Below are 120,209 nucleotides of genomic sequence, written 5' to 3' on the forward strand. Positions count from 1 at the left end.
GACACCAGCAGAACTGAGGTGAGACGTGTTGTTTTGGAGGCCTTGTGGTGTAGAGCTTTCTGGGGACAAAAGTTCAGTAAGAGCAGTCCCGTTGTTAGTGGTCTGCCAGGCTTACCTGGTGTTATTGTAATTTATAGTTTAACTTGGCCAGACTTCAGCTATCTTCAATGGCAAATGCCCGAGTGCAGTCCATCGGAGCTGTAAGCAGTGTTTTCCATGAATGGCAGTAGTCAGGCCTTTGATCAGTTGCTGGTATTGGTAATAGCGTATCTTACGAGCCCTCGTGCGATCCCGCCAACTTACAGGTCCCTCATGTTCAGACACCTATGGTTGGTAGAAGCGTGCACATAGTGTGCGTGTTTAGCTTGGGCTTCGGCCTGGCTAGGGACATGCTCAGGGCCACGGTAGAAGCTAGCCTGACGCCACTAAAGCGGCTTGGATCTCTGCCCTCAACTGTCCATGACGATTTCCCTCGCGAGTTCAGTGTGTATGGGCGCGATGCCTTTGCTTGAAGATAATGTTGAACCTCTGTGATAAAACTAAATGAAAACAATTGCAGGAATTCATTTTCTTTGCAACTGTGTGCAACAGCATCCTGCTTGATAACACCAAGCAGAGATCATTACAAAGCTGTTACAGGGCCCTCGGCCTTAATGCCCAGCAGACCACTGATAACGATCTGAATGTGTTGTGGTGACATTTTTTCTTTGGAAGCAGTTGTTGTTGTTGTTGTCATGTTAATGGTAGAGATGTAGTGAAATGATAGCTACAGATACTTTGAGTGGTTGTTAATTTGTCTGAGTACTTCTGAGTGTATTGAAGGTTTGTTTTTAGTTCTTGTACATGTGCACTTGAGCGCGCAACTGTGTGCTCAGAGAGTGCTTGATAAGTTTTATGAAGCCTTTGGAGTTGTTGTCTTGTGAACTGATAGCTACAAACAGCTTGAGCGGTTGTTAGTTATTTTGCACCCTTCGGAGTGTATTGAAGGTTTGTTTTAAGTTCTTGTACATCTGCACTTGAGTGCGCAACTGTGTGCTCAGAGAGTGCTTGATAAGCTTTATGAAGCCTTTGGAGTTGTCTTGTGAACTGATAGCTACAAACAGCTTGAGCGGTTGTTAGTTATTTTGCACCCTTCGGAGTGTATTGAAGGTTTGTTTTTAGTTCTTGTACATGTGCACTTGAGTGCGCAACTGTGTGCTCAGAGAGTGCTTGTTGAGCTTTATGAACCCTCGGAAATTGTTGTTCTGCTGGCGAAAACATCGTGGTATGAAGCTTTTCAGGCTAACATTGTTAGCTAAACAATGTTGAGTGCCGTAAGCTACAATAGCCAGTTCGCCACTGTAGAGTTCCAGGCACCAAAGTTCAGTAATAGCAATCCAGTTGTTTGTGGTCAGGCTTGTGTGAACTGACCAACCAGACCAGACTTAAGTCCCACCTCAAAACCCATAGGATTCAAGGAGAGTTTTTACAGCCACTGGATAATCACAAAAAATGTATATAAAAAATGTATCTTGAAATAAAATGTAATTGAAAATGTCTTCTCACTGTTAACAACTTGACTCTCTATGAGTCCTGTTAATAGCTCACAAAGTGCGTTATTTGACGACCTGAGAATGAGACTCAAAAAGCAGCTGTCTTTGTACAGAATTGCTTTATAAGTATGCCGGCATCATGCAATATATCAATTAATTAATAATTGTCCTCCATAATGCAGGACACTGGCTTGTCTCACATGGCCTCTCTAAGATCTCAACTTTCTGCTTTTAATGCTGATTAACTTAATCTATAATAATATATCATGTTTCATCAGCAAATGTTTAATATTGATATGAATCGACAAAGTAACTAGTAACTAAAGCTGTCAGACAAAGTACTGTGAAAGTATGAATAATATAGTTAAAACTAAATTTATGCAAAATATGAAAATTATTTAACATATATATATATATATATATATATATATATATATATATATATATATATATATATATATATATATACACTGTTCAGTTGAAACATTAAAACAACTGACAAGTGAAGTGAGCATTGATCATCTTGTTACAATCAAATGTTCTGCTGGGAAACTTTGAGTTCTGTCATTTCTGTGGATTCTCTTTGACAAACACAGCCACCCAAACACCGTTCAAACCAACTGCACCCCCTCATGGCAAAGAACCCAAGGCCTCAAACTGGTCTCCTCATTGTCCAGATCCCACTTCAGCTGAGCATCTGCTGGATGCGCCAGAACCAACTGCCATCCATGTTGGGGCCCCCATGGATTGTTCTTGGCTCTGACTGCATCCAGTGGAAGCTCAGCTGGATTGAGATCTGGGGAATCTGGAGGTCATGTTGACACCTTGAGCTCTTTCCCACGTTCCTCGGGTCGTTCCTGAGCAGTTTTTGCAGCGTTGCAGGCGCGTTGTCCTGCAGGGGGGGCACTGCCACCAAGGAGTGCTGCTGCCATGAGAGGGTGTACTTGGTCTGCAGCTGTGTTTGGGTGACTGGTGTTTGTCAAAGAGACATCCACACGAATGCTGGGACCCATAGTTTCACAGCCGAACATGACATTGGAACACAATGATCCATGTTATTTATTTCACCTGTCACTGGTTCTAATGTTGTGGCTCTCAGTGTTTACACGTGTTAACTGCTTTTTACAGACACACACAAAACCTCCCAAAAAAGGCTAAAAACTTCCACAAATACAAACAAAACCTCCACAAATACACAAAACATTCTCAAATATACTCAAACCTCCACAAAAAACTTTAACAAATTCACTAAAAATTTCCATAAATTCACTAAAAACTTCCACAAATATACACAATACCTCCACAAATACAGTCAAACCTCCACAAATCCACAAAACGTCCATAAATTCACTAAAACTTCCACAAATATACACAAAACCTCCACAAATACACTCAAACCTCCACAAATCCAGAAAAAACTTAAACAAATTCACTAAAAATTTCCATAAATTCACAAAAAACTTCTACAAATAGACACAAAACCTCCACAAATACACTCAAACCTCCACAAATACACAAAAAGTCCATAAATTCACTAAAACTTCCACAAATATACACAAAACCTCCACAAATACACTCAAACCTCCACAAATCCAGAAAAAACTTAAACAAATTCACAAAAAATTCCATAAATTCACTAAAAACTAACACAAATATACACAAAACCTCCACAAATACACTCAAACCTCCACAAATACACAAAACGTCCATAAATTCACAAAAAATTTCCATAAATTCACTAAAACTTCCACAAATATACACAAAACCTCCACAAATACACAAAAAGTCCATAAATTCACTAAAACTTCCACAAACATACACAAAACCTCCACAAATACACTCAAACCTCCACAAATCCAGAAAAACTTTAACAAATTCACTAAAAATTTCCATAAATTCACTAAAAACTTCCACAAATATACACAAAACCTCCACAAATACACTCAAACCTCCACAAATCCACAAAAAACTTATACAAATTCATTAAAAATTTCCATTAATTCACTAAAAACTTCCACAAATCGACACAAAACCTCCGCAAATACACAAACCTTCACAAATATACTCAAACCTCCACAAATTCACTAAAAACTTCCACAAATAGACACAAAACCTGCACAAGAGACGTGAAACTACCACTGCTCTTCTTTCTCATCTTGCAGGTGACGGACAGTTGAAAGGACGAATCACCAAGATTGAGCAATCAATGGAGACGAGCCGCCACAGGAGCCTGAACCTGTACTTCACGAGGGGGATCAAACATGGCTGATATATCTGCAGTTCACTGCTCGTTTCTCCAGAACGAGAGCAGCCAGGAGCTGAAAGTTGTGGGCAGAGGAACAGGCTGCTGAGGACGAGTTGGACGACGGTTTCCTGAAATGAATCCTGATTTCCTGTAAATCAAGTTTTTTGGACTGACATGTTGTTCTCAGACTGTGAGACTCCCGAACATCCTCATCAAAATAGACTCTTTGGTTTCTGTCCGTCTGTGATGAAGCATCAAATGAGTCTCTTGTGAAACAGACCTGGTTCAGTTTGTTCACTTAATTCACATCATCTTTCTACAAACTCCCCTGTTTTTTATTGGCATTTTGCTTTTATTAAAGCAGAGAAGATGGAAACAATTAGGCAGCTACCGACCTACTCATCCTGTACGAGAAGCTTGGTTTTTTAAACTGAGTACTTACTAATAACAAATAGAAGATGAGACCTGGTGAGCAGAAATGTACTAATTTGAAAAAAAAAATCAAATGAGAAAACATTTAAAAATATGTAATGAAGAATATTTTTGATATTTTTTTCTTTGTAACCAAATGGAATCAAAATAAAGACATTTTCTTTGTAACTGTGTGACTGAAATGACTTATGTGACTGGTGCTTCTTGTCAACACCGTTTAGCTCTTGTGTGGGACATTTAATGTCTTAAATGTAGGCCACATGTTCACACTTTCACATCTAAATGTTGTTTAAAGTCTTATTTCACCTCTCAACTTTGTTTTTATTCCAACTGTGTTATGTTATTGTATACAGAATCGCATCCTCGCCCATGGAGAAAGTGTTGCAGAATAACTGCAGACAAAGTGAACCAGAACATACAGTTCACATTTCCATTCACTTTCAGAGAGCTGAATGTGCTGAAAGGGAAACAGTACAGCTTGTTGGAACTTGTTCATCACTTCTTTTATTGAAACTTGAGCAGGAATGTGCAGGTTGTGTTCATCTTTGACATTCTGGACGAGTGTCGACTTCCTCTGGACTTTAGTCATCATCAGATCCTGTCTGATGTTACAGAGTCGACGTGCTGCTGACAAGCCTCATCAACTGCTTCCCTCTGCCTGTGACAGTTTCACTTGTGTGGGTCTGACTTAAGTGTGGGCCACATGTTAAAGTCTTCAAGTCTTATTTTACCTCTAAACGTTGTTTTTGTTCCCAACATGTGATGTCATTACTGTACAGAACTGCAGCCCCACCCACCGAGAAAGAATTGCAAAATAACAGCAATGACTGGAGACAGTCACAGGAAGTTACGTCATATCATTCTCAATTATTAAGTGATTATTATTATTATTATTTAGCTGTTTTATTAAACTTTACAAGGGGGACAAACGTACAACATCTAAACTGCTCTCACAGTTAACATATAAACCTTGACAGTGGTTTACTTTTAATTTATTATGTTAATATTTATTTTTGTAAGGAGCAATATTTTAAATAATCTAGTGTGTGGTTCTTTGACCTTAAATGTTCAGCTGCTAGGACAGGATTTAAGTGACAGAGCTGACATGATGTCATCTCTGTTTGTCGGTCAACATTTGAGATGATGAGGGCGGCACATGACCAGGATGTATGTCTTATTGACCTTATTTATAAAAATAATAATATGTATAATAATGTATTTATTTTTAGAGCACCTTTAAAAACAGTTTACATATTTAGTTTCATTATGATTTTGATGATTTACCACACAGGCAGTTGAGAGTCACAGTAAAGTTCAGTGGCCTACACTAAATAATTCAGCTGCATGCAGGGAACATGTAGATAAACCAATGTGGGCCAAAACGCCTTCAAGTGGAAAATAGCGCCACCTGCTGGTCATTGTTGGTGTGTAAGTTGCAGGGGCTAGTCTATACCACGCCTATGAATTTCATTCCCATAAGTGTTATCGTTTGGGCACAGGGCCAAATATAATTTTAAACTGGCATCAGGGCGCCACCTAGTGGCCAAATGATAAGTCCTTTGTCAGATATCCTCAAGAGCGCAGTGGCAATGACTATACCAAGTTTGGTGTCAATCCGCCCAACCGATGTGGAGATATAAACTATTTGAATTTAAAGAGCGCCACCTTGTGGTCATCGCCTAACCTTTTGGACACATCATTGGGAATTCATGTCAAAGTATTATCTCAAGTTTCATGTCATTTGGACACACCGTTGTGGAGATATCCAACACTTCCTGTTTGTCAGGAAATCTGCAGGAAGTTGTTATTTAATAATGTGAGTATTGTTTGGCCTATCAAAATTCTTTTAATAACTTTTTGTCAGGAGGGTCCACAGATACTGTGTGCCAAGTTTCGTGCAAATCGGTGAAATCGCCTGGGAGGAGTTTGAAAAAGTAGGTTTTCGACATTTTGCGACGTAGCGAAAAAAAAACGGTAGGCGGAAATGGGCGTGGCCTATACCACGAGACTCAGCCCACTTCACTGAACGCGTGGATATAAGGAATTTGAATGTGCGACAAAGTATATGGGAGTTATAAGCCAAAACGCGCTGTGCTTAATGACAGCGCCACCTAGTGGTGGAAATTCAGGACGACAATAGATTATAAAATTTTTCGCCAGGTGTGACTTATATTCCAAGTTTGGTGAGTTTTTGGGTATGTCCAGGCAGTGAAAAATGCAATCATTTCGTCCGAAGAAAAAATAAATAAATAAATAAATAAATAAAAATAAAGAATCGCTTCAAAAACAATAGGGTCCTCGCAGGTTCCCTGCTCGGGCCCTAAATATATTCCTGTTCTATTATGTGTTCTTGCCTGGAACCTTTTATCGGCTAGATGAATTCAGACTATAATGATTTAAATCCTATATCTATTTTCCCTGCCTGTCATGCCAGTTATACACACACCAGAGAATTATTTATCACCTGGTGTTGCCACGTTGCAGTAAGGCCTCCGGACATGTTCACCCGTAACACGCACGGTGCAGAAACAGTAAGAGGCCATACCAGCAGGTTTAAGTGTGGCAATTAAATCAAAAATGAATACAAATCTGTGCGTCTCAGAGAATTGCTTCTGTTATCAGCACAGAGTTTCATGGATTAATGGAGGACTTTGATATCTCAAATGCTTTTTTGAGCTGTCTCTTCTAATTATGGTAAATTTGCATTTTGGTAATCGTTGTGAATGCTGATTATAGCTGAGTCTTAGAGGGTCCCTAAATTACAGAACAAAGTTACTCTCACTTTACTAAACATGGTTTTAATTGGCTCGGCCATTGATGCGATGTGATTATTGTTTTATTATATGTGCAGCCCTCTGAGACGTTCATTGTAATATGTGGCTATAATTATGTTTGACTTGTTATCTGTGTAGATGTATTCTCTCCTTTTAAGAGCAGGAACCTTGAACTTCCTTCAAGCCATCTGGCCAAACGTCAAACGTTTTAAAGGACCAGTCTGTAGGATGTTGTGGCAAAACTAGTGGGGTGGTCGCACATAGAAATCTTCCAGAAAATACCATCTAGAGCTGATGTTTGATTTGTATATCCTGGGCGACTGTAGAAATATGGATCATGTCGATCTCCCTGGCATTCTAGGTTGTGAAAATACAACAAATCTTAGTTTCAGGTGATTATACACTAAAAAAAAAAACATAAGTATGAACACTGTAATTTGTAGCTGCTGATGCAATATTCAATTTCAGTCCCTAAATCCTTCACACATGACCTTTAAAGTTGTGTATTTAATGAAACATTAGTTGTCAACGCTCTATATTCTCTTACAAATTCACTGTCCCAGATAAAAGCAAACATTTTACAGTCTTCGTAGTGCTGCCATCAGCACAAACTTTACCCATTTTTACTGTTACAATAAAAGTTAAAGTGAAAGCAATGGATAACTTTTTTAAATTTATTTTTACAGTTAATGATTAGCCATGATGATCTTGGCAAGGTGTCAAATCCAAGAGAAGAAGTTCTCCTTGCTGAGTAATGGGTCATAAAAGAAACTGGTGACTGTGGGACACTTTCATTACTGGTTGAATAAAGTCGCTGTCATTATGGCTGCTGGTCAACATGTTGCTCTGATGTTTAGTGTCCTTTCCTTATAAATGTCTGACTTTAGGTCATCACATCACATGTATCTTCCCCCTCTATATGAGCAAACATGAAGGGCTGCAGCTATAGGAAGGTCGCATGGTTTAGATTACGATGTGACCTAAATACTTCCTTTGAAATCTCTTCATGTGCGAGGATGAGGCAGCAATGTTTGATTGAAGTGAATCACAAAATAGACACTTGCCAATATCAAAGTCCACAGAGAACTCATTTGTAAACCACATTTCCCTCCAATGTTCCATCATAGCAGAGGAGGGGAAGTGACGTTCGCACCCGTCCACACACAGATCGGGATTCCAACTCCAACTCACACGGGGAGATGAAGTGGCCTTGACGTGAGCATGTAATGTTTTCTCCCACAGTGCCTGCTTTCATTGGCCAGCGCTCTGTTCTTTTTTTTTTTTTCTTTTTTTTTTTTTTAATAACCACACGCTGACATGATTCCATTAGTGTCGGGGTGTGTGTAGCACTCAGTGTGGCGCTGGGGCCCATTTGAAAAGCAGGTCCAGCATTGAAATGTTGTAATTGTGGCCAGAGCTACTTTGCTAAGCGCAGTGTGGGAATAAGCGGCGCTCCGGTTTGCTAGCGGAGGGTTTGTTTTGTGGGGAAACTGAGCCCATCACTGTCTAGTCTTGAAAATTATCACCAGGATAAGATGAGTTTCACATGAAAAGATTCATTTATTGATGACATAATGTGCTGTTAAGTGCACAAGGGGGGAAAACAGTGACTTAAAAATTAATATGTACATAAATAAATAACATGCATGAGCGGGAACGTTATCACAGTCGGATGAAAGTAGCTGGTGCACTTCAATATAAACAGTCATATTCATGTGAGGGAGAAGATCTTTTAGCTTTATAAACACTATAAACATGATTTAGAACTGGACTAATTAGTGGGTTTATAGCTCCACATCCTGATCTGACCAATCAAAAGTAAGGTGACACATCAACAAATTGGAAATTAACTGATTTATTGTTGTGTTTTGTCTGTTTTAATTTGATGTCTGATTTGATTGTCTATTTGCTGCTGTGTTTTGTTGTGTTTTCTTTTTCGTTTTGGTGTTTTGTGAATTGCTGTGTTGTTCGATTTGCAGCTGAGTTTTGGTATTTGTCATTGTGATTTGTGAGTTGTTGTGTTGTCTTGTTTGCTGTTGTGTTCTGTGGTTTTGTTGCTGTATGTGAATTGTTTTGTCGTCGTATTTCGCGCAGTGTTTTGTGATTTGCAGTTGTGTGTTATTATTAACCGTTTTGATTTGCAGTCCAGGCCCGCCGTACGAAAGTGACCTTTTTCAATCTCATTTCTGAAGACTCGTATTTGTATAAAAGGGATTTATTTCTGTAAGACCTCAACATATTAACCTGGATTACTCCAAACTGATTGCTGAGGTGATCGAGGCGTCCATTAAGCAGCTGCAGGGCGCTCTGCAGAGGCCGTCTCATCAGCAGACTCTCTACCATCGCTCGCTGCCCAGAAAAATAAAATTGACCCCATTTTCAACACACTTAAAAGGGTAATACAGTAATTCCTCCCAGTCCCATAAGGGAAAAAAACACTCCGACTCAGCTAACAAGTCCAGGGAGCAGAGAGAGGGCTAAAGATCAACTGGCCTCCCGGCACCTGATCCTGCGGGATAAATAGAGATCCGGCCTCCTGGCTCCAGACACTGAACTCCTCAAGTAACAAACTGTCAGATAGGAGCAACTTAGCAAAAACAAGCCCCTTCAGGTCTGGTGGAAAATAAAAAAAAGGCCAATTAACTGAAGACTGGAGGAGAAAGAACAGCTGGGCAGGGAGGAGAGCAGCAGCACAGCTTCCTGTCTGCTCGTGTAGGTTCAAGCCGGCATCGTTCGTCAGCAGACAGCAGAAGATAAGTGCCTGTGGAGTATGGAGAAGTATGCATACTGTACTTCTGACAGCTCGACCCACCGAAAAGCTGTCAGCTTCAACATTAGCTTCAGTTTTGCTCCAGAGAGGAATGCATCATTTTTGATATTTATTCTCTCAAAAAAAAAAAAAAAAGTGCAACTGTACCCTGATGTCAGAAACACTTGAGGGGACTTGTTTGATTGCACAGCAGTATGCAAATTATATTCTTGCCACACTTCAACATCCATTTGTACCAACTTATTTTGCTGGCAATAAGGCTGTAAATGATGTTTATGTATATTGCTTTATATGTATGCAGTTTGTTTTCTGTATCTGTATCCTGTGCTGCATTTAAAGTGAGGTGATATGTACATTAGTTACATGTTTTACAGCCTTATGGTGATTGTTATTGTTCATTTTGTTATTGCACTTTTGCTGTTGTCAGAGTTATTTTGCATTATTTTGCAATTTTAGCTCTGTGCATCCTTCTCTTACCTAAATGTGCAATATGTAAGGTTTTAATTGAAAACAATCAAAACTAAACTAAAATAACAAAATAACAGTTTTGACATCATGATATCTAGTGAAGTTAGCATGCTAACCAGTTAGCCGCAGCCTGTCCAGGTGCTTCCCTACCCGGCTGGAAAAACCAGCACAGACCAGCACCAAAACACAACATATGCTGACCAGCAAGACCAGCATATGTTGTGTTTTGGTGCTGGTCTATGCTGGTTATTTTTCCCAGCAGGGTACCTTTAAAGTGACCATTCCCATCCACACGAACTATTAATTCATTGTCCTGTAGCTGACAATCAGTGATGAAGTTGCTTTTGTCGAGGGTACATTTCAAATCACTTCCAGTCAGGAACAAATATGAGAAATAGTTTGATTTACAGCAGTTAAACTATATTACTGAAACTGTTTCGGAGTTGAAGGTTCCCTCACCAACATGTTATAAAGCTGCTCTTCTGATGCAGTTGTTAACTTTTGGCATTAATTAGTGCTAAAGAGTCCTGATCCGATGAGATGGACTGCTTTTATCCGCAATATGGAAACACAACCTGTCAGCTGCCATGTTTTATCTTCTCATCAGACCTATTCAAATCCTCACACTGGGCAACAACAAGTCTCCAACTGAAATTCAAATACATAAAACAAAAATAACATAACAGGTTTTCCCTGGTTCACTGACTTCAATACATGAGATCAGGATTCAAGAGTATGTTCAGCTGTAACTCCTGCACGCAGGTATGATGTCAACTTTTCTCATTTCAGAAAAGCAAAATGTTCTACTTCTGTCAGATTTGATACAGGCGAAGGATCTCTTCCTGCTGCTGCTGCTCCTCCCAGCAGAGGTGCAAGACGACGTGAGACGACTGTTTAGCATGTTTTGGGGATCAGACATCGACTGTAGGTATCTTAATTATTATCCATAATTAAGACAAATTGTCCTGAAGGAAAAAAAAAAAGGCAGTTTTGGAGCTCACACAGTGTGGCGCGTCAGTATTTTTAAAGCTCTGAGTCAAACACCCCCCCCAAAAAAAGCATTAGGATTCAAAGCTGGTTTGCGGCTCTCTCTATACTGCACAAAAAAATATGAGCCAAGTGTTGTCACAACTGAATCAGCCCTGCTGTTCGAATATAAAAAAGGGATTAAGTCTGACACAAACACACATGAAAAAGAGATGCACAAAATCCTGTCTCACACTTGTCAAGCGCCGTCTGTAACGTCTGCACTTTGCACTGTAAGCTTATGCGCTCCAGACACCAAACGCTAAAATATATACCCTCTCTGCAAAATGAATTTTTGGTATTTTGAATTTGAATCCTGCTGCAGAGCAGCTCTCTCTTTCTGAAGGGATGAGCGAGTGTCAGCAGGGGGCGATGTTTCTATGTGTGTTCCAGCTTTCACTGCTCACTAGGAGGATGTATTCAGAGAGAAGGCAGCGCTTCACTGCAAATCAGAACCTTTTAAGATATCATCTTAATATTAAGGACTGCAAAATAGTATTTTAGTGTCATAGTATCATTTTCACATTGAACATGCATGAGGGAGAGGAAGCCGAGCTGACTCTGCAGCTGCCTCACCACATTTGGGACATCATACATTAATTAATTCAAGCCAGTTACAGCTAATCAGAAATGTTTGTGCTTTTATTCTGCTTCCATTTATTTCACTATGCTCCCTGCAACTGTTCTGATTGTTTGTTTCTTTAATGCTGATCTTTAAACTTTTATGAAATATTGATTAAATCTTTTCTTTCTGCGGCTGGACTGCAGGAAGATTAGAGCTGCTACAGAACTATTAAGCGATGCACGACAAATAACCATAAATAAATCAACACATGTTTGAGACTACGTATGCAGATTCGTATTCCTTTTTATAGTTGCATCACTCTCATGTTGCATACATTTACATACTAATTCCTAAAGTGGATGCGATTAGCAGTAAATACCGTGCAGCTGACAGAGACGTGGGACAAACAGAGCTAAAAAAGAAAAAAAACAACAAGAAAGCAGATGTGGACAGCTGGGCCGGAGGAGACGGCATCTAAATGGACAACAAATAAAGTATTTTGTGGGCTGAGGAGGTTCATGTTTGTCAGAACGGTGCGAAAATCAATGGACTCCTGAGGGGGCGGCTGTGCTGTGATAGGCCTCCTCCTCTCCTCACCGCGGAGCAGGAATCAGTCAAGGATATTAATCTCAGCATCAGTCATGCATGGGGAACACCCCACGAGGAGAATAAGCTTGCTCATCCATGCATCTCCTGGGGGAGGTAACAGAGGAGGAGGAGGGGGACTTTGAGGAGGGGAGTTGCACGGGTAAGTATGTCGGGGTATCATCTATCAGGAGACGTGATGTGGGCTGACTCCAGGCACACAGACAATAAAAAAACCAAACTCAAGTAGTTGTCACCACCGAAGCTGGACTTCCTGCATCGCTCCACTTAAGCACATCAGAATAATGTGTTGGACCAGACGGGGCTGGAGACACCACAGTCCACATGGTGACAGGCGAAGACCAACACACATCTGCAGCGTGGGGGGGGAAAAAGAAAGAAGGTTATATGTTAATGCAATTCCTCTTATTGCTATCTAATCCTCCAGCCACTCTAATAAGCCACGGAAGGAGCTGGAAGTATTAAAATTCAGCACCAGTCCATTTTCTTATTACCTCCAATATGCTGCATTTCATTTTTCTCTCATCACCTTTATAAAATGTCTGCTCTTCTTCCCTCTGCCTTTTCTTTCTGCGCTCGTGCTGGGTTATCTTCCCGAGGACGAGTACAGCTGTCGACTTGTTTTCCACCACGAGGATACCCCATACTGACTGCGGGGCATCGGAGCTGTTTCCACTCCACGGCTAATCCAGCACCGTCGAGTGTGCTAACGGCTCGAGAAACATGCCAACACGGTCCAATTTTAACTCTCTAATCGATGGCATAACCTAAGCTGAAAATCATGGGTGGAATTTGAAAATTGAACTCCTGGAGACGGGAGTCAGGCAGATTTATTACCGGGTCCAAGATTCGTCTATGCTGCTATGACTCAGTGAATCCAACACAGAAGTTACAGTGTGAATCGAGTGTCTCCTCTTCAAATTAAGTGTGCAAGTAAACTTTTGTCCTTTTCTTCGGGTCACAACGTTATTTATTTCCAGACCCGTTTGTTAGTCGGCCACAGTCTGGAGCCACCGAGGGCCTGCGCCTGTCCCGGCAGCAGAGTGAAAAGCCTCATCGCAGTGTTTTTGGACCAGCCGGTCTGCTCTCGCACGCTTGAGAAGTCATCGACGTTTATGAGGCGATCTCTTCCCAGGCATGCAAAATGACAAACCATCAAACACAGTCATCTGAGGAAAAAAAAAAACGGGGGGGGCTACACTCAGGATTGAAACACAAACAGTTGTTTGCTTTTTACTGGCTAATTTCCACATGTGATCAAACCCCCTCGCCATTAAAGCAAAAACACTCGCCACATGCAATTACGACGAAAGAGGCACTTTTAAGTCATCTTAGCGGTAGCTTGTTCCGCTAGCCGTCGTCATGGCAGCCCAGACCCCATGACGACGGCTAGTGGAACAAGCATCTGCTAACGTGAGTTGTTCAAAAATGTTCTTTTTGGTAAACTCTGTGTACACAAACGATGTTCTCAATGCTGGTGTTCATGTGTAGAGACCCTGGTGACACTACGAGCAAAGTTTCATGTTGTCTCGAGCCTTCTTACGGTTTTAAAAATAGAGATGTTGATGCTAGCATAAAAGCGCCTGTACCACTGAAAATGAGCTTGACCCGAAAACAAAACTACGGTAAATCTTAAAAGTGCCTGTTTCGTCATGATTATGCTTTTACATGAAGGTTTGACTCATATACATTCACAAATAAAGCCTAGGTTGCTTTTTGGTGAGAGTTTCACTTAAAGAGTGCTGCTGCAATACTAGCTAGCTTAGTTAGCTCGACTCTTGTCCGTGAAGCTGATACACGCTTCTGGTGGGTGATGCAGAAAGAAAACAGTTGACTTGAAACTGAGCAGCACAAAAGGTCCTTTACGTTATTTTGAATAACAGTGTTGTTATGTTTCTGGAAAGACACATTACTGTTGAGTTTTCTAATATTTTGTATACAAATATGCATTGATTTTGGGGTGAACAGTCCCATTACAATAAAGATATGTGTTTATTTGATTTACTTGAGCTGGAAAGTCCTCTAAATAGATCAAACTCGAAAGTCTTTCAGGTTTTGTCCTTAGTTACGCATCGTGAGACACTTACAGTTCCTGCTCGAACAGACTGAACCTACAAGGCAACTTGATTTGATTCGATTAACATGCATTACTTTTTCTCTAGAATGAGGATATGTTGACATGAATGCAGACATTTTCAACTCGTACACAAAAGAAGAAACCTCATTATCAACAAAGCTACAAAAGCCTGCCGCCCCCCCAAACCAAACCCTTCAGGCCAAAGTGACTGTTCGCTTCCAGTACCTGAACTAATCGTTGGAAAGCAGCGTGCACTGGGGGGCCGGCGGGACCTCGCTCGGTGGAAAACCGCCGAACTGAGTCGAGCTTCAGTTAATTTGCTAATATTACAAGGTGTCATCAAAGAGGAGGGGCCCTGCAGGGAGAAGAAGCCGAGTAAACAACGCTGGATGTCTGTGTTGACAGGGGAAAGGACACGATAAAACACACAAGACTCGACAATGACTCACACTGTTACTGTTCTGACATGCTGTTAACATTCAGGCGAGGTATCACCTGTAAAACCCGGGACAATTCTGGTACGGACGACATCAAAACTCTAAGGGACGCCGTCTTCCACGGATTCTCTCTGGATTAATTAAAGGTTATTTCACTTGTCTAAATGACAAGTGGCTGAAAGAATAATGTCAAGTCTCGGAGGAAGCTGGACCTAGAAGAGACTGCACTGGTGAAATGGACCCTGATGGTTCAATTGCAAAGAAATCACCCGTGTGGTTGAAGCCGCAGACAGAAGCCGACTGGAGCGAGCGGTCGGAGACGACACCGAGGACGAACGGCTCCAGAGGACTGACTTGCTCGATACGAAGGCTGCGATTAAAGACGACAGTAGAGCTTTACATGTGGCTGTCAGAGACACAATGGGGATGAAGGTCAGGCTTTTAGAAGTTGGACGATGATTGACTCATTAAATGTCACTCCGCATTGTCAGACAGACTCTAATCCAAAGACAAGAAATCTCCAGAGAGATCATGTTAAAATGTTTCCATTTGATTTTTTACAGAACGTGACAGGCGGAGAGGTTCGCCTCAGTCGCTGCTCCCTAAATTACATATTTGTCGACACGGTAAGAGAGCGAGTGGTGCCGTGAGTTATGACCTACATATATAAATTTGTATTAATGTTAAATTACATGGTCGGACTGGTTTGGATGCATCTGACATCACATTTGGTTTCTCCTGGAGAGGAAACCAAAATGTCCTGTAATGACTTGGACTAATGTGTTTTCTGGTCGTATCCGAGGGTGCAGATGGTCAAGTGGTCCAACTGGACTTTACATGGGGAATTTAAATTAACATTTGGCTTCATTTGACTATCCTTCATGGCCTCACATATCCCGAGACTCTCTGTGCACCCAAAAAAAGAAGCGAGAAAGAGAGAAAATGGCAACATCGTGTGGCTGAGACACAGTAATAGTTGTTGGTCCTGTAGGTCTGAAGCTGGATGTGGGGTTCACCTGTCCTGCTGGCTGCCGAGACTTGCTAACTTTTAATTTCTGCTGTACTGCTTCTATCGTTTCCCTTTAACGTAGCGTGAAGCTCTAGTTGTGTCCGTGTATCTCTCAGTCGCCATGTGAAAGAAGATGCATTATGATGACACAGGTGAGTTACGAGTGCTTAAATGTAGGAAGCATTAGCTGAAACGCGCTTGAATATTCTCCTCTTAGCTTCCTCTCTGGTTCTTTTCAGGGAGACCTTGACTGCGTCTCAGCAGAGACGAGGTCTCTGTTAGAGGGTCAACACTGCAGGTTTTATGGCTTTTGTGATGTTAATGTGACGACTGTCCCGCTCAGCGTCGATTCGCTCACGTAATTATTTCCTTGTAACGTCGGCTTTCACGGCAAACTCAAGGTTTTTTTGTGGCACACGGCCGACCGTCACATCCACATTTTTTTTTTTTTTTCTTTCACACTCAGCTCAGCATTAGAAGCATATATCAGCTCAAAGTAATTAGGGTTAATGTGACGGCTTCCTTTCACTAATTTCAATAATTACATCTGAGGGGCTGAGCGTCTGTGCCGTAGTTTACAGCTGCTGTTACACTTACTGCTCAAGTTAAACTCATAACTGCGCACTTTAGGTCATCATAAGCCGGAAATTACCTGCTTCAAGCCACTTCTTTCTTTTTAACAAGTCTAATATGATTTGGTCTAGTTTAAGTTTTACCTGCACAGTTGACAGTGTGTTTGTCGCTGCGTATGAGCTGATCCCAGATCAGTTCAGTTCCCTTTTTTTGTGTTTTTCAGGTCCAGGGCCACGTGGTGTTGTTTGTTGTTGAGTACATGTACAAAACGTTTCATTCTTTGGCTCTTATTCCAATTAACGGCGCTTACGTGGCTGATGAACATGAATATTCAGCTAATGTTCCTGTTTACATGCAGCCGATCAAAGAACACAGCCTCCCTCTTTAATCCCTCGAACAACCTTTTATTTACACGTCACCCAAAAGCCAGTGAACAGTCTCATATCGCTCGATGATTAACAGTCGGTGCGTTCCTCCTCCTCCCGTATTTTTTCTTTTCGGCCTTACAAACTGACACCTAGGCTGCCCTGTCACTGTATCGTGTCCCAAACTGTGGTTAAAGACACATTTTCTGAACGCTCCACATCCCGATTAACACTTTCACAATTAATCATCATCACCACCTCTTTATTTCTGCAGAATGGTGAACTCGGTGTGTGTTTTGCTTGCAGGAAACTGCCGGGGCTCACGCGCCAAAGTAGCAACCATTGATCTTTTCCATGTGATGTTAAGACACGTTTCTGCACCTGTGAACTACATTACAAGTGCCCTCCCATGTCTGCGAGATGCAAGACTCCCTGACCGGCTTCACGTCGGACCGCACAGCAACAACTGGACGTCTTTGAGCTTTTTTGTTGTTGTTGTTGTCTCTCTGAATGTTTTTTTCATGAACTCCGTCGTCTGTTTCACCAAACACTCCGCTAACGGACAGATGAAAGTGCTGAATCTTTATTCGCCGTGAAGAAGGAGAGCGTTGTCTGGGCAAAGAGGTCGGAGGCAGTTTGTCAGCAGCCCCACAAATAATCCGCAGCACTAGAAAGGTGGACGCTTTTAGAACAACGGTGAACGGAGGTTAATAAACAAAGAGGGAGCATCTTTTATGTCTGGCAGGATCGGCCGGCGCCGACCTCATAAGTCAGCAGAGATCAGATATCAGCGTCTTTTCTTCCCTCTCACCCTGTTTTGCACATCAATGAGACGGTCGGTGCAGAAAACATAAATTAGATGTTTAGTGCTGCCGTCTGTGATGACTGCGGTGATCAGTTTGAACACTTAAAACAATTGCAGCACTTAAACTTGCAGATGCAAAACGACTTGTGTAACGTGGCATTTTGCTGCAGACGTCCGGTGAAGGCAGGCTGCTGCTTAAGAAACATTGTTTTTTTTAACCAGGTTTTTCTGTTTTTGCTCCGACATCATACATTGATAGTGAATAGCTGAATGTTTTAAATCTCCATCTTCTATGATCCAGTGATTTGTATTGAAGTCAGTGATTCATTCATTCACTTCCATCCTGGATGTTGTTCAAGCGGAGCTATTATCCCCGTAGAAAACGGCCTTCAACCGGACTTAAAATCCAATGTGTGCAGCTCTTTAATCTCGTTGTGACCAAACTCTCTCAATATGTCTCATTTTTTGCTGCGCTTCGGGCGAATGAGCACAACGGTCGTGCGGCTCACAAGAACACAAAAACAGGACTGTACGGTGCTCGAGCTGGTCCGAACAGAAGCCTGTAAATATATAATGGATTGTTTCATTCATCACAGCGAGCGCAAGCAAGAAAACAACCTTATATGTCCGAGCGGGGAGCTTTAAGAGAGTGTATTTTCCCCCAGCGTGCTGAGAAAAATGAGGCACTTTAGCTTCAGACATAACGCCATTTCCTGTGCAGTGGAAGGCACCGACAGGGGCAGTCGGGACTGGACCGCAGCCAGGCGGCCACGGTAACCTTCAGCGCCTTGCTTATTGACGACGCTCACTCATTCTCACTTTGTAACGCCTCTGCTTCGTTCACCGCTCCGTGCACACTTTCACTCCCTACGTATCTGTTCCAACTGCAGTGTGGAAAATCCTGGGATGAGATGGTGATATTGTGGATATTATTGATACTACAAAAAGCAAAGCTTGCTGGGAATTTCTGGCAGTTTGTTTTCTCACAGAGAGAGGATTTGAGGATTTGCTGTTTTTAGTTTCTAGTCAAATGGATGAATTGTTGCAGCAACTTCTGGTCAAAGTTCACCGTCACTGTTCGGCTGCACTCTTCGACCGACCGCTCCAGTTTTTATTAAGTGTTTAAAGGCAGGAATTGAATATGAGCAGATTTGAAAGAAAGACTCAATCCTGATCTCTTAAATACCTTTTGGGATGAATGTGTGATCTACAGCAGTCCTGACTTTTGAGGTGCACGTGTTGCCAAACTTGACAGAAATATAACGAGACACTTTCTGATTGGCCGCGCTTTCATTTGAATGTTCTGTTCCCTGTCGGATGTCCTCACGCTGCACTGCCAGTTTTTTTTTTCTCCCATCCGTAACAAATCAGTGTCAACACCAACAAACAAACTCAACAACTTCCACGCACACACAAACACTCCGACAGGAAACATCGGACGAGTCCGCCGAGGGTGAATGTTTAAAACCCTTCTGAGTCTCCAACGCGACCAAGAGTCGGCTTAATAACGCCAAGACAAAATACAACGTCCTTTTAATCCTCATTTCCATTCACTACATCTCATACAGTAAGAACATGAACGAGAGAGGGCAACATACAAGAGTCCAAGTCACTGAGCGTACACTGTAGAGAGCGACTTCCCCCCCCAACGAAAACACAAAGTCCACCATGTTCCCGGAGCTGTCTTTGTGGAGGAAGTGTTTGATCTCCCGATGCGGAGGGACATGCAGTGAAATTGCTGGAGAGAGAACACAGTGTGTACAACTCTGCTTGCAGACAGCTGCTAATTCACAGTTAGGTTTTCTGAAAAGTGCACACAAGGTACTGAATCTTGTCGTAGTAAGTAGCTCGATGAGTATTATCTCTACTGTAGGTCTGTTGAAAAAAAAACAACAACGCCGTAACACGTCGTGTCACGGCGCTCCATGTCAGACAGCGGTATTTATCGGATGTAAAAATAAATTGACGTGACATATCAATATTCACAAAAAAAAAACAAAAAAAACCTATTGAATTGATTCCACAATATCTACAAATTCACAACTTGGTAACACTATTCTGAGCAATTAGAATTGTTGCCATTTAGTTTATAATAATTAGTATCAGTTTCTCTATTTGTCTACGGCTTTTCTACCCATCAAGAGATCTGCATCGATGCTGCGGAGGTTACGTCGTATAAAACATATAATATTTAATGCCGTACTGATTGAATAGCATAAATATATATTCCTATGGTGATATACTCTTAATATACTTTATCTTATAGGATGACGTGTTTCTGCTTTGACGTTAACTCTGGCCCTGTGAGGGGAAAATATTTACCACATGGATCACACAATCCTAACCGGCCCTAAATGGCAACAATACAGCCGAGTTCTGGTTCAGCAGAACCCCCTCAGGAACACAGATGTTCATCACATTCCTGAATTACCACAAACTCTGGACATAAGATGCCAGATGTACATGCATTCATGCTCACATCTTACAATTTCTTTCTTTCACAGTTAAAGTTGATCAACCAATCTCTCTTTGTTTTTTGCATGATTATTTTGCTGTGGCTGTCAGTCTGCCTGTAGCTTCTGCTGCAGAGTGCAGAGTTTGTGGTTCTGTGGCTCTGGAAGTGTTTTTCCCCCCTCTTTTTTTTTATTGCAACACACAGATACACAATCACATATCACAAGATACGTGACTATATATATTTAAAAAAAGGTAAATCCTGCAACTTTACAAGGAGCAGCAGCGTCGATCGCGAGCTGTCGAGATCTACAGGTCGTATTTATTAAAGACAGAGAGCATAAAGATGTTTTTGCTAAACCGAATCATTTCAAGCACACACAACATTTAAAATGAACGCTTAATAAACTACCTGGTCGCAGTTACGGCCAGTTGTTTATCTCAAGTTTGCTATGAAGGTTCTCTGTGTGGGATTTAGTGACATCTAGAGGTGAGTTTACAGAATGCAATCACCTGAATACTCCTCGTCTCACCCGCCTCTTCTAAAAGAGGCTTCTGGAGAGCCGCTGCTATGTTTGTCCGTTCTGGGCAACTGTAGAAAACAGGACAGTGGACTCCTTCCTGCTATAGATACAAAAGGTTCATTCTGCTGTGACACAGACACAGTTGCAGGTAATTATACACTGGAAGTATAATTAGACTGCTCGACACTGGACCCTTTTTTTTTAAGCTGAATCCTATTTTTCATTTTGAAGCGTTTAGAAGAGCAGTTGTCGAGGCTTTATACTGGAGGCTGGTTCCAAAATGGTACATTTAGGAGTAAAGAAACAAATAAAATCTCCTGGTAAACCATTTTACATTTTTTTCTGATATTGTCTCAGTCATGAAAAAGTAAAAATACTGACCAAACTTACTTTGATTATATAACTTGTAAGGGGTGATTTATCTCAACCCCCTCCTCACCGTGTGAGGATTACATTGCTTTTTTTTTTTTTAGACTATTAAAACAGTCCCTGCACACATGAAGCTGACATGTTAATGCATCTTTGGTCACCACATTACACAAGCTAGTGCTCATATCAGCCGGCTCGAGGCGGCCGAGCATGTTCGTGGTATTTATGACGGAGGAGGTTGTGTGTGGAGGACGACTGTCTCCGGGGCAAGTTATTTCACAAAGGCAGCTCAAATATTCAGCGGCTGCTCCCTCTCACAACTACTTACCTACAGTACCTCCATCACATTACTCAGAGGAATCATGCATAAACATGAGCGCTCTGTGTCATCAGATCCTGAATTAGCAGCAGCCAGCAGGCTGGATACGCCCTCAGCTGATGTGTGTGAGCTCATGAATCAGTTCGTTTGAGACGAAATGATCAAAAATCACGTCCGGGGAAGAGACAGAGACAAAACAGATACTCTGCCAGAGCTGAACTGTGTGAGTGTTGTTGCAGAAAGATATGAGGAGGTGTTAAAGAAAGCGGGGACACATCCACCTGATTTGTAATTTGGTGTGGCTATAAAAATTTAATGAGCTCCTCACAAACCTCCTCCAGAGTTTAGTGTCATGATTTATCACGACAGGCTGGTCATTGTTTGAGGTTATAAAGTGTGTGTTGTTTGAATATGAAAATTGGTTCACCAGGAGCTCTTCACTCGGGCTGAAGCGAACAGTATGTCCTCTAAAGACTCTCGGGAAGATTTCTTAATACGTGTTTTCATTTCGTTGTTATGGTTTAAAAGAATCTGTCAGATAATTTGAAAACACTGCACGAGTGGAGCCGGTGAGACGATACGACCCGCCGCAGCGGTTTAATGACAATGAAATTAATAATAAATCTAATCTGTTGTTCATTTGTTCAGTTTTTCAAGAATAATTAAAAAGATAAATAAATGATCAGCCTTCAATTTGTTGCATCTAAGCTGAAACCTGCAATTACAAGTCAGAATGTGACCTGAATGTGAAATGCTAGTTTGTGCAGTCGTGCATCTCCCGACCAGATTTTTTTTTTCTCCCCCCCTAATTTTGTATTTTATTATTTGAAACTGAGATTTGCTGTAGAGTCGCTGAATTAAACCCTAAAAATCTGTGTGCTACCAAATGAGGGTGAAAAACACTTTCAGAAGTCTGTGCCAGCCGCAAATCATTAGCATCACATCAATATGCACAAATAATTGGATTTTAAGTGCGTTTATGCAGATGTTGCCGAGGATATGAGCAGGTAATTGATGAGTAACTGGGATGAACTACAGAAACATTGATCCTAAGCCCTATTTCAGTGTGACAAACACCATTATCGGAGGTTGCAGACAGACACGTGTACAGATTGTCATGCATTAACCTATGACTGATACATTATACATGTTTCGTGTTATCAACACACCTTTGTAAAGAGGCCACAACACATTTTTCTCCTATGCTTTACCACTGAAGATACAGTTTTTAAAGAAATCCACGGCGTGTTAGGGTCTAAAGTACAGCGGCCAATCTGAGTCTATACTTAAGCAAAAAATATCCAGAGTGCAAAAAAAAAACAAAACAAAAAACATCTGTATAATCACGTATCAAATTCACACATAACAAAAATACAGATGTCACTTCAACAAAATGAGAGTTGGAGACCTTCACGTCAGCTGGAGACGATTCTGCAACGTGTTGAAAGATGATCGGTTTGATCAACAACAGTTCAATTCTGTTCATTAACGTGTTGTTGGATAAATCAGGCAGTCGACTTATTGATTTGGCAGCATTCTGCAGTGTGACGCTCTCCAGTGACGACAGTGTCTCCGACGTTTGTTTCTGAAGTACTGTATGACTGTTGACATGTTGGCCTTGTCTTGTCTACGTCAATCACAAAAAAACCAAAAAAAACCAGTACAGCATATGTAGACGAATCAAATCAACACCAATGTACTGTACACAATCTGGTATAAAAAGGGCAAAAAGTACATGAATCAAAATCTGGTTCATGATGTGGCAGAAATGCAGAAAGAAATCATAACGGAGCCAAAAAATAAAATATCTACGGTGACCGATGCAAAGGGAAACAAAAGAAGTATAATGAAATAAATGAGAGCGTCTGGTAGGATCGGATGTGTAAAGTGTTCTTTGCATTTTTCGCGGTAAATGAATAATAAACCGTGGTGCAGAATTAGACTTCAGTCTGAGGTAATGGTGGTAATTTGTTTCGACCGCTCGGCTCACAGAGACGCCGCGTCATGAGCCAAAACAGAAAAGCACATGATAATTGTTGTGGACGACGCTGGAGCCTGTAATCGCTTCGCTTCGTCTTCTTCACAGGCTGAGAGCTCTGTTAACCTTCCACACTAATGGGCGATTTTACACCGGGTGCTCGTGCCCGCGGGAGGGTGGAGGTGGAGGTGGAGGTGGAGGTGGGGGGCTGCAGCCGCATACTGTAGTGCACGGAGCCTGTGAACACCAGTTTGCATGTAATATACACACAGACTGTTTGTGCATATATACGTGTGGTGTGCTGTAAAATGCAGGTGTGAGCATGACAAAGCCTTTTTTTTCCCCCCTCTTCTTTCCTTTTTCTTCTTTTTTTAATCATGTGTGTATTCACCAAGGCACATGGCTTCTCTGTCATTGAACATAACCCAGCCAGTTTAAACAATAAGAGCCACTGGACTAGAAAATGTCCGGGCAGCCCCACGGGACGCGAAAGCAATTCCAGATGATACCGCATCGGGTCTGTTGAGATTCAGCACGAGCTGAAGGCCAGACAGTGACGATTATTAATGATGTTCCTATGGAACTATACAGGCTGCCCCCAGCTAATGGAGCACAGTACAGCAACCGACGACGCCGACGACGAATTGCTCCACTGGCGTTTTTTTTTTTTTCTTCTCCCTGATGCGTCACTGTGTATCCGTGTGCGTGCGTGCATGCATGTGGTTTAACTCGACGGATGTGTCAAAACCTTATCGCCGGTAATGAGCTACGATGGCGGAAAAAAAATAAAAAACAACAACAAAAAAAAAAAACTTTTCGACGGGCATGCTCGCTCTAACTTATTATAAGCAAAGCGCAAACATGTCAAAACATAGTGGAAACACATTTTTCGACTACTCTACGAAAACAGCAAGCAATCAAGATACGGCGAAGGAACACGGGGGTTACTCACGACGGCGAACAGGGCCAGAGATAAGTGTGTGTTTGTGTGTGTGTGTGTGTGTGTGTGTGTGTGTGTGGTGGGGAAGGAAAGAAACGCTACACAAACACAGTCTGATGTGAGAATGTGCTCCCCTCCGACGTCCTCTATTATATGTGAATCTACACTATGTGTTTAAAATTTGCCTTCCATCTATACAGACGTGCAAAATATCAAACTCTCAAGAAAAAGCTCACGAAACGCGCTCGCTCGCTCGCACACACACACACACACACACACACACACGATAAGATGTAAGATGACTTGGCCTCCCGCAAACTTGTCTACCCTCCAAAGAAATCACACAGATCAAGCCTTACACTTCAGTCAGATTCAGTTTAGGTTGTTGGCCTTCATGATCGCCGGCTTTCTGTTGACGTATGTGGCCCAGTAGCCCAGGTTGAAGATGAAGAACAGAACTGGGAAAATGATGCGCGATATCTTGTCCACTTTGCTGACGCGGTTGTAGGACTTCTTGGCCTCCGTGTACGGGTCGTCCATTTTGTGGAGATAGGGGTGTTTGGTGGACGGTCCGCCGGCGCTCTTGGAGACGGTCGTCAAGCCCTGGTCTTTGGCCACGTTGATGGCGTAGGTGGTCCCGACGATGTTGAAGGTGTTGTTGGCCTTTTTGGACAGAGTGGCGGATTCTCTCCTCTGAAATGAAAGAAGGCAGTAAAGTAAAAAGTTGTCAGGAGCGAAGCACCAGACTCAACAATACTTCCATTTGAACTCATAAAGAGGAAATAGAAGCAACACCACGAGACACGACACACACAAGAACAAAACAAAAGCCTAACCAGATCTTTAATCCTGGCCATGTTAGCCTGAAACGGTTCCTGAAAAGAAAAGTAGAAAAGAAAAAAAGTTTACCAATTATATTAAAATTACCCAACTTAACATACTCTATTCATCAGTGGCTAGCTGGAAGTTATTTTTGAGACATTTTAACACTATCAGTACTGTCAATTCCAATCTGCATCATACAAATCTGGAATGCAGAAAAAGAAAAAAAAAAACAAAAAACGGTCATGATAAAAAAATTCATGACGAAAAAGATCGAGAGTGCAGAAACTGAGACAATTATATTTTGCAATCCGTGCAGAACCAGGCTGGATTGGCGTCTGATGCTGCTAACAGTAGCAGTAGCAGCACAGAGCAGGATTAGAAACAAAAGCAAAAGAAAAAGAAAAAGAAAGAGACAGAGAAGAAGAGAGAGAGAGAGCGGCGCCTTAAAACATGTCTGACAAACGGTATCAACGAGAGCAGCCAGGCCTCTTCAGGCAAACAGCTTGCGATAAAACAAACATGACAAAAAAGAAAAAAAAAAAAAAAGAAAACACACAATGTGTGTGATAAATCTGGCTGGAGAAAAGTGCCTTCTTCACGACAACTACTCCAGAGAAATCATTAGACTGTCTTTCATATTGAAATGACGCAGGGAGAAAAGAAAAAAAGAAACCCAAAAAGATTAAACTTGCATCACCGGAGGATCCCGTCAGAACTGAAAAGAGTCCAAGTGCAGCTCGCACGGTACAAAAACGTGAGAGAACAAGTAGGACACCGAGATTGATCACCGGGCAGAGTTTTAGTTTCCTGCGTGGCGTGCAGTGTGTGAGGGTCATTCTCTTTTCTTCACCATTCATCCCCCACTGTGGCCACTTTAAGGATCTGCAGCAAAACTAAAAAGCCCTGCATGTCGTCTGACGGAGTGTTTCACTTTCACTGCTCCCTGTTTTCACTTTTGCTCTGAGCCCAGATTTAATTTCTGCTCTACTTTTTTCAGTTTCATTTAATTTTCCTTCCTTTTTTTTTTTATTTCTTCGACTCCCATCTTTTTTAATTAGCATAACTAATGTCCCCTCTTTCCCAACCTCCTCCAGAATGCTTCATGGTGGATCTCTCTCTTTTTTTTTTCTCTCTCTCTGCACACAGCTCCTCGCTAAAATGATTAGTTAGTTCTCATCCCAAATATTCACACACACACACACGCACACACACGCACACACTCTCAAATGGAGACAGGTGATGAGATGTGGGTTTTATATGTTTGCTCAGGGTCTGAACGAGACCGGTGCGCTACTACTTGTGCACAGAGAAGCATCTCTTTAATGGAAAATGTGACAAGCAGTGAAATGGTTATAGCTTTGTATAAATGTGCTTGTAATACACATGAGTTTATAGGCAGTAGGACCCTTGAAGGTCTTGATATGATGCTTAACAACATTAGATGTTAATATGACGTGAAATAACAGCATCAGCTTTACTGGTTTGATTGTAGGACATTAAGTGATATTTTTTTATTTTTAAGAAGTGTTGAATATCTCTTTATTCCATCAGTATTACAGAGTGTTTGGTCAGTGACTCAAGTCTTTCCTCCCCGAAAGACATTTTCCTGAAATCCCTGCCCAGAGCAGGAGAGCAGGATCCTGCAGTCGTGGAACAGGTGAAGCCAACAATCCCAGCGCTCCGGGTTAAGCTACCAAACATGCCAGGTGAAGAAAAAGAAAGGAGTCGTGCACGTGTGGTGACACAGAGAGGAGGGAGAGGATCGCTAGCTGCACAGCAGACAGAAAGTTCGCTACATCGACAACCAACGCTCACAGCTCACTCAAAGCTTCGTGACTTTTTTCTGATTGTCTGTAGAAGCATTACAACACATTAACAGCTTACCAACCTGGTGATTGTTATTGTTTTTGTTGACTAGACCTCCCTACTGACCTTACTTAAAAACTTAGGTAAGCAAAAGTCAGTAAATATGTTTGCGATGCTGTTATAAACAATTATAAGACACATGTAAGACTTTTATTAATGTCTTTAAGCATCTATGATTCCCCTGGTCTGCATGTCGAAGTGTCCTTGGGCAAGATACTGAACCCCAGACTGCTCCTGATGTGCTGGTCGGCGCCTTGCATCGCAGCCACCGCCATCAGTGTGAGTCGCTTTGGACAAAAGCGTCTGCTAAATGCCCCAAAATGTAAATGAACTGATATGTTTAAGATACTGTTATTAATATTCGCATCGGCTTCTTACTGATGTTACCATGTGTCTTACAATTGCCTTAATACAGGGACCTCGATATAAGATGCTACTGCAGTGGGAATGGCCTTGATGTTATTAAGCGTTCGATAACCTTCAGTCGATCTGTTCGCGGTGACGGAGGCAGCAGGATTGAGGACAAAATGCATTCAGTGTGATCAGTGTTTCCTCCTCGAGCGAGCGAGCGGGACAACAGGAGAACGACCATCCTTCAAGCTCCTCTGCGAAGACGCCGAGGGTGGTGGAGAGCTAACAAACCCCGCAGACGGCTGATTGCATTAAACAGAGAAATGGTGTGCCGCCGCCTGAAGGGGTCTATCTCCAGTCAATTAGTACAGTGCGAGAAAGAGTCGCGCTGATAGCCCCCGGATAACCAGATCCTTTTTGCAGGGTATCGATTCCTCCGCGTCTAACACCACCACGAGCCTCCTCCATCACGCCGATGGCTTACATCAGCAGGAAAAGCCAATGACTATGATAACGTGTCGTGTGACCTTAATCACAGCCACCTAAACTCTTCAGTCCTTGGCGTTAAGGATGGTCTTCGCCCGGCAACCTGACAAACGAGCCAAGCAAAGTAATCTTCCGTCGCTGTTCGGCTCTGCTGGCCCGCGCAGTAATTCATATGGTCTAATTATTGGGGGAACCACATGTGGCACTGGGCTGTGCGCATGCTTTCACAAACCTAATGTGACACAGCACATTATTTGCTCTGGGCCAAAAGATTGTTGCGCACTATTCAAAGTCATTTGGTGTAGCTGCGGGCGCAAATACCCCACCCGAATACAATGCATCTATTGACCTTGTCTTTGTTACTTCTGCAAATTGTTGCATCAGAATTTCTTTATGAGTGTGATTAACTGCCCCCGGGGGGCAACTGTGCCTCGCTGTCCTGCTGCGTGGCGCTCAGAGTGTGCATGTGTGCGTGCAACTGAACCTCATGACAGTCTGTCCCGGTCTAAGATTGGAGATGAAGTGTTGGCATATTTAATAGCCTCAAGTATGTGAGCATGTGGGTGTATGTGCGTGCAAGACTGCGTTTAGGGAGCTACAGTGTCCAGAGTGTGTGTGTGTGTGTGTGTGTGTGTGTGTGTGTGTGTGTGTGTGTGTGGAGTGAGAGTTTATTATTTTTTTATAGTGGCGCTAAAAAATGTTCCGTCAACCTTCTGGTTGTAGAGGTGACCTGAGCTTGATCTCATCACTGCAGGTTGTGTTGCAGGTTAACGAGTTAATTAAACTCAGTAATCTCGATTAAAGCTGGTTCCTCCAAACACTTGTTTTTGTTTTTTTTTTTTGGTGTTTATCCTCCTAATTTTCCTCTTTGTCCGACTCAGATTTAATTCCTTAAACAGCGACAAACATGTTTCACCAGATATTAAGGGAATCCATTAGCTGCATTTTGGGTTTGATGGCGGTGCTAATATGCAATAAAAACATAGTTAAGGATGGTTAGCCACATATAACGACTCCATCTTGCTGCATTACACAGGTTGTTTGTTGTCGCAGCAGTCAGGAGGCAGCTTGCCAAGAGGGAAAATATTGTGTATAACCACACCTCCAGCTTAAACAGCAACACAAAACGTGAAACCGGTACTGGGAGCAGACAAGTCGCCATTACTGCTGTGTCTCTCACTACAATATCTGCACATTTGAATGCTGTCTTAAGAAGCTGACAACTTCCTGCGTTTACCTTCACCCTCTATGTAACGTTACTTTTCACAGTGATGTCTCACAAAATCGGGAAGGGTTAAAAAAAATATTGAACTGACTGTGAAACGTCCCTCTCTCTGAAACCCTTTGTTTTAGCTCCTGTCTCTTTAAGAGCCCCGCCCCCTGAATACCCACTCTGCTCTGATTGGTCAGCTCACACACGCCTGAAATACCCACATATGAAATACACAAGCCTCTCCCTGTCCGTGACCATACACTTTACATAGATTCTCTGGGCATGTTTGCCAAAAAAGTATGATTCTTATTTTTTAACTGATATTATTGTAATTTATCTAACCCTAACAAACACAAATTTGCAATTTCAAGTCTCGTTTTTGATTAAGCTAGCATGCTAGTACAGTAATGTGAGTATATTACATTGTGCGTCATTTCTCTGCCATCTATTCTGGCTATTGTCATAACAAATGTCTAAAATCTAAATTCTGAATAATGTTAAAATCGAGTTGCCGCCGCTGTAATGGTGGCGACACTTGATGCTGGAACACACAGATCGTGCACCGGATACAAAAACTTTCCATTCATAACTCAGGAGCAAAAAAAAAAAAAAAAAAGTTTTGTTCCACTTGCAAACTTAACTGTCACTACTTCTGTGTTGCAGTAAGATGAGTAACACTGTCATGCTGAAATGTGATTGCCAGGAATAATGATTACCGGCTGAGTCACGGCCATTTCCGAAAAAAACGATTGCGTTAGAAAGCCAGTAAACGTATTCAATCCAGCAGCGAAGCCCACAGCACAGCGAGCCAGTGCCTCCGTCTCTGCTGATGAAACCAGCACATAAAGTCTAACACACTGGTGTCCAATCTTGTGTCATGGAGTGTCTAGAAATACGCCGGCTCTCATCCCAACCAAACTCCCCACCGGCTAATTTCTGTAATAAGCACACCTTCAGCCGGCGAGGGGAGAGCTAATTAGGTAGATCGCTTGTCAAACAGAATGTTAGCCGACAGGAAATGGAAGAAAATGGCAGAGAAGCCCCATAACCAGCAAGGTAAATTAGTGCACATTGACTCGTCTACAGCGTCACAATTTCAGCGTCTGGAAAAAGAAAGCGCCTGGGGCGCGATGAAGTCATCGTTTGGTTGCAGTGAGAGTGGTGGATCAAATCCTGCCTCTGATGACTTCAAAAGGACTCGCCGAGCTAAAACATCTCTCCTGGAAGACACTGACCTTATAGGTTTTCTTCCAATAGGTTTTTATATTATTGTTAGTATGCTGAAAAATGAAAAAAGGCATGTGTAGTCTGATCCCATTGCTTTCCAGAAGCTTATACTAGCGGGGGAGTGTGATGATGGGAGTGCATTGTCTCCCTCCGTGACCCCATTTTTTTTTATCTATCGTGACAACTGCATGCTCAGCACAGCCCCCGAGAACGCAGCCCAGGCTGTTGCCATTAAGACGAGGCATCAAAAAGAAAAGAAAAAAAAAAAAAGTCTCCCCTCCTGCAATGTAACGCTGCAAATTCTCCCCACCGACTGGAAACTTCTATGGCAGCAATATGCACTCCTGCCAATCACTCAGAGGACCAAATGCCAAAGCTATGAAAAAAAAAGAAAAAAAAGGCTGTACTGATTGTGTCAAACAGTTTGTACATTAGTAGCAGAAAATAGATTTGTGGGTCTGTCTGTCGCAGCAGAGGAAATGTGTTTCATGCTGTATTATGTCTCCGTCTGATAGAAGCAATTTATGTGCTCGCAGCAACATAACAGCTCTAACCTATACTGCAATTTACCAAAAAGGACAGGTTCATAATGTGCTCGTATGTCATTTTCACATTTTTCAGAAGCATAAAACACCCAGAAGGCCACCTTTAAATGTGGTTTTGCGTCTTTTATTTTATTTCCACAGTTTATATGCACTGATTCATTTAGACTATAGATGAGTCTCAGTAATATATCCATTCTGCACACGTAGTAACTCCCCTCAGCTTGCTTTTGTTGTTTTTATTGTTTATTCCAACAGTGTTTTTGTGCTGCCACCATGACCAGGTTTCTCCTGAAAAAGCTCAGACCAAAAAAAAAAAAAAAAAAAGATTTATTTATTGACTATAAATTCATCATGGAGCACATTTTCCACACTTTTAAAATACTTTCACATTCCTAATTTTATTTTGGGTTACTATTAGAAAAAGCACTAAAACGCTGTGTTTTAGCTACTGTCTCTTTAAGGCCCCGCCCTCCTGAATACCCAATCTGCTCTGATTGGTCAGCACACACACGCCTGAGCCAACGCTGCTTACAAACAGAGCAGCTGTGACGAATTAATTCTTACATGGCAAACTAGCTGTGAGTAATGCAAACTGTGACATGGTGATGTCACAAAGTCACAGAATTCAAGGCGTGGCTACTGACGAGGCGTTTAAAGAGCGGTGTTTTCTGTGGGAGAGAGGAGCTTCTGTTTTTTTTTTTTTAAATTTCAAAACCTTTTACCTGCACAATAACTTATAAAAAAACACTGAAGGACAAGAAAAAAACAAAAAAGCACATTAGGTCTCCTTTGAGTTAACGTATGTAAATATAATAAGATGAACTGTAAATCACAACTGACTCATCGAACTGCATCAGTTGGATTGTTGGGCATTTTAATTTATAGCGAAAGAGGATAATTTATAAACCCATCATCTGTTTTATTCTGGCAAGTTGAAACTAAAGCTGTCTGATAAATGTAGTAGAGTAGAAAGCACAATGTTTGGGAGTAGAAGAAGAAAAGTGTCATGGACAGAAAAAGACTTACTGTAAGTTACAGATCACGTACCTTTTTAAATTTGCACGTAAGCACAGTACCTCGGTAAATGTGCCATTCCACCAACTCGTGTCTCACATCTGAAATTTAAATATATGGTGTGTTTTCCAGCTCCCTTCGCTGTCAGTGACGAGCGTAACGGTGTAAATTCCATGTGTGTTCTTACATAAAATCAACATTTATGCTATTGTCTGACATCTTTTCGATACCGTGCGAGAATCTACTGAGCTAGCTGATTAAAAAAGAAACATGCAGCCTGTCTATATTAATTCAATCATTAATTCGGGCAGAAATCCTTATTTACAGTCGACTTCTAAAACCCGTCAATTTAAACCCTCGTCGGGTTATTGACACCTGATTCTGTCAATGATCCATTTGTTCCTTTCATTACCGGGATGACTGAACCTCTGTGGCGCTATAGGCTACACGAACTCATGAGAAACGGGCGCAAGCGCTTTAATTTTCCCTCATTTCTTCTCTTTAGCTGCTCTGATGCCGCCTCATGCCTCCAATCTGTTTCATTTGATGCGCCGAGTCATAAAACATCACAGGAATCGTGGGGAATTCAAGCGTCGAGGTTATCACGAGGGACTTATCAGGTTTTTATTTATGAATTCATCACAGCTTTCAAGAGCAAAGCATTTTCTGCTAAGACCTCCAGATAAATCCACCACCCTTAAATTGAGTCGAGCACATGAAAAAAAAAAAAAAAAAGACTTTGTGCCGGAGTAATCTGTGTTTTCCACTTCTCCTACCTTGATGCAGATTTACTCCCCCGTCCTACGTCCTCATAAACAAGAGGCCAGACTATCGACAAATTAAAAACCTGTAAGCTGTGATTTATTAGATTTCATGCTAAAAGGATAAAAACGTCGGCCTCGGGCTGATTTCGCTTTGAATAATGCACACTCACTTTTTTCTTCATCAGCGTGTTCAGACACATGCAGACGTGATGTGCGGACGCCATCTTTGCTGGGGAGAATGAGCCTACGCTGACTTTAGGATGAGACTTGAACATATGCTGCCATCATAAATCAGGGCCAGCGTCTCTGGGAGTTTACCTCAGCGCTGTTCCGCCCCGCTGTCCCTGTTCCATTTGGCTGTTAATGAATAAATAAAAGCTCTCTTTATAGTCTTTATAGAGTACTCTGGGCTCCTTTAAGGAATAGAAACTTTCTATCAGTGTTTCCAAAAGTGCAATTTGCCCCCGTCGGTCTTGTCAGTGTGAAATGAGGACTGACTGAGCTCGGAGCCTTTTTTTTTTTTTTTTTTTTTTTTTTCAAATCGAAAGATGTAGGACCATTAATCTGGAATTTCATGGGGAGATAAAGTCTGAACGTAGGCTCCCTTTTCCGGACTGTCATGATGGCGTGTTTGTGATTGTTAATGTTGGTGCGAGTGTGTCACATCTTTCAAATAATAAAAAAAAAAACAAACAAAAACAAAGAAGATACATAAATAAGAACCACTCACCCTTATTTCCATGCCCTCCTTTTTCCCATCCCATGCCCAGCTGCGCTTGGTGAAGTAGTTGACTGTGGCAAACTCAATCAAGGCAGAGAAGACAAAGGCATAGCACACCGCCATGAACCAGTCCATGGCGGTGGCATAGGCCACCTTAGGGAGGGAGTTTCTAGCACTGATGCTCAAGGTGGTCATGGTTAGGACAGTGGTGACCCCTGAGGATAAAATGAAAACATCAGTTAATGGATTCTTTTTTGAGCACAAACACTTAAAAGGCAAGTTCAGTGGAGACATTTTGACTTATTTTTAGGGACTTTTGGGAACCAGGAAGCTGAAAAACAGAGTCTGCGAGGGGGCGACGCAACAGACGCTTCAGACGAGTTTAAACTGTCTAATGACTCGGGACTTTTTTCGAGCTTATAAAGTCGAATTGATGTTCCACTGCATTGCAGGTTTGAAAATTCAAGTGTGCATAGACACCGTGAGCACGCACAGTGCGTCGGTCCTGCAAGGTTGAAAAACTCAATGCAGTGAAATATTTCAGAAGATGTTTCAGTCTTTATTTTTTAGTTCAAACCCGTCTGGCGAATATGTTTACGAGCATCAATAGATGTCCTTTTTTAAAGTTCTGTTTAACAGAGTTGCAAGGTCCAAAATATCTACGCACAGAACCTGACACGCTCTGATCCTGCGTACATCTCTTGTGTCCGACTATGTGCAAGATTAAGATCAAGACTTTCAATTACAGCATGTGAAAGTGAACCCCTCCATCTAATAAATCACACTTTTGACGAATAATTTTACTGCTGGTGGGAATTAAAGTTGTGGTCGGACGACGGTCGCCCACCAAGCCACCTAAAAGCAATCACTCCGTCTGCTCCCAACCATCCGATCTGATGAAACAAAAGATCGGCAGCCGGCTCTGCGAACGATCGCGTCGCCCAGCGGGGAGGTCAACTAATTTCACTGAGTCGCGGGTGACAAATTAGAATTTGTGACAGAAAGATTGATCGGTTGCTGTTGACTTTGTTTTAAGAACAGAGGTTGATCTGTGCTGGAGTTTTAACTTGACTATATTCCACGTTTTCCTCGTCCTCATTCAGCCCACTACAAACTGAATTTTCTCATGCGACTGAGGTGATTTTCAGATGCCTACTCGAGGGAAAATTGTTCTTGTCGGCGTGTGTTTTTGAAGGAGCTGTGATCCTTCAGAGAAAATTCATGAGAATAGGTGGCGGCGGTGTTTTCTTTTCTTTCTTCCCCCATGACGCTTGGAAAGCTATGCTATATAATGTGTGCTCCCTCATGTACACGGGTGCTTCATTTTCAAATCAAAATGCTAATCATTCAGCAAACACGGGGGTTAAGGGGCTCTTTCATAGATGATGCAACACAATAACAACTGAAAGAAGAAAAGGGAGGGGAAGGCTAAATTACATCTCATCTTTTGAGTGTCTAAGCAGACACGATGTTCTTAACGTGGACTGTGCCAGACGGACAAATTGAATCAATTATTATTCACAGTGCGACGGGAGGATAACACGGCCGAGCGTATGCAGCCGACATCTTTTTTTAAATATCACCCATTAACGTTTGTGTCAGATGTGTCTTATGCGTTTCAAACGTTTTGAAAGGATTTGATCGTCTGATGTGTTTTGTTCTCTGACTGCCAACACCTCTTATTAAAAAGGAGTCGATGGTGGCTTCAGTGGGATTATGTCTGATGTGTCTTGTGCTCGCTCATGTAACCTCAAGCTCAGCGAGTCATTTTCAAACCCGCGCTGGCAACAAAGCAGCCAAACATCGTCTTCTGGAGCGGCGGCGCCTCGTCCATCACCTGCCACGCTTTCCCAGTTCTGTACTCTCCAACTTCGCTTTGACGTAGCTTTGATTAATTAGCGTTTGCAGTCACGGAGTTTGGGTAAAGTCAATACTTTTGATGAAAGAACAAATTGCTCATTCATGCCCACGTGCCCCTAAACGCACCACGCTGTGTTCTTGTACATCGTGATGTTAATTAGAACTTTTACCGGGAAAACCTTTCCAGTTTGCTGAATCATCCGACGAGGAACAAACGCAGCTCTGTACATTTGTCTCGCTCTTAAGTCATACGCTAAAAAAAAAACCCCCCCCACCCCCGACCGTAATTATCTAACCTGTTCAATTAATGATTTAGTGCAGAGTTGGATGATAAAAACACAAGATGGCACTCACCAAATACAGTGCGAGCAGGAACCGACTCTCTGTTTAGCCAGAAGGAGACTTGAGACAGTATGACAGTCATGATGCAGGGGAGGTAGGTTTGAATCACAAAATAGCCAATTTTCCTTTTCAAATGGAAATATGTTGTCATCACTACATACTCTCCTGAAGGATGGGAGAGAAAACATAGAGAGAGATGGAGAGAGACACACAGGGTCATTATTATTAATGCAGCCAGTTGGAAGGAACATATGCCTAAAATATTCAAAGGAAGATTTATTAAAGTTAAAACATTAACTTGCATCATCAGAGCGGCTCACAGGATTGTTAGATGAGCCATTAAACCATTTAAAATCAGGAAAAATTGTCGGTTTGAATGCGTCATATTTGTGAAATACATCCCAAAGAGGTTGCGATGTGCTGACCTCGATCTCGCCGCAGTTTATCAACTGAAGATGTGACGAGAAAAAAAAAAAGGCATAAAAAAGAAGAATTTGGACGTGTGTGAAACAAATTAAATGACAGATGTTGCGTCGCTGACTCGGTGCAGATTTGATTATGCGTTTGTCGTCTGTGCGAAGTAAGTTAGAGCTCACCTCTCTTAGAAAAGTCAAATATTGAGCATAAAATTGTTACTTCCCTTCACTTCTTTGATTGTTATGCTGCCCTTGAAGGAGCACTCCCAACACAAATCCAGACTAGAATGGTATCTTTTGAAAGATTGCTGACTACCGCTGCACAAAAGAAGAAGATACAAACGTCTTCGGAGCCACTTATCCAGCTCATGCCAGGAGTTTTGACTCTCCACATAATATGAAATAGATTTTCGAGATGAGTTTCCCTTCAAAGAGTCACATTTTTTCTATGGTTGTCTTGTCTATTTTGCCGTGGATGTGAATAACATCCCGCCTGCGTCACCGTGACCCCTCGACGTCCAACGTGTTCCTTCAGCTCAGGTTTCGTCACTGATGGCAGCAAAAAAAAACAACAAATACTGGACAAGTTTACAGTTCCCCTGAGCAGCAGCTCTCTTTGCCACGTCTGTAATCTGTGTTGCAAAGATATGAGGAAACAGCCTCTCATTCCCTGCGGTGTGCTTTTTCTTTTTCTTTTTTCTAACCAGAGCTGAACTGGCTCAAATCCCTCCTCACTCCCTCGGCTCACTGTAGTCCATTAGGTTTAAAGTTTGAAGAAATTAGATTTTGGGATCTTGTTGACTCCACCTTGGATTTCAGCGCGCGTTATCCGACTTTAGTTGGTCGTTTCTGCAATTCACTTGACTTTAAACCAGTGAAGAAGCGCTGCAATAAAGACTTGGCTCAAAGGAAAGAGCTGCAAACGAGCGCTGTTAATTCAACAGCTTTTAACGCAGCGTTTCTTTGCTTCCTGGGAGAAACAGGTTGAGTACCGACCAACAAAAGGTTTTAATGGAAGCGTAGTCTCACACACAGGGGGGCGTCCGACGGATCTACGTAGCTTTGTAGCTCACTGCAGAGGTCGAATCTCTGCGAATGGAGGCTCAGTATCAAACCTCGCACTCTTTCAGTAATTACCAAACGCCCCATTGAAGCAACCTTTCATCCATCTATTGCAGCAATAAGTTCTTTATCCAGCTTTCTTACCTGAAGCTGGTGATTGGTGCAACGTACAATTTCTTATAAATAACTGTATGTAATTGTATTATTTGTCTGAGGTGGTTGAATTTGTTTATATATTATAGCATAAACCTCCCCCCAGAGCGGATCGAAGCGATTCGATTGTGTGACGGATAAAATGTTTCTGACCGAGAGGATTTAAGATCAAATGAATATTTGATCAACGCCGCGGCCTTCTTTTAATTTTTATGCTTATTAAAGCTGACTCTGGAATATCATCACTCTCAACACAGACTGGAAATAAGTCTTTCACCTCTGGCACACCTCTTCATAATATCTTTATAAATATGCTGAATAGTTTCCCCCTCTAAAAAGCTGATAAGTCATCATCTTTTTCTCGATGGACCCAAATAATGCAAGCTGAATGCAAAATGACAGAAACTGGATAAAAAAAAAAAAAGTGCCGACTGTGACTTTTACGGAAAACAGACAAAAGATGTGATGCCAGTAGACGTCAACAGTACGGAAGGAAGGACGGTGATTTAATTTGATACCAATTTTATGCAGATAATCTAATAAGAGTTTATGTTTTCAAAGGTAGTTTCATCCCATGACAGGCTCATTTTGTTCTTTCTTGCAGTATCCGCCATCGGAATTCAATTTGGATTGTCCGCGAGAACCGTGAGATTTTCGCTTGGCTGACCTGCCTGTGCCCAGAAATCCGAATGTGGGTGCTTTGTGTGGTTTAGGACTTTACCTTTCACCTGTTCAAACACACAAAATGTGATGAGTTCGTACTATACTGGCGTCCGGTTGTGTACCTGTGCTGGAGCTGATGGTTTCTTTGCCAATAACGTGTCCCAGCAGGTCGTACTGGTTCAGCCGGGAGCCGTCCTCGGCGACGGCAACGGACCGCTCGTCCCCCTGCGTCCACAGGTAGATCACCTCGTTGTTGGTGTAGGCATCTGGAAACAAACAGTGGAACGCATGAGATTAGGGATTTAGAGAAGTTACAATGCATCTGTTTTTAAATTGTTCCCGTCTGTATCTGTAATCTCCATCACCCTTAGCTGCTAACATGCTACGTTACCTGTTAAATATCAGTATATTTCCATCGTTATCGTGCAGACGTTAGCGTTTCTGCTCAAAGCACTGCTCTACCCGAGCGCAGCCTCACAGAGCTGCAGACTCCTGGGCAGGAATTTATCAAGGGACTCTCTCACTCTCACTTCAAGCCAGTTGTTGGCTAAAAAGAAAAACTCTTCTTATCAAAGTTATCCCATAGTGTCATATTTATAGTGGGAGACGGGGGAAGGAGTGCAGTTTGAGTTCTCTGAAGTCTTTCCAGGACAGGAAATGCGCCTGCAGAGAACAATCGCCACTTTTTTTTTTGTTTGTTTGATTTTTTTTTCTGCAGTGCAATCTTTATATCGCAAACTTTTTTTTTTTTTTTTTGTTGTGACCATCTGGACTGACTTACAACTTCCAAATTTCAGAGGACAGGCGTGTGCATCCATCGGGAAATCCTCCAGGTGCATGGGGCACTCGGCATGAATAGTCAACCTGAGGCGGGAGCAGAGGGAGAGAGACGATACTTCACTGGTCAGGCGGCGGTATTATCATTACATATGTCACCAGAAACAACACAGAGAGAGCGTTTTCAATACCTCCTATTGAGTTTACATGTACTGTCACTGCTTGAGTATCAAATAGGGTCATTTTAAAAACCATGGTGTGTGTGTTTGAGGTAAAAAAACTGGAGGGAGAACAGACATCGCAGCATCTCCTTCCTCCCACAGGCACCAGCGGTAGTGAGTGTTTAACTGACTGACAACAAAGAAACAGTCTCCAGAGAGCACCAGAGTTTATTTCATCAGCAATAAAAAAAAGTTCAACAGAAGAATGTATCAGTCAAACTGGTCTCACGTGATCAAGCAAGCTTCAGTTTCACATGGTGAATAAAACATTTTCATATTAGTGCGCATGCAGCTAAACCTTTGCTTTTGAGTTACGTCTTTACTTTAGATGTTGAAACACAGAGAAGTCGGTAGTTTTGCCCATCGTTATAACTTCCAGGTAAAACATCAGACGATATCGACGAGTGAGGAAAGAAGTCGGTAAAACATGAACACATGAATTGAACCTTTCTGCTCCAGTCATCTCGGTTTTTATCATCTGCCGTGATGCCTTTTCAACAATGAAGTCCGGCGTTTTTCCAGCCGCTGGGCAGTCCGACTTTCTTTTGACTGATTTTTGATCTCCCTGGTCTTGACGTGTTTGTTCAGTTTTTAGCTCCATTACTGCTCTCGGTGCCAGTCTTTTGTTGCTTGCATTTAGTTTTTGCACTGCTTGTACAGATTTCATCAAAGCTAGATTTCAGTTTCGAACCTGTCTGCCTTGCTGCTGAGCATTCGGGTGCTCTTTTTTTGCCAGACTTCCCAGTATACCATCATGGAGTTTTTGCCTTCTGAAACCATCTGGTCCTGTTGCTTTGTTGGACTTGACAGGCGTGGAAGCCCCCCACCCCCCCTCGAGATCCCGCTCAGTAAAGGTGCTAGGTGTGAAAGATGCACAAACTTAATCCCATTAATCTCTGCTTGAGTTGTTTTTTCTTCTTCTTGCTGGCTGCTGATGGCCTCAAAGACAAGCATCGACACAAAGATGACACGGTGGACACCAAACTGGGTTATTAGCACTCATTCTTCAACATTTATAGCCTGTGCATGAATCCAAATCTGAGTCATTTAAGCAGTGTCAACTACACTGAATGAAGCTTGAACACTAGCTGTGATGGGGATGATTAAAAAAAGTCACTTCTTACATCGATCGAACTGTTCCCACTTGTACAAACTTGATTTCTCGTTGCAGAACGTTCCACTTGTTGCAGCCACAGCAGTGAAGTAAACACTCTTACTTCCTGCTTCTGCAGACAAACTTATTGTTTCTAATTAGCTCCTTGTGATGCACTAGCACCAACCCTGTGATCCCTTTATTACACCCTCTCGGCTGCTTTTCCGGTGCTGCCTCATTACTGACAAGTAGCTGAGTAACAAATTAACGCAACACAACACAAATCGGCTTTAGAGAAACTCATCGCCGCACTTAAATCGGCAACAAATTGATGAAATTCATCTTGTTCCTAAGCTGCACGCATATTCTGACAGAAACAAAAGCTTAAAAAAAAAAACAATGATCAAAGATTGCAGAAAAGAGAATAAGTCTGCAGTCAGAAGAGTCTACAGCCATGCTAGCGGCTTTTTTGACATGTCAGTGCTTTTAAATGCTCAACTCAGCATGCTGTCATGCCTACAGTGGCGACACTAGCATGCTAATGTTTAGCAGGTATAATGTTTAGCACGTAACGTAACCAACCGCTGAGGCTGGTGGAATTACAGGTAAGTAGTAATAAACCACAGTCAAGGAAACGCTGTGACTGGATAAGAAGCTGCAGGATCATTATAAGTCAGTAAGATTAATTCTCTGTACAAAGTTTCGTGCCTTTTTATTCGACGGTTGTTGAGATTTTTTTCCCTTCAGGATCCAAGTGTTAACTGACCGACCTTGGCAAAAAAAAAGAAAGATCAAGTGTAGAAGACAGTGAACAGACGGTGTATTCAGTTTCCAACAGCACTTCATAATGTTGCAGTCTGTGTAGTCGTGCATCGTCGGTCCAGCGGATCCTGGTTTTGTTGAAAAAGGCTTTCATCGCTCTGGAGCTGTGTTTGTTTTCAGTGGTTCATAAGCTGTGATGTTCAATTTTGGTGGGGAGGGATTTAAGAACAAATCAATTCAACCTCCCCCCCAAAAAAAGTTTAAACTAAAACAAAAAAAATACCCCACTGCCTTTGATGACTGTTCATACGTTAATATTCTCTATCAGAAAAAAAAAAAAAACAGAATTAAGTAACCACATTGAGTTGGAGTTGGAGTTAAACTGAGGTGAAGTGAGAAGAAAAGAGGAAGACGAGGCTGCAGCAGCGCAGGCAGACAATAGCAGCTCCCTCAATTCAAAAATAATGACGCAATCCTGCAGAGTGGAAGCTGTTTGCAGCGTTCTTCAGCTCAGATGCTGTAGACGAGCTGATTAAAGGGATTTAGGCTTTTTTTTTTTCTTGCGAGAAGCGTAAAAAAAAAAAAAATCGACACCGTGTACGGCGTTGATATACTTCAGACTAATACCTGTCAAGTGTGCTCAGGTAAAGGTGTTATAATTCCCTCAGTTTGAGTTTTATTCAGCACCTTTAACAATACAGTCAAAATTTCCCTTTTTTTTTTTTATATCAGCCGGCGCTCCATTATGAAGTTAAGGTGGCCGGCAAAAAAAAGACGTTTTGCATATCAGCTTTTTGATTTCTTTTGATATTTTCTATGGTAATAGCTACAAAAAAAAAGGAATAATTGCGGCTTATAATTGTGTCCATGAGTCACAGGAACTGGATTGGCAGCTTGAGAGTAAAGAGGAATGAAATGGCTTCAAACTGCATATGAGATGACAAATAACACGGTTTCAAAGATGCTATATCGTTATCATTCATATGTATTTGGTTATGCAAACACAATGGTCCTTGTAAATACTCCCAGACGTCATTTTCTTGGCCTTGGCAGAACTGCAGCCACATCAAATCTACTCACGTGGGACCACAGCAACAACAACATCAACAAGAAAAAAAAAGAGAATTCACTATTTAATTTTATGCCCTTGAAAATCAATACTGGCCTTGTGGATGAGCATCTTGAACATATTTCTTTTTTTTTTTTTTCCCCAAGTGATTCAAGGCTCCGAAGCAAATGTGCAGGGACGGCTGAGTGACTGACAGCTTCAATTATGAGGTGGATTGAAAACCAATCAGTTATTTTTGCTCCAGTCCTGCAGATAATGGAACTCACAATGGCGACCTGCAATCAAGTGGTAATTCATTGAGTTGTGTGTGTGGAAACACATGTGGCCCGGACTGACTGCAGGTCAGATACATGGCACTCGGGTTGGGTTGGGTACCACCAGTCCTCAGTAGAACATGTTTCAGTACTTTTCTCTCTTTGTAGACAAAAAAAAAAGTGATTTCTGTTTGTAAGTAACACGCTACGTTGCCAAATGTATTCGCTCACATTCATCACAAGTGACATTCTTAATCCATAAGGTTTGATATGATATCTGTCCACCCTTTGTAGCTATAACAGCTTTAACTCTTCTGGGAGGCTTTCCACAAGGTTTAGGAGTGTTTATGGGAATTTATGACCGTTCTTCCAGAAGCACATTTGTGACATCACACACCGATGTGGGACAGGAAGGCCTGGCTCTCAGTCTGCGCTCTAATTCATCCCAAAGGTGTTTTATCGGGCTGAGGTCAGGACTCTGTGCAGGCCAGTCAAGTTCATCCACACCAAACTCTCTCCTCCAGGAAGGGGCCGTCTCCAAACTGTTCCCACAGAGTTGGGAGCTGGAATTGTCCAACATCTCTTGTTATGCTGAAGCATTCAGAGTTCCTGTCACTGGAACTAAGGGGACCAAGCCGAGCTCCTGAAGAACAACCCCACACCACAATCCCCCTCCAACAAACTTTACACTTGGCACAATACAGTCAGACAGGTATCGTTCTCCTGGCAACCGCCAAACCCACACTCGTCCATCAGATCGCCAGATGGAGAAGAGCGATTCGTCCCTCCAGATAACACGTCTCCACTGCTCTAGAGTCCAGTGGCGGCGTGCTTTACATCACTGCATCCGACGCTTGCTGATGTATGACTTGGCTGCTCCTGAGCTAATCTGAAGGACACATGAAGTTTGGAGGTCTGTAGCCTTTTAGTAGAAACAGTCTGCATGCCGAGGTGTTTCTTTTATACACCTGTGGCCATGGAAGTGATTGGAACACCTGATTTCATGGGTGAGTGAGTACTTTTGGTATTATAGTGTAGGTCTGAACCTCCACAGCCAGCGACCGAGTGTTGGCCCAAGCTAATGTCAATATTAACAAGTGAAGAAAAGCCGAGTTATCTCTAACTACAACTTATCCAAACATCTAATTCATCACCTGATGATGTCAGAGTTACTGACGCCTTGCTCAAAGTTTTGTCGTCCTGTGAGGGTTCAGACTGTTTGGCCCCGGCTGCAGGCGAGCTCACGTCAGCTGGATATCAAACAAGCGAGCGCTTTAATGTCTTTGTGTTCGGACTGTCAGCGGCTCAGTCGCAAGTTCAGTCCATTGTTAAGCTGTTAGGTACATTCCAGTACAAAACCAGTCTTATGTAAGCACTGTTAATGTGAACGGCTCAACTATTTGCAGGTCTGTCACATTCTGACATTCTGTGTCATTCGCAGTTTACTTAAGCTTTAAACCAGGCGGCAAGGTAGCGTGAATCACAGCTGAGCTGACAGCAGCGTGCTCAGTCACCAGCAGTCACTTCAGTTTGACGTTTCTGTGTTTAAGATTCATCTGTACATGTACTGAACACTGATGCCTGCCAGCCTCCGCTGTACTTTGTGTTTCCTCACAAGCAAATGTTACTGTACCACTCTTGGATGGTGGCCATTATATATATATATATATATATATATGTGTGTGTGTGTGTGTGTGTGTGTGCGCTGCGAATTATATACATGCAGCCTCACAGAGTGAATAGCGTGGCTGTAGAGTCTTTGGTTTTTTTCAAGTGGTTTTATTGATCGGGCTGATAGAGACAACCCAACCCTCAGAGTAACAGCTGCCAAAAATACAGGACAAAATGTGAGTTCACTCCTTGGTTTAGTCTATAATGGAGACTTGAAAGCAGATAGACATAGTGTCAGGCTGCCAGGCTGACTGGATCTACCAAGGAGATTTTGTGCCAGTGCAGTTAATGCAAGGTTTATCAGGGACCGACCTGACCGCTGATGGTGTTATTCATGAATAAAATTCACATTTGGCAGTCAACATTTTGCCTCAAATGACACGTTAAAGCAAAGCGCTTAGGTTGCAAAGACGTGGCTCACCTCATCGTGTACAGCAGGGTGCCGTTGTCGACTAGTCGCAGTAGTTTGTTCGGAGTCGTCATGTTGTGGGCCACGGATTTCTTCCCGTTGTGGAAAAAGGTATCGGGAGTCCAGATCTTACTGGCCAGGAGGTTGTTGAGGGGCAACACTTGCATGGGCCCGTCGAACTTCAGCCGCTCGTCCCTCCAACTCTGACGGAAGAAGACGTCGATGGTGTACTCCTGAAGGGGGGCAGAGGGCGAGAGATTAGTTTTCAAGATGGCAGTTTCCTCAGTTTTGACACGCCAAAATCACCCGCTGACTTACTGTGATACCTAGTGGAACAGAGCCACGTTGTCATTGACACCTGCGCTCATTCATGCTCAAACGACTCAAAATCTCTGCTGCTAAAAGGGGTTTATTGCTCTGCCAGATAAAAGCCAGCGCTCGTCAAACAAATGGACACTTATGTGAATATGCAAAACATGTACTGACATCGCTGAGGTCATTTTCGAAAAAGCATCTGAAGGGATGAAAGGAAGAAAGAAAATCTAACCCATGAATTAATAAATACAAATAAATCTACATTCTAGAGAATTAATGTCCAACTGATGCAAATAAGTATTTTTTACAGGACAAAAAACAAACAACAAATAACTATAAACATCACTGAAATCATTACTTATTGCATCTACATGTGAAACTGCTTTCAGTCAGTGGTGGTTTTTAAGCGATAAACCATCCGTCAACATCAAACTGCGACAACATTAACCGTCCAGCTCACTCATCCTCTACCCAACAAATACACATGACATATCAGTTATTGTCTGGTATGCTCTGTTTCCAAAGAGATGTATTCCCACACAATATAATTACTGCTCTGTTAGCGATGCAGCGTTTATCTGTCAAAGCAAAGTTTTATTAAACATGCAACCGAGGTCTTTTTTTTTTTTTTTTCTTGTGTTGTCTTCAACACATGCAAAAAAGTAAATAAATAAATAAATAAAATAAAAATGAATGCAGGAAGTAGCCGGTCAAAGGGAATTTATTTGACATTGTTCATTCAATAGGAGCTGGTGTCCTAGCAACAGCCTCCCCCTCATCAGCTGCGTACGGCGGCTGTGCAGACCGAATGCAGCAGTTTCAACAGAGTGAGATGGAAGTGAGCAGTCGTTATCTCACGCAACAACACGCATTATCGGCGATCGATGGAAAGCGCGGGGCACGTGCTTCTCTTTAATACTCTTTGTGCTCGCACAGCGAAAGGGCTCGGTCGCAGCGCTCGCTCTCCAGCCGGCTGTAATTGTCTCCTCCCTGAGCGACAAAATTCAAAAAGTCATATCTCAGATGCTTTAACCGCGGGGAGCCATTGTCCTCAGCAGGAGAGGTGTACAGCCGCCGCTCGACATGTCAACAGGGCTCCTCTAAATGGCACAGGATGGTCTGTTAATTGATGCGATTGACCTCCTGGAGACCTGCGAGCCTACAGTGCCATTAAAAAAAAATAATAATAATAGAATTACCGCCTCTGGGTTGGATGCCTCCGCCTTCCAGACTGCATACATTTCTGCCCTGACTCACGCAGCGAAGACTTTAGAGGAATATTTTAAAAGATATTATCATCACATTGTCACTGATGTTGACCTTTGTCCACCAACATGAAAGAGGTTCATCGAGTGCGTGTTTGTGCCAGGTTTGGAAGAATTCCCCGAAGATGTTCATGAGAACGGGACGGATGGATGTACGGAGGGGACGGGCTGGAAACATTATGCCTCTGGCGGGCGGCGGCGGCGGCTGCTGCCAGCATGGCATGACATAAAAATTCAGCTTCATCTGTGCTCACAACAGTGCTCTTAATAAAGCCCGCAGAGAGCGTCGCAGACAGATAAAGGCACAATTGTGACAAAACACACAACGCCGCCGCCTTGTTTCTTCTCCCACCTCGTGTTTTTCCTCATTTCACATCGCCTCAGCTCGGTAATGTCTGAGGTGGCTACAGTCTCGACACGTCTAATAGAAATGAAAAGCCAGAAACAAAGCGATTTATCTACTCTTTTTTTTTTTGTTTTTATGCTAATCACACTCCGCTGAAGTTTGGCTGTAAATTAAATGCCTGGTGCCGACAACAAAGGACTCCACAGGTCACCAGAAAAGACTGATGAACACACACGGGACTCTAGGACACACACTATATGGTGATTTATCGTTCCGTGTCCTGTGCATCTCCGAGCAGAACTTTCTGGCAACGCTACGAGAAACTTTGCTCTGTCCTGGCACAGAGGAGCCGCGGACCGTTTAAACACCCATTACCGCAGTTTAAACACTATGTTATGCACTTTAGTCCCTTTTCCTTTTTGGGATCCAACAAACATTTGCCAAAACTCATCCCCAATCGATGAACAAAAAAAAAAAAAAAACTCCAGCAGTGAATAAAAGACCACAAATGTGTGCTTGGCCCAGCTGGAAGAAACCATAACTAATTTTTTTTCTTTTTTTCTTCTTCTTCTTCTTCTTTTTGGGCAGAAAGCTCCCGTAAACACAAGGAATTAATTTGAGGATTGAACGGCAGGACGGAGGAAAATGTATAGTCAATCTCCACACACAAGGCCAAATGGTACAATCAGTTCAAATGCCAGCTGGTGTTCCTCCAGGGACTGAGTGATTGATTTCCCCTTGACAGAGGAGACAGAGCGGCGCACAGTAGTTTTCAAAATGTCTCTTTTACGGCGGCGAGGATCGTGAATAGATTTACTGTAGCAAACAACCGTAATTTGAACGATCCTTTAAAGCACCTGAATGGTGGTGCTGCAAATAGATTCATGAATACAGAAATAAAATACACATCCTTCTTTCTTTTCTTTTTTTTTTATCATGCCTGAATACATACTTTTGGCATCCTGCCTTTTTTATTAGAAAGCATAGAGAAAGTGGAGACTCAGCAGATGTGGTGCAGAGAGGAAGAAGGAGGTGGAGCACCGGAGAGATGAGTGGTGTGTCTTTTACAACCCTATATACAGATTACATCAAATATTTATGAGGTATCTGTATTTATATTGCTTGAATTAACAAATGTCCATGACAACTGGATAAAAATGACATGAATAACAATGCAGTTGTTGCTCCTGTAGCTAACGTGCTACATGTAGGAAAAGTTAGCGTTTACTTTAGCCACAAGAAAAGCTACAGGCAGAGCAGCTGGAGGACGTCAGAGGGAAAACCAGAACATGTTTTCACAGAGAGCTAGAACAAAGCGTGAGAATGACAGAGGCACGATTCTCCTTTTTGTAAGTCAGTGAACCATTAGAAATGATATCGAAGCTGATATTTTAAGGCAAAATATTCACATAATGGAGCTTTAATATTCTGTTCACGGACTGCCGGCTGTGAACATCTTCCAATAAACTCCCCTCATAACAGTAGCTACTTTCACGTTCAGTTCACCCTCGACTGATTCACTGCTGCTCTCTGAGAAACTAATAAAACAACTACGGTTTTTGTTTTCAGGGGTATCTTGTGGGAAACTTTCAGTAGCGTCCTCAAATGCCAATGTTTTCTCTTGGACACTTGGCTGAGCTTCACCATGCCGGCGTTCGTCTCTCTCTCAGCAACGACTGTATCGCTTCAAACTGTGAAATCAGGTTTTACATTTACTGGAGAACACTACGATTCTTATATACCTTGGCGTTTACTGCCAAATGCCGTGTAGAGCCAGATAAAGTTAAATGAATTTAAATTGTCTCTGTGTTTAATGACGTAGACATCAGTCATCGCCCTACATGCCGTAACTAAACGGGCCTCTGTTCTCCAGTGGAGGTTAAGTACTGAACACTTCCAGTAAACACTGTACGATTGTCAGAGCGATGCTCAGCAGAGAAAGAACGCACGAATGGATAAAACTAGGCATGCAATAACGAGAGAAGGAGCGCGAAGATGATGAGCATGAAGGGGAAATGAATAAAAGTGATGGTGAAAGGCTGATAAGGTGGCAGTTAAGGTGAGGATGTACGGCAGACCGAGCTAAATGAGTCCAGACGCTGAAAAAGATGACACAGTGTCTGGTTCTGTGACGACGGCAGGAAGGTTGTGTCTAATATCTGATAGAATATTAATGCGGCCTTTTATCTTAAATTAATGAGTTCATTAAATTCTAAACATTTGGTTATTAGATCACATTTCAATAATGTGATCACATTTAGTTTTTAACTCATTTTTTTTTTTAGTCCCCGGCTTACAGGAAGTCACTTGGATCGCTTGTGTCTTTACAGCTGACGTGCATCTGCTGTTTTGAAGTGCGAGTACATTTCTTTTTTCCTTTTTTTCCATAATATATTTCAAAAAACACTGTTTGTCACATCCGAGAGCACAGTGACCCAAAACAAGCCTCTGTTATGTTCTGCACGGTAACTCCTCGTCCAGTGTTGCTGCCCGGCTACAGCGTGACGCACACGTCTCTGTTTATCTACATTAGCTGACTGGCTTTGACGGGTTTGATTTAGTGCCCCTGACGAGATCTGATACTGTGCGAGAGAGAGCTGTTTCCCCAATTAATGTGCAGAAATGCTATGTGTGATGTATGTTGTGATGTCTTGTTTCTGACAGACCAGATATAACATTCTGATTAGCCGCTGTGGTGATGATACACACCACTTTTTTTTTTTTTTTCTGGAGGCAGTGTTTCCATTCGACCTGCCTCTTTTCTTAATTTCACACACTGGGCATTGTAATGATTAGCCAAAGATTTGATTAATGTCTTAATTACTAATCCATCTTGCTCTCAGGTTGTCAATTATCCTCTCTCGCTTCGCTTCCTCTGCGCTGTGCACCTTTCCCTGCTGGGAGTGAAAACCCGTGTGAGACCCGCAATGAGCTGTGAATCCCATACCAGCTCCAATTATCTCTTGGCGCTCGCGAGCTTCTGCAGAGAAACGTTTCAGCACGTCGTTGTGCAAAACATCAGAGGCTGAGACGGAACTCACACGTATAATCAGCCTAGAATGAGACAGCAGGAAGCAAACGAAGGATAAATACCAGGAGAAACATAAGCTGTGTTATTAAAGCAGATTTATGTAACTTTTAAACTTAAAACAACAGCTTCTGCACTAAATACTTCAAGATACAAGACTCAAACACATTGAATTGTTATGACGTAATGTGTTTTGTTTGTAGCAAGCGCCTACATCACGTCTGGCTAATTTTTACACACCTGGGATTTGTACTGATGACCGCCGTGTCGCACAAAACTGCCAATTTCTACATGAAGCTGCTTTAAATGATGGTTACTGTGAGCTGCTCTCAGGGAAAGAATACCAACACACTTTGAAAGTCAAAGAAAAACAATTTGAAATCATGTTGATTAATAATAAATAGACACACACGTATACATTCACATCGTCTGCATATACAGCGTCCCAAAAAATTAGTATGTATACGTGATTAGTGGATAACAGGCATGACATATCTACATATCTACTGACTTTAATACCAGAGACCAGGGTTTGACCCTCATTCCCTGCAGTTAAAGGGACAGTTCACCCCAAAGTGACTGACTGTAGTGTTGTTTAGCCAATATTTGTTTTGCTGTGAGTTGCTGAGTTTTGGAGATATTTCAGTAGAGATGTCTCCCTTCTCTCCAATATGATGTAATAATGATGATGGCACTTTACTTGTGGAGCCAAAAACTACCTTTTGAAAAACTCAGCAGCAATTTATTTCGAGAAATCACAAACTGGTTATTGAACTTTGCTGTTTAGTTTTTCCAATGTATTTGAAAAGCCGACTGATATTTAGGTGCATTATATTTTTATCTTTTTAACCCTGCAACTCGCATGAACCCAACCAAAATGGAAAAAAATTGTATGACAGATGGAGAATGTGTATTTTTTTTTATCCGTGGGGTGTGTGCATTCACAGCATGCATTTCAGCCGCCTGTGGCACTATTTTAATCAAACCAGTGTGCTGTAAAAACAGCTTGTGATGCGTAAAGTAAACGCAGACCTGCAGAGCATTTTTAACCGTCTTGGTCTGTCAGGACTGTTTGGTGACGGAAAAGATTGAAAAGGTCAAAATGTCTCATCGTGCGTCACTGCTCGCTTAAACTAAGCCGGCACAGCGTTTCACGAACAGCGCGTGCACTGACGTTGCTTTCTACACGACCAAAACATGCAACTTTTGAAAGCCAGACTATGTAAATCAATCAACTGGTCACAATGAACTTAAACGCGGGACCCGACTGTGCAGCTCAGTTCCATTTCGTAGACATTTAAAGACAAGATGCCTGTGTCCTCAGAAATGTCTTTTTGAAAGCAGCCATGTGGAAAATTGGATTGTTGAATAAACTCCAAGATAGACGACCAAAATGTTTGAAATGCCATTGATTGTTCAGGCAGTCAATCAAGGCGTCAATGAACCCGTCAAGCTGCGAGTCAAACGATCACTCATCTGGCAGAATTCTGACAGGATTCAGTGTGAAATAAGGCGTCATCTGTGCAGGTTGCATGATGGAGTATTGTTGGGAAAAAAAGGAAACAGAAATGCAGATACATGAATTAAAATGTTCCCTCATTATGTTGTTAATTAACAGAATCTGAGCGGCGATACATTTCTTTAAAAAGGATTTTCCTTTGCAGTTTAGTAGTGAGTGCACATGATTTTTTAGGGTTGTTGAACGCAATCATAAGAAAATGTTTGCATGAAATCAAACGTAAGTTGACCAACTGGAAAAATGAGCACACATTTTACAAGAAATATGCTTTGAATGCTTTTTTTAAGCCTTCAACACAGATTTCAGAGGAGATCTGTATGAATTACGCGTGTCCTATCAGTCTGATATCACACGTTTCACAACATGAGGCTGTTACTGTGACGGATCTCTCTTCCTACAACCACCATATGCTTAGCAACAGAACATGTCGAAACCAGGATCTAATTAAAAAAAAAAAAAAAAAAAAAAAGCCTCTTCCCACCACACGATTGTTATATAATTGCAGGGGACCGAAGTCTTCATCTTTGCCTGCTGTCGTTTCCTCCCTGCGTATGAATCATATGACCAAGTGAAAAAATAATTAAGTCCTATTTTAAGAGAATGTTTTTTCTTTTTTTTCCTAAAGATCCTGACAACCCATGACAAATGTGTCATATAATTGTAAAAATGGGCTTAATTGTGCGTGTAAGCCTTTGAACAAAGTCAGCGTGATTGATGCAGAATCACTGAGTTCACCTTCAGATCTTTTACTAACACCAACCTCCATCTGTTCCGTTCAAAAACACCTTGAACTGAGTTCCCCCTGAATTTTTTTTTTGGGCGCACGGCTGCATGCTGAAAAACTCAAAATATTGCCAAAATGTGTGCTCCCAGGGTGAGATCGGGCCATCGCTGACATCTTTGTCAAAGCAAGCGTCAGCACAGAACCTGTGACAGCCTCGATCGCTTTCCATTCCATCAGAGCGGACCTGTCAAATCCCGGCAAACGGGTAAAATGTGCCGTGACAATGCATACATGCGAATGAGATGTGGGAAAAAAACATCAGCCAGAGGAAATGTAAAAAAAAAAAAAAAAAAAAAAAAAAAAGGCTGAGGTAGAGAAACACGGCCACCTACTTACAGGAGATCAGCATCAAGACTGCAAACCCACATTTCTGGGTCTTCGTCTGACACACTACAGAAATCTTAGCGTTGTCAAACACAGCTCTGAACAACGTGCCCCGCCACTGGCCTAACATTCAAGATTCGCTCCGATTATGCAGTTAGCTTCCCTCCTGTGGCGACAGAGGAACACTGGAGGCAGACGGAGCGTATTGGGGTCCAAGTGAAGGCTGAACGAGAAGCCCTCGGGGTGAGCGAGAAGCAGACATTTCTGGGACACTTGACGTTACGTAGATGGATAATTGGACCACTGGATATACACGACGAAAAGTACGAAATGCCCAGGGTGTAGAGCGTTCTCTGTCTAGGAACATATCAGCCTTAACAGTTCCTCCAAAGCATTTATGCTCAACATTTGTTAGCAGTGTGGCTCTCGGGATGGCAGCAGCGGCGGACGGTCGCTCGCTCGCTCGCTCAGTCCACCACTTGGGTCCAGAGTGAAATATTTTAACAACGCCGTGAAACCCAGAGGATGAATCCCATTAACTTGAGTGATCCCCTGACTTCTCACCAAGCACCACGAGCAGGTCAGAATTGTTCCTTTTCCCAGTGAAATATATATAACGGTTAATCTACAAGATGGATCGGCGGCAAAGTTTTGCAGACATTCATGGTTCCAAGACAATGTACCCCTCCGACCGGTGATTTATCCTCTAGTAAACCTTTTCCAGAACAGACTTCAGTAGAAATTTCTCAGCAGCTGTTGGATGGATTCCCGTGAAATTTGGTATAGACATCGTTACTCCCCTCAGTATGAATGTGTTTGCTGTTAAAATAATATTTTTGACCTGTTAATGGCACTAGAATAAAAATCAGTGACGCCAAGTTCAAGTTCAAGTTACTTTTTTACTACCCAAAGATTAGATTTCGTTTGCGGTAGGGGGGCAAAATCACACATCATCCAACTTAGACAGTGGAAGTTCAAAAATTAAGAAGTTCTTACAGGTCCAGATCATTCTAAGATAGTGATACATACAGAATGGGTAAAATATAAATAGATGAGTAAAATAAAATGAATCAGCTTATGAAACAAGCTGTGTGGTTAGTTAGTCCAGTCTTAGCTTCATGTGCTTCGTCTTCCACACGCTCATTTCCATCTTCTGACCCTTCAATGCTTTAAATAAACGTCGTCATGTGTTTTTACAGCTTCAAGGGAACTAATTATTGTCAAAGACCATCATGGATAACCTGTTTTTCTTTCACCTTCACTTCCACAGTAACATGAAAGCTGATGCTTTTTGCCTTTGAGTGCGCGCGAGTGCAGACATGCAGACATTCAACCAGCAGGGACGAGGGCGGGTTTGTTTTCCTGCGTCGTATCAACAGCACCGGAGCTTATATCTATAGGGCACTTTGACTTTAAAGCTCATAAAAGAGTTAACAAGGTTTATTAAGTGTCTCATTAAGGAATCTGGAGGGAAACGAACCAGCTTTGACAAAACAATGACGCAGCAACGACGTGACGACAAGAAGTAAACAAAGTTTAAAGACCCTCAACAGCCTACAGCTGATTTTCCTCGCTTTAATTTTTAATGAGCATATAGCTGCCCCGAATCAATCTGTTAAACTCCGACGAATTGTCTCAGCTACAGCTCCTTTTCTCTGGTGAACACATCAAGGAAGCATTTCCGAAAGCTTCTTTTTCACCTCTGAAATACCTCCAGGATTAGTCACTTCCTCTCCTTTGACTGACCTAGAAAACTAGTCCATGCTTTTGTTTCCCAGCCCTGTTTACTGCAACGCTCAATACTCCGAGGCCGTCCCGCTACAAACTCCAACAACACATCCGACTCTTCTGAACTCAGTCGCCTGGAAACTCATGAACCGGAAAACGCGATCGCGCGACCTCGACCCACTGTACGATCTGCCTTCATTGGCTCCGAGTCTCAACACTCAAGAGCGTCTTACAAAGCCTAAATACTTTCTAAAAGAAATCATGAAAATGACTCGCCCCGGGCACAGCGCACATTCATTTGATCTGTAAACCTTGATCCAACTCGCTGCTGCTTGCTGGACTCACAATCCTTGTTATTCTCTAAACTCAAAAGAGAAATCGAGCTCACCCACTCACTCCGAGAGGGTGCCGCCCTCCCTTTTGGAAACAGACAGTCAGCTCATTATTTAAGTCCAGAGTCAAGATCTATTTGTCTAATGCAGCCTACTGTACTACACATTTGCTCACTGTACTGTGTAATCGTCAGTCTCGTCCTTTCATTCCTCTGGAGCTCCCACTGCGGATCTGTGTGACCAAACATTTCACTCCCGTGTGCAATCCAATGCCAAAGACCTGCAGCGAATTCTACCTCGCCATACGCGTAAAGTAAAGAAAAGAGACAATTTGGGGGCTTTTGAGCAAAAAACGTGTCCAGTTATGTGGCCAGACTTGATGAAGACGTCGAGGAGATCTTGCTTTATTCTCCACATGTAACATGACACAGTCGAAAAGATGAAAACAAGTATGCGATCCAAATGCATTCAAAGCTGATATGTAAAGATTAGCAGTGTGTTTTTTTTTTTCTTTTTTTTTTTTTTTTACAAGACGATGCCGTGTTGTCTGTTTCCATAGCGTGATGCTTCCTGAAGGCTAAAGTCTGATCATCTTTTGAGGCCAGACTGTGGAGAATCATGAAAGGAAAAGCTTGAAGTCTTTACGCCGTGTTCACATGCATACAGAGACAGAAGATGCAGCTTAGCCCGAGGCGAGAATGAGCCTTGCCTGGGTAATGATCAGTGAAATCCTGAAGTCATTGATTTTGCTTTCATTCTTTTTCATTTCTGCGTTGCTTAGTCAGTTTTAGACACGCTGTTGCTATTTTTCCATATCTGGGAGCGATGAAAAACCTTTGCAGTTATTCTGTACGTTGATTACATGGCAGAGGTGTGATGTTTTTTTTTCTAATTTTCCTTTGACAGCACTCAGAGAACGCCTGCTGTGACCTCCCCGACGTGCTCCGATCAAAACATTAGCAGGAATGGCGTCGCCGTGCACTGTGCAGCCATCGTGTGCGCCACCGACTGCACTCTGAGTGTTTGCCATTGATTCATGATGTCGCCAAGTGAAGCATGTGAGGGGAATAAAAGATCAGTGCTAGAATTCAGCCCTGAGAGACTCACAAGGTGATATCTGCTGGAAAAAAAAGATAAAGCACTGTCTGTTGTGATAATGACAGCGAGCTAACACTGACTCACAGCGAGAGTTCGACACGCTTCAGCTGGCATCCCGATTCAAAACTGCAGAAATGGTCTCTGTGACCTTTGTTTGTACATGTTGTCATTTTGTGTCTCTTTGTGTTCATTTTCCATTTCCTCGTGTTTTTAAAAATCTTTTTGTAGTCACTTTGCATCTCTGTGGTAGTTTTGTGTCTCTTTGTAGTTATTTTGTATCTCTTTGCAGTTGTCTTGTGTTTCTTTGTAGTTGTTTTGTATTTCTTTGTAGTTATTTTCATTTTTTCGTAAGTTGTTTTGTATTTCTTTGCAGTTGTTTCCAGTATTTTTGTATCTCTTTGTATTTTTTAATTTGTTTTGTAGTTGTTTTGTATTTCTTTCCAGTATTTTTGCCTCTCTTTGTAGTTGTTTTGCAAATATGAGTGAGTCTAAAACAGGGATGGTACATTTTATGATTATAATATATGCCTTTTTGAGGAAAAGATATTAAAACGATGTTAGTTTCTTAAGTCTGAAAATGTGTTACACAAAGAAGGAGTTTGATTAAATGATTTGGTGACAGGTGTACCTGGTTTTAATATCCTGTACAGGTGAGGCCACATATGCAGTAAATCAACAGAGAAGTCTGAGCAGCCATCACTCTCTGGAAGTTAAAGCTGGGAAAAATATTTCTGTTCAGAGTCGGAGTCACACGTCACCCAGAGCGGCTCTGTTTGAAAAATGTTTGTCTGCTTCTAAATCAATCACTCAGTGAAACTACTGCTAAATCATGTAAGCTGCCTACTTTGTGAGTGTTTGAATATCTGGAAAACGGTATAAGCTCATCGATCACGATGGTGCAGGAGAAGGTTCATATTGACAAAATGTTGAAAACGCTCTGGGCTGCAGTTATGACCTGACTGAAACGTGATGCAGTGATCGGGGCTATTTGATCTGCACATTATCAGCTTATGTGTCATTAACTCTTTCATACACAAGTGCCCAGGTCGCATTGATGGATTTGATTGTCTCTCTAAAGAAAAAAACCCTTCAAATCTGCCTTTTCCCTCCAGCTGGTGGAAACGTAGCTGAATCGTATAATTCATCAGTGTTGCTTCTTAGTATTCTAGACCACGAGATCCTCATCAACTCCGTTTAAATCTGGAAACCTGAGCATGAACTACACCAGAGAACTTTGTTTAGTGTCTCGTTACAAAATGAATTAGCTCTCTACTGAGACAAGTTGGCAAGTTCTCCAGAACCCACTAATCTACGCTACGTCACGCGGGCTGTCGAGCCAGCTCGGTGCTGAGCCGGAGAAACAACCCAGTGCTCAGGACGGTCAATTAGAGCTGCATGATCAAATATGTCAGAGGCCGCGCGAGGTCCCGAGACAAAGCATGAACCCTCTCCAGCATCTGCTGTTTAAATGAGGTCATCCCGGGCCTGCAGTAGAATTTCTCCAGAATAAACTTCGTCTAAAAGGACTTAACAGATTTTGGTTGTTCTAATTGAGCATCGTAACTTAAATGTAATCTTTTCCTGCTCATGAAGACTGTTTTCTTACAGTGATTTCACTCTTCTAGCAGACAATATAAGGCCTTAAGGCTCATAACTGCATTATAATCTACACATCACAAATCCACCTTAGCTACTAAAAACACAGTATTTAATAGTTTGGTACTTTGACCTACTTAAACAAGAGTGTGTTTTTTTTTTGTTCCCAGTAGAAGTGTTTAATGCATGAACGTAGAGGAAAAAAAAAAAGCATGCTAAGCTAAATTACGGGGACCAACAATGTCAAAATTGTCTGCAGGAGAGTTTGTAGGAGCAACATCGAGTTGACAGGTGGAGCGCCTCGTGCAGAGAGCGGCTTCCTTTGAGGACGACAAGAACATCGGTTTAAAATAGCTGGAGTCTGAAAACACGAGAGGAACATCAGACGAGTTCGCTCTGGTCAGACGCTGCCTGAACAGTCGATTAACCGTTGATAGGAGGAGGGACGTTAAGAGTTAATGTTGTCACCCAAGTTGTGTTTGTTAACCTGCATGACACAAATTAACTTCAGTCTAATTGTGAAAACATTGTGATGTTTAATTGAAATCCCATCTTGCTGTGTGACAACTGTCCCACAAATCCATCAGATCACAGTGAAGCTACCAAATGGTTATAGTGTAATGATATCAGTTTAAGGTTTAATCAAAGTAACAATGATATCCCTGATTACCCTGAACTAATTATCTCTTCCTGACATGTAAAAAGATGTGAAGTAGTGGAAATTTTGAGTAGAAATGGCTACAAAACGAGAGACGTTTTGAAGGACGGGGTGTTAAAAAACCAAACGTGTCTATCAGAAATGCTATAAAAGAGAATTGTGATGCAAGTATAACATCTAAAGAAAATCATAACAAAGGCTGTTCACTTAAAATCTCGCTTGCTGAAATTAAATTCTATCGAGCTGCAGAGGAGGTTCTCGTGTTGCACAATCTGAAATGCCAAACTGCCTCCAAGTGCTTTTTCAAGGTCAAGCAATTCCAAGTAAAGTGACACCAGACTGATGACCTTCTTACATCTGATGACTCACAGTGATGATTACAGTGACGAGGAGCTGAAATACTCACCATGTCTGTATCCGACACCGGCCCGAAACTCGTCACGTAGATGTTTGTCCTCACTTCTGTCACGCTCTCTGAGGGAAGAGACGACAAGCAGCGAGAAAACATTTCAGCGCAGTGTGTCTACAGAAAGCTTTGCAGCAACTCAGTCTTTGTTAAGCCGATTGTTTGTGTACATGACGGTGAAGTCTGCCTGTTGGCATTTAACTAAGCCGCTTCGCACAAATATTCAACTGTAATCAAGGGTTAGAGGAACACTTCAGACTGAGGAAACGCTGCAGATTTATGCACGCTCGGTGGAGAATTTGTGGCCCCGTGGACGGATTAATACCTGGATTCTGTCTCCGTGCATCAGCGCTGTCACGACCGTGTCAACTTTGTTGTGCCGCAGATTTCGGGTTGAGGGACTCAGTGCTGGACTGGCAGCAGTTACACATTCATACAATATTGTTCTAACACTATCTGGCACAGGACGGGCTTTTTTCAACCTCCAATTTAGAGGCAAAGAAAAAAAAAAACCCCATTGCTGTGAGCAACTTCACAGATGCTTTTTGAAAGTCTTTAGTTCAGTAAAACTACCATTTGTTTGGCTCATGCTTAGTTTTGTCCACTGCAGCATAAAATCTGCTTTGGGCCAGACCCAAGTCTGTATCTGTGGAGAGAAGACATCCCTTTTGACCCACAATAATTTGAGTTAGCCTGCCCCAAAAACATTTAACAGTTCCTGAGGGACTGCTGGCTCGGGAATAAAATGCAGCGGCTCAGCATTAAGGGAGGCTCTGTCTGTATTTCTTATATCGAATAATGGGCACCCTTTGCTGCTATTACACTATCTTTTCACACATTATAATCACATTAGACGTGATGTAGTCTATTACTGTATGAATCTTACGCGACTGTTACGAGGCTTTTCTGCTCCATATATTCCCAGAGCCACTGCCGTTTGTTAATTATAATTACATGTATCATTGCACGTTACGGCTACAACAGGAGCTCCGTTAATGCTTTTTGTTCTGTCACAACGATTTCCAAATGATTCCTGACACTGTGACAATGAGCAGATTGATCATTAGTTAGTAAGTTTGTCAGGTTTCTTTTAATTGCAAGCTGTGAAATAATTGTTCCCCACACGAAAAAAAAAACTTCAGGAACGATTTTTGAATGCAGCTTTTAAGTCGGGCCCTGATATGAAAGTCATGACAGATCAAATTTTGCCCTCTGCTGTGTGGGATGAATCAGCTCCTCCGGGCCAAATGTGTAAAGCAGGCTTTCGGGCCGTTGGTGAGACAAATTGCTGCTCCCAGTGGTGCAACAACTACAGAGTGATGAGGCTTTTCTCCAAAAGTGAATGGATCCCCGGCTCTAACTGTGTCCCAGATCTAAGCGACCACCCACAGGTGAAGTCTCCAATCCGTCGGCAAAGGGCCCCCTCGAGAGAAGAGATCCACTTTCCACATTAATCATTCCTGTGACACAAATAGCTCTCGCAAATACGTGATTATCGCAACACCGAGTCAGCAGTTTGCATGGCAGGCAAAGGCGGGGGAACAGAATGAGTCGCCCTGCTTCTGTTGACAACAATGCACCAGAGCATAGGGCACGGCTAATAGATGCAGCTGAAAATGAAATTAAATGGTGCTCTCGAGTTTCTGTTTGTCTGAGACGGTCCCCTGGGACTGTTCCTCAGCGGGGCCGTGGGCGGCGGGTCAGGGGGAACGTTGGTTACATGTAGAAGCCCTTGACTTTGACCCGAGCTGGTAGGTTGGTTCGACTGCTGAGGTCCAAAATCTTAAACCGCTAGCAGAGGTCTTTAAGTCCTCGTACAGAAATCAAGACTGCAGAATGTAAGACGAAGACGAGCAATAATTTTTGAGAAATAATATAAATGCAGATCCATCTCATTTTGCTCCACGATGACCTGCTGCTCCAGAGAGTCCAATATTTTAACTACTGCTTGCGTTGTCAATGTGACGCTGTCACAGTTTCTCTACGCTGCAGATTTCATAGAAAGTATCTTGATTAGGTGGCAGCAGCTAACGTTGTTGTCCATTATGGATAACTGTAATCTCCCTGTTATTTTCACAAGCAATTGTTTTAGTCTGTAAATGTGAAAGATGATGAACACAGAAGCCTAAAGACTGATTATCTACTATCATAAATGACAAAAAACCAGCACATTGTTATATTTAAGAAATCTGGAACCAGCAAGGATGTTTCCTTTTATCTGCGAAGTGATGAATCGACTAATCACTGGAGCAACATCTTAAAAACAGAAAGAAGAAATAATAAATAATTTGATAAAGTCTATCGTATAGTGCTCATTCCTACATAATTTCAAGTAAGCACCATACAACAGGCATTCACAACCATTTGTTAGAACACAATGTTCAGGCTGTATGTGTTTGCTCAAGTGTTTTTTTTTTTCTCCACTGCTCAGTTTAACCCGTCCAAACCTCTCGGGTCTGGTGTAAAAAGCCTGCTTTGTTTCACTGCACCGCACACGTCCGCAGTACAAAAGGAAGCCATCATGACTGTGAGCTCCGAGCGGCGCCGGCCTCACCATCTCGTTGCCCTTGGAGATGTGAACCTCCACGCAGAGGGAGAATATGCCATTAATACGTCTTGCGTCCGCTTCCTCTCTCTGGTCGCTGCCATGGAGTCCAGGTCATCCAGCCTGGTGGTCTCTGCAGCCTGGTAGCCACGCTCGTGGCCTCAGCAGCAAGCAGCAGAGCAGAAGTGACCATTCCAGCTGGCTGGCTGAGAAAATGGCAAAGCCTGCTTGAGCATGTGGGCTCGCTGTTATTCGGTTTGTTGTCCTCGGGGGGCGGGCGAATATTTGGATGAAATGGCATCAATTAGAAGGATTTCCACTGACATATGTGCTTATTTGCCATTTGGGCATGATTGAACAAAGACTTCCACCCAAGGGAGAGAAGATTTTCTGTGAGAAGCGACTTCAGCGTGATTCAGATGTCGGTGTGTCGACTCTACGAGTTTCCGTGTCTCCTGATGTCCTCTAGCAGTAGGCGGATTTACAAGGAGGCGGCGTGCGACTCTATGAGGTCCAAAAACTACGACTGGAAATAGGGAATGAAATTAGCATCCACCACCTGCCACCAGAAGGCCTGCACCACCTGTATCTGATCTGGATACATCCCAGCGACTCCCTCCTGGTCAGAGGTAGAGACAGATAGAGCAGAGAACTAATTTATTCCCATGGCAACAACTCATTAAAACCGGATAAATTGAGGATTCGCAGTGTAAATCGCTATCAACTGTACGATGTTAATCTCAAGCCTCGACTAGTATTCTGTCTGACAGTCATCACAGCGACACCAGAAGTGTTTATCAATAACAATATAATAACCCTTCCTTTGTTAGACAATCAGCTGCTGGCTGCAGGGATGAATCAATTGTTCTTCTTTGAGGGGAAACTGTTTTCATCCGCTTCGACACTAAATTGAGCCAAATTAGGATTTTTGCATGTATTTCATCCATTAAACAGCTGGGGAACCATCCAGTCTGGTCAATAAAATTCCTGCTAGACATCTGCTGCTACTTTAATATTCTGTGCTCATGTTGTTTACAGCGGCACATGTAAAAAGAGTGACGCAGGCATCCCAGTCATCCCAGCGGCCGGAGATCTCCGTCCTCTGTGGTTGCTCACCTCCCAGTCCAGGACGTAGCCTGTTGTCATATCCGTCCAACAGCCTGTCGAGGATTCGGGTGAAGATGGTGATATTGTCTTTGCTGTCATCAGGCAGCGGTTCTCTGTGTCCAACTACTGCCCTGCAGGAGGAAAACGGAGAGAACGATGTAAAAACTTTATGTATTGTTCCCCTGAAGAACTACTTGCTTAAATGATTAAATGGTGACAGATACCAACTTTCAATGTGAATAAAAAAATGTGAGATTGTTGTGTCATCTTTAAAACAAGCTGTAAATCAACATACATTAATAAATGTGACCTATTTCTGTTCAGAAATGAGGTCTAATTTAATCTGCCTCTGATTTTTCTCCCACAATCTCAATCTCAGTGTCAGTGATCAGCCTCAAGCTTTAATCAATATTTGGATGATAACGTTCGCTTCTGTTGGTCTTTCTTATATTTGTTTGTTTTTACATCCATATTTACAGCAAAAGAGAAACAGAACAGAAAGAATAACATTGAATTTATGGTAATGAATTCTTTCCCAGGGAGGAAATACTTTGCAGCGTTTTGTTGGAGAATACATCATATGCTATCAGGCGCTGCTTATTAATTTACATGGCCCCACAATTCCCAGCAGAACAATACTGTGGTGAGATGAAAAGGCCACTATATAGTAGGTGGAACACTGATGAGTTAATGAGTAGCGTCTTTAATTAAACTTAAATCCCCCGAGGAGCTGACCTATAATATCCAAGTAATCCCATCAACAACCAGTAACGTGGCCTGATGCACCGTCACACACACACACACACACACACACACACGGTTTCATGTTTGAAGAGTGACCAGAATACTCTCTGAATCCTGCTTCAGAAGCGGGGGAAGCCTGCACTGTTTCTCCTTCTTCTCGTCCTCTCAGAAGAGCTTCCCGTCGCTTAATCCGTCCTGCAGTAACAACTGAACAGCAGAGTCCATCTGAGCTACAACCGCATCCATTCAGACGCCAACAGGGGCGAAGGTCACTACCTTAAAAAAAAAAAAAAAAGTGTGCGACGTGTAATTAAGTTTCCGTTCGGGGGTTCAGAATGACATCCCCGCTCGCTCCCGACAGCAAACATCACCATTTCGTCGCGTTCGGGGCAAATGACTTCCAAGCTAAGTGGCTATTACGTGGGCATTTGTGGGCAATAAATAAATATCAATTAGGCATCACGGCTCCCTCATGTTCCGGCCCTGCACAGCATAATAAACCAGGACATCAAGATTCATCAAGCCCACTCCCCTCACGAAGAACGAACAGGGAATGTATTTATTTACGAACAACTACTGACAGTGTCTCAGTTTAAAGCAAGTAAAGCTGCGTCTGTATCTCACATAACTATGAGGTCATCGTCCTGCCTCTGCAGTACTGAGAACATTTGTCAGCTGTGATGACAGTAACGCTGGAGGAATAATCATTTATGCAACCATTCATTAAAAATCACATCTTTTTCTTGAATCACCCTCCCCCATATTTTTAATCTGCGCCTATACGCTCAGACTGCAGGCGATGTCACATTTCTTTCGTAACTCTGACCTTTAAGACAGACTGTCTGCTGTATTATTTGAAAGTCATCAGACTGGATTTTTTTGTTGCTGTTGTGTGTCCAGGCATCACCAAGCTATCTGCACGGGTTGGTGTGGTAATGACGTACGAGTGTCAGTTTCTACGTACGCTGATGACACTGCTTTTCAACGCAACATGAGAAAGAAAAAAAATGGAGATCCGTCATGTCGCCCGCCGCCCCCCCCTCCGAACAATCACGCTGTCAAGTGGCGGAGCTGACATTTCATTTCAGCGTTGCTGTCCAGACTGCTAGTCGAAGCGTCATGTGTGTCATGTTGCGAGTGACAGAAAGAGAGCGTCCGGGCTGAGACGCATCTGTCAAAAAAATGTGATTTGACCTGCATTTGAAACCCCCTCTGAAAGTGTTCTGGATCTGAGAAAATATGTTTTTTTTTTTTTTTTGCTGTTCAGACTTTCCCAAATGGACTTGGGTTGGTAAACTAAACAAAGCTTTTGAATATCACTTGCTCCTTGTATGGTGATATTTCTAAACCAAACTTTTTTGGGTTCAGTGTTTAAAGACATCCTAAATCCTTCAGCGGGCTCTACGCAGCAATTTGAAGCAACTGACATGTATTAATCACTTTCTTTTATTGGCCATATGTGAGCGGATTGTAACGTGACCTTCTCCATCTCTCTCTCTCTTGGTCTTCTGCAGAAGTCTATGGATGATTTGTTGAGGTCGTGTGTTTGCTGGACTGAGGATTTCTTCGTGATGGACGTCTTAGTGCCTCAGAGAGCAACAGTAGCTAACGTTAGCGGATAGAAACTTGAGTCCGCAAACATAAACTAACGATGGATTCCACCGCAAGATAAGATTTACAGATTTTGCGTGCGTTATTTCCTGCCGCTTCACTCCGACTGCCGAAGCACACTGTGTCTTTCTGTGTGAGGCAGCCGGAGGAAACGCTCGACTAAAAACAAGGCCGGTGAACGATGAGAGAACCAGAGAGAGAGAGAGAGCTGCAGATGACCTTCAAATTATCAGCAAGGCAGCCGACGTCACTCTCACCTGCTGTCGTGTGGAGAAACCTTCCTCTGCAGTGTGCAATTATTTCTAACTAACCCATTAAAACATTGTTTGGCTGCACTGTGTAAAACAGTTTCTTGTTCTGTTGCATTTCTGACAAAGCAGCGGCTCAAAGACTGTTTGCTGAAATATTAAAAACCACACCTGCCGTCACCATGGTAACCATCAGTGTGTGTCACCCCCCCCCCACACACACACACAAAAAAAAATCAGCTGAAATCTTAAAGAGTTACAACTTGAAGAAGAATGTACTAGTGATTGGCCGGATGATGTCAGACGTTCGAGGGCTCGGTATCTGCACTCCGCCGAGACTGAGCCTTTTAACACTAAGCTCACGATTTGCACCTCATTGAGCGGGGCACAGTTTGATATATTCTGGATGTCAGATGGGTACCTAAGTGTCTAATTAAGCTTCGCCAAAAATGTGTTCGAAAATGACAGTGTAGCTGTGTGTGCCCCTCATAAATATTTCAGACGGATGCGCATTTCTGGCTTTCCGTTCACGCACCTTATCGAATGGTGACAGGCGTGTTTGAGACGCAACAACCCCCCCCCGAAAAAACACAAAAAGGAGGATACAAAAAGCTTTGGGGGAACGTCTGGGACAGGTTTGACTGCGATAGGTAATATCTCACTTAGCATGAATCATATATCAAACAAAAAAAGGCCTCCGTGGCCTCTCCGACAGCACCAGTGGAACCTCAAAAATTAATGAGAAACCTTTAGTCCCCGAGAAACCGTTCTAACAATGTCTGCTCCACACTCTGATATCCACTTCAGAAAAAAAGTGATTGCTTGCGTGGTGTGTAGCATCTGTGTGCTTTACCGAAGCACAGATGCACACACACACACACACACACACACACACACACACACACGGTAACGTCTTCCAATATAAGCCAGCTGTTTAAATTCCCAGATGAGGACAAAGGAAATGGGACAATCCCTCTGAATTTCCAACGCCGTTTCTGTTAAAACACACAGGTTTTATAATCACGCCAGCCGCTTGTTTGACTTCCTCAGCCGCCCTTCATTATTCACACTGTCTCAATACACGCATACGAATGCCTAATAGGAAGAGAAAAAGGACAAAAGAGTCATTATTCTCCCGATATATCCACATCGCAAGAATAGGCATTTAAAGAGAACAAAGTCTGCATCAAACAGCTGACACTGAATTGAGTGTTTTCCCCCCCCTGAATATTGCCTGAAGGAGAACAAGTTGCATAAGAAGGATAAAAGCTACTGTAGGTGTGAAGGTATGAAGACAGGCATCTACAAGGTTTACCTGTATACCTGCTCTCATTTCAGTGTTGCGCTAAACCGACATAATCATGCATTTATGAGCTTTATATTGGCCTCAGCACATAAATGATATTATTTCTCCGCGCTGTCCGATTGCATTATTCTGTGAAGCTGGATGGTTAAAAGTGAATTGTGAGTATTTGATCATGCCGTTGAGTGACATTTACCAATGCTGCGTGAGAAGGAGGAGGAGGAGGAGGAGGAGGAGGAGGAGGAGGCTGGAGAACTCAAACACGGGCTGATTTATTTTTGTTCGCAACAAAACTATAAAAGAGTTATTCACCACAAAAACTGCAAGCGTGGTTTGTAGAAAGCTGTAGGAAACGTTTTGCTGCGGCAGGACGACGAACACCTTTATGACTCTTATCTTCACACTCGATTATTTAGGGATAGGTTAATCAATACTGGTTTTTTTTTCTCGCTGTTGTTTATCTGCCATGAGGAGTCAAAACGTCTGGCATGGAAAGTCTATATTCTGTCCGTGGGTCTGGCTCCAGGCCCAGACTCAACCTGAGCTGACTTTTAATTATCCAGAGTGAGTGGAAACACCTGTGGCAGTGCGTGCTCTTTAAGTTACTAATGAACAACATGCACACTGCTCACTGAAAGATGGACTCACACACACACACACATATATATATATATATACACACACACTACAGTGTATGGCCATCACAGAGAAACAGACCCAGATCAGCAGTATGCAGACGATGGATTATTGTGAGTGTCGAAATGTTTGATAATTTCGTTACACTTGCGTCTCGTTTAAATCAGTCAATATGGACGTTATGTCTCATGATCCTGGTGCTTGTTATTCTTGTGTTTCCTGTTTTATTTTGAAATTGTACCCTTGTTTGTTGCATGTCACTTTTCAGTTCCTCCCTCCAGTGTTATTCCGTTGCTTCCCCTCACCTGTCCTTTTCCCGCCTCACTCCTCCACCTGTACCTGATCTCCTTGTTGGTGTGTCCGTATGGAATGGGAAGCAAAAAAAAAAAAAAAAAAAAACCCGCAAAAAATACTGTAAAGTGTAGCTACATTTGAAGGTGTTTGTTTAAATATAAGTCTATTTTTTTTTTTATGGTTACAGCTCGTGTATGATCATTTGTGCACATACAGCTTCTGTAAGTCTACAGAGTCGATTCTTGTTGCAATTTTATGTCATACTGATTTGAAATGAAAGATAATTAGCTGCTCAGTTTTAGATTTGACTTGTGAAATCAATGAGAAATCTAGTCAGTAGTGCTGTTACACTGCAGGTGAAGTCTGACGGTCTTTGAATAAATAATCTCAGCGCTAACGGCTACCAAAATACACCTGAACATTCTCTCACTGTCTAATACAGGTGTTTATTTGTCAGTGACACTTTTCTTTTGTTACATAAGCGTACCAAAGTGGCTGCCGATTGGCTGCTTGACACTCGTTGCCACGGGCACGGAACAAGCTCGCACTTCTCCGAACCTTTTGCCTTTTATTTGCAGCGAGTACACACCGTCCTGTCTGACATTCTACAGAAGCAGAATTGACAACTCATGCGTCACCATTTGTGGCAAATAAAAAAAAAAAAAATAAATAAAAATCACTGCCACTTCCAGCAACACCTCGGACTTAATGGAGCAGTGAATAGAGCACAATGTTAACCCGAGGCAGGCTGGACTGGGAGACAGTCAAAATTGTTTTTTTGTTGCCAGAGGTCCAAACATTTTAAACCTGAAACTCTAAAGTAAAACTCTGTTAGGTTGATACGAATGGTACGTCTCTCACCTGCACCTGTACGACAACTAAAACAAGATAAAAATATACAAAGAGGTGTCGTTTTCTCGTTGCAGTAATCACATTAATCTCAACAGCCTGCAGCGTACGGACAATTAAACAACTTCATACTTGTCTGTGCAAACAGACTTTTAACTAGACTGGAAATGTATTCCCTCTGATGTGGAGACGCTCTGGATTGAAATGTTACCCTGCGAAAATGAAGTTTCTTAATTGGCCATCTTCTGTTGGAGTTATCTCTTCAATTATTGCTCAGTCTGGGGTTTGCAGCGATCTTCGGCTGAAGTTGAAGGGGACTCTACACGCAAAATATGCAACATTTATTACCCGCACACAAGTTTACAAGGGTCCAGACACCGCGGTGCCCACACGTGGAAGCCTCAGATGCTTCTCGTGCTTTCATTTCCACTTTTGTTGTGATTGTTTTTTTTTTATTAACGAACGTGGATGTTGCAGATCAAAAAGCGGCTCAGAGTGGAACCGACTACTCATGACAGAAAGTATGATTACGGCTGGGTGATCATAACTGAAAAAAAATGTATCACAATAAAAGGTTTAATTTCAGTTTATCATCATTTTTAATGACCTATTATGAAAAAAAGACCAGGACGACAAAAGCCCTAGAATTCACCACTTTTCTTTTAACATTTTAGCTGTTCAAAGTTTTTCGGTCTATTTGTCTTCATTGTGCTTTTAATTGACTAGAAAAATATTCAGATTATTATCGCTACTGTTACAACCCAAGAAACTGTCTGTGGGTGATTTATGAAGCTACTAAAAGCCAACGCTACGCACCAGTTGCTGAGTGCAAGCGATGGCCCAAAAAAAAAAAAAAAAAGATGGCAGGAATGTCCAATTGATTAGTCTTTTACTACTGCGTCGATCCAAACAGCTGCCTGGCAAGACGTAGCTCCACAGTTTTTATTTATTTATCAACGATTTCCTCGCTGACGACACTCGTTTCCTCACCGCACGATGTTTTCGAACAACAAAACCGGCTCAAACTGCAGCACGCTCCACTATCAAAGGCTAATGCTCGTTCCTCAGTTGTTTGATAAATCGCTATTTTACACATTTGTAGAGGATTTGAATTGATGTTTTTATTCTCAGTTCTTAGCATTTTGGCGCTGGTGATTTTCCCTCGGTGCTGACTAAAACCTATTCAGAGGCGCCAAAAGCTCCTCTAGGAAAAACCCTGTTCCGCTGCGCTAGTGTAGTGTGGTGTAGGTGGTGTAGTGCCCTGCTGTGGGTGGGTGACTCGTAATGTGAGACAGACTTTTTAGGCTGGTGAGAGAAAAAAAAAAAATGTGTGTGGGCTGAACAGAGTTAGGGGAACTGAGAACTGGATCTCATCCAAGGTTTGTGCACTGAACCAGTCTGACAGGTGAAGGATTGCAGGCCTGGCCAGGGAAGAGATGTAGTGGCGGTCCCTCCAGGCACTCGGGTACCTGCTGGCAGCCAGGAGGAGGAGTGGAGCGGAAGCTGGACGGACATAAACAGTAATGAGAGCCGTTTGGGTGGCAGAATGAGATGAAGGTGTTTCAAGACCTGATGGAGGGAGTTGAATTATACAAGTTGGAGCCCAAGTGTGCAGCCTTTTGGTTCCATTCAGTGACTGATGCCACTAATTTTCATGAGGTCAGTTATTCTAACCAACACCCTCCAAGATGTTGAATATTTGAAGCAGTTTGAGACAATTTGATGAAATCCCCTCTGTACACATGGCAGGGCACGTATTTCATTATGAGCTGTAGGAAAGAGGTCTGCGGGGGCGCCGAGAGAGGCCCGGCAGAGAAGTCGACCAATTAAGACCTGAGTGAAAAAAAACCCCACTGTGGTTCAGCTCCTGCTCCGTCACCTGCAGTGTGGCTGCAGACTTAAAGGTCCCACGGAGTTGTATTACTTCATTAATGTGATGACTTTACATCTTTAAGGACACGGCCGGAGCAACATATTAGACAGTCCAGGGATCGATCTCAGGGGAAAGGTAATGGGCTGTGGCAGGTTTCTATGATAGAACTGTCAGAAAGCTCAGATTTGTGATCACAGTATTGGCTGAACTTTTACAAGTTAGTTAGAAACAACAAAACAAAGTTGAACCAAGCTTAACATCGGCTGCAATGTTAGACTTCATCCTGCGCGACACCAGAAACGTGTGTTTTGCATGAATTGGCGAACACCAATTCACCAGTCCGACAATGTACATCACAGAAACTTCAAAATAATTATGTGCTGAGCTTCAAAATTGGTGGAATTGATTATATTTCATGTTTCAGTTGTATAAAGCTTCTTTTTTTTGGGCTCCTGAGGGAACGGCATGAACAATAAATTGCCTCGAGTGATGTAATTCAAGTCAGCGTCGGCTCAAGAATACTCCAGGTGGGATTAACAACATTCATATAACACCTGTATCTCCGACCGAACTCTGCATGGTGACTAATGTGGGTGCCAGTTTTTGACAACTAGGAAGAATGCGTGCAATAAAAAAAGGATCTCTGTTTACAAATCGGTATATTTTTCCTAAACTATCCGTTGTAAGTCGACAGTGCGTCGGGAGTGCGAGGCTAAAACACCCGAGCGCTTTTTAAATCCATCTCGAGGCAAACATTGTTGAACTGTCCCCCCCCCCCTCGCTCTTATCAAACAGTCTCTCTGATTTACTCTCATCCCAACAAACACTCGGCGGCTGCAGCCTCTTGTGCGTCTTGAATTCAGAGTGGGCACTTCAGGAAAAAAAAAAAAAAAAAAAGGCCCTGGCATCTCACCCGGCTACCTCGCCTCCTTCTAAGGTGCGTCACCTCCTCCCCCTCCTCCTCCTCCCACCACTCCAGAGCAATGTGTGAGCCACGAAATGACTGATAAGAATCCTGATACCCATCCGCCACTACAGCGCCCAGACGACGCGCTCACTGAACCGTCTTGCAGCGGGAGCGCCTGGAGCGACCGCAATCGAATGGAAGCGGGGGGGATTAGCGAGACTGCTCGTATTGAAAGCTGATGACTTTTCTCGACTGTGGTTACGGCGGCACTGGTTTATTTATTACATGTATGTGGCAACAAATATTTAATTCCGTCTTCCTGTCGTCCAAATCCCACAATGGGGGTACAAGTCGTGGCGGGGATTTCTAAACAGGACATTCTTAGTTAATAAATAGTAAAATTCCGAGCGTGAATTCATGCATGAGTTAACCTTTATAACATTACTAATCTTTCTCACCAGATCCTCCCACTCACATTCAATCCATGTCAACCAACAATATATTGATAATGTTATGCAGCGGCGCATTATGCAGCATATTGTCTCTTACCAACGGATGTCTTGTATCATTCAAAGCCGCAACAATGTGACTGATTTCTCTTTGTTTGCTTCTTTTCTTCTGCCTTCCACTTGCCTGTTTTGAGCAGATAGCGTGCACAGGGAGGGAAAGTGAAAGGGGAATGTAATAGCTGCTAACATACAGTAGCTCTGGCCGACTCCAGGGACAACTACCACGTCTACAGTTGTCCATCTCGGACAGAATTTTCCCATGTTTCTTCTTTTTAACCACCCTGAAATATCTCAACAGCTGCTGGGTGGATTACCGTGACATTTGGTGCCATTTGGTGCCTAGAAGATTGAGCGCTAATGACTGTCCTCCTCCATGAGGTTGCTATTTTGGGTTTTGATTGAGATATATCAAGAACCTTTCGAGTGGACAGCCATGGAAATGTTCTCATTTATCCCTCGAGATGAATTATAATCACTTTGATGATTCCTTGACTTTTTTATTAAGTGCAATCATCAATTCAAAAGACTAATCTGTGCACACTCTGGTGTTAAGGGTGGGCGGTGCACCACTGTCCTTCAGCTACGTCATGAATTTGTTAATGCTATTGTCATCCAAAGATATGTGTTTTTTGGCAAACAATGAATACGCCTGCAACGTGCAGTTGGAAGGCTGAACACATATTCATAGAATTGGACTTGTATCCAGTAACGACCCTCCATCCGAGGAAGTGAAGACCTTGTGAATTCATTCTTTATTTTTGATCGACCAGCTGAAACACTCATGTATGTTTGTGCTCACCATTTTATTTAGGAACGAAGGTCAGCAACTTAAAAAAAAAGCAGGATTCACTTCAAAAACCAAAGATCAAAGAGCTCATCACCGAGTTCAACACTGGAACCTGTAAATGTTGCGATTGCTTTTAGTTATTTCTGCTGTTGAACTTGGTGTCAGCACCTTCTGCAGCTGATGGTTTTGGCATCTATTGTCGTGCGCTGCAGTATTCAGTCGAGGGGGACCATCAACTTTGAGCCTCGTTTGAAGCCAATTAAACAGCCAGAGAAGCAGGTTGTGATGGTGTGCTGATGATAGCATTTAGCTCAAATTACTGTCGTACATAAATACAGTTTTGCAGCCGTTTACATCGTCTTCTCAAACATCAAATTATTTTCAACAAGTACATCCACTGTAGATCTGTACCGCGTCCACTCGACCATCCATCCGTCTTTCCCCTGTATCTCCCTCCAGCTCTTCATGCTGGATCCCCCGGCGCTCCCCTGCTGGCTGGGCTGGAGTCCCTCCAGCGTGTTCTGGGTTGGCCCGCGGGCCGTTTCCCAGCTGGCCATGCCTGGCAAGCTGCTTGAGGCGAGCACCTAGGGGACATTTTTTAACAAATGCCCAAACAACCTCCACCGAACACACTTTGTAATGTGTGTTTAGAATAGATGCCAAGTTAGGTTCTGTGTCCACGGGGAACTGTTCCCCAGAGCGCCGACTACTATCACCCATTGTATTAACTTAAGAGAACAAAGTGTTACACACTTTTAGACAGCGCCAACACATTTGCATTGGCTCACTTGCTCAGAGAACAGGACTGCTGAAAGAATTTCAACTTTGGGGGGCAAAAGCTTTTCAATAGTTGTTTGGAGATAATGACAGCTATGGCCAGCACGTCCTCCACAGCATCTGTTTAACACTTCCAGCGGAAGCCAATTTGAGGCCTCCTTGGCCCATTGATCACCATTACACGGCAAAAGTTGCAGACTGTGTTTAACAAGTAGGGTGTGTTCAGACAGTGGAACAAGAAGAGGGAAATTAAAATCAATTGGAAGATGTTAATTTCCAGCTGGTACTACCAACAAACGCTGCTGTTCTATACTCTCCACTCGATGGTGTTTAAGAGAAAAAGATGCTCGCTGTGTCTGCTGGTAGAGGTCGGCTCAATCATTATTAGCAGCACTTTGCAGTCTCAGCGTGTGAGTATGACATTTCTGTCATCCACTGAGAAATCACATCTTTACAAGTTTCATATGATGGCTCAGACACGCTCGGATCAACTCCAAAGTCACGCTGTTTTTAAATGTACTGTATCATTTGGTGCATATTCTTTGCCTGTAGTTAACAAAACTGCTCCATCCTTTCATGCACCGTGCTCCTCTCTCTATTCAATACACATCCGTGCTCCTCCCACACACAGCCTCAATTCCCCCGTCCGTCGCTGTAAAAGCCTCTGCCTTCCTGATCTTGGGTTTTTAACAGGTTTTTGCCTCTCCTGTTGTCCTTGATCTTTAACTAGCTTTAATTCACTGCCGTGACAACCAGGGTCAGAGCGAGGGCAGGAAAAATGTCTTTCTCGTTGCCTTTTCAGGCAGCGAAATGAAAGCTGAACCGTCATATTAAGGTTTTAGGTTACATACAAGAAGTAACTGGAGTTATAATTATAGATGGGTTGGCTTATTTTCCATTCCAACACTGGGAACTGTCTGTCAAAAATGTAGCTCCGGCTCAATGTGAAGATTCAGAGGTTTTGCTGCAATCAGTTCATTTAGAATATCAATAAAAGTAGAATAATAAAAAGAAATATAATTCTTATTTAGTTTTTACTGAATGAGGCTAGTTTCATTGTGATTAAGGATCTTGGACTTGGCCGAGAATGGAAGCGACACGGCGTTACAACAGGAAGTTAACACAATTATGAAACAATAAAATAATCAGATACAACATTGGAGAAATGACAATCTGGACTGAACAGATTTCTCCATACAGGCCGATCACCAGACTAAAATGTTGGCATTGTACATTTCTGCAAACCATGGAAACATCAAGCGTGAAACCACTGGATGTTTTTTTGGGGGGGAATGTGAACTATACGTGTGGGAAACACACAGAGTGAGATCAGCCTGTAGGTGTTGACTTTGCAAAATGTTCTGAGCACTAATTTCCACGTTTCAAGTTCAAAAAAGAGGTGAGAAAACAGCAAATCCACCAAGAATGGCTTTGTTAATACAACACATGCCGATGACTGAGGCAGATTCATTCACTTTCATGATTAGTAGGAGAATCCCAGTTTATAATCAACCTCTATCGAGCAGGTGAAGACAATGAACAGAGGCACTCGTACACACACACACATATCTCCATAATCAATAACAGCAAAAATGCAGACTCCAGCAAGTTTCTGTCTCGCACAAAGAGAAAGCAAATCGTTGTAACAGTGATAACATACACACGTTTAGCGAGAGGAAACGGATATTTATTTGGAAAACGCAGCCCCACGAATGATAAACGCTGGATGGGACGAGACCTTCCCCACAGCAGCAGCAGCAGCAGCAGCAGGAAATTATCTAACGCAGATACGATCTGAAACGTGTGATATCAACGTTTGTGACACCAACCTACTTTCCCAGGCGCTTTCAGAAGAAAAGCCGGGGCCCCCTCGGTGTCACATGCAGCACTGATATCTGCAGGGATTAGGAAAAAAAAGTGCAATCACCTGCATCAGCAGCAATGAAGAGATCATTTATAACTGAAAGCAACGCTTCAGAGCGCAGCACGCTTGGCGGCGCTGTAAAACCTGACTCTCTGAAAAAAAAACAAAAAAAAAAAGACGGTGGTTATATTTCATGGAGGCGGACAGGAGCGGCGGAGGAGCTCATTCGGTAAATAATGTCCTATAAAGCCTCCGGAAAGCTTGATTAAAAACAACTCAAGAGCTGATGATCTTGAAGCTGACATTTCCCAGTTCTTTGTTTGTTTTTTTTTTTTAAATTCAAAATCTCATTACAATTTCCAAGGAATACAACTAGAGGAGGGAGGGTAAACAGAGACCGATACGTCAAACAGGACCACGCTGAGTTTATTCTTACAGGCCTGCGCATAAATCCCGGCCGCACAGTCCATACGACACGCCATGTGATCCCCAGCCTAGGACCGAGCGTATATTTCTTCCTGTGTTGCCTAAATTGCCTTGATTTACTGATCGTGAAGCCACAGGTAAAAGGACACACACGACATTTACAGCCAGCGTATGCACCCCCCCCACCTGGCCGGGTGAGGTGTGTCATCTGTCGCTGTGAGACGAGGAGGGCTGGAAAATATTGAAGCTCTTCTTTCTCATTACTCGCATCCTTGACAGCAGTCTTATCCTCTCATTGTTTTCCATCTCAGTAACACATGTTCTCTCTCCTCATCTCTGCTCACTGTGCTGCTTTTCTGCGTGATTTCTCTCTCTCTCTCTTTTTTTTTTTCGCTGACACTAGCAGAAAATGACTATATTCCCAACCTATTAGGAGATCAAAATGTAACTCATTCTTTTTTTTTTTTGAACCAGCGCCTGGTTTGTTCACGGCAGTTTGCAGGTTAAGTGGCAGCGTGTGTGAATACATCTCTGGAATTGGGTTTTCACAGCAAACATTTACTTGTTCACATACAGTTTTTCATGCTTCACTTGGTGGCGAAGGTGCTGCCAGAACAGCCTCTGCAGTAAACAGCCCGTCCGTGGTCACCTGTGTCAGTCACTGCGACATTAAGGACATTCAGACGACCTTCCGTGCACGCAGCCACGACTCAGACCGAAGCCAGGGAATACATTTAATGTGGTGGAAGCTTTGCTTAAAGGGTAACTCCACCAATTTTACACATTAAAGTGTGTTTAGAGGACGAGTTGCGTATGTGAGACGAGTTATGTGAAGCTTTTTGTAGCTCTAAGAGGAAGCTGCATGTAATCTGATGAACCAAGAGTTATTTTTATTTATTTAACATAGTGTTCTTCCTTTGTAAAACCCACTGCCTACATTACCCACAATGCAACATCAATGGAAGCAAGAGTTTTGGGTGTGTTATTCCAGCAGCTGCTAACGTCATCTTGAGTTTCCTAACTAGTCTTCTCGAACTGATGTCGACTCGAATGATGTCACTTGATGCAATTTATCACCCAGCCTCCTCTGGAGTGACGAAAAAAAGGAGAGAAATGAGCCTAGTGGCCTGTAAACCAGAATCAACTGGTCTATTAACTATCTCACACCTGAGAAGCTGTGAAAAGCCTCCAGGCAGGATTTAAAAAAGCTACTTTGCACTCTCAGAAAGACACCTGTACGACAACCCGATGGCACACATCACACCTCCAAATGTGAGAGAAGGTGACAGAGCTACAGGTACAACTAAAACTGCGAAGGAGGCTCTATCAGGGTGCAATCTGACAGCAGCACTGCCGGTACCTGTTAGTCGGTGGCAGGTAGCAGGAACAAGCGTCTACAAACGCACTTGAGTGAAATTAAACAATTCGAAATAACCTTGAGTTCATAAAACAGACAGTCAACTGATTACCTTGCAGTTGTAAGTCATTTTAAATGTAATTTATAACAGACAAGTATTCACCCGCAGCTAATGACCGGACTGCACAAGAAGCAAAATGACACGAGCGCCAAGATTTTATGTCCGCCGCATCATCCTTTTGTCCTCGTTCCATGAGTTTAAGAGCCAAGACGAAACTGTCCCAGAATCAGTGTAATGAATCTCTTCCTGCTGGTGTTCTGCCATCACGATAACACGACATGAATAACTGTTACTGCCACTGGTTAAACAAACTGGGCAGTACAAAACAAATGAATATTCATTCACTCTTTATATGAAATGGTATTCGGATAAAGGGCAATAATCAAGCGAAACATTCTTTTTCCCTTGGAAGGACGACGTGCAACATTTTTTGCAGGCACTCGTCTCTGGAGAAGAAATAAATGCACTGAGGTTCTTGCATTTTCTTTCCCAAGATGGTGCGCTGATCAGAATAATAATGGCGAAGAAAACGTGGTATTTTCCCTTTCAATTAATCCCGCGCTCTTACGCTAAAGTGCACCGGGAAAGAAAGTAACACTGTTAATAAAAAATATGTATAATCAAACACTGGAAACGTTCTGCTGTCATTGGTCTTTTCTTTCAAGAATGTAAGTGAACATTCATCATGGAGAGAAAATGTTGATGTTGCATTCAAATGCAGTGCGGGTCTTGGTACTGAGGTTTTTATCATTCATGTAAGTGTAACCATCTGCTGAAAAAACACAGACCGAGTCATCCAAAGACAGGCCGGTTAGCATAAGGTGAGTCTTAGTTGCCATCTGACTACTTGGACGAACATTTCCCAGTTTAAAAAAATGTGGCGCCATCACAGACGCTACTTCATGAAGCCGACTCTGGCCTGCGTGCTCAGTTTGTGTTCATCTGGTTCCAGACTTTGTTCTGCGTTTTCCCTCTTTAACTGCAGTCAAAACAGGCTGAGTTCATTCTTTGGATCATGAGCCTGAAACCAAACACACCGTACAGTATTTACAATAATGGCAAAGGACAATTATTAGTCACCTCTTACAAAGTTAAACATCACTGATACGATACACAGATCCACGGCTCCGATCTATCAAACAGTCACAGTAATAAAGGGATAAACAAGCCGATAAACATTCGCAGATGAAATGATTATCAGCTTAACTAGTGGCGAATGCATTTAAGTGCAAAGTTGATGTGGTTATCTTGTTTCTCGGAGAGTCTGCCTCGACTCTGCCAAACATATGATTTCAAAGAAGCAGCAGGCTGGAGAATCATAACCATCCGCCCGACAGGAATTATTTAACAGTCTGCTCCCCGGAAAGCTATTTGATAATCTGCCAGAGAAGTCTGACGCATCTTTTTTAAGTTGCTAAAATATGCAATGCAGCTGGTTTGTGGGATGTTGTAGTGTTTATTAATGCACGGCGTCTGTGTCTTTACATTTTGCGCTTAAACTTTTCACAACTGTTTGGGTTTTTTTAGTGAGAAACTTCCATTTTCTAGCAACGTTTTTAACCAGAAGACAAGCTGCTGACCGTGCTCGCCTGCTTTGAGTTTTCTAGTGATAGGAGAAGTGCGTAGGATTATGCATTGAGAAATTAAAACTAATCACAAATTAGCACTGGAGATTTATATATATATATACCTCTAAAAAAATAACCAAATTTAGAAACCGAAATAACCTGATTTCTGTTCCTTGTTCAGGAACACACCTACACTTCCCACGAAGACAAACCCTTTGTTCACCACTTTGAGTCAGTCGGTGCAACATTTTTGAAAGGCGCAGCGAGGTGTGAGGATTTTAATCTGAATTGAATGGAGCGTTTATCCATAGTGTTACCTCAGACGCAGATTCAACTTCAGAGGGAGTCGGGGGCGGATGTTGCTGGTGGCGAGGGATATGGGATGTAATGATTGTGTTTCATAAACAATGCTCCGCGGAATGTGAGTCAGAGCAATTTTTCCTCGAGAAGAAAAAGGCAAACAAACAAATGAAAAAAGAAAAAAAACCCAAAAAACTCTCGACGTCAACAACATAAAACCAACATGCAGAAGATACTGCCGGAGCTGTGATAGAACAACACAGGCACATTTTTAATTGAGCAATTTCATGGATTGGTGATATCTGGAGGGTCCACTGTGAGAGGCCTCACACATTTAGCTCAGCGTTTGAGTATTTTTCCAGGACTGAGTGCTCTCTGCTCCGCCTGCAGACACCTTCTGGGAAAATCCATTCCAGCCTCGGTTTGATTCATGCCTGCTGGGGTTGTCTGCTAATTGGTCACTCTTGAAGATCATTGGCCATATGCTCGCTATACCAATAAAAAATTGACTGAAACTCAAAAGTAATTAGGGCGCAGATCAATGACATTTTTAAGGAATTTGGGCTATTGGGAAGACACAGGAGTCTGTTGACGCTTCTTGTGTTACTAGTGTGGTACTAGTAGTATTTCATTAATATATTACATTCATTACATTTATGTTACATAATCCGCGTTACAGACCAAAGTGAAGCGTTTATTGTTTGTTTGTTTTTTAAGAATCCATCCACAGCAACATGATCATATTAATATAAGGCTGTGTGTGTTTCATATAGCCAAGCCTGTTAGTTCTCTGTGTGACAGAAATGAGCATAATGATGAAGCCTAACCCTGCGAGCGCACTCTAATTTACATTCTTGAATCACACCATGTATTCCTCATTCAGTGGACTCAAATAAAAAAGATATAGAAAAAGAGATTTTTGTCCCGTCATGTCATTAGAGGCGACATTATAGAAGGTTTAGCTCTGTTGTGTTTCACCTGACGTAGCCTACAATTAAAAGTATTTATTCCTACATCATAATATATCCGACTCTGATCCTTTGTCTGCCTGCTCATCCTTGTGTCCAAAGGTAAAGGCTATCTAATTGTTCTATATAGTTTATTTGATCATTTTGTTGAAAGCAACTTAAAAAACAGTGTTATAAATAATATATTGCTCTACACAGACAGTAATATTGTTGTACATATCACTTAATAATAGAGATGCACTGATCCATTGTTAAAGGGATATTCCGGTGTAAGTTCAATCCATGGTCTAACACACTGTGACACCGAGTAAGACCCCCCCTCGAGAGATCAGGTTAGCAAACCACTTGCTTACGTAGTTTTAGCAACCTCAGAAATGACTGCACGATAACAATACACTGCAGTATACGCCTGCAACAAGAAACCGCCATCAAAAAGTCACAAATTATGCTCAGAACAGCACCAAACTTCAGCAACAGTACAAACAGGGTCTCAGCACATAGCTCGAGGCATCAAACGTCTGCTAGCTTAGCCGGATTTCTATTGTAAAGTGAACACAACTCAGCAGCTTCCTGTTGTGGGGAAGCCCTGACGAGTCGATTACCGAGTGCAGTAGAGTTCTGCAGCTCAAGGATGACAATGTTTGATTATTACTCCATGGAACTGCAATCAAAGTTCATATGTGTCTTTCCTACCAGCTTATAACAGTTACTACCGAGAGCGGACAGGGAAAAGTACAGTTTATTATTAATTCAACAATGGTATCAGATCGGATCGGGTATCGACAGATACACAAAGCCCAGGCAACAGTATCGGGACTGAAGAAGCTGGATGGGTGCATCCCTACTTAATATCACTTTATTGCTTTAAAATGAAGATAACTACTAGCCAGACACTGCTCATCAGTCACCGTGTAAATAGAAAATTGACTTTTACAATTCACTATTTCACTCACAAGACTCAGACTGATTAGCCTGCAGACTCTCCACCACACCAGTAACGATCACAACCAGGCACAATCAAACCCACTTTTAACCCTTTTCTCTAAACCGCTAATTAATGAATGACAGCCAAGGTTAAAGTTGAATTTATCGCCCCGACCGCCCATTTGAGGCGTCCATTAGATCTTACAGAGCTAGTTTTCTGGCACCACTGTGACCCGTTTGGTAATCAATTTGATTGAATATATTGATCGATTAAATATAACTTTAAGATATTCAAAGATTCTTTACTGTCATCGTGTCAAACAAAGGAACAGCCGAGCATCTCCCGTCAGCTACACGGTACAGAATATAAGATAAAAGTAGTCATGAGATGGGATGGAATAAGGAAAAATATTGTGACTCCATTGTCACGTATTTACACAAACAGTTCTGGCCTGTGTGTGTTGCCGTACTCCCACTGATTCAGCTGAGAAGAGTTCACTGTGACCCTAACCAGTACGTTTATACAATACCTGTCTGGGCGGCTAATAAAATAAAGTCCTGCTGAAACAGAAAATGAAAGGATTTTCTATTAAATAAAAAAGGGAGGCTGCAGAAATGTTTCTCCTTGTTAGTAAACCAAAGCAGGGTGCATGTATTCTCTTGTAACGTCTGATTCGATGCGACCCTTTGACTTTCCCTTTTTCTTATGACTCCCGAGTAGAAACTATTTGTCTGGTCATTCAATCAGCAAAGTGAGTCAGCCATGAATACATTACCCTCGTCCGGACCTGTGACACATTAACCTTGACAGCGCTGCCGAAACAGAATGTTATCTGTTGACCGGGTCACATCTCAAAGTGATGCCCCTTCTCTGACTCGCTGTGAATAATTCATGAGAGGTGGGGCGAGAAAAGCGAGCGGTGGCCGGGCGACTTCACAGCCAATCCATAGGCAAAGTGTACGTATAGCACTCTCATCCTTATAGCTATTGATTATGTGCCACGTTAGCTGCCAGCTTGGCAATAGATTAGAAACAAAATAGACAACAAGACGGCCCGAGTGTCCACACTTGTTAGGCGTTGACTGTAGACGGAGGAGGGGGTGGGGGTTGAAAGGGAAGCGAGCTGATGGATTGAAAGACCTTCCCCCGAGTGGAAATAAACACAGCCTTCTCATTCACATGTAATACATGGATTCTGGGGAATAATAGCTTAATCAGGCCCGTCTCTCCGTGTGCGGCGAATGAGGAAATTTGGTGATGTGCAGAATGACAGACCCTTATATAGAGGATTTGTCTGTTACACCTTAATCCATTAGGAAAGTCTCCTGCCTCAACTGTAGTAAAGCCGATTTGGAGCCCGCCGATAGCATCAGTGGGCATGAGGGAGGTGGCAGTTCTCAGAGAGAACCGGGCTCTGCTGATACGCAGATATTCTGAGAGCGTGTGCGCACTGATGTGCCGAGGATTAATCCTAAACTCTGGCAACTTGAACTTTGATGGACAGTTCATATATACTTCCACTTTCAGATGCTAATTTCAGGAGAAATTTCATTTTTTTTTTTTTTCCCTGTTGGGGCTCGGATTTCTCGAGAGGCAACACATAATCGTGTCTTCCCTTGGATGAACTTGGGGTAAAGCCTCATTTAGCGCAAGTTTAGCTGAGTAAAAAAAAAAAAATGTGTTGAGAATAGACCGCTGTGCGAAGGCTTTGCATATGTGCACACTACATCATGTCTCAAGTAATTTGCAGGAAAGATTAACATTGTGAAAATCCTCGTCACGTGCTGCGTCCATGCATAATGAATGCTCGGGCTGGAAAAGGGTGCGATGACAATGTTCTGTTCCTGAATATGTCAACACTTGGTACATTTCCATTATTAACCTACTGTGTTCCTCACAGCTAATGATTTTTTTTTCTCCATATTTACATCTATTATAATCATGAATACTGATGCCAATAATTCTTCAATCTGCTTTTCTGGCCTTGGGCTGCATAATCAGTCCAACGGGGTTGGGGGGCTTTACTGAGCTTTGGCAGGTCAAAACTATGAGAATATTAATCATCTATACACTCGTTTTTGTTATAGTTAATGTGGTGAAAGTACAGGTTTGGAGAGGGGTTTGATGGGAAACAAAATGCTTGAACAGACACACAACTTTAGCCTTATCATTCTGTTTTCCAAGTATACTGCATTAGATATTAATACTTCCTGTTTTGCAGTGAACCCGTGGACATACAAGACGGCTATCACTGGCTCGCTTTGATACTGAAGAGAGATCTCAAACGTGATTTTCAGACGGGTTCTGGAGTTACAAGCAGCATCTTTTCTCTCAGATTTCTCTGCAGATTCTGCAGCGATGATGATATCCTCAGAAAAAACGTAAGTCACACTGAGTCTAAGGATATATATATCATATCTGAGTGGTTAGATATGACTAAGTTATCAGGCCAAGAGGGAGGACTAATTTTGACGCAAATTGCGGCTCAACGTCTCCATCCGCCCCCTCAACACTTCCTGCAATCTCCCCTCCTCCCCTCCCAGTTTAAAAAAACCTCTGATGTGGATAGATGCGGACACCTCGACATTACTACTCATTCCAAAACCATGGGCATTCATGTACTGCCTCCACTCTTCTGGGAAAGCTTCCCACAAAATGTTTTGAGCCGACTGCAGGCGTTTGCTCCCACTCAGCCCAGAGAGCCTTAGTGAGGCTGGACAGTGATGTTGGGCTGAGGTCAGGGTGCTGTGCAGGACTGTCATGTCCTTCCAGACCAGACTGGGACAAACAATTCTTCATGATCCCGCTGCATGGGGACACTGAATGTCACGTTGAAAGAGGAAACCGTTGCAGCAAAGTTGGAGGGAAGCATTAGCTGTGTATCCATCATAATGTTTGTATGCACACCTTTTTTTCCGAACAAGTTATGGCCACTAAGCTCTAGCAGATGTTTCCATCCAGATGGCGACGGAGTAACCATTTCCTCTGTCGGCCTCTTCCCATGTTCCCATTTCCAGATCAATTCCCACATCCTATCGCCAATGTGTCCCCCTACTGTTAATTATTATTTTGATGGTAAACTTCGTAATAAGAAAAGTTTCACTGAATTGTTGTTGTGAGAAATTAAAATCAGGATGTGTCACAGTTGCCCTGATGGACTGGATTCACCGCTGTTCCTGTTGAAAGCAGCTGACGTGCTGTAACTTGTGGTGAAATTTGGTATTACTCACTGGTCTTGTTGTTTTGCGACCTCTTCTTCGCATCTGTTTATTGCAGCCAGGCAAAGTGTATCTTACACTGCCATTTTCTGATGAAACTATGCATTGCATACCGTAGTTTATACTCTCCAAACCAGCTGGCGTCTAATTAGTATTTTGTTTTGCCGTATTTTCTTCAAATTAGATGAAAAAGCAGCATATGTGGTTAAAATATCATTGTGTGCTGCAGCAGTGACATTTCCTTTCATTGAAAAACACCCTTCGGACTGACGGTACACAAGATTACTGTGTGTGTACACGGCTGTTAACAGCAGGTTTGTTTACGTGAGCCACATACATCATGTCCTTGAGTCGGAACGTCATGAGGCACCAAAGAACCTATTCTTGTGAAAAGACGTCTTGCCAGGTTTGGCCACCGATTTCTCCTGGCCACACATTTCTATTTAATATATGTAATTACAAGTGCTGTGTGCTCCTAATAAGCAAGGAGAGCCAAGTGGCACAATGACAAAGCAAACTGGGCTAATCCCTGTCACACTGTTCTGATTTCTCTCCCCAGCCTGCTTTCTTCCAGGTTCCACGAGCGTCTGCCGGCGTGCAAAATCTTAAAGTGATTTACACTTCCTGCCACAACATCCAGCCTTATCAACAATGCAAACATGGCCACCTGTGCAATCTCTTCGTTTTTGAAATTACAAGGAGCGTGATTCGAATGACTCCCAGACATCCTGCACGGAGCTCCTCTCTTCTTCTTTCATTTTTATTTTGCTGACTCCTTATACCACACAGGGGAAAATGTGTTCAGGACGCAGGAGCAAAACTGCTGTGAATGGACAATCACGGTCCTGGTGTGCCGCACAGTGCAAATTAATTCACCAGTCGGTGAAATTTGGACCGGTGCGAAGGGAGAGCACCAGCTAGAAGAGAGCAGAAACCCACTTCATGTTCGCCCTAGTTTACCACAAAGGTAGCACGGGGTCTATTTTAGTCCTCGTCCAAAAAATGTGAAAGTCACAGCGTTGTCCAGGAAGTCCTTGAGCGCTCAAACTATCTACTGGGGGTTGCAGGAGAAATTGATTGTTCGGTGCTCGAGGTTTTCTCAGTCAGATCTGCACTTTATTTTATCAACACCATTACAGAGGTGTGGTTTTTTTCATTTACCAAACTGACAGTCACAGCTGAGACAATCCCAGAGTGCAATAACAGAAACAATTCTTACTTTTTTTTTCCCCCCCTCTGCTCACAGAATAGATGAACTTCTGCTTCTAATGGTGTCGGTTCGATTACGATGTCTGCTGCAGCAGCGAGCCTGATTAATACGGGCATTATACAAAACACATTACCGGTACTTCAGGAGAGACGGAGTTGGGAGGGGGGCAGTGAAATGGTTTTAGAGGAAGGAGGACAGTTAATATTAAACAGAGGGACAGTGAGGGGTGAGGCGAGGTGAGGTGTGTCGTACCTGGCTTCGGGAAGGAGGTTGAGGAGCAGGAGGAAGGTCCACAAGCCAAAGTCCGGCGATTTAAGCTTCTGAGGTGCAGCAGCCATGTCAGACTATAGAGGGGACTCCTGTAGAAACGAGAGAAGATGAAGGAGGAAAATTACGCGAAATCTTTAAAAGCCTAATAGGTAAATGGCATCCGATGATCAACAAATTGATTTCTAATGATTCACTGAAGCCTCAGCCCTCCTGCTCCTGACTGGTTTATGCTCTTCGTTCAATGATTGATGATTCTGTTTGCTCTTCAACTCATCCGCTGACATTTTTTATACGTAACGGCATCTGGCTGTCAAACAAACGGAACAAGAATTGTTTATGACGTGACATACATCAGAAGGTGTTTAAAAACTTCATGAGAGCCAGACGAGAGGGACTGTGGGGGAGCGAATGACGAGAGACGACAGGTTGACTGTGTTTGATCAGTGTGGAAAAACGATCCTCATGATCTCTCCTGCATGCGCACATCATCGCCTGTCCTTCCAGTCAACTGAGCGACGAGGACGACATGTAAAGCGGTGGGTGAAAGCTGTGTTTATGTGTATCACTTTTCACACACATAACCAAATCACCTCATGCGTCAGACCGGCGCCGCGGCGTGAGGAGCACACACAGCTGTTTCCCCCGTCTCTCTCCTTGCACATCACTGAGCAGTAGACTTGAACAGTTTTCAGACAATAATTAGCCCGGGTAATGATATTTGCCGGCGAGCTCTTCGGCACACCTGTCTGGAGGAAACTTGTCTCCTCTCGCGTCTCTGCCTGGTGATCCAAAACACACCTGGTGGAAGCGCCGAATCAACAGTCAGGCAACGAAACCTCATCTCAGGCAAGACATCAGATCTAATTTTTATTCATTGGGGTTCTGGGTGGGGCGGAGATATTAATATGTTCAAGCCCGTCAGCAGACACAGGGCTGGTGTTGGTGCCTTGTATTCTCTGTCTCCCATTTAATAGCTCTGGCTCAAAGACAGAGGCTGGAATATTTCAGAAATTATTTGTTTATATTTTGTATGCTAATTTTCACTTTTGATAGTTTAATATTCACATTTTCACATTAAGTTTTTCCTGCTCTCTTTACTCCTCCTCCTTCAGATTTTTGTCAAGTTGTACTTATTCCAATTGCCATCCTTATTAAAAATGCATGATATGGATTTCTTTTTCAGCCAATTACTTTTTACCAATTACCTGCTTCTCTCGGCAGATGCCGATAAGATAATTGCTAATCTTCACATCTTTGTATTTTAGAAAGAAGTTCAAGCACGTCTGATGATAGGAGAGGCAGAGATGTAGTGAGCAAAGACCTTTTGTGCGTCTTCTTTTGTTTCCTTAAAAAGGTCAACAGAAGCTCCTCTCTCCCACAGAAAACACTGCTTCTTAAACGCCTCGTCAGTGGCGCTATCACACTATGTCACCATGTCACGCATTCTGCATAACTTAAGCCTCACAGCTAGTTTAGCAAGTGAGAATTGATTCATCACAGCAGCTCTGGTGTTGTTAGTGTCACTGGCTCAGGCGTGTGTGAGCTGACCATTCAGAGCAGACTGTGGATTCAGTAGGCGGGGCCTTCAAGAGTGTTTCAGACAGAATCAGACCACAGAGCTGCAGCATCGGATGTGTTTTTTGAGCACAAAAGCATGAAAAACCGCTCTAGTAGTAACCCAGAATAAAATTGCCAATAACACACATTATTTCTAGCCAACATTTATCGTTCAAGCCCTAATTGTATATTTAGAAATTTAGTGGGAGGGTATTATGTATAAAAAAGTTGTAATAACACAGCATGCCTGCCGTTTCTATACCCATAACTATTAGCATCACAGATGTGGCCCTGAATAATTCAATCCACCTCCAACTGAATACATGAAATATTAAATGACCCACCTAAATATCCCTGAACCAAATTAAACTGAACACATATGAGTACTGTTATTCAGGTGTCAGTAATCACGAGAGATGACGTAGCTCAAGCGCCACGACTTTGACGGGTCCAGCAAACCCCCGAAAAACATCACATAAAATCCTGAAATAAACACATTATACACAGCTCCCTTCTTTTGCTGCTATAATAATGACAAACGGTAAATCATTTTATCAAGGTTGCAGTCTCAACGATTAAATGACCTCTCTTAAAAATTGTCGCGCTACTGAATGCAGACTGAAATCACCAGCAAGACGGAAAAGAGGAAGCCAAATGACTGAGGTGCTGCCTTTAGTACGACCACTCGAGCGAGCGCACCTGAAGCAGCTGCGTCGTACTTAAAAGGCTTCCATTGTGCTTTTGTGAGATTCAGCCCCCGTCCCCCCCCTCCGTCTTTATCGCCGCCATGGAGGAGGAGATCAAACGCTCTCCTGAGGGTGGAATCAGTGTCCTGTGTGTGAGTGCAGAGCAGCGATCATTACAGGAGGAGTAAACAAATGGATGGATATAAAAAGATACACTTCAGGTTAGTGCACAAACTGCGACCGTACTTTTTAAAACTATGTCTGCGAAACCACTTTTTAAAGGAGCTGTCTCTGCACTGATTGTAGCCGAAGTTCAGTCAAGTTCCACATCTGATGCACTTTTATTTTCTGGCGGGCGTGAGGCGAAGTACTCAAAAGCAGCCAATTATTTCCAAATGTTTTACGAGAGAGCTGCTTGTTTCTCGGCAGTTTGTAACCCTAATTATAAGGATATGTAGAAGTGGAGCGGCGGTGAATCTTCGACGTTGATGCATTGGCAATTTGGGATCATCACAAGTGAACAGCTACTGAAACATCTGATCTTATATCAAGAACAACAACAACAAAATCTTGTTCTTGCCACTGGGTAGAGCGCGCCGTCACAAAGATGCTCATAAAGTGTGTTTGAGTTACAACGACCGGTTGAAGCTTATAGAAAAATGTCATTCGAATGTATAAAACATGTTGACGATAATCAATGACCTTACAGGGAAAATGCACCAGAATCAATAAACACAGGAGTCTTTGCCTCATAAACACTGGAGACATGTGGTGTTGTCGATGTGAAGATATTTACAGTCACCGTTATTAACCTGCGACTGACTTAAATTAAGCTTCCTTCCACACGGCCTGAGAAATATGTTGCTTCTGTGATGTGGGGACGCAAATCACGATGCTCCCATGTTACCACACCTCGCCAAAAAGCAAATAAACCACGTAAGGGAAGCAGGAAGGGAGAGTTACCGTCAGCGTCTGAGCCGATCTGACTTTTCTGTCTGTTTCTGGCCTCTAAACACATGGAAACAAGATGCTTTATTGACATTAAAGCTACCAAAACGTCCTGTTCATTGTGCGTTAACCTCTGATGCTAAAATATCAGAAAGTGTACAAGCTTACTAACTACTTAGCTAGAAAGCTACATGTTTAATGTGTTTTTGTAACATGTAAACAAATTGTGGACTGAACACAACAACCGTATGCTAATGGCGGCATTGGCAAATACACAAGCCTGTCTATGAAGTCTATCAGCACATAGTAAATATTGATAATAGGCTAAATTTGAGTGTTTGAAATCTGAATAGACTTAGAATAACTTAAAAAATGAGGAATTACATTTGAATGGGATCATAGACGAGCGGCTGACAAGCGTTAGCGCGATTCATCCCAGACCTGAGTTACTTGAGTAGCTACTCGATAAGCAAAATTTTTGTGAATGCAGCCAATTAAAAACCGAGCGCGCTCGATGCAAATGAGTCGAAATGTTGTTTTTCATAATTTCATCCCCTCGTCTCCCCTTTCAACAAACGTCAGGCTCAAAGGCAGGCCGGCTCCCAGACTGTGTCAAATTAAACCGATCTTGTGTTGCTTGAAAAAAAAAAAAAAGAATTGCTGGTAAACAGAAAACTGCAGAGATTCAGACCTCACATCAGGCTTCCACCTCTTTCTTTTCTCCCTTTTCTTTCCTTTCTTTTCTCTTCTGTCTGTACATTCTGCCAACAGAGGTTATGTTAAAGCTAATTTTCGATCGTTATCCATTAAAGATTTTATGTGTCCCATAAAAAAAAAAAAACACAGGATGCCCTCTGGAGTCAGAGGTATCATTTCCTTGTCTTATAATGTCTGTCTGGAAAATTGCAATGCTAATTTCCTGACGTATATTGCCACAGTTTCAAGTCACTTCCACTCACTTGGGGATCATCTGTGTGCACGTGCCATCTTAAGGAGGCTCTCGATGTCCGGGGTTGAATAAATCTTTTGAAAATACATTGATTCCTCTCTGCCTCGAGGTTCCAGTTATTACCCAGTGTTGTTTCATCACTGGCAGTCATAGTTCGCAGGAGTTGAAAAGGAAGGATTGGACCTCATTAAAGAGACGATGTCCGGACACTTGCAGACTCTAATAATGTGCTTGGTAAACAAAAAACAGTAAAGATAAAGACGTAAAAATGTAATTATTCTCATTAGTTGGCCTCATGAACTCACATTTCCTTTAGGATCTCTGTTTGTATTCATTCAGCCACACGCCTCCTCATCACAGCGCCAATTAGAGCTGCGGTGAAAGAAAATCATGGAGAAAGCTCAGCAGACACTCTTACAAGTGTCAACAGATCCTTTTCTGTGCGAATAAGACGAACAGGCAGTGAAAATGAGACTGGCTGCCGGCCGCTGTCTGCATTTCTGCACCACATTTACCAATACCTGTCATGTAAATGAGGGGTTCAGCAGCCCCCGGGGCTCAGATTGTGCTCGAAAAAACAGAAAATATGAAGGGAGGGGAAAAAAAAAAAAAGACATGGTGGCTTTTGTTGGCAAATTAAAAATAGCTTGCCTAAGGTGACAGTGGAGCTGAAGCGCTCTCCACATCCAAGTCTTTTTAACATTTGTTTTCGGTTCTAGAGTCAGTTAGAAAAAAAAAAAAAAGAATAAGCATACACAATGAGTAATGTAATCACATCTGACAGAATTAAAAAAGGCTATAAATATATTTGATGCAAATGAGCTGAAGACTCCAGACCGGGCGACTACGCCGAGTGATTTGTCGAACAATAAAGATAATAAGTCCTCTGATAAGAAGTGGCAGGGCCTAGTTTCCTCAGAGAAGGATGTCAGCCGGGGACAATTTGGGTTTTTCATTTATTTTTATAGTTTTTGGCTGTCATTCATGACCCGAAGGGAAACTAGAATACAAACTGTGATGCTGTGAAAGTTCACGGTGTGTTTTTCTGTGTTAATAAAAACCACCCGCCTGGGTTACTGCACAGGATGTCGAAGAACGTCTCACATCTACCTCTCCACCCCCCCCAAAAAAAACCAAACTGTGGACCTCATCAGCCAATAAACACTGTCGACTGCAGTAATTGTTGAATTTAGGACACAGCTCTACAGCCGTGTAATCCGAGTGGCTGCTGTTAAACTAAAAATAGCTCTAAATCCTGTCACATTTGGTTTGATGTGACGGTCATGCACCGAACATCTACCACTGATCTTTTTGGTCTGCAATCTAATCACATATATAAAAAGAACTTCAGACTGAACCCAGACGGTTTAAGAACTTGATTGTATTCAGTGAAAAAAGAAAGTAGGTCTGCACCAACATGACTCCAGTACGACTCGTCTACTGATGTTACATCGAGGCGGAGAGAATTAGAAGCTTCACTGAGGACCGAGGATCGATATGTTTTCAGGAGCTTTTGCTCGATTAATATATCACAACTCAGCAACTAACACTGACAAAGGCTGGATCGGTGATTCCCATCTAAGGATGGAAAGGATAAATAACTCGCAAATGGATAAATGGTCCGAAATAGACGGCAGAAAGTCACAGACCGATTATCTTGAAGTGACAGGCAGCAGCTAATGGTGTGCAGTGCAGGTTGTTCTGTAACAAACTGTTGATGCTGCTCAACCCTGACGAGTACGAGCGCAGCCTCCGAGAGGACAGAGGCCGGTTTGACGACAGGAAATACAGCACAAGGTTGTTTTTCTTGCATCTTGGTGCTGAGTAAAGCAAGTAGGACCGCTTTACCGAGCTAACGGCAGCTAACGTTACATTTAGCGGGAAAAAAAACCTACCGGTATCTGTCAAATCAGGAGACTTCATCACTCACCTCGGTACTGTAACTGGCCGCTATCTTCGTTCTCGGAGGCCCGTATATGGCCTCCAGTCATGAGCTGTTGTCAGCATGTTTGTTAGCTTCAACAACAAGTAAAGCTATCTGTCCAGAGTTAATCAAGGCAGAGAGCAGCCAGAGGGGAAAAAACCAGCGAATATTTACTCCATAAAATCACCCAGTTTCACCCACATCACTGAATAAAATTATAAAGTTGTGTTTTTACACAGTATTTGTGGTGACATTCCTCTTTTTATACATCCATGGCTGCATCATACAATAACGGAGGCATTTTATTGGACAAATAATTTATATTTCGCCCCAGTGAGTGCAGCATGAGTCATCAACATCGCTAATGATTTTCCTCTATTACACCATTAAAAATACCTACAGCTTTTTGCCAGTACTGGTGTACAGGTGATACAGATATGCAGCAAGATAGATGTGGGTAAAAAAACTTACAGAGCAGTTAATTAAACAGTTAGTTAGGTAATAGTTAAATAATACCATGTCATAAAGATAAAGATAATAACAGATATATTCATGGATAAAGTGTAAATAAACTGTTAGCTGAGGACAGTTAGCTTCGTATTAACTACTAACAGTTAGCTACAAAAATGAGCCTAACATATAACACATGAGCGGTTGATGACGACACTCAGAACCGGATAAACACTGCTCGGTCCATAAAAGCGGTTCCTGATTTCATCTGCGAGTTGAGGCACATCTGACAGAAAAATGTGTTGTTGATGACGCCGTGCACGAGGGCCACAGGTGGATCTAATGAGCGACGACAATTTCTCTCTCTCTTGTCTTGGGACTGTGTGTTAATTTGATCATTAGGCCTCGTCACTGCCGAGTGATCAATGTATCGGGGCTGCCAGGTGGACCCGGGGGGGCATCAATATTATGTTACACCGGTTGATAATTTGTCAGGACTTTAGCTTTGCTCCTCACAGACATGTAATGGGAGTACAGTGGATCCATTATGAACCCGGCGCCACACGACAATGAGCCTCTGTTGTTGTTTTCAGGGCAGAGCAAAGATAAATTCCTCGCTGTCATTTTCATGTTTCTGTGCCAAGGTTCGGGCTGACTAATGTTCAGTGTAAGTAAACTGTGCACAGGTGCTGAAAGGAACCATAAAACTGTAAAATAAAGTGGCCTGAGTGGCCATGATGGTCCAGTCTAATCAAAGCTAAACATACTTAATCTCCCCTGAATTTAAGGTGAAGTGACTAGACAGATGTTTCTATTAGTGCCTAACTTGGCAGGGATCTAAAGGTCTCTCGCGCCAAGACACACTTGGAAAAAGCCGACTCTTTCCTGACTGCACTTTTTAAAAAGTGAGGTGAAAAACAGTGCGACAGCCTAAAATGCACTGGGGTCCTTTCATTTGCATAAAGAAATTAATAAAATAATACCACCAGATGGAGTTATTTTTACTGAGATAGATTTGGACTTTTCACGCTGCTTGCGTAAATTTACATGACAGCAGAGAAAAAAGAAAAAAAGAAAAAAGAAAATCTGGTTTCCAAAATGAGGCCACCGTGGTTAAAAGTAAAACACTGTCACGGCTCTTAAACATTCGTGATTTGACGCTCAGAAGGAGCTCGAACTTTTTTTTTCTCGGAAACACAGGATGTAAACTGCGAGCGCGGGGACGTGGTGTAAACTGCGACAATGCCGTGCACGTGACAGTGAATGCGACTCGATCCTCAACATGACGAGGCTTTCTAGGGGCTCAAGCTGGCGAAGACAGAAACAGCAGAGAAGTGCAAATTCCTGTAACCGCTTGCAGGTAGTGTACTGTTTACACCCGCCGACACGCCACCGTGGCCTCCATACAGCCATGATGGCTTCCTGCTGAGGGAATGGCCTCATGTAAGACCTCTCCCTGCCTCCCCACTCCCTCCTCACAAGTAACAGCGAGGTTGGATTGTTTGATGGATCCAGCGGCTCCCCTCCGCGTCTGAATAAAGCCGATTTGACAAACACCTCGATTCAATATTACTGTCGGCCTTCAATGGTTCTCACCTGTCAGGTTGCTAATGGGCGAGATCTATAATGCTTACTCAGTTGAGCATGTTTGCCAACACAGAGCACAGCTGGGTAATTCTCTATAGATAGTGCTGAATCTACAATATTTGATATCCATTTATCAAATCTGTTCGGCACATAATGTAGAAATGAACAGAGCGTGTTCCCGTACAGAGCTCAGCGAACAGCGTCGACACAATAACCCTCAACACTTTTCATAGGGAGCTTAATATTATTCACAGTGTGTTGTTCCCATTACAGATCACAACCAGCTATTCTAAAATTAAGTGTAACTGTGAAAATAACTTTTTTTCCATGCTGAAACTCTAAAGAAAAAAAAAATATTTTCAACATACTTTTAAAATGGCAATTGTCCCCGCGCCAACGTTTAATTACGCTGCTGGGAGGAAGAGATCTAATCAGACAAATACAATAATCATGTAAATCAGTGTGACTTTTACAATTAAGAGTCGCGGCGCCGACAAAAACTCCCGCAGATTGGCGACGCGAGTCACCACAGCTGTAATTAACACAAGTGGAGACGCAGCAGTCGGGCCGGGTACAGGGCGTCTGCCTCGCGAGGTGAAATCTGTCAGAGTTCATCAGGGATTCCCGGTGAAGAGCATTACCTTCTCTAGCACTCACCACCTGTGCTCATGTTTTACCTCGGGCGTCGTTGCGCCGTGTGCAACTCAAACGCTGCACAGCTTCAAGATTGCAGACCTGCACTGCCGATCCTCTCCTCTGATACATTTCGGTTTGTATTTACACTTCAGAGAACGGTATGTCACATAATGGGAGCGAAGTAAATAGGCCACAACAATAAATATGAGGGAATAAGCGTCCTCTTTTATTTCTGAGGATGCAAATGCCATATGCGGGAAAATGGGAGAAATATCGTGATTAAAGGAGGAAAAAAAAAAGGCTCTTGTAATTCTCCGCTCATGCACTTTCAACGTCCTCATTAAATACACAGAAAAAGTAGAACAATGACATTATTAACAGCGGTTCTAAGGATGCGATACAGTTTAAGCTTGGGGGCCAAGAGCGAGAATAAGAAGTCACTGTTTGCTCAAGACAAGAGGATGAGAAGAAACAAAACAATAAAATAAATAAAATCACAACACGAATAATGTTGTTGAGTGTAACTGCCCTGGTAGTTCATATTCAGAAGGAGCGCTCACGTCCTCCGGGTTCAAATTAAACCTTATTACACACATAAATTCTCCTGTTTCCATTTTGTATCCCCCTTTTTCAAAATATATAAAGCGTTAATAATGTTTTTCGATGGTTTGTTAATTTTACAGAAACATCACGTGATAGTCTGTGCGCTCGCAACAATACATAACCTGAAATGTTGAATTTATGGATTGTTAACTCACACCAACAGCAGCCTGACAGTGACGGAGGCATCTAAACTAAAGATACATCCTCTAAACCGCAACGCCGCCTGCCGCTCCCCCCGCCTCCCCTGCACCATCAGCGCAAATAACAAGCAAGAAAATAGATGTCAAACTGAACATTTGCAAAAGGCTTAAGCAGACAAGAATCCTTCAAAGCTGATAGCATTACATGGGCAGCAGAGCAGGGCCCCACATGGAGGGGGAAATTAATATCTCAGTTCAGACTGTGACAAGTTCTGCATCTCCTCAATGGATTATGATTACAGCTGGAACAAAGTCTTTGCCCATTAGGAGGGGTAACCGAATGGGCTTACGATGAGAACAAGTGGGCACCAGACGGAAGGGATTGAGAAGTGAGATGTGCAGTAAAAATTCAGTGTGCTGCCACATGTTACAGCATTAATCTTGGATTTCCATTAAGCTGTAGACCTCAGTAGTGTCGACAGAGAACCTGTCAGGCTGTTTACAACACAAATATTAAACGACAGCGCCGATTCAGAACGATCCCTGTAACAAAAGTGGTCTTTTGGCTTCGCGTATCGTCGAAATCAGGCAAATAACATTAAATATTTTCTTTCTTTCTTTCAGGTCAGACTGTGGGTCCCATCTGGGTGTCCGGGCAGCATTCCTGTAAATTTTGACCGGCACAGAATTGGACACATCTATGGCCAACTGGCCAATTCCAGTCGCTGGCCAGGTTGCCGGTTCACATGTGGTGAATTCTGTCTCTCTCTCATTCGGTGCAGAAAAAAACAAACAAAAAAACAAAAATGAATCCCCGCTCACAAAAATGTATAAATCAGCTTTTTTATGCCACATCTGTGATTGCATTAATAGTCAATTAACACTCAGTGCAGCAGAGTACTTTAGAAAGGAAATTAGATTCCTGTCTTTTTGAATGATAATAACAGTATGTCGGAGTTAGATTACACTTGATAGCGACTTGACAGCGACTCCCGAGTCATACGGACCGTGCAGCACAAATCCGAGGCTGAACATGGTGTGACTGCGTACTAGGTGCCTGCACGGACACACATGTTTAGCCCGTCAGCTCCCAGTGACGTTGACACAGCACAGTTGTGCACAGGGAATGATATTGCAGGTCAGAACAGCGGCCTACCGCTGTGAGATTGCTATGGGAATACAAATGAGTGTGGCATGGAGAAGCAAGCAGCGGATAAAGCATGCAATGCTGTGCCAGTGGAGACAGAGCATAAGGATTTGCTGTGGACCACATGGTGCTCTAGATACAGTGGAAAAGGGAAGACCATGTCTGTGAAATAACACGGTACACACACAGGTGAAAATGAGCAATGAGGTACTGCGAGGGCTCAGCCTCACTGGACCCTGTGCGAAAAAGCGCTTTATTCCTTCAGGTTTTGTCACAATCAGGCCGTCGGCGTCGAAGCTATCACCTAACAAATCACAATTGAAGTGATGATGCACCCGCTCTAATTGGCTCCAGGGCTGCCTGCATTATTCATGGCTAACAGCATGTTGCACTTGTTTGCGTGGCAGTAATTGTTAAGTGATTAACCTGCTGATTGCTCGCCTGATTCATTTTCCAAACCGTTTTTTTTAGCCATCTCACTGTTGTCTGATCGTTGGAACAATTCACCGTTTGAGGTGCCTGGTGGATGCTGAAGGCCTGGAGGGTCGGCCGGCTCCACAAAGCTGTTTGTTGTTGAGCCGACGTTTTTACAATCCGAGCTCGCTCCAGCATGAGTCTTTTGACGTGGAATTTAACAGATTTAAAATAAGTAATTATTCTTTAAAAAAAAGTGTTTTAAATAAGCTGCGATTACTCTCACTGACCTGAAGTTTGAATAAAAATCAGAATATCGGACGTCACAGCTGCCTCATCACACGCAATGCCTGAAGGAGAGGAACTTACACAAGAAGTAATTTCACTACGAAGTAGCTGGATTTAATTTCAAAATTCACCCAAAAATACTGAAGGAATATGCTAACAAGCAATCAAAGTTATCATAGCGGTACAGCCACTGTCTTGTCATGTTCAGTTCCCCTGGTCTGCATGTCGAAGTGTCCTTGGGCAAGATACTGAACCCCAAACTGCTCCTGATGTGCTGATCAGCCACAGCCATCAGTTTATGAATGTTTGTATGAATTACTGTCAAAAAGCATCCGTTAAATGCCCTAAAATGTAAATGTAAATATAGCAAAACTCATGATGACATTGAGTAATTTATGGAGAAAAAACACTTCCATCACTTGAACTATGAACAAACGGTTGTCCACGATGCGAGACGCTCCATCAAGTTTGTCTCCAGAAAGGAACTCTGGCTTCAGGCCAGGAAGCAATAAATCATGAAGGAGGAATCACTTTGTATGGATCGGTCACATTCTAGTTAATTTTTTATGTTTAGTAGCCTATACAGTACATTGCTAACAAGGCATTTCAAGATCAACCCAGAAGCTACAGCCGCTCCGCTATTTGAACTTTCACACTCACTGTCTAGTTTTGTTAATGAGCTGAACCGTTTGTGTCACGTCGGGGTCTTTAGGCGCTATGAAAGATTTCCAAGTGCTCCTCTATACCACTCTGAAAACTACATCTTATACTAATGAACCATTTATTTAATGTACTGTACAGGACATTACTGGAGCGACAGAGGTCTCGGATCGTTTTATTTTATGGAGCCAATAGGTAGACTTCGCTAATTGGTGAAACACTGAGTGGGACCCACTGCCTGTTGGTCCAAAAAGCTAAAAAAAAAGCAGAACATAACGTACAGTGGCATTTTAAACATCTTATTGTCACATGAGATTGTTCCCACTTGCTTCAAAACAGCCACCATCGTTCCTCCTGCTGAGCCAAGTGTCACCCCAATCCTCATGAAGTGCTTTAAGAAACTGGTCCTCAAACACATCACAAACAACATCCAGCCTGCCAGTCTACGGGATGCTGTTTGTTGACTGCAGAATTCAATCACAACCTCTCCCATTAAAACTGATTGGCAAACTAAACACTCTGGGCTTGAGCACCACTCTCTCCAATTGGATATTGGACTTCCTCAGAAGCAGACCCCAGACAGCTGGGCCTGGCAGTCACACCTCCTCTAAGTCGGAGACCCCCAGGGCCGTGTGCTCAACCCCCTCCTGTTCACACCCGTGACTGAACTCCCAAACATCCAGAGAATTGTGATGTATGCAGATGAAACCACCACCGCTGGCCGCATCTACAAACAACAAGAGTTCTTATCAAAATTCTTGTCTACTATCACAGAGGAGCAATAGAAAGCATCCTGACTGGAAACATCACCAACTGGCATGGTTTGAGCATGGCCCAGGACAGGAAGGGTCTGCAGTGGGTAAATAAAGCAACAAGATCATTGGGACCCATTTACCGAGCATCTCTCTGTGAAGTGAGATGTCTAAGCAGAGCTGAAAGGATAGTTAAACACAACACCCACCTCAACAAAAGCCTGTTCACCCTGCTGCCGTCTGCCAAAAGACTCAGAGGCGTCCACTGTCAAACCACCAGACTATAAGCAGCTACTTTCCTTTAAAAGAAGCGACACTCTTCAGTTTATCCTTCACAATCCACTGTGGAGGTCAGCACATTTCTCCCATATGTAACATAAAGGAACTTAAACTTTTACAACCCTGGTGTTGTAAAATGACTAATAAATTAACCTTTCCACCAATGGAATTCACAAGGTCCACTGCAAACAGATTTATTGTTCCTCACAGGAAAAATTAAATACATCACCAGCATCGTTTAATCGTTGGTCCATTAACCTAGTGCACCCTGACTCAAATCACAGCTTTCCAGGCCATAAAGTGAATCTGAAAAAAAAGGCAGTGGCATTAATACTTAAACACAACAGTCCATTCAGAAGACTGGCACATAGTCCTCCAAAGCCATCAGAGAAAACAGTGTACAGAAAAAGAGAAGTTGGGAACATATACCAAACAACTGTCGGGCTTCATCTTGTCCTCTGAGTCGTGTGGTTTCACAAGGATTTAAGACGCGATGGTGCAAAAACATGAGACGGGCTGGTTGTTCTCCGATGGGACATCCATGTCATTGCCATCCATCAAATGCGCCACATATCACTTCATATCACTGCCCCATCAAAGATGGTCTGCGGATGAATATGTCAGGTATTCCCCAGACCTTTACCCACTGTCTGTCCTTGTACATCATTTTTAGCCATGGTAGAGTTGTTGTCTTAAGGATGGTAACGTCTGTCCGTCAGTCAGTCAGTTTGATACAGACTCTCATTCACTATGTGCTGGATGGTCAAGACATTGTGTATTGATCTCCAGAGGGCGAAGCCTAGTGACTTTAGCAATCCCACTCCATCGAAGGTCTATTGGATTTATGTGTCTGTGAACTGTCCCTTTAATGACATTGGTCATTTGTTTCAACAGCCATCGGATGGATTTCTATGATATTTGGTACAGATATTCACGTCCCCCTCAGGATGGATTTCCATCACTTTGGTCACCCCTTGACTTCCTGTTTTGGAGGAAAGTGCCATCTAATGCGGCCCATCAGTATCCAGTTAATGTACGAGGTTAGTGATATTCTAGAGGCTGTTAAAAGAATAATAAATGTGTCTGGTTGGAGTAGTATCATTAAAAATTCAAACGGTGTCCACGGGAGACGTTATAAATCAAGTAATGACGTTGGTCCAAATGATTACTTGAAATATTCAAGAATACGCCATTTTGATACTCTTCAGACTAAACTTTTAAGTTACAGTCACACCTCAACGTAAACCTTGGTATGCACATTAAAAAAACCCCCATTTAGACTCATGCATATCACAATTTATTTACCCATAACATCCTACTTATTTTTTTATAAGACTCTCCAGACAACAGCACTTAATAGATTATCCGACCTAAGAGCGCGTCTCTGAAGTGTCTTGATCAGGAGCGATCGATCACACTAACAGGCAAAGTATTCACGGGCAGGTTGGCGACTCCGTGTAAGCAGAAGCTATAGTCATTACTAACGCGAATGACAGCTATATAGCCCAACTGTAATTGGAATGCAAGGTTTCACTCTAAGGTAATAGCCATACAAAGAGCGGTGGAGTTCAGCACACGCACTAGACTGGCCCAACAGAATAATTTAAACCATAAATCAAAGATCCATGCTGTGTTTCACCTTGAAGCTCTATAGGCTTGTCTTTGCCACTTAGCAGGGAATTGTGTTGAATGCGTGTTCTTGTTTTCCCATCCAATCAAAACATGGATTTACCGTCAAGGTTCAGGGATGTGCAGTGTAAGAGCATGAGCTATAGTGAAGTCACGCCCCTTCCGGTGCTCCACATTTGAGGTTATGGCCAAAAGAACTGTACTGTAGATAGTTGTGTTGTTGATTAAGGTTCTCAGTCATCCAGGTCAGATAAACAACCCTTCACACCTGAGCTCACCTGGCCCTAGCAACCCACATGATGGCCGGTTTAACCAATAACCCACAAGTAACCCTAACGACTTTTGTGAAACTGCTCAGTGAACTACATCGTCTCACTCAATATATGTAACACCAACATGGCCGCTATCAACCTACAAGGTTGCAGCAATGGGTTTTGGTGAACAAGAACTATTATGTGTGCAGTCTCTCTATGTATTTTCACCATCCTGTGCTTGATTTTCTTTCACCATTTCGCCACCAGCATGCATATTTTTCCAGAAATAAGGTCCCAACAGAAAGTGTGCCTTTGCATCTGACAATCACCAGAGTCAGTATGTGTTTTATTGGCCCAGTACAAGTTCCTGAGCCTAAAGTCAAGTGTTTCACAAAGTGTTGAACTTCACCACATCCTTGTTTGCGAAAGACTGATCCCCGTCTTTTGTTTGCCCTGGTCCCAGTGTATACGAAACGTGTTGCTGAGAACAAATTCAGGATTGCTTGTATTTCCAAAAAAAAAAACAATAAAGGTGATGAGATAAAACCTGAAATATATATTGCCTTTGTACTGTCTGTCTGGTAGTGTACCTTTCTAGAGCCTGCAATCATTGGAGTTTATCGGCTTTATGAAAAAAATCTGCCCTCCTGCCCGTGTGGACAGATGCGTCAGAGGGCAGCAGGAGTTCAATAACAGTGAAAGACTCCTGACTGAAATGAAAAAGAATCTGAAATAAACCAGCAGTACTGTAGGCCAGTCTTCCACTTTATCTTGTTTTTTAAATAACCATCAGGGATTTCACATGCATTTGTAGAGATATGCAATACATTTTAACTCGGTGTGAAATTCAAAGATTTACAGATCTAGATATACAGAGATTAAGGATAATGTGACACTTTGAACAGGTGATTCAGTGTCATCGCGTCTTATAAATGTCCGTATGTTGAACAAATACCGCCCTTTTGACTGAATTTAAAATAGGCAATTTACATTTTAACTTATCGTCATTCAGCCAGACGTGTAGGCGTGTATGCCGGAGGCAAGACTTGGCCACCCATTTTCTTATATGACACAGAGGGTTATTACTGATGGTGTTCTTCCCTGAAATACATTAGGCTTGCAAGAAATATTTAATCTTATCGGAAGAGGAGATACTGTGCATCAAAAAAAAAGACCTTACGCTGCAAATGTGAGTTCCACATATCTCGGCACACACATCAAATTTCATCACCTTCTTATTACAGCACACAGATGGGGGAGAAGACATATTTATTTGATTTGATCCAGCAATGCACATACATAAATAAATTCATGGCTCTTCGAGTATCCTCCAGCATTGTAAGTTACCTTTCCCCCGGTCTAGATAATAATCAGCTTCCCCCTCCAGTGGAAAGAGGTGAGTGTGACTCTGAACGGAGCTGTGATGAGCTTTGCCTCCTGCTGTGCGTCTCTGTGGAGGAGATGTTTACTGGGGCTTTTTGTGTGGCCAGTAGGATCCCACTTAGTGTGAATGATGGCAGCTGTGAGGGTGCCTCTGGCAAGTGTGACTCCAAACTATGGCTGCTTGGTCTCATGCAGCATATAGTGCCAGCTGCTCAGGCTGCGCAGCACTCCAGCGAGCATGACGGATTGTGGCTGAGGTAAGCACGTCTCCGGCGAGAACGATGCAGAATGCAGCGAGGGCGAGTGCAACTTCGGTTACAGCTATGGAAGATCGCGGCAAACAGCAGCTCAGTGCAGCTGGCTGCTTGAACTGTGGCTGCATCAGCTCCCACTGAGTATCTGTGACGAGTATGAGCCTGGATGCTCTGTGTGGGCTGCTGCTGCTGCTGCTGCTGCACAGGCTGACAGACTGTGGTGAGAGTGATTCCAGTGATCAAAGCGGCTTTGACTGCTCGGTGCAGCAACTTATCACTCTGGTGGAGTTTGCTGGTTGGGCAGAGGCCCGTGATGAACACAACAACAACAAGTCTGACTGACTGCCACTGCAGCGAACGAGACTCAGTTAAGCATTGTTCATGCTACTCTGTTTCTGGCAGTAGCAGAGCATGTGGTGGTGGATAAGCTCCACTTCTTCTGGAATCTGGGGAAACACTGGTGACTGTGGTTCAGGTAACGTGGCCAGCGAGACAGGGATGCATTATAGTCTAGTCTAGTGTTTCCCACACTGCACAAGTTAAGTTTTATTTTCAATTTACGAGTATGGGAAAACGACACCATCTGTGATCGATTAACCGGTGGACAATTGAGCATTTGCACCTACTCTGCAAAAAAAACCCAAACAAACAGAGAAAGAGAGATTTTCTCTGGTATCACACTCCTGCAAATTCAGTGATTTCATGTAGGCCTTTTTTTTTTTTTTATTTCCATAGAAGCTTGTAAAAGCACCTGAACGTTGCGATGTTATTTGATAACACACTGGTCTCGATAGGCTACATTTTTAACGGCGGGCTTCCTCCACATGCAGCTGTTGTGAAAATGGAATCAGGGTTGAAATCAAACAAAATGCAGGCGGGTTTACTGAACACGCGCTGAAGGTTAAAGTCAGCAGAGTAGACTTCCTGTATAAAGACAGTTGATCGTTGAGTCTCGCTGAGAAAACTAAAATGAACACACGACATGATTTTAACCTAAAATGGAGGCCAACAATGTGTCGCACCTTGCTTGGATTTTAGATGAAAAAAGGGAAACACTCAGTATGAAATCATTCAAACTGGTACCTGAAGGCTGATGACTGACATCTGCAAAGGGCTTAATATGACATCATCGGTAGCTCAGCGCTGATTAGACCCACTACAGTCACCATCACACTTAAGAGTACACTGGCACAGCTCATCTGACATCATGTCGGATCACAGCAGGCTCAACTGATGCCTGACTGCTGGCTTTAAAAAGCTTAAAGACCAAGATCATGCTTGAAAACCTTTTTTGTATTGTTTTATGATTGATTCTAAATGGCCACTTTACTTTTATTACCTGCCCAGAGTAACTAATTACTTTATTAAGCTGTTTTTAATTAAAAGTGGCTGATTAGATTCCTTTAAAAAAAAAAAAAAAAAACCCATTTCGATCATATCTTTAAAATGAGTCTCATGAAAGTCCGGCAATCGTCGCTGAGTGTTTGTGGGTTTTTTTTTTTTTTTTTTTTTTTTGCTTCATCCGCCTCAGAGAGGGAAAAAAAAGGGAGCTTTTCATTTATTTCGGTACCACTCAAATACAGCAAACTAGTAAGATCACAGTCTGGTCTCAAAATAAACGGCAGCCGACAAAGTGGCGAGTACTTTCAATTCCCGAGGCGCGGCTCGCAGTGAAGATAATGTTCTTATCACTCGCTCCTACGAGTTCAAAGACCGCCGGTGTTTCAAAGTTCTGTGGTTTAAGAAGAAAACGAACGACACGGAGAGCTGCCGGGATCTACATAGTAAGTATTTTATCCAAATAGCAAGAAATGACACATTACCCACTCAAGTGACACACAAAATAGTCAATCAGCAGAAAACTCAGCGCCTAATGAGACTTCAGCCGAAACAGTTGATTAATTAATTGGTCAATTGGCGGAAACTAATTGATGGTAATTTTGATAAATGAGTCATTGTTTTGTCATTTTGTTAATTATTGGCCATCATAATTAACACAGCTGATGACATGATATGAATTGATGCTTCGCTTTGGGACAAACTGTTTACTCTCATGCACTTCACTTTGATGAGGCCTCAATGCCAGTAAAAAAAAACAACAAAAAAACAAAAAAACTCCAACAATAGCTTCGGTGGAGTTTGTATTCAGGCCGTCCTGCTTTTTTCTTTCCCCTCCTCATCCATAATTGAAAACCGGCAAACTTTCTCCCTGCAAACTTTGACCATTACTCAACACACAACACTAAAAACACAGAGCGCCGGTCGTTCCAGTTTAGTGTGTGTGCAACCTGGTAGGTAATATTCCAGTCTTCTGCACTGAAAATGGGAGCAATCACTGTCGACAGGAACAGGCGCTGTTAAGACAGCAAATTACTCCAAGTTCAAATTCAAATCACTTTCAAAAGGTAATTACACTAAATATCCCACACGGTCCTACATTTTTTAAAAGGCAGATTTGATTAAACTACTTTTGACACCTTGAAATACAGCAGTGTGGATGTACGACGACAGAAATCTCATAAATAACACAATCTGGCAGTAAATGATGGAAATTTAAAGACCAGTTGAACATTCTGAGTTTAGTGTATATGAACATGCAGGTTCTGCAGTAAAAAGGTTTGATGTACAGGGAACAAATGATAAGAAGGGACGCCGATTGAACAGTCAACGGCAGGCACTGATCGAAGGTGACTAATGATTGACTGCTTGTCTTGAAATGTCTATAAAGATCACCGCGACCGACTGGAAAGTGACTGGCAAGCAAATGCGTGGGCAGAAATGGTCGACTACTGACCATGGACGATCAGAATCAACCAGAGAGGTTCAATAATGGAGATGGCAAGAAACTGTCATGAAATCATCCTCGTAATCAGAACACACAACCCATTCTTTCCAGCTGGAGAGCCTGATGTACAGTGGGATGGCTGAGAGGACTACTCTGTATTTTTGAAGGGTTTTTCACACCTTCAGGTAAAAGTGCTCTTAACGAACAGATATAATTTTGTATGAAGGGTTTGCATACTAAGTAATGTTGCTGTTCATCTGTTCAACCAGACTGACAAATGAAAGGGCAGAAAGCAAAGAAGATGCCTGTGAGCAACAGTTACGTAATTATCTGATATGTTATTTGTAAAGAAATTTCAAGCTTGGCATCAAAATCTGCTCACATCCTGTATCAGTGTCAAGTGCACAGTAGCGTCTGTAAGCAGCTGGAATTAGCAGCTGAGTGTTGCTAAGCAAAGCTGATTCTTTAAACTGCACAACAGAAGTAGAAGGTAAGTCTCGGGTCGCCTCTCTTAGAACTGAAATAAACCTTCAGTCTGACCACTGAGCAGATTATTATTCTTTTTTTTTTTTTTTATCTCAACTATTTCAAGTGTAAATAATACGTTTGGTGTCCGAACCAAATAGTAACGAATTTCATTATGTATTGACTTGGCGAGAACTAGTTCATCTACCAGCATAATTGAATTGGCAGCTGTTTTGACACGAGGACCGTGTTCTCCTCGGTGACCTGTGACAGGTTTTACAGGAGGACAGAGTCGCTGCTGCAGCTCCATCCTGTCCTCACAGATAACTGTGTTCACATTCTTGGCGTGAAGTCAAACTTGTTCAAGGTGTGGGTGTCAGAGTCCGACAGAGTTGTCTGCTCGCCTCGTCGGGATGTTCATGGATATGCATCAAGGCAAAAACCAAGGCCTGGCTGTCCAGATACGGTGGGAATGCATCCCCTGCTGATTGCAGACACACGTCATGCTCACGGCCCTTTTGTCTGACTGCTATATGATATTGTGGCTGTGACACTGTTTGCTTTATACATCTGTGCACATGAAATTACCAAACACATACTGTTGAATCTAAAGATCAGCTTCCAGCTTTCCTCTTTCTGTGGTGTACATTTTCATTCAAAAGTCCCCCTGGCAGCCTGGTACAAGTAACGCCACAGATATATGAGTGAAATTAAGTTGAGGTATATTGCTTCCACACTGCACTTTCATGGTCTATCAGATGTAATAAAGTACAAGTGTCTCTTGATAAAAGTGCTTTTGGGGTCAGAAAAACATGTTTTATTACTACCTCTCCGTTAGTAGCAAGTATTTCATGGTTGAGATTAAAAAAAAAACATACTGAATGATCTTTAAATAATATTCTAATAGCATCCTAAGTGCTCACAATGACTACTTCAGCAGTACGATACATGCTCTTGTCTATCTTAACCATGAGGCTGAAAACGCTGCAGCGAAGCTTTTAACTAAAAACAAAGAGACAGCGCCGTGTCTGCTCTGTTTTTAGCGTCTTGTCACTGGATGCCTGTTTCTCATTGATTTTTAGAGCCGCTAATGTGTTTCGGTCTTTGAGTGACCTGACCCAACCCTGTCTCTGAACTTAAGATTCCTGCGTGCGGCCCGAAATCTTCAGAGAGGAGCCTCCCGGCAGTTTCTGTGTCAAGGTTAAAGAACTAAAGGTGACCATGCTGTTGCTGTCAGAGCTCATGAGCAAAGCTTCCAGCGTTGTGACATTGCAATTAAGACCTTCTTTGATGTGTATTCCTCTTGTATCCCTGCTGCCTTGTCTGATCTGAATATTTTGCATTTTTTATCCCCACGACATCCTCTGTTTACGGAGGCATTTAGGTTAGTCAGTCATTATAACCTTGACTAACAGCTTGCCTGTGTGCAAATGCAGAAAATCTGATAGTTATTGTTCTCGACAGCGCCAATGTATGCTATAATTCAAACTGTAAAATCCACTTGTGGATTTTAAATGATATCTTTCAGCACACCTACACCGTGTTTCGAGCATGGCGGTGCAACAGAGATGCAAAATAATCTCCCGTGGAAGACGGCGTCTCCACGCTCTACCTGCTGCAATAAAGAGTAGGCTGAGACAGCGCGAGGATGGCCAAACGCTACACACATTAAATGCCAACAATCGTCTGGCAGCTGGTGATAAAGAAAAAAACGTCTCAGTGGTCTCAGTAGTGAGCTTATGTACGAAGAAGGGAGCTGGTGATTTCTGTGTAGAAATGTACTTTGAGTTACATTAAGACTATCGCAGCCCTCTGTTTTAAAACATCCAGCTTGTGATAATGTGATGGCCCAAACTACAAAACCTCCCACTGCACAGACAGGAGTTCACTGTACTGTCCACTAAAGCTGCAATTAACTGTTATCTTTACTATCAATTAATCCCCCCAAAGCCCACGGTGTCATCTTCAAATTGCTTGTTTTGTTTAATCAGACAAACAGTAAAAGTCCCAAACATATTTGATTTGCGATCACGGCACATCAACAAAAGTAGTAAATCCTTCCAAATGGAGGAGCCGGGCCCCGGGGGGGATGTTTATATGCTTGAGCTCTACCGTCTCTATATCACTTCTGCCTGCCATAGCATTCGACACTACAAGGTGAATTTCAGATCAGGCCCTGGAGTTATCTTAAGGCCAGAGCCGTCCCTTGAAGTAAACACAAGAGAGATAAATGTGCTTTCCACATGCACGCATTCTGATAGATGATGAAGTCGGCCAAATCAGTTAACTGCACAAACTCTCAAACAGGCACTATCTATATGAAAGTACACGGTGACACAGCGTCTTGCATGTCTGATTATCTTACTTATATTGTGTCAAGATTCATTGTACACGTGCTCACAGTTTCTGGAGCCCGCGCCCCTCAGAAAAACTGCCAAATAGGTCGACTATCAAAGCAGCTTATTACAACCCGTATTCACGTTTTTTTTAACCAACTAGGTTTCTTACCTCAACCTGACAAAGAAGTTTTCTTACCTAAACCAACTCATTTTCTTACCAAAACCTGACCAACTAATTTTCTTACCTAAACCTTACCAACTAGTCTTGTTACCTAAACCTGACCAGGTTGTTTTCTTACCTGAATCTGACCAACTAATTTCTTACCTAAACCTGACCAACTAGTTGTGTTACATGAACCTTTTTTTTTTTTTAACCTAAACCTAACCAACAACTTTTGTTGCTGAAACCTAACCAACTAGTTTTCTTACCTCAACCTGACAAAGACGTTTTCTTACCTAAATCTAACCAACTAATTTCCTTGCATAAACCTAACCAACTAGTCTTGTTACCAAAACCTGACCAGGTTGTTTTCTAACCTAAATCTAACCATCTGATTTCTTACCTAAACCTGACCAACTAGTTTTGTTACATGAACCTGACAAAGTAATTTTCTTACCCAAATCTAACCAACTCATTTCCTTGCCTAAACCTAACCAAGTAGTTTTCTTACCTAAACCCAACCAACTAGTCTCCTTGCATCAACCTAATCAATAAGTGTTCTTGCAAAATCCCAAGCAAGTAGTTTTCTTTTCTAAAACTTAACCAAGTAGCTTTAGTGCCTAAACCCCACCAGGCAGTTTCCTTCCATAAACCATACGACGTAGTTATCTCACCTAAACCTGACCAAACTGTGTGCACACAATAACAGTCAGGCATTTTGGTAGCTGGTGAGCTGCAATCGTCGTGTTGTTTTGGTAAACCCTGATGTTTCTCAGACTCGCTGGCAATCAACCCATTCAGTTGTTTTCATATGAGGAAGTGTTGATTTTTGCCTTGTTTGTGCAGTAAGGCGCCAGGCTGCTGCAAAATAACCACAACAACTTGTGAGCTCTTTTCTGTCTCACACTGTTTGGACTGTATTTCGACGCCCACGCGGTTTCTTCCCAGTTGTTGCAGTAAAGTGAATCAGTATTGAAGATGCTGACACCCATGGGACACTTGTGACACACACGATTTACCCAGGTCCATTTAAAAACATTTTAAGAGAATTAAATCTTCTGTCTCCTCATGACATCCCAGAAACCCCTCAGGACCCTTCATGCTCCTAATAATCCCCTCTTCATATCTTCAGCCAAAACAGTCGGTTACTGAGGCAACAGCTGTGTGCATCATCTTGTGCTACCAAAGGAAGCATCAGCGCCGCACTCGAGGTGAATGCAGACCAGGGACTGAGGTGGTCATCGTGATACGTTGGAGCAGAATAATGGCTCCTTATTGAATTTCCTGTCGGATACATTTCACAGAGAAGAGAGCCAGGCATTTATTTATTTATTTTTCATTTTTTTGGATCATTTACAGGAAGTTATGCAACCATGTAAGGGGTTTAATTGTTTATTCCGGTGTGCCTGCAGCCTTGAAAACACCAGACGTGCGCTGCAACTCCCTCTGCACACATCACACTTGACTGCAATTTGTGCCACGAACCTTGATTCACAAAACATGCACCTGCTGTCCGATAACCTTCAAGCACTGTTTCTCATCTTATCTGGATCAGGAACAAAATCTAACTGCTCATTGGCTTAAAACACGTCTTAATCCACTGCCAACCGCAATCAAAAGTCCAATATTTAATGCTCTGCCTTAAATATTTCGTGCCAGTGGATCAAATTAGTGCATCACTGGGGCAATTCTTCACGGTACAAACATTTTAAATACAGCGATAATGCCTCCTCAACACCATTACAGGTCTCGGACGTTTACAATACAATCTCAGACATTTTAGGAGTTTCTCAGGACATGCAGACATTCTGCCTCTTCCATACAGCTGCTCCTAATATGAAGCTTTAGGCCCCAGAAAGATTCTGACATTTGAGAGATTTTGACTGTCAACCTTAAAGGTCACAGTAAACCTGGAAAGACGTACGCGGTTTAGGAGAGCAGGTGGAAATAAGCGAGAGCAAGGCAGCATTGCTTTTTCTATCATCTCCTGTTTCATATGGATTCAATGTGTTGGAACATAAAAGGAGCCTCTGACATCAAAATCAAACCAAAACCAACGAAACCCACAGCAGAAACATGCAGATTTCTATCTTAAATGCAGGTTGGATCCATTATTTCTCGCTTTTTGTTTGACATGATTCTGTGATGGCAATTTCCTACCTCCTCTTCTGTTCACTACAAACAGAGTGTGAGGAACAAAAGGTGAGCGTCAGTGGTGACAGCAGCTCCTGAAGGAAGGTATTGTTGCAGAAGGGGGATGTTGCACAAAAAATGTCTTTGTTCATTTTCATGGTTATTCTAGCCTCGCAAAAAAAGGTGCTCTTCACAAGCGCCGTGCAGCCAAACAGAAAAACAAACCTTTAAATATCAAATTTAATCTCAATGATTATCTCCCAAGATCAATTTGAACAGCTTAACTGTGTGACTGTGCCACCAGCTCCAACATTCAAACAATGGCCGATGATTTGCTCTGCTCATAATGTACTTGTTGGAAAATATTTTATGCAGCTCTTGGCAGGCAGTTTTAGTCCCTAAATTACTGGGATGTGCATCCACACGAGATTGGTCTTGTCAGGAGAACTCTGACTCTGCCAAAACACTGAGACGCAAGTCATCTGTTTGTGGAGGGTTGTTTTTTCTTTTTTTTTTTTAAAGCAACAAATTACAGATGTGGCAGACATGTTTCTGCAGGATTAAGATCACTGACAATCACAGAAGCGATCACGAATCAGTGGGAGTCTGGAGTTAACGTTATTCCAGTCTGAATGGCGGTTCAGTGATTAATCGTACTCCTCTACTGCACATAAATGGGGAAATGATGGGAGCTCGCCAGCACAGGGAATGAATGAGATTAGGGAAATTATTGGAAGATGTTGAGAAATTCACAGTAATGCAAAAGCACTCCACAACCTGAAAATATTCAATTTTGGCCATTTCATCCCATGAAGGATGTTTGGCTGTGCTGGATAAGTGAAGTAAGTCCGTCTCTCTCTACCCGCCAGTCTGTTACAACCCGGCGTGGACTTCTCATTCTCCTGCGTTGTCCCACATCTCATCATCTTTGCCCCTTTGGAGCCCAGCTGTAAATTTCCCTTCAAAGCCTCTTGGTCATGACTGACATGATCTCGGTGGAGGCTTCAATTCACTTAAAGGGCTCTCTTGATTACGTCCTGTCAGCTGTTATCATTATCATCGTCAGGCAGTGGCTGTACGCCTCGACCCCCCATCTCCACTACTCGAGCTGTGTGGTGGATCTCGGGGCATATTGACATCTCCAAAACAAGCCTCTCTTGTAGGGCAGTGCGTGTTCGTGTGCTGCTTTTACCAACAGTAGTGGAGGGTAACCCTATTATTTAGCATACTGAGTCATTTCCAAAACATGTTGTAAACATTAACATTCATTTATGGGCAGAATATTTGCCTCCTGCAAAATAAGGAAAAAACAAAGACAGTGCTTTTCCCCCCCTTTAACACTCTGGGAGACATTACCCTCATTTATTTTGTAATCACTCGAGATACTTTGCATTTTACTGCATCATGCCTTACTGTGCCTCCAGGAACAATATAGAAAATGCTAATCCCTGCAACAATCTGCCCCGATCCCTGCTACACGTTTTATTTGACTGCATCTGCAAGCAGAATGCAAGAAAAAAAAAAAAAACAAGAAAAAAAGAAGAGCAATTACAAACAGATCCTCTAATCACGCCACTTCAGATGTAGCAGGTTCGCCGAGTCACAGAAGCACAACATATCCATCTGCAAGTCGCGCATGAGAAAGATAACACCTTCTCCCCTCAACAAAATCTGTGCTCCCTGACACATTCCCTGCTGGACAATAAATCTGAGTTTGCTTTCGCTTTCCACCACGCGGCCATTTACTGTGAAAAGGAAGGAGGGGAGGCGAGAGGAGGGGGGTCGGTCGGTGGTGGCTCTCTCTGCTCTGTATGTCTCAACAGATGAAGAAACTGGCTGAGAAAAGACATTTACTTGTGGTCACACTCGCGAGCCCGGAGAGTCATCGCATTATGAGCCGTGTAGCCGTTGCAGACTGAGGGATCGTGGGGGGGAGGAAGAAAAGAGCTGCGAGGAGCTACAGATGACTGTGCATTACATCAAATGAGAGGTGTGGTGGAAACATGAATATGTGATGTGCAGACGGACAGACGAGGGACTCCTTAAAAAATGTGGCGTGCAAGGAAAAAAAAAAGGAAGGACGGAGCGGAGAGAGTGAGGAAAATCATCCTCGGAATGAAAGATGTCGCAACCTTGATCTCGGCTGATGTCCGGTAATTAATACCAGAGCGTGGCCTCTGACATTGGCTGGTTGGAGAAGGATGAAAAGATGAAGCCAGGACTAATAAAATGACACAGCTCGTCCTGCTCTTTCACCCAGCGCACCCACATTTATACCTCCTCACCTTAAACAGGTCTGTTTGTTACATGCGTCTCATCGGGGAAGAAAGTCATTTAGGGATGCGATGATAAAAGACTGAATGGCGGAGTGGCGACACAAAACACAATAAGTTGATGAATCGTAAATCGAGGTAATCGTGAATGTCCCGGCGCAACACAGCTGTCTCAGTTGCTTGGATGTGAGTCAAGATTATGGATTCCAAACTAGAAAACAACAGGGAGGTGACGCTGTGCAGGAAGCCCTCGTGATTTACGATAGCAATTCATTGGCGTATTTTAAGGTTATAGTGACTCCTGCATGTTTTAGTTTTTATTCCAAAGTTTTGAAAATATTTTGACGATTAGTGGGATGATATCGTGAATCGCAGTTATGTTGGACACGATAATGGGTCCATGGTTAGTGCCAATCGCCACATTGTCAACACAGATGCATTCAACACAATCATCTTTAACAGGAGCTCTGTGCTGTGAGTAACGATTATGTTCATTGTTGCTTATTTCCCTGATTAATTGATTGTTTTTTGGGTCTAAATATGTTGATCAGTGTCTCAAAAAGCCCAAGATGATGTCTTCAAATGTCTTGTTTTCATCCACAAACCCAAAGATATTCAGTTCACTGCCATGGAGGAGTACAAGAAACCAGAAAATGCTCACATTTAAGAAGCTGGAAGCTTTAAAGAAATGACTCAAACCAATTAATTGCTTATCCAAATCGCAGTTGATTAATCGAATAGCTGACAACCGCTACAAGGATTAATCGCTGCAGCTCCACAGTCAGTCGGGGGACCTCGTCCTCCTCCTACATCACTCAGGGGCTGAAACCATTTGTTGCCTATTTGCGCGACCCTGTTTTTTTCTCGTTGGGCTGCCGAACAAAAAAAAAAAAAAAAAAAAAGACGATGTAACGGTAAAATTCTGAGAGTCTGTGGAGTGTGTGCTGACCCAATTTGTGTTCTTTTTCAGGGCGTGGAGCGAGACGAGAGGAGGGAGAACTGCAAAAAACACCCAGAGAAAGATTTTTTTTTTTTTTTTTTTTTAAATCATCTGATCACATCACATCACAACATGTGGTCACAGCGCGCAGTGAGGAAGAGGAGAGAGTTTCAACACACACACACACACACACACACACACACACACACACACACACACACACAAACTGTACTGGAGTTTGAATTATTAAATATGGAAGTGTTTAGTTTCTGGCTGTCGTCATCAGTTGATGTGTGTGTGTCTTTTTTTCCCTTTGCCTCAGTTTAATTGATCAGAGATGTGAGACAAACAGGGTGCTGATTTTTTTTTACAGCCCTGTTGTTGTTGTTGTTGTTGTTGTTGTTCTGGTGAGGAGATGAGCCAGACCAGAGGAAGAAGAGGAGGATGAGGAGGAGGAGGAGGAGGAGGAGAGGAGGCTTTTATTCAAGGTTAAGTTAGCCTCTGCTCAACAGTCTTGTCACTGGTTGAGGTGCCTTGTTTCCATCTTGGATCTCCAGCCCTTAGAGTTATCTATTTATTTTTTTGCATGCATGTATCACCACGAAACGTCACGCGTTAATTGCTCATTAGTGGGGACTGAACAATTAACCCCCCCCCCCTTCAAGTGTCGCATCGTGTTGACTGTCCGGACTCAAGTCACACGCGTAAAATGAAAATAAATTAAAAAAAACACCAGCACCATCGTCTTAGAAACTGCGATTAGAAAAAGAAAAAGAAACAGAAATAAGCCCCACATGTGCTGCTCACACTGGACCCAACACTTTGAATGTTGATCCTGCAGCGCCGCATCCTCGCATCAGCACCACCAACACCACCAACACTAACACCACCACCCCCAGCATGCGAAGGGAGACCTGTTAAACCATCAATTATACTGCGGTAGCTCCACACACACACACACACACACACACACACACACACACACACACACACACACACATATTCCCACACACACATTTCACGCACACACAGCAGTTGTTGCATGTGAATGAAACATTGCCATTGAGCGCGTTTGCGACCGTCTCCAGTTCTTATCAGACACATGAAACACACCTAATGAGCGCGTAAAGAAGGAGAAGCAGGAGAGTCTCACCCCCAGCAGCAGCAGCAGCAGCAGCAGCAGCAGGTTCGGCTTCTGTTCTGGTTGTTTCTTCTCTCTCTCTCTCTCTCTCTCTCTCTCTCCCCTCCGACTGGGCTCTCCTCGGAGTTAATGAGGTTCTGACGTTTGGTCCGGGCTGATTTCTCCCCTCAGCTGTTGTTGTCCACCGGGGTTCAGATCTCCTTTTTCTTTTTTTTTTTTCCTTTTCTTCCAGCGGTGAAACAGTCTGGGATCTATCGGCGTCCTCTCGCAGAGCTCTGCCCTCTTCTTCAAACTAACCTTCCCGCCCCCTCCTTCTACCCAGCGCAGATTGGTGCCGGCCAGGAGGAGCAAACCCTGAACCCGCGGGTTGTTGTTTTTGCGTTAGAGGCGCAGATATGTCTGGCGGATCGATGCCCACATGGACGTGCGCCTTTCCCCCCCTTTTTTTTTGTTGTTGCTGTTAACCGACCCGCTTGTCAGTGATGCTCTCGACAGCTGGAAGGGGACTCTTTTCTCCCCACTCCTCCCTCCCTCACTCCTTGTGTGCGTTATTGCACAAAAAGAAAAAAAAAACCTCCCAGCCGAGAAAAAAGAAGCAGTGAGTGGGCCCACTTATTCAGCAGGGGCTCCGCGGTCTGAGCACTGACGCAGGTGCCGAGGGTCCAACCACAACTGACAGAGATGCCAAGCCTGTGAGCCGCTGCTGACAGTGATATAGCAATCTCATCTGAGTCATTGCAGTAGTGGGAAACGGGAGCAGATCAGTCCCACTCAGTGACCTTGAAGGGGGGGTGGGGGTCCTAATCAGCGAGAGGAAGCTGGGAGAGAAAGAGACAAATGGGACGCCTCACCTTCATCTCCAGCCGTGCCCAAGGTGCCCTTGTGCAAGGCATGAAATGTCACCTCTAACCTCTGCTCATGCAGCAGCAAATGGTACAAGAGCGTGCGTTGCACTCCGCCAACTCCCAGGTGTGTTTGAGTGAACGCTTGTGCGAGCAGCCAGCAGTTTCTGACCTGACTTTTTATTCGATTGAATTCACAAGATCAAATAAATCACAGCTGGGAAAAAAAAAAAAAAAAATTCTGATTCGACTGACCCGCAGTCAGAGTTCAACTCATGTTTAGAAATCATCGCTGCAGTCCATTTGCAACATGAATATTTGGACTAGCCAATTTCCTATTTCTTTTGTATCCATTCAAAAGCCCCCTTGGTAATAACCCTCCTTTTTTCTTTCTCATGTGGGATAGCACACATGTTGCTTTATGTATTTTTCATCAAATAGTTCTAAATCTAAAACAGACTTAGCCCGTCTCAACATAAAGGAAAAAGTTCCCCTGAAGATTGAAAATTCAGCTGTTATCTTCTCGCCCCCACGCTGATAGAAAGTCAGGGGAAGTTTTTGTAATCCACGAAACATTTCTGGTGCTTCGTAGCGAAACAGGAATATTTGAAACCGTTGAAGTGGATGGAGACTTGTTTTAAAATGGAGAAAAGAAACATTACATGACTCCATACAGCTCCTTTAGTGTGATGCAAGTCTCTGATTTGGAAAGACGCTAAAATCTTCACTGTCCCTGCTAACACTAGCGCCACCCCGTCTGAAGTGGGTGCACGAGCTTGTCTGAGATCCAGAGTACGCTGGACGAGCATTTTAAAGCTTGATCATTCGAAAACAAATCCCCATCTACTTCAGTGTGTAGGTGAAAGCTGCAACACTGTTTGGAGGTGAAGCTCCTGACATGTTTTTGTGGACTACGAAACTTCACCCGACTCAACCCTAACTGCCTTTAAACATGCTATATCACTGCTAACTGTTACATCCACAGTATTTGTGTTGTGTAAAGTATTGTCTGTGTCAGTGCTGTGTGTGCAGTCAGACTGCCGTTGTAAGAGGTTCATGAGTAATAAATGAGGAGCTTTTACCAACTAAGCTCTCTGAGATTTAAGTTATATCAACTCTGATGACGCCAAAACCTTGAGGGGAACTTAAGTAAAATTGCAGCCATTAGTCTACTAGAATGAATATAGCAGGATAGTTAATAGATCAATAAAAAAGGTCTAGTTCATTATTTTTCTGGGAACTAAAGCAACTCAGTTACATTGTGGTGTGAAATTACTTGTTAGTTTTAGGCTGTAAAACTACTCAGATTTCAGCACTAAAACTACCTGGTTAGAAAACTACCTGGTTGGGTTTAGGTATTAAAATTACTTGGTTAGGTTCAGGAACTAATACTAGCAGATTAAGTTCAGGATCTAAAACCGCCTGGTTAGAAAACTACATGGTTAGGTTCAGGTATTAAAACTACTTGGTTGGGTTCAGGATCTAAAACTACTTGGTTGGGTTCAGGATCTAAAACTACCTGGTTGGGTTTAGAAAGTGAAAGTACTTGGTTAGGTTTTGGAAAATAGTTTGGCTTTGTTTAAAATAGCTTCATTTCTCATGTAACTTCCTTCAAGGGCAAAGCTAAGTTGCGTGCAAACCTTCAATTACGTAATGCAGGTGATGTAAAACAACTCACTCTCTTCTGGGTGAAACTCACAGTACAGCCACTGGAGGTCTCCGCTGAACAAGAAACGCACATATGGGTCATAATAAGCTGCTTTCACAGCCAACCTGTGTGGTTGTTTGTCCTGATAAGAATGGGCTGGCCAGACAAAGGGAGACTTGCCTAACATGTCAACAAACCTGTTAAAGCATCCTGCGACTCCCTCACCACCTTCTGAATGGCTTTTGTGAAGCGGACAGGTGAACAAGGGATTCCTTTCTGTGAAGTCCACCCCAAGGTTCCTCACATCTTACCCCTAATTAAGTGGCCGTGGAAGGGCTTCCTCTCATTGTTGCTGAGGGTCTAAGGTTGGGCTGCCATTTCCATTTATCATTCTCAACTTATTGTTTCATCGTGAAAACCCTTTGAGACTCTAATTGTAATTAGAGGCTGTAATAAACTTGATTTGCTGTGGGCTCCTGCGGGCGAGGAGCTGGGCCAGTTCTGCCAAGGAGGCTGTGAGCCGTGAATGGAGACAGAGACGGAGTTTGGACGTCTATGTGTCGGTTCTGTGTGCTTTATTTTAGGGTGAAAATGATCCATACACCCAGAAGCGAAATGATTCCCTGCCTATATCATCAATACCACCTGCTGTGTAAGCTGCCTGCTGGCATGTTTCTCATAATCCCTGTCAGTTTTTGTTTTTCATGTGTTACCTCCGAGCCTCTACAATACTAGCTGAAAGCATGTTTTTAGCAGTCCTACCTTCATGTTTTATAAACGCGGCTATTCGCGTGAACGCCTTTATACGTCCAAACTTTCTACAGCTGCCAAGTGCCTCGCAGTTGTCGTCCTTTCAATAATTCCTTGAGCTGACGTAATCATGTCCTCCGGCTAACAATTATAAACTCTGGACAGTCTGACACTGAGATATGCATATATGTCTCGGCTGCTTTTGTTAATTAGTCCCAGCTTGTGGACGAGGTGTCAGACTTTTAGTAGAACAGAAAAAGTGCTTCAGTTTATTTGGAAGCAGACAAAGAAAGCCTGTACAACAGACGGGGGGAAAGATTTATTGGTTAGAAAGTCCATTTGTAGTCACTTGAGATCATCTTATAGCTTTTGGAACTAAATATATTCTCAGGTTATTCTCAACTGTATCAGCTCATAAATCTGATTCTGAATGTGCCATTTTTTCCCCCCCACACACTGTTATCCTCGTAGCCCAAATTCTTAGAGGAGCATATGTGTGACTCTGGTTCAGTCTGGCTGTGAATGAGAAATCCTTATCCCTCCGATAACAGCGTCTTCTCGGGGGTCACTTCCAGCGAGACACTTAAGCCTCAAGAGGCCCTGCCGGCCAAAAGGTTGCGCTCGGCGGCTCCGAGGTGTGAACACACGTATCTGAATGTCACGTCGGCAAGCAATCTCATTGTTGGTACCAAAACCTTTAGTTTTTTTTTTCAGTTTTCTCCCGCGTTTTTCTTCTCTCCGTGGCTAATGAGATTGACCTTCTCGACATTGTGTATTCCTGAAAACGAGGCTACTGTTTTTCCCCGACATTCATTATCGTATATTGAAAATCCGACCGAGGGGCCCGGGTGCTCCGGTCGTTGTGTGTGTGGCCCCCGTCTGAGCCACAGGTGCGAGGGTTGTCAGGGCTGATGAATAAATACAAGATGATTTGAAGACTTGACGCTCCTTCTTTCATGAAGACAAAGCGGCGTGATAGAGTCTTGTAGACGGGTGCGTCGTCTTGTCACATGAGATCAATCAATGATTAACTTCCCCGCTGCGGAGCCGCCTTGTGGCAGCTGTAGAAATACATGAATAATCCATCTCATCGCTATACAGAACACAATGTCACGTACGTGAAGTGTTAAATGTGATAACATATACATTTATATATACGGACAAGTTCAGGCAGTAAACATAGTGCCACATCAGCTAGCCATCAGTTGATGCTAATTAAGGCTAATTACTTTCAGCACTTAATGTCAGGCAGTTCATCGAAGCTGTCAGCTCTTCATTTAAGCCATCAGCTCCTCAGTCATGCAGTGGTTCTGCCACACTGCTCACTGTGAGGATCTACCAGCCCTCCTCCTCATGTTTCGGTTTCCTAGTAATCAAAACACACGTGCAGCGGTGTGTTTCTTCATAATGACATACATTCCACATCTCAGCGATACGTCTTCGTAGCAACGCCGGGACTATTTCATCTTGCAGAGAGACTCTGCTGCCAAAAAACAGCCGGTGTAAACAATTTAAAAATACGATTACGACAAAGTTTCTGGCTGAAATGTGCACATTTACCACAGAGCCAAACTTTGCATTTAATCCTTGTTTATTGCTTTCGGAGGAAGTGCTGCGATCATCACGTAAAAATCAAGCAACACAAATCATTGTCACTCGTGTAATTAATCACCAAATGCTTTGGGATTCCAGCTCATAAACACTGTCATGGTCCAAAACTTAAACTTGATGCTAATTGCTTCTGAAAAATACTGTTGCTTGTTAACAAGTCCTCCCTCCATCCATCAATCTGTCCACTTTGTGTAGCCGTTTCCCCGTAGCTCAGAGTCTTCGCTCCTTCAGTAAACACTGTAACCCCTCGTGTATCGACCGCCATCATGGGTAGAGGAAGTTTCTTCTCGGAAAACCGCCAGTGATTCTTTTTAACTTGTGCCTGGGAAATATCTCACCACATAGGAGGATAGGAGACTTTAAATTGTCTTTTTTTCTTTTACTGGTTTTAAAGGTGCGCGATGAGGGAAGAAATTGTAATCAGAACAAAGAGATCTTCGTACCTAAACACACTAAATAAACAAACTGACCTTAAAGGACAATACAGATTCATAATGTTTTACGTTGGTTATATGTGGCGGACCCTGCCACCTTTCTAGCTCCACACAGTGTTCTGGGGGCTTATTTTCCTCTAAGAACAGCTCGTTTATGCAATTACGGACAAAATGTATATTCCTTAGTTTGTACCATTACCTCATTAATTTTGTAAATATTTGAATTTCTTCTTCAAAACTACATAGTGCCCCTTTTAAGGCTGCATTACAGTAACAAGTTCCTCTTGTTTTAATACTTGCCTCCACCCATTTAAGAACCAATAGTCATACCTACAAAGTAAAAAAATGAAAAACAACCTTGGGCTGTTTTGTTGCCCAGTCCCAGCATTTCAAAATATTGATGTGTGTCATGTGTATTGCAATATAAGCCTAAAAATATCTTCTGAGTATAAATGAGACCATGGTCCTATTATACGTTTAAGTATCATCCATGCACGACTAACATCCGTTCCCCTCAAAGACTTGTGAATTCGGACCATTTAGCTCCAAACAACCGCAGATGGGACTCTGGCAGTTTCCACGCAAGATGTGTAACCGCTCTGACGACGAGAGGCACTCGAGGCCAAACACGTCGCTGCAGACCGATGCCTCTCAATCCTGCTTCTTGGCACTCAGGGTGCTGCCGCTTTTCTGTCCCATCACCTCCTTAATCGAAGCTCATCGCCTTCTCGTGTCGTGTGTTGTGTTGTGTCGTGTCGTGTCGTGTCGTGTCGTGTGTTGTGTTGTGTTGTGTCGTGTTATGTTGTGTCGTGTTGTGTCATGTTGTGTCGTGTTGTGTTGTGTCGTGTCATGTCGTGTCATGTTGTGTCGTGTCGTGTCCGGTTGTGTCGTGTCGTGTCCTGTTGTGCCATGCCGTGACGTGTTGTGTCGTGTGTTGTGTTGTGTTGTTGTGTTGTGTCATGTTGTGTCGTGTCGTGTCATGTAGTGTCATGTTGTGTTGTGTCGTGTTGTGTTGTTGTGTCGTGTCGTGTGTTGTGTTGTGTTGTGTCATGTTGTGTCGTGTCGTGTCATGTTGTGTTGTGTTGTGTTGTGTTGTGTCGTGTTGTGTTGTGTTGTGTCATGTTGTGTCGTGTCGTGTCGTGTCGTGTCGTGTTGTGTTGTGTTGTGTCGTGTTGTGTTGTGTTGTGTCGTGTCATGTTGTGTCGTGTGTTGTGTTGTGTTGTGTCGTGTCGTGTCATGTTGTGTCGTGTCGTGTCGTGTTGTGTCATGTTGTGTTGTGTCGTGTCGTGTTGTGTCGTGTTGTGTCATGTTGTGTTGTGTCGTGTCGTGTTGTGTCAGGTTGTGTTGTGTCGTGTCATGTTGTGTCGTGTGTTGTGTTGTGTCGTGTTGTGTTGTGTCGTGTTGTGTCATGTTGTGTCGTGTTGTGTTGTGTTGTGTCCGGTTGTGTCGTGTCGTGTCCTGTTGTGCCATGCCGTGACGTGTCGTGTTGTGACGTGTTGTGTCGTGTCATGTTGTGTCGTGTGTTGTGTTGTGTCGTGTTGTGTTGTGTCGTGTCATGTCGTGTCATGTTGTGTTGTGTTGTGTCCGGTTGTGTCGTGTCGTGTCCTGTTGTGCCATGCCGTGACGTGTCGTGTTGTGACGTGTTGTGTCGTGTGTTGTGTTGTGTTGTGTTGTGTCATGTTGTGTCGTGTCATGTAGTGTCATGTTGTGTTGTGTCGTGTTGTGTCGTGTTGTGTTGTTGTGTCGTGTCGTGTGTTGTGTTGTGTTGTGTCATGTTGTGTCGTGTTGTGTTGTGTCGTGTCGTGTGTTGTGTCGTGTTGTGTTGTGTTGTGTTGTGTCGTGTTGTGTTGTGTCGTGTCATGTTGTGTCGTGTCAGGTTGTGTTGTGTTGTGTTGTGTCGTGTCGTGATGTGACGTGACGTGACGTGTCATGAAGGCCAACAACATATTTAAAGCGAAAAAAAAAAAAAAAATCATCGCCCTCCGCTCTCATCCCCAGATGTATATATCTTACGGCCGTCCTCGTGAGACTGGGTGAGCGCTGATGGTCCCAGAAGTGTGTTGGAGCCCGTCTGACTGTCAACACAGAACAGAAGTTTACATTTGTTCTCAGTATAGTTCTCTGGAGATCGCACAGGCTGCGCTGCCGGATCACACTCGCTGACTCCCAGTTGTATGTTCACGCTGTTTATTTCACAAAGGACTACTTTCAACTTATACTGCCCTATATACTGTGTGTGTGTACATACATGAATGTGCATATTCTATTAAAAGGACAGAGTTGGGCACAAATACAAGTAGCCTATAAATATAAAAGACCCTGGTACACTCACATATACTTAATTATGTTTATTCCGGGTG

At 42.8% G+C, this 120,209-nt stretch overlaps 1 protein-coding gene and 2 long non-coding RNA genes across 4 annotated transcripts; 1 reads left to right on the forward strand and 2 right to left on the reverse strand.

The window, feature by feature from the left end:
• Positions 1-12,112: 12,112 nt before the first annotated feature.
• LOC119031878 lies at positions 12,113-15,460 on the reverse strand. Its single transcript, XR_005078734.1, has 3 exons — positions 14,721-15,460; positions 12,948-13,587; positions 12,113-12,770 (listed from the first exon to the last, which is right to left on the reverse strand). It is a non-coding gene; the product is annotated as an uncharacterized LOC119031878 (long non-coding RNA).
• Positions 13,789-26,965, forward strand: LOC119031877. Its single transcript, XR_005078733.1, has 3 exons — positions 13,789-13,831; positions 15,496-15,558; positions 26,692-26,965. It is a non-coding gene; the product is annotated as an uncharacterized LOC119031877 (long non-coding RNA).
• Positions 19,182-113,397, reverse strand: gabra3 (gamma-aminobutyric acid type A receptor subunit alpha3). 2 transcript variants are annotated; one of them, XM_037120651.1, is made up of 11 exons: positions 112,577-113,397; positions 83,771-83,877; positions 61,093-61,214; positions 57,432-57,499; positions 44,045-44,265; positions 38,558-38,640; positions 37,899-38,042; positions 35,495-35,647; positions 33,290-33,495; positions 25,105-25,143; positions 19,182-24,961 (listed from the first exon to the last, which is right to left on the reverse strand). In XM_037120651.1, the coding sequence occupies exons 2-11, from the start codon at positions 83,854-83,856 to the stop codon at positions 24,641-24,643; spliced, it is 1,443 nt and encodes a 480-aa protein (XP_036976546.1). In that variant the 5' UTR covers positions 83,857-83,877; positions 112,577-113,397; the 3' UTR covers positions 19,182-24,640. The 2 variants fall into 2 exon arrangements, with proteins under 2 accessions (XP_036976546.1, XP_036976547.1); XM_037120652.1 differs by lacking the exon at positions 25,105-25,143.
• Between the last annotated feature and the right edge of the window lie 6,812 nt (positions 113,398-120,209).

Source organism: Acanthopagrus latus, chromosome 13 (genome assembly GCF_904848185.1).
Source record: "Acanthopagrus latus isolate v.2019 chromosome 13, fAcaLat1.1, whole genome shotgun sequence".
Lineage (NCBI taxonomy): Eukaryota > Metazoa > Chordata > Actinopteri > Spariformes > Sparidae > Acanthopagrus > Acanthopagrus latus.

Excerpts from the sequence above, each read along its gene's own strand:
- gabra3 (XM_037120651.1), bottom strand. The coding sequence starts at position 83,856 with ATGGCTGCTGCACCTCAGAAGCTTAAATCGCCGGACTTTGGCTTGTGG. Across the intron at positions 33,496-35,494 it reads TCCTGCTCGCACTGTATTTG|GGGTCACCACTGTCCTAACC; the intron begins GTGAGTGCCATC and ends TTTTATCCTCAG. Across the intron at positions 25,144-33,289 it reads AGGAGGGCATGGAAATAAGG|GAACCGTTTCAGGCTAACAT; the intron begins GTGAGTGGTTCT and ends TTTTCTTTTCAG.